This window comes from Heterocephalus glaber, unplaced genomic scaffold (assembly GCF_053883595.1).
Source record: "Heterocephalus glaber isolate CG9 unplaced genomic scaffold, H.glaber_assembly_v1.0 deba00001564, whole genome shotgun sequence".
Taxonomy (NCBI): Eukaryota; Metazoa; Chordata; class Mammalia; order Rodentia; family Bathyergidae; genus Heterocephalus; species Heterocephalus glaber.
In genome coordinates, this window is record NW_028258351.1 from 17776649 (window position 1) to 17896292 (window position 119644).

Consider the following 119644-nt stretch of genomic DNA (forward strand, 5'->3'; position numbering starts at 1 on the left):
CCTTGAACTCCTTATGTAGCTCAGGCTGGCCTTGAACTTTTTTTTTTGGTACTGGGGATCAAACTCAGGACCTTGTGCTTTCGAGACAGGTGCAGTGCGACTGAACTAAATCCCTGGCCCTTGGCCTTGAACTCTCGCCAATCCTCCTGCCTGTGCCTTCCGAGTGCAGGGATAACAGGTGTGTGCCACCATGCCCAATTTATGACCTCCCCCGCCCCACTACTGAGAATCAAACTCAGGACCTTGCCCTTGCTGCTAAGCTACACTCCTGGTGAGCTCATGACTATTTATTTATTTATTCATTTATTCATTTTTGGTACCAGGGATCAAACTTGAGACCTTGCACCTGCAAGGTAGGCGCCCGAACTACTGAGCTAAATCCCCGGCCCATGACTTTTTAAAAATAAACTTTTTTTTTTTCTGAAGGGAGCAGCAGGCTAAAATAAAAGGCTGATCTTTACAAAGATAATTTCTGGGGTCAGGGAGCTTCCATCTGGCCTTCCTGCTGACCTAGGATTCCACTTCTGGTCTTCCAGCAAGGAATAAATTATGTGCATCATACCAACTTTTCTGTGAGTGTCACACATCTCGGTCTGCACTGTCTCCTCTTCATCAGCAGTAACTGCTAAAGCTGCTGAGTTCAGCATGTATTATCTTGTTAGCAAGGTTTTCCCTTCAGTGCTGCCTCTTTGCAACTCAATCTCTCTAATGCCGACTGCTAAAATAGCTTGATGTCCAGATGTGGATTAAACATAAACTTTATTTATTTACAGTACTTATTTTTGCAGTACTGAGAATTGAACCCAGGCCTTTGTGCATCCTAAGCATTCTACTGAGCTACATTCCCAGCCCATTTTGTTTTTTAATTTTGAGCCGGGTGTGGTGGCACCTGCCTGTAATCTCCGCACTGTGGAGGCTGAGGCAGGAGAATAGAAATAAGTGTGAGGCCAGCCTGGGAAACACAGTGTGACCCTGTCTGAAAAAAACAAAAACATGGGCCAGGGATTTAGCTCAGTGGTTCTGCCGCCTGCCTTGCAAGTGCAAGCTCCCAAGTTCAATCCCTGGTACCAAAACAAAAAAAAAACACTTTTTTTTTTGAAACAGGGTTTCAAGTTGCCTGAGGCTAGCCTGGAACTTGTGATCCTCCTGCCATGTCTTCCTGAGTATCTAGGATTATAGGTATGGGACATTGCACCCAACAAGCTTTGGGTGAAAGGTACAGAGATTTCCCATGTGTCCCCGACCCCCACATACACATAGCCTCCTCTACTATCAGTATCTTGCACCAAAGAGGTACTTTTGTTGGAATCAGTGCCCTCCGTGGCATATCCTTCCTCAGCTTTCACTTAGCTACTCATCATTCAGGTCTCAGCTGAGATATCATCTCCTATGAAAGGCCTGTCCTGACCCACTGAAGCTGAAGAAAACCACCCTCCTCATCCCCCTCGCATTACTCTGCATCATTTTGTTCATAGCAGCATTTATCACTATCTGGTATTATGCTTGCCTGTTTACTTGTTTATTGTATATCTCCCCCTACTAGAAAGCTCACAAGAAAAAATTCTTTCTCCTTGGTTCACCGATCTTCAATGCTGGACAGGGAGCAGACACTAGACACTTATTTAGTAGCTATTTTCCCTAAATTCACCTGTTGCCCTCCTCAGCCTTCAGTCTCTCCAACCTTGCCCTCTCCACACTCAGCTCTGAAGCTTAATTTCAGCCAATTTACTTTCTTACAGGCCAGGGATTTAGCTCAGTGGCACCACACCTGCCTTGAAAGCACAAGGTCCTGAGTTTGATCCCTGGTACAAAAAGAAAAAAATTTTCTTGCTAGCCACATCCCTCATCTACTTCACCATTCACCATTTCTGTGTCCCACTGCCATCTGATGCTACACTTGCCACCCCAGCCCGAGTGCTTTGTCCCTGTCTATCCTCCCAACATACTGACTCATACACTGGGCAATTCTGAACAAATTTAATGAGAAAGTCATGACAGGCCTGAGGGAGCTGGACACTTGGGCCACTGAGAAATGGGGGTGAAGGAAGGTTTACGAGTATTCCCAGTTGTTGCCTTCAGACGAAATCGGTTGTGTTCAGGGTGGTATGGCCGTAGACTCAGTTGTCAACCTTCAAATGGTGGAGTCATTGACTGATGCTACATCGTGCAGCTGGTGGCGGAAAGAGAGTCGAGCTTTCCTGCTGAAGTAGGCACCAGCCCCAGAGGAAGGAAGCCCTCTCTCAGCCTCACCAGGGACCATAGCTGGGCTGGGATCTGGAGGGGCAACAGCATTCTGGCCTAAAAGGATTGGAGGAGGAAGAAAGAGATTGCCGGCCAGCGTTCAACTCCCCACTTCCCTCCCAAACTAAAGAAGTCTGCAGCTGGGGCCCTGCCAGGGTGAGGAATCTTGGTGGCAGCAACAGGAACTGTAGAGAGATGAGAGAACAGGCTGGCTTCACAGGCATGTGGCCTGAGCAGTCCAAAACTCCTTGCTCCAAGTCCCTCTCCCACTCAGAACAGCCCCCATGGTGTAGTACTCTGTGGTCACCATCCAGAAATCCTGGCCCTACTTTTCCATTTTGCACTGAGGCCTGCAAAGTCTTTAGCCAGCCCTGTAGGGATGGAGGGATCCACCTCCCACCCAGGAGAGAGGGGATCTTTTCTCCCTATAGAGCCCCCCCTTTCCCCCTTTGACCCCCATACCTGCTCCTCTTTCAGTCCCCCGATATCTTCGGCATCCACACCATGGGAAACACCAGGCCCCCTTCAAACCCATCTCGAGAAAGCTGGAGAAAACTGGAATGCTGGGAGTGGCCAGGAGGGACCCAGGAAGAGTGTGGTTTCTAAGCCCCCTCCCAGTGTGGGCAAAACTACCACTTAGCCTCAGACTGCCTGGTATTTATAGGCGCCAGGGATGAAAGGTGGAGAACAGGGAGGAGCAAAGGGGTGAGGGATAACTCCTTCCTAACACCTACTTTTGTTGGGCATGGTGGCATATGCCTGTAATCCCAGCACTCAAGAGGCTGAGGCAGGAGGATTACTGTGAGTTCAAGGTCAGTTTGGGCAACATAGTGAATTGGAGGCCAGATCCTATCTCAAAAAAAAAAAAAAAACTAATTTGAATTAATAAACCAAACATTTGTGGAAAAGTGAAAAAGAAAAGAAACTAACTTTTTGTGTGGCTCCTAAATTTTGGGTTCTTCTCTGATCCCTGTGTAAAAGCAGGTGGACATTAGGAAGGGTACATGGCAGAGACTGACACAGGGCTGCTATGGCACAATGAAAACTCATAGCAATGTTCAATAGCCTGGTGCCAGGCTAGACACTGCTGGGAACGGGGACCTGTTGCTTTGTTTTGTGTTGTTTGTTTCATTTTCATTTTGCTTTGTTTTGGGTGGTGGGGATTGAACCCAGGGCTTTGCACATACTAAGCATATGCTTCACCACCGAGTTATTTACTTCTCCAGTGTTACGGCTTGTGTCTAGATGTCCCCCCAAAGCCTCATGCAGTCTTTTTCAGAAGTGGCTAAATCTATAGTGTGTGATTGATTCAAAATGCAATGCTGGGATTAAGGGTGTGTGATTACTACATCAGTCCACTGAGTGGGGTGTGGTGGCGCATGCCTATAATCCCAGCATTGGGGAGGCTGAGACAGGAAGATCAGTGGGACTTCAAGGCCAGCCTGGACTACATAGTGAGTTCAAGACCAACCCAAACTACAAAGCAAGACCCTGTCTCAAAAACCAAAAACCAAACAAATAAATCAGTCCACTGATTCGTTTGGCACCGCCCTAATCCCAGTAGCCTAGATAGAGTACAAAGAGGGCAGAAAAAAGCTGCTAAGGCCCCTTGTTGCTTTTGGTATCTTGTGGGTGCCATGAACTGTTTCTCCTCTGTCATGCCCCTCTGCATGTGTCACTCTGCCTTGGAGCTAGCCAGTTATGGACTGAAGCCTCTACAAACTGTGAATTAAATAAGCCTTTTCTCCTTTAACTTTGGGTATTTTGCCTCAGCAATGAGAGAAAAGTAATACACTCAGCCTTCTTCCTTCCTTTTTTCCTTCCTTCCTTTGTGAGTGTGTGTATGTACCTGTGTATTTTATAATGAGAATTTGGAGTGCCCAATGTATCAAATTTGAAGCCAGGTGTGGGGGTGCACACTTGTAATCCAGCACAGGAGGCTGAGGCAGGAGAATCACTGAATGTTTGAGGCTACCCTGGACCACATAGTGAGACCATGTCTATTTTTGTAGGGGTTTTTTTGTTGTTGTTTTATTTTGTTTTGTTTTGAGACAGTCTCACTGTGTAGTTCAGGCTGGCCTTGAGCTCACTATGTAGGCCCAGTCTGGTCTCAATCTCAGAGATCCTCCTGCCTCAGCCTCTCAAATTCTGGGATTATAGGCATGTACTTCCACACCTAGCACAGAATAAGAAAGTTTGTTGTTTTGAGGCAATAAGGATGGAAACCAAGGTCTCTTACGTGCTACATAAGCACTTTACCCCCAGCCCTAGAAAAGAAACATTCAATCATGAGCTACATCCCCAGCCCTAGAATGAGAAACTTTACTAGCCAGGGATTGTTAAGTCCTCAGTAAATGGCCTGGTAGGTTTTGTTCCTTTTTTCATTCATTCTGAGGTGGGTCTTGAACTTGCTGGGACTACAAATTAGTGGCATGGGGCCAGTGCTCTTGTCCTTTTTAATGGGGATAGTTGTTTGTTTGTTTTTGGTACCAGGGATCAAACTCTAGGGTCCTTCAGCTTGCAAAGCAGATGGCAAAACCACTGAGCTAAATCTCCGGCCCTGGGGGGATAGTTGTTATTAATTATGTTGTGCTGGGTAGATGCTAAGGACTTTCATGAATTACCTCTTTTTTCTTAATCATGTCAACTGACAGGTTAATGATTGTGTGTGCGTGTGTGTGTGTGTGTGTGTGTGTGTGTGTGTGTGTGATGAAACTTAGTGTTCTATCTTTACACCCATAGCCCTAAAAGATTTTTTGAAGTGTTACCATTACTATCCTGATTTTACAGATGAAGAGAGGGAGGGACTGAGAGATAACTTGCCCAAGGTCACACAGGCAGTTATGGCAGAACTTGAACCAAGCTTCTCCAAACCCAGTCCAAATCGGTCTGACTCCAGAGAATACTGTGCTAACCACCACACTGAGCTTCCCAAGAATGTACCCAGCCACAGATGTCCTCAATCCGTCTAGGGTGGCCAGAGCTCAGGCAGAGAGCCTCGGTTGGTCCAGAGCATTGTGGCCACTAAGTGCCCTAGAGTAAAGCTGTGTGAATGCTGTATCATCATCTCTTGAAGGTGCCATAGCGTAGGAAAAAGCACTGCTGACTATACCTTACTACTTGACTTAGGAATCTGTATTTTCAAAACAAATTTATTGAAGTAAAAATATACATACAATTCCCTGTCTCAGCCTCCCCAGTAGAGGGAATTGCAGGCTTACACTGCTGTCTCTGCCTTAATATGCATATGTTAACGTATGGTTCCATAACTTTTATTGAGTGTATACATTTACGTAGTCATCACCAAGTGAAGTATGAGACATTTCCATCACCCCAGAAAGTTTTCTTGTAAAATTTCCTGTTAGGGAGCCGGGGATTTAGCTCAGTGACACTGCGCCTGCCTTGCAAGCGAAAGGTCCTGAGTTTGATCCCTGGTACTGAAAAGAAAAAAAATTCCTGTTAGGGTGCATGCCTGTAATACAGCACCTCTCCTGAGGGACCCCACTCTATTTCTATGAGAGTGTACTTTAAAAATTCTGCCGACTACACTCCTTTATGCCTTTTGAGAAATAGCACAAGACTCGAGCAGACAGTTTACAAAAGAAGATACACATCTTTTCTTTGTTTGGTTGGTTTTTTTGGTACTGGGGATTGAACTCGGGACCTTCCACTTACAAGGCAGGCGGCAGAACCACTGAACTAAATCCCCAGCCCAACAAAAGGAGATATACAAATGACCAATAAATACATAAAACATGGTCATTAATATTTAGAGATATGCAAATAAGATTGCAGTGATGCACCTATTACAACTATTAGAATAGCTAACACCGGGCCAGAGATTCAGCTCAGTGGTTTCGACGCCTGCTGCGCAAGCGCAAGGACCCGACTTTGATCTCCAGTACCAAAAAAAAAAAAAAAAGAATAGCTAACACTAAAAATTGATATTATTTTTACAGTACTGGAGATTGAACCCAGGGCCCTGGTCTTTTTTCCTCTCTCTTTTTTTTTTTCTTGTTTTTGAGACAAGGTCTCACTAAATTGCTCAAATTGCCCAGACTGGGCTTGAATTTGTGATCCTCCTGCCTCAGCCTCCCAGAGTACTGGGGTTACAGATGTGCCCAGCTAAAACTGACAGTATTGGAAGACGGTTTAGCAGTTAATAAGTTAAATAGGGCCGGAGGTTTAGCTCAGTAGTTTCGCTGCCTGCTGCGCAAGCGCAAGAACCCAAGTTCGATCTCCGGTACCAAAAATATAAAAATAAAAATAAGTTAAATGAATACTTGTATGACCCAGCAACTCCTATTTACCTAAGAAATGTGATAGCCACTCGATTTATTACAGCAATATTTATGGAACCTTTTTTCAGAATAGACAAAAACTAGGAACGCCCCAAATGTCTATCAAAAGTAGTAAGAAATCTGACGGGGGAGCATCTTGGCTTTCAGGATCTGGAAAAAAGTCCTGTCTTCTGGGCTGTAAGTCCCAGGACAGCAGGCTATGAGACTCTTGTTTTCTGCTCTACCATCCGCGTCTGGCACAGAACAAGCAAGCAATAAATCTTTTGCGAATGAATGAAAGAACGAAAGATTTCATAGTCAATGAATTTGCAACCACCATCCTTCGGGCTTTTTATTCTCTTATTCCCTCTATCTACAAACGGTATCTGGCCCCAGCCGACGTGGGTTGCAGCGGGCCACCCTAGAGGGACCAGGTCCCGGCCGCGGAGACTCATCCCAGCTGGAGAGGGCAGGGCCGGCCAAGTGGAGGAACGCGCCCAGCTTCGAGCGCCGGTCTGGGTGGCTGCCAGGCAGGCTCGGACCGACGCCGCGGGACCGACGGACAGATCAGCGCCGGACGCCAGCCGGACGTGCAGAACGGCCGCTAGACCCCGCAGGCCCCCGGCGTCTTCGGAGAACTGGCGGGCCCCAGCCCGCGGAGACGCGGAGGACCGCGGGGCGGGCCGAGGGCGGTGGGGGCGGGACGGGACAGACGAGAATCCCGTGGAGGTGAGGCCGGGGGGCCGTCCCGCCCCCGAGGCAGGCACTGAGCCCCGGCCCCGCCCTGGCCCGCCGGGTTGTGGGCTCCGGCCCCGCTGTGCTCCGCTTCTGGGCTCGCGGACTCGCGCGGGAGCCCGAGCTGGCTGCCAGGGTGAGGGGTCTTGGGGACGGGCGCCGCGGAGGTCCGAGACCCGGAAATTGGGTGGGGACGGGATCGGGCTGGGGCAGCTGGGCCTTCTGACTCAGCTGCACGCCCAGGTTTCGGGGTTTCTCTCCCGAGCGGGGAGCGCATAACTTCCTCATTCCTGCCTGGACCCCCCCCCCCCCAGCTGGCCTGGATTGCTTTGCGCCCAGGCGCCCCGGGGCTCTCCTGACTGTCCCATTATCCGGAGCCCTTTCCTCCCGGCCTCCCAGCTGCCCCAGTTCGGGGCCATCCCAGGCTGGCTGGGTGTTCCCGGAGGATGAGGGCGGGGCTGAGGAGGTTGAGATGAAGGACTGAAGTAGGGGATGCAGGTTAGAGGGGATCGGCGGGGCCTTGGTCTGCAATCAGAGAGAGGTTGGGACTCAGCGGGAATGAGATGGTGAGGAAGATAAGGATACTGGGGCAGGTTTCTGCAGGGCAGATCACCTCCCTAAGGCCTCCAAATATTCCTAGGATGATTGCTACCCAGGAATGCCCCTTCCCCTATGGGGACTACCTGGACTCCAGCCAGTTACACATGGAGCCGGATGAAGTCAACACCCTGAGGGAGGGAGAGGACCCAGGTATGCGGGGATATGGCTTTTGGGGAGGTGAGAACCAGGGGCCTGGGACTTCCTGGAGGTTTTACATCTATGGGCTTTCTTTCCTCCCAGCTGACCGAATGCATCCCTTTCTGGCCATCTATGACCTTCAGCCTCTGAAAGTGCACCCCTTGGTGTTTGCCCCTGGGGTCTCTGTCATAGCCCAGGTAGTGGGAACTGAAAGATACACCAGTGGATCCAAGGTAGCTGGGCTGGCACCAGGGAGGGGGCTAGAGTGGAGGGTGGGTGCCCCACCAGGGGACATAAATTCAGTTCCTCACACCCCCAGGTGGGAACCTGCACTCTGTATTCTGTCCGCTTGACTCATGGTGACTTTACCTGGACAACCAAGAAGAAGTTCCGTCATTTCCAGGAGCTACATCGGGACCTCCAGAGACACAAAGTCTTGATGAGTTTGCTCCCTCTGGCTCGGTGAGGGGACCTAGACTGCTTCCTGTGAAGGGCAGGTACCCCTTAACCCTGGGGTAGCCATCACTCCCTCTTGCCTGCCTCACACAGGTCCCCTCCACCCCGAGCACTTTCCTCCCCTCAGCTCTGGCTGCTGGGCCTCCTCCCCTGACTCTGGTTACCAGGAAACTTTCCCTGCTCTGCTCTCCCTGTCCATGGTTCTGTGCCAATATGTCAGCCGGGCTGGATGCCCAAAATGCCCTTGGCAGCCTCCCCCTTCTCTTGTCTCCTTTCCCAGGGTGGGGAGCCTTCCTTGTGCAAGTCTCAAGGCCGCCTCCCTTCCTCCACAGACCCCACCTCCAGTGTTTCAGCCTCCTAGCTCTTAGCTGAGCCTCACCCCATCCCTTCCACAGCTTTGCTGTTGCCTATTCTCCAGCCCAAGAGGCAGCCGACAGAGCCAACAGAGAGATGCCCTCTCTACCCCGAGGAGGACCTGAGGGCTCCACCAGACATGCAGCCAGCAAACAGGTGCGACCAGATACCAGGTCTTCTAGGAAGGTGTGCAGGGTGCAAATGGCACTGTTCCCATCTAGCTCTATCTCTTTCATCTCCCTTTCAGAAATATCTGGAAAATTATCTCAACCACCTCCTGACCATGTCTTTCTACCGAAACTACCATGCTATGGTGAGGTCCAGACACTGAACACCTGGCTCTTTTGAAGTGGAGGAAAAGAAAAAAAAAACAAAACCTTTGGGCCGGGGATGTGACTCAGTGGCACTGAGCCTGCCTGGCAAGCACAAGGTCCTGAGTTCAATCCCCGGTACCGGGGGAAAAAAAAAGAAAGTGGAGCAGGATAATCAGACTTCGAGTGGGGGGAAAAGTCAGTAGTCTGAGGGGCTGAGAGCCAGGTCTCCACTCTGAGCTTGTGTTTTCTCCTGCAGACAGAATTCCTGGAAGTCAGTCAGCTCTCCTTTATCCCGGACCTGGGACCCAAAGGACTGTGAGTGTCTGTCACCTAACCTGGCTCACCCAGTCTCCTGCAGACATCATTCATCCTCTTTCTGCTTGGGAATGGGGCAGTGCAGGGTGGGCCTAGGCCTGGAGTCCTCACCTAGTGTCTGTGTCTTCCTGATTTTCCCTGCAGGGAGGGGGTGATCCGGAAGCGCTCAGGTGGCCACCGTCTTCCTGGCCTCACCTGTTGTGGTCGAGACCAAGTCTGTTACCGCTGGTCCAAGAGGTGAGGGCTGGGACTGAGCAGTGGTTGAGGTAAAGAGGGTGTTCTCCGGGCAGGGAGGAACACACAGCACCCTTCTGCTCCAGGTGGCTGGTGGTGAAAGACTCCTTCCTGCTGTACATGTGTCTGGAGACTGGTGTCATCTCTTTTGTTCAGCTCTTTGACTCTGGCTTTGAGGTGCAGGTGGGGAAACGGAGCACAGAGACACGGTATGGGGTGCGGATCGACACCTCCCACAGGTAAGATCCCCCTGATGTGAGAGCCACCTGGTTGGAGAGAAGCCTATGGCCCTGAGGAGAGTTAAATAGGAGAAGAAGGCTTTTCCATTCCCTACACCTCTGGATCTGCCATACTTTTGAACCAGGGAGCTAATCCAGCCAGGTGCTGAGGATACTTTGAGAGTCAGGGTCCCGGGAAAGGGGAGTTAGAATAAGTTTGGGAAAAGGGCTCCCAATGTGAAAGAAAAAGAACTCCATTTATTTATTCATTCAACAAGCCTGAATACCTGGTACAATACTAGTTGCATGGGACCCAATCATGAATAAGGCAGTGTCTATGGAGTCATGATTAGGGACTAAGGGAGAAAACAGGAAAAGGTGATAGTCAAAGGAGAGACGTCTCTGGGCAAGACTGTGGGTACAGAGGATGAGGATTAATGGTTCATCTCATTGTTTTGGTCCAGGTCCCTGATTCTCAAGTGCAGCAGCTACCGGCAGGCACGATGGTGGGGCCAGGAGATCACAGAGCTGGCACAGGGCCCGGGGAAAGACTTCCTACGGCTGCACCAGCATGACAGCTATGCCCCACCCCGGCCTGGGACCTTGGCCCGGTGGTGAGACACTGATGTCCATTCTGAGCTTGGGTGTGGCTTTTTTACCCCCTTGGTATTTTTATCTCTTCTGCCCCTCCTGACCTCTATGACCCTGCTTTGACTTCTCTCATTTTCCCAAATACCTGATGTATGTAACTGTATTGATTTCTCTGAATCCCTTTTGACCTTCCTGACCCCCAAACTTGGTAATCTCTTCTGACCCCTGACCTCTCTGATGTCTTACCTTTTAAATCACAAAGACCTCTGTTTATCATCTCCTCAAACCTCTCTGATAAATTCCTTTACTTGATAAGCATTTTCTGAACACCTACTATGTGCCAGGTTCAGTGCTGGCAATAAGACAGGCTTCTCTGGATTAGGGAAGAAGGTGATGTAATCATGAAACAATGTGAACTTACCTTACTGGTGATGTATACAGAGCATGGAGGAGGAGTGTCAGGTCAGGCTTCCAGAAGGTGTAACCCTGAAGTTTGCTTTAGCCACGTAAAATGGAGAAGGGAAGTACAGGCAGAGGACATAGAAGCAACTTGGTGTGTTTGAGAACTAAGAACTGATTGTTACTGCAGAGTGGGGAGGAGAAGAGAAGAGCCTGGAAGGCCACAGCACCTGATTTTGTAGAATCCACCATGTTAAGCCAAGTAACTTGAACTTTATTATAACCAGAACTTTTTTGGGGAGGTAGTGTTGAGATTTTTTTTAATATAAGAACTAGCAGCATCTCCTACTTATGTAGGATTTACTGTGTGCCACAAACTAAGCGTGTGACATGCATTAACCTATTAGATCCTCACAACTGTATGAGGCAGGCGAAGGTGTGTGTGTGTTGCTGAGGATGGAACCTAGGACCTTGAGCGAGCTAGGCAAGTGCTGTTCCACTGAGCTACATCCCCATCCCTTTTCATCTTGAGACAGGGTCTTGCTAAGTTGCTCAAGCTGGCCTTCAACTTTTGTTACTCCTGCCTCTGCCTTCCAAGTAGCTGGGACAATAGGCGTGTGCTACTGTGTTTGGCACCTCTCAGTAAGAAGTCCAGGACTGGGAATGTAGCTCAGTGGTAGCTCGCCTAATACACGGGAAGCTCTGAGTTTGTCCCCCAGCACCCTTTGGGGAAAAAAAATACAGTAACATTAAGTAAAAAGTTAAAATTCCCACTCGATGCACAACTCTTTACCTGGCTTACACTCCCTCCCAACAATCCAATTTCTCTTCCCAGAGGTAACCTTGGCAACAGTTTGACCTTTTAGGTTTCTTCCTGCATTCATATGCACATGTACATTTTCCTTTTTGTTTTAATGTAAGTTAGATAACACACCTTCTTCTGCAACTTTTTCACTCATTGCAACATGTGAGAGATCAGACATTTAGGTCATTTCCCATTTTTCACTCTTGAAGACAATGCTGCCATAAACTTAGTCTTTCCCTAAGCATTTGTGGAAATGTATTCCTAAAAATAAAATTATTAAATGTATTTCATAGTATTAAAGGGTATGTACATTTGATATTTGATAAATACTGCCAATTTGTCTTCTAAAAAGTCAAAATAACCAATATCTAGTCCCATAGTCTATGAAAATGCCTACTTCCTCCCATGTTAATATTATATGTTACTGATTATTTTAATTTTGGCCAGTCTAGTACTTTTTCTTTTTTTGAGACGGGGTCTCACTGTGTAGCCCCAGCTGGCCTTGAACTTACGGTGATCCTCCTGCCTCAGTCTCCCAAGTCCTGAGATTACAAGGGTGCACCACCATGCCTGGCTTCTAGTAGATTTTTTAAAATGTTATTTCAGGGGCAGGTATAGCTCAGTAGCAGAGCACAAGGCCTTGCATTCAATACGCAGCACCAAAAGAAAAAAAATAGTCCTTTAATTTCAGCTTCTTGTTTGCTAGTGAAACTGAACATCTTTACCTATGATTGACCATATTTTCCTCTGTCAGTTCTCTGTTCATTCTTCATTGACTGCTTTGTCTTGACATTACTGATTTGTTGGAGTTCTTCGGGTGTGATATAGTAATCCTTCCAGTCTTTAGTCAATTTCTTTAGTTTAATGTGTCTTTTGTCACTTTTAATTTTTATTTCTAACTTCTCTTTTTAAATCATCCTGGCTAACCCCATTTTGATGAATCTGATGCCATCTGACTTTTCTGATTATTCCTGATCTTTGACCCTGTAGTCACCTCTGATCCAAGACTGTCCTCTCTTTTTCACCTCCAGAGCTTTCTGGCTTCTGAGTTCCCTGACCTCCTTGGCTTGGCCTCCCCTTAGGTTTGTGAATGGGGCAGGTTACTTTGCTGCTGTGGCAGATGCCATCCTGCGAGCCCGAGAGGAGATTTTTATCACAGACTGGTGGTAAGTGTGGAAAGGACCCCCCAAGAAAGGGCAGGATAGGGCCTGTGGCAGATCAGCATGTGGGCAAAGGGGAGGAGTGACTGGCTCTCTGGAGCTTGGCTTGCTCCGCAACCCCTGCCTTGAATCCTAGGCTGAGTCCTGAGGTTTACCTGAAGCGCCCAGCCCATTCGGACGACTGGAGGCTGGACATTATGCTCAAGAAGGCAGCGGTGAGGAGACTCAGGTGGTCAGGCTGGAGGGGAAGCATGGTGGGGATTGCCTGTGTGTGGAGGTTGATCAGAAGGACTGCAGCATGAGAGAAGGTTGGAATCTGTGGCTTCAGGGGAGGGAAACCTGCCCAGTCTGGCTCTGAGTCTGTTGAGCCCTACTACTTCCAACTCTGTCTTCCCAGTACTGCCATAAACTTCTCCCCCAGGACCCTATAACACTTTACCTGGAGGTATACTTACCTGTCTTACTGGACTGATTAATATCATTACTCTGAGTACAAAGCACAGCACTCATCATGTAGGGGGCATTCGTGGGTGTTGATGGGTTAGAGGAAGATGATGGTAGGTGGGTGGCTAAGTAGAAGGTAGGTGGCTAAGTGGAAAAGGAGATGGATGGAAGGATATGAGTTGGAAAGGTGAAGGTATAGGAGAGTGGGTGGGTAGATGGTTGACAGATGATAGATAAGATGATGAATAAATTGTTGGGAAGATGGGTAGATAGGTAATGCGGGTAGGTGGGTAGATGTGTGGATAGATGAGTGGGTGAGCAGTTGGATGACATGAAGTCTAAGTTTGCTGCAGGCATCCAGGCAGGACAAATATGTGGCAGAGCATCTGGGATCTCCAGGTAGGGCAGAAGGACACAAAGGAATCCTGAGTATGGGGAAGGGTTTGTAAGGATGAAAAGGGGCCTTCTGGGAGAGGCACTAGTTTCTGATTCCCCTGCCACCAGGAGGAGGGTGTTCGTGTGTCTGTTCTGCTGTTTAAGGAAGTGGAATTGGCCTTGGGCATCAACAGTGGCTATAGCAAGAGGACACTGATGCTGCTACACCCCAACATAAAGGTGACTCTCAGCTGGGCACAGTGGCTCATGCCTACCATCCCTGCACTCTGAGGGGCTGAGGCAAGAGGATCACAAGTTTGAGCCCAGGCTGGGCAACTTAGTAACTTAGATCCTGTTCCCAAAAAAAAGTGACTCTCAGGCCTCAAAGAGCCCTCCCATTCTACAGCTCTCTTCACACTTCCCTATTCCTTCACCCCTCCTTCTCCCTAGAGGCTTTATCCTTTCATCTTTCCCCCCATCTTCTCACCTAACCCTACCCTCATGAGCTCCTCCATACCGGCTCCAGGTGATGCGCCATCCAGACCAGATGACACTGTGGGCTCATCATGAGAAGCTCCTAGTGGTTGACCAAGCAGTGGCCTTCCTGGGGGGGCTGGACCTCGCCTATGGCCGCTGGGATGACCTTCACTACCGACTGACCGACCTTGGGGACTCATCTGAATCAGGTGCCTCACAGGTAATTCTCCTGCCACCTTCTTTAACTCCTCTAAATGCAGACAACCTAAATCCTTATACTTTTTTAGTTCTAGTCTCCCCCTCCAGTTATTCCAGGCACTGCTCATCAGTCTTTCTGGGACCCCAAGTACCACTCTGAAAATACTATAATCCAATCCCTTCTCCATTTCCACTAACTCCAGGTACATCTGGAGAGGAGTGGGCAGGGGCTTAGACCCTCTCCATTTCATTCCTGCTCTCTGTATCTCTCTCACACTCTTTCATGCACCAGTCTTCTCTTTGGCCTGGCTCTGTATGGCCCCCTGACCTCGCCTTGCCTGGGGCTTGGGTGTGTTCCCTCTGCAGACTCCCACCCCATGCACAGACTCTGCAGCCACCCCAGACCTCTCTCACAACCAATTCTTCTGGCTGGGCAAGGACTACAGCAATCTCATCACTAAGGACTGGGTGCAATTAGACCGGCCTTTTGAAGGTGAGGCTCCACACCAGGACCCCCATGAGCTGGGAGCAGGGACAGAAGCTGGGGCTGGGACTGAGACTAGGAGGTGATCAAGTCATCCTCCCCTCTGGCAGGTTCTTCCTCCTTCCTGCCCCAAATATCCCCCAGAAACCAGCCTTGACCAATCCCTGACTCTTCTGGGACTCCCAGATTTCATTGACAGGGAGACCACACCCCGGATGCCATGGAGGGATGTTGGGGTGGTTGTCCATGGCTTAGCTGCCCGTGACCTTGCCCGGCACTTCATCCAGCGCTGGAACTTCACCAAGGTGCTCACTGCCTCGAGTGAGGGGTAGTGGTGGGGAGGGAGCCAGGCTCACCTTGTCATGTCCTGCTGACTGAGCCATCCCTCTACCTCAGACCACCAAGGCTAAGTACAAGACACCTATGTACCCCTATCTGCTACCCAAGTCCACCAGCACTGCAAACCAGCTCCCTTTCACAATCCCTGGTGGGCAGTGCACCACTGTGCAGGTGAGCCAGCGTCCTCCTCTCTTCCCTTCAGCCAGATGCCCCACTGACTCTCCCCGTGGGGTGACAGGACCCCAGACCCCTCCTTTCCTGAAGCCAGGAACTACATCATACTTACTGTTCTGATAGGTCTTGCGGTCTGTGGACCGCTGGTCAGCGGGGACGCTGGAGAACTCCATCCTTAATGCCTACCTGCACACCATCAGGGAGAGCAAGCACTTCCTCTACATTGAGGTCCTACTGGGGTGAGGGTAGGGGAGGAGGTGGAAGAGATGTTCCAGGAGAGAGACTGGGAGTGCCAGTGGGATTAGTCATCTGGGCTGGTGGAGCTGGGCCTGGAGCAAATGTAGAAGCCTGGGAGTAGGGACAGGGGCTGGGAGCCAATGGCAAGGGCAGGGGCCAGCCTGCTAATGCCTGTCTTTGGTCCCTACCCTAGAATCAGTTCTTCATTAGCTGCTCAGATGGGCGCACGGTCCTGAACAAGGTGGGCGATGAGATTGTGGACAGAATCCTGAAGGCCCACAAGTAAGGTGGACTGTCAGGAAGTTGGGGACAGCGGGTATGGTGTAAGCCCAGCTGCAGGGGGTGGGGCTTATTTTAGATACCAGCATTTCTCCAACTCTGCCTCTCTGCTCAGGCAGGGGCAGTGTTTCCGAGTCTATGTGCTTCTGCCCTTGCTCCCTGGCTTTGAGGGTGACATCTCCACAGGTGGTGGTAACTCTATCCAGGCCATTCTGCACTTCACATACAGGTGAGCCCCCAGCCACACTCCTCCATCCTTCAGTGGCCCCATCCCACCCATACCCCTCCTAATTCTGTTCTGATGACTTCTTGCTGAACTTTTGAAATCCACCTCTGCTGATACCTTCTCTTCTCCTGCCCCAGCCTTGGTCTCCCTCACACTTTTTTTTTTTTTGGTACCAGGGATCGAACTTGGGACCTTGCGCTTGTGAGGCAGGCGCTGGAACCACTGAGCTAAATCCCCAGTCCTCTTTTTTCTTTTTAATGTCCTTCATGCTTCTTTTCTCTCAGGACCCTGTGTCGAGGCGAGTATTCAATCCTACATCGCCTCAAAGCAGCCAGTGAGTGCTGAGTGCCGGGCTTCCATCCCTATACCCCTGGGGAAATGAGCTTGTGTTGCCGGAGGCCTGGGAGTGAGGGAAGGAGGCTGTTATAGTTGCATGTCTAGAGGCAACTCAGACCACAGGTGGTCTTTCACTGCAGGGAGGGATACGGAATACAGCTGAAGTAAGGAAGGAGATGGGCAGGGCCCCATCTGTACACAGGGGCACCTCTCACCTCACTTCCCATCTCACTCTGTCTCTTGCATATGCAGTGGGGACAGCATGGCGGGACTACATGTCCATCTGTGGGCTTCGCACACACGGAGAGCTGGGCGGGCACCCAGTCTCAGAGCTCATCTATATTCACAGCAAGATGCTTATTGCAGATGACCGGACGGTCATCATTGGTCAGTGCTGGATCTGGGTCTCTGACATTGAGGGGAAGGTGGGAAAGGGGCCAAGTGTGGAATAAAGAGGACAGAGACTACAGCTGAGACTTGCCCGCTGGTTGGCACTCTGGCAAAGGTCCTGAGGTCTTGGAGGGGAAGTTCTCCTGGGCCCAGGTGGACACTTTGTCACATACTCACCCCAGGTTCTGCAAACATCAATGACCGGAGCTTGCTAGGGAAGCGGGACAGTGAGCTGGCTGTGCTGATCGAGGACACAGAGATGGTGCCATCCCTTATGGATGGAATGGAGTATCAGGCAGGCAGGTTTGCCTTGAGTTTGCGGAAGCACTGTTTCAGGTAGAGCTGGGCAGGGTGCTGGAAGGTGGAGGTGGGAGACCGTGGGAGGTCTGCCTTTTTAGCTAGAAAGAGGACTGCTCAGAGATAGCAGACTAATCCAGTTTAGGTATCAGCAAAGTAGGAACATTAAAAAAAAAAAAAAAGAGGTAAGAATATTTTTTAAGACTTTAATTGGGCCCCACTGGGACCCTTTTTTCCATAGTGTGATTCTTGGGGCAAATGCCTGGCCAGACCTGGATCTGCAAGACCCAGTCTGTGATGACTTCTTCCAGTTGTGGCAAGAAACAGCAGAGAACAATGCCAATATCTATGAGCAGGTGGGAGTAGAGGGGGGCTGGTAGGTGGGAAACTGGTGGTTTATCCTGCTCAGGGTGGGATGGAGAGAAGTCCCACCACAGTCATTCTCAGAAGGGGAATGAGGGTTTGGGGAGCAGTTACTATTAGGGGATTCATGGCCTCAGTCATGAGGGGTACTGAGAGGTAGTATAGGGAGTGGGAAGTCTAGCCTAGTTGGTTTGACTCTTGGAAGAATCTCCCCAGGACTAATTAGCTTCTGTGTGCTCCCTCCTACCCTCAGATCTTCCGATGCCTGCCGTCCAATGCCACGCGTTCCCTGCGGACTCTCCGGGAGTACGTGGCTGTGGAGCCCCTGGCTGTGGTCAGTCCTCCCTTGGCCCGATCTGAGCTCACTGAAATCCAGGGCCACCTGGTTCACTTTCCCCTCAAGTTCCTGGAGGATGAATCTTTGCTGCCCTCACTGGGGAGCAAGGAGGGCATGATACCCCTAGAAGTATGGATATAGCCAAGGTTCCAGACAGGGAGATGTCAACAGCTCTGGGTGCCACTGTGTCTGGTTCCGGGCCCTAAACTCTGAGGACGGAAGGCAGCGCCCTTTGAGATCTGGGGAAGCAGTGGCCCTCAAGACTAGAGAAGTCATACTGGACCCTTACTCGATAAGTAGCAAAGAGGACACTCCTGAACCTCCCTGGGAAGACAGGAGAGGGTCACAGTGAGGTCATCCTTCCTGCTGCCTGGCTCAAACCACTGCTTCAGAGAAGCGTAACTCCTGCCGAGACACTTGGGGTCAAGGTTCCAATTCCAGGAGGATGGTGTGCTGCCCTAGGCTTTCCCCATCCTCCTCTTTCCCTTGAGCCCTCTCTGTGCCCCACAGCCTTTCCCAGCCCATTGCTGCCACAATAAAAGGAAGGATAAAGCCACTTTGGCCAGCAGCCCCTGCCAGGGTGAGGAAGAAGACAACTAACTTCCTCCAATAGCCTGTGGACAGACACTAACTTTGTACCAGTTTAATCAGCATTTCATAAATAAAAGTATAGAAAAAGCTCATGCCTGTGCATTAGAGGACCTTTGCCTGTGCAGGGAACCAATCCCCTCACTTCTGTCCACCCTACTCCTCCTTTCTCCTGTTTGCATCTCAGTGCTATTTGTCTGTGGCTTCAGAGTTCAGTCACCTGGCTGCTGAGAGGAAGTGTTCACGTCATGCTGCCTACATGGAAGGAAGGCAGGGACAAAACAGGCACCCAGAGAATTCTGGAGCTGACACTGCAGTTGCCCACAACAGGGCTTGCCCCAAAAAGGCCTGGACAGGCTGCGTCTTGTTCAAGTGGTAGCTCTGGGAGAGGCTTAGTAAAATCCCTTTGGGAGTGGTTAAGGGTGTAGTCTTTTTTTTTTTTTTTTTTAGGGTGTAGTCTTGAGGCTGGGGTGTAGCTCAGAGGTAGAGTTCGTGTTTAGTGTATTTGAGGCCCTGGGTTCAGTACCCAGAACTGAAAAAAAAAGTATAGGCTTAAGATCAGGAGAATTGGGTCCAAATCCTGGACTTGGCACTTAGAAGCTAGGTCACCTTATATAGTCATATCACTTCTCTGGGCCTCAGTGGTCCCAACTTGGAAATGGGAATAATATTTGGGTAATTGGCTTGCTTTAATGACTTAGTCACTGACCTGAACATTTATTGAGTACCTGCTGCTATCTACCAGGGATTGTTCTAGACTCACAGAAGTAAATACAACAGCTGGGTACAGTGGCACATGCTTGTAAGCCTAGTAAAAAGGCTGAGGCTAAAGGATTATCGAGTTCAAACCCAGCCTGGGCAAAAAAAAAGTGAATACAACAAAGTTCCTACCCTTATGGCACTTATATTCTGGAGCATCATTGTCCAACACAGAAGTTGCTAGCCACTCTCTGGAGGCTGAGGCACAAGGATTACTGTGAGTTCAAGGCCACCCTGAACTACGTAGCAAGATCCTGTCTCAAAGAACAACAACAACAAAAAAAAGAACTGAGAAGTTCAGTGGTATGGTGCTTGCTTAGTGTACAAGGCCCTGAGTTAAATCCTCAGCACTAAAGAGAGAGAGAAACTTTGGTGCTTCACACTAGCCACATGTTGCTCATAACTAGCATTGTGGATAGTGCAGGTGTAGACCATTTATATCATCGAACAAGGTTCTATTAGCACTGCTCCAGAGGGAAGAGATAGAATATATGGCACAGTCTGAAAGAGCATCACACATACACCCAATTGAGGCTGGTTATCTCTCAGGAGGGAGAGAGCGTTTCAGCTCACTTGTTAACATTTTTTAAGCTGAGCAGTGGGTGTGTGGATTATTATATATACATATACACACACACACACATACATATATACTCATAACATTGTATGTCTGAAATATTTTGAGCACATTTACTAGCTCATACCCTTCATGCCCCTAGTCTCTCTCACCCAACTCAGAATTGGCCACAGAGGCAAGAAGCCCAGAGTAGAGTGAGGAGCTCAGGAAGGATTCTGGAAAGAGGGATGTGCTGGGTGGGTGATGGGGTGAACAGAGGGGACTAGGTTGCTCTGCCCCACCCATTCCTTTCAGTCCAGCCTTCTTATCTTTTCTGGGAGCCACAAATTCCGCTCCTACACACAGCAGTCTTCAGGAACTAATTGGCATTCTGTTAATTAGCTTCATTGTCACCACTAAGTGCCTCTTTCCCTAAGGGGACCACTACCTCCTAAATTGTGGAGTGGGGTGGAGGCAGCTGCCTCAGGGCTCTCACTATCTTGCTGGGCTGTGTGTGTGTGTGGGGGTGTTGAATTTAGGGCCTTCAAATTTAGCTACATCAGTAGCTCAGTCCTTTTTGGTTTTTGTTTTGTTTTTATGAGACAGGGTTTCGCTATGTAGCCCAGGCTGGACTGGAACATGATCCTCCTGCTTCAGCCTCCTTAGTATTGGGATTACAGGCATGATACCAGACCTGGTCCTTTTTATCTTTTTTTTTTTTTTTTTTTGTACTGGGAAATCGAACTCGGGTCCTTGCGCTTGTGCATCAGGCAGCAAAACCACTGAGCTAAATCCCCGGCCCATTTTTATCTTTTATTTTGAGACAGAGTCTTGCTAAGTTGGTCAGCCTGGGCTCAAAAGTTTGATCCTCCTGCCTCTGTTTCCATGAGTGCTGGGTTATAGGCATGCATACATATGCCTGACTTGGAGTTGCTTGATTGGAGATCAACCACAGTGCAGGGAAGAAAAGTAAAGAGGAGATCAAGATTTAGGATAAAAATTGGCTCCAGAGGGTTAGGGGTGTAACTGTGATAGAGCATTTACTAGAGACCCTGGATTCACACACACACACACACACACACACACACACACACACACACACACAAAGACTCTAGACGCATAACTGATTAAGAGTCCAGCCTTGCAAGGTTGGCAGTATTAGGCCCTGAGGATGACAGATCTGTTCAGAGTTAATTCATTTTCCAGTGGTCCTATAGTCTTATTGTTTTCTGCTGGGAATAAACTTAGGACTTTGTAGCATGCTAAGCACATGTTCTACCACTAAGCTACACCTCCCACCCACCTTGTCTTCTTCTTCTTTTTTTTTTTTTTTGGTACCAGGGATTGAACTCGGGACCTTCCACTTATGAGGCAGGCGGCAGAACCACTGCGCTAAATCCCCGGCCCTTGTCTTTAATAGTCTAACTTTTCTTAATGCCTAGTCTAGGACTCCTTCTGCCTATTATCTCTTTAAGATTTTATCATAGACAACTTCAAAAATATACAAAAAAGTAGAGAATAGGTTAATAAATCTTCGTGTATCTATACTCCAGCTTTAATAATTACAAGCATGAAATCAGTTCTATTCTGTCTCCCACCCCCTTACATTCCCTCTCTTTTATTGTCACTGGGGATTGAATCCAGGCCCTTCACATTGAGCTACATCTCCCTTCCCCTTTTTAGACAGGACCTCACTAAGTTGCCCAAACTGGGCTTGAATTTCCAATGAACATTCTGCCTCAAATTCCCAGAGTTGGGAAGTTGGTGTGCCACCAAGCCTGGCATTACATTGCCTCTTGAGGCATATAGGTGGCCATTTATCTTCGTGATCCTAATTTACTCATTTATTCATTTAGTATTAAACATTCTGTGAGTCAGGCATTAGTAAATTTATTGGGTGCCCGGTACATGCCAAGTGTTTTATGTACATAATTGTATTTTATTCTAACCTATTTTTATCTTTATTTTAAAGATTATTAAAATTGAGCCTGAGAGGTTAGGATTTATATAAAGCATTCACTTTAACACTTATGTTTTTATTACTATCCAATAGTTTTTTGGTAATGAGGATTGGACCCAGGGCCTCGAGAATGCTAGGCAAGTGCTCTGATGAGGTACACCCTCAAGCCTTTATTTAATTTTGAGACAGAGTCTTGCTAAATTGTTCAGCCTGGCAAACTTGCAGTCCTCTTACCTCAGCTTCCTGAGGTAGGACTACAAGTGGTCTTGGCCTTGAACTACTATAGTGCCTACCCAGATAATAGAGGCCTTCATTCAACATAAGCCTTCCTGAACCTCTATGGGGTGCCAGATCACATGCTGTACAAGACTGACATCATTAAATATTGTTTCTGCTTTTTGGTAGATTTAACATATTTCCAGTTACATTTACAATTTAAAGTGTTAAATGTTGTTACCAAGAACTTAAGGCAGACAACTAAAACCGAACTCAGTGGTTCAAGGAAGGCTTCATAGAGGAAGTGATTTAGATATGTGGGAAAAGCAAAGGATAATGAGGGTAGATGTTGTTGGGAGAAGTGGAATATTGAAAAATAAAGTAGAAGAAGCAAGGAGAATCTTGGGAGACTTTTTTTTTTTTTTTTTTGGACAAGGTCTTGCTATGTAGCTCAGGTTGGCCTTGAACTCACTTTGTAGTCCAAGCTGGCCTTGAATTCATGGCAATCATGGCTCAGCCTCCTGAGTGCTGGGATTACAGGCATGTGCCACCACACCAGGCTTGGAGACTTAGATACCACACTTCAGACTATCCAGAGGACAGTGGGAGCCACCAAAAGGTTTTACACATGAGAGTTATGTCAGATTTGAATTTTATAAAAATGACTTTAGGTATGAAGAATTGACTTGATGAGGTCATGGGAAGAGTAATGGAGGTAAATGGGATTGTGGCTTGGAAAAGACAATGACAAGGTAAGTGAGGAGAGGGAAACTGGATGTGCATCCACATGTACTAAGGGTCCAGAAAGAAGGGCATTCAGCTCTTTTCCAAAGACCTTTCATTCAAACTCTCCAAAGTGATGTTTATATGCTGATAATCTTTCACAGACAGTGTTAGTGCTGGAAGAGATCTTGAGCTCACACAGACTTCTAACCTCACAGTGAAAGAAATGCTCAGAGAAGCAAATCCACTTGCTCAAGGTCACACAGCACATCAGGCAGTGGCAGGGGACTCTGGTTTTTGTTTTGTTTTGCTTTTTGAGATAAGGTCTTGCTTGCTGTGTAGTACAAGCTGGTCGTTTTTTTTTTTTTTTTTTTTTTTTTGAGATAGGGTCTCACTGTGTAGTTCAGGCTGGCCTCGAATTCACCACAATCCTTCTGCCTCACAGCCTCCTGAATGTTGGGATTATAGGCATGCACTGCCACACCTGGCCCGAGGATTCAGTTCTTACATAGCATTACCTAGTCTCCAGTGAGCCTAATGGCTGGGGTGCTGTGCCAACATCACTAGATCTAAGGTGACCAGAGCAGGATCTGAAGTGATTGGATAGTTTCCTGTTCCTTTCCGCCTTGCTCCATTCCAATGATCAGCCAGGGAATAACTCCCCAAACAGTTCCTTTGTGCAGAACACCTGTTAAGACATAAAGGTCTGCAGTAGGTTTCCCTACCCTGAGATTTGAGATCCCCTCGACACTCCCTATTCCAGCTAGGGAAAGGAGTAAAGGGCCTCCCTGAGGCAACCAGTCCCTCTTCCCCTACCCAACTCCCACGTGGATTCTCTAGCCAAGTTCTCACAGAAAGGCCCCTCCTTCAACGGCTCCACTGTTGCCATGACAATTGGGTAGGTGGACAGCCCGTCCTATCTAGGGGCCACCCAGTCCTCGCGTGGGGAGTTACCATAACAACCCCCCTAGTAATAGAGGGGGTTGAGTCCCGCCTCCCTTCCCCCGCAAATAGAGAGGTGGGTAGCTTGATTGGCAGCTGGGCACACGAAAAACGATGGGAGAGAGAAGGAAAGGCTCTCAAAGGAGAGCTAAGAGGGTAATAGAGGAGAGAGAGGGCAAAAAATAGGGAAAGTGAAGGAAACGCTTATGCGCACGCGCGCCAGCTGGTGGGCGCGCCGCTTGCCCGCCTCGGCCGGCGCCCACTTCTTTCTAGCCCGGCTCGCGCGGTCTCTCGCTCCAGGAGCGCGCCTTTCGCTGGCTCTCCTGCGCCTGCGCGCAGGTGTCGGCGCCTAGGGGGAGGGGGAACTCGGCGCGCTCGCGTCACGTTCGCTCTTCCATCCTCCTGGGCACCGCCGCTCTGCGCCTGCGCTGGAGAGCCGCGAGGCTTGGGTTGCAGACTCCGGGGCTACAGCTTCTGTCAGTCGTGGGTCGGTCCTCCTGCCGGCCCACCTTCTTCCTCCTTCTCCTGGGGGAGGCGCGGTGGAGTCCACCCTCAGGTTCCCCCGATGGGGGAGAAGCGGCGACAGCAGCAGTGGAATAACCGAGCCGGAGCGTGAGCGGCCCCGTGGCTCGGTTCACCGCGGAGGCCATGGGCGACCCGGCCCCCGCCCGCAGCCTGGACGACATCGACCTGTCCGCCCTGCGGGTGAGCGCGCCTTCCCCCACTGTAGCTCTGGTTCCAGCCCTCGCCGCAGGGGAGGGAGCTTGGGGCTGCACGCTTCACGTGCTTCCGGGGCGCCCCCTTCTACCAGCCCCGCTTCCCTCGGCGATCCCTGCCCCTTCCCCAGGCTCTCGCCGTTGCTGGGTCCCCGCCCTCTGCTCTCCTCGCTCCACTCGCTGCAGATTCTGGGAGCCAATTCAGTCTCCACCCTGTGGTGTACCGCCCCCACATTTCCCTACCACCCCAGCTTTTACTTTGGGGCTCGGTACCCTCTTCCTCCAAGGTATTTGAGGGTCATCTCTGGTTTGCCTAAACCTAGGTTCCCTTATCATCTGCAGAATATTTATTTTTATTGTGGCCCCTCACCCCTTCGTGGCCCTCTTCTCGCCCTTTTCCTTACTTGTATCTCCCCCCACTCTCTCCTGGCTCCCCGAATTTTGACTTTCAACTGCCTTGACAACCTCCTACTCATCCTTTTCTCTTCCTCGCCCACCCCTGAATTGCAACTCTTCCCGGGTCAGCTTTTCAGCCTCCCCATTCCACCCCATACCTCCCACGGTCTCCCTCAATCCCACGTTCAGTTTTCCCTATCCCCTTTCTCCGGTTTCAAGTGCAGCAGTCCAGACTCAGGCATTTCCGGTCTCGGGGTCTCTGAATATTACATTATCAACTCGGTAGCAGTGCAGGGCTGGGAGGACAGACAAGTGCTCTGGGGGAGGAGGGGAAGCATTTATTTCCTTAAGAAACTCTAGCACGGACTGGGAAGAGGATGTTTACATACATGTACACACAAAAAACGCATGCTGCAAGTGGTCAGTCGGATTGGGAGAAGCAGTGGAGGTGGAGGCACTGGAGAGCTCTCAAGGGAGGAGCTAATTAGGAAAGGGGTTAAGAGAAAGCAACTGCAGCACGAATTTCTTTAAAATAGCCATTTATTGTCCCACGTGGGGCACTTACTTTAGGAGCTTCTAGCAGCATTTATGTTTTCTGGAGGAAGCTTTGGCTTAAGGGCAACTTGGTGCTTTCAAGGTGAACCCTCCAGGATGTTGTTACTCAGTGAGTGGGTCCTGTGTCCTTCCAGCTTTCTCAGCAGGCCATGGTGAAGGGAGAGCAGTTGCCCACCTCTAGGTTGGCTTCTCAGGAGGCCCCTATTCACACTGTCTGGCTTTTGAGTTAAGGAACATGGCCAGTTGTGGGAAAAGGCGGTCAGCTACACAGGTGCCCCGGATATGAAGGGAGGGAAGAGAGGAATAGAAGAGAGCAAAGTCATGTTGTTAATTGGGTTTCTCTAGATGACACAGTTTTTTCTTGCCATTCAGGTCATAATTTGTTTGGTGCAGTGTTGGGCTATGAGACCTGACTTGCTGGAGAAGAGGTAATAAGTTACTGATGAGGGAGACAGCATTCAGTTGCTCTGTTGTGTGTCGATGGGAAGAGAGTCTGCAGGCTTTTGGAGGTCAGTTTAGCGTTTAAATTAGGGTGCTCAAGTTAGTTGGGTTATAAGATGGAAATCCAGGCTGTGAGTAAAAGTCCCTTAATATGCTCCACTCTGAGGTGACTCTTCACCTTCTCCTCCTACTTGATTGTTCATTAACTGGCCACAATTGCCCTGGCTGTGAAATACAATTATAAAATGGGTGGGTCCAAACAGTGACCTTTGATTTGAACCTTGTGGGACTCTGCCTGGGTTTGTCTTTTAGCTTCTTGTACCTTGGCTTGGAGCCTCAACCTGGGATTTTCAGTAATTCTGTAAATACCCTTTGACCTTGGATATGGTGTTTCTCTTTTGGACTTCCCTGCTTGAAGCAATTTTAGCCTTCTTCAATTACCTCCTGCCTTTTTCTGTATTCCCTCCCTTCCAGAGGTGGGGGTCGGTTCCCTCTGCTTTTGTCTGTCCTTCCTTATGCTTCTGAAGAAAGGGTTTCATATTCCCATTTACCATCCAGGTACTCTGGGGCTTGAGGGAGAGCTGTACTTTCTCTGAAATGGGACTGGAGAGGGCTTCTTTTCTCCTTGCTACTGATCTTTGTCTGTCCCCTCCTCTTCACCTCAGAGAGCTGGTGTGGCTGTAAAGCTCAGTCTTTCCTTGCATGTGTTCCAGAGAGAAATTTTAACCTGGAGAATTAGCAGCAAAGCATGTCTCTCTTTATTTAATACTGTATCATCTTGTCTTAGTGTTATATCATCTTGGGGTAGGAGATAGGAGGGGAACATATTCAACATTTATTAGCTGGCCTTAAAGAGCCCAAGGTGTCTCTCTTCTTGTTTCAACATATGGTTTGACTTTCAGCTGGTGATGAGAGTAATAGTCTGATATTTGGGAATATTGGATTTCGTTAATCTTTTAGCCATGTATGTGGGGGCTAGATGGACCCGCCACTTTGTGACCATAGTTACATTTGACTTCTTTGAGGCTGTAGGTCTCTATTAACATGGTAGCATGATGTGTTAGGAGAAGCATGGGGTCTGGAGTTGGATCCCTGAGAATTCAAGCCCTGGCCAATATAATCTGGACCTTGGTCCCCTCTGACCTTACTTACCCGAACTACAGACTCCACAAAGATCCTTACCTCTCTAAGTTCCATTGCCTCTTCTTCTTTTTTTTTGTTTGTTTTTTGAGACAGGATCTCGCTGTGTAGTTCAGACTGGCCTCATAGCAGTCCTCCTGAGTGCTGGGATTACAGGTGTGTGACACCACACCAGGCTCCATCTTCTCATCTGCAAAGTGGGGATGGTGAAAGTATTGAAGTTAGAGTTGCCGAGGATTAAATGAAGTACTGCATATATATGTGGTAGCCCTTACTATTGTTATCAGTTATGTCTTCCAAGACAACTGTATCTAAAATAGTACTTCCTCTCTGGCTTTTATTGTTTGTTCATTTTTTTGTATATTGAGACAGTCTCTGTATAATCCAGGCTGGCCTTTGAATTTGTAGCAATCTTCCTACTTCATCCTCCTGGCTGCTAGAATTTTTTTTTTCCTTTTCTTTTTTTTTTTTTTTTTTTGTTGTTGTTTTTTGTTTGTTTGTTTGTTTTTGGTACCAGGGGTCGAACTTAGGTCCTTGCGCTTACAGGGCAGGCTGTGGAACCACTGAGCTAAATCCCTGGCCTTAACTTTTTTTTTTTGGCACCAGGGATGGAACTCAGGTCCTTGCAATTGTGAGGCAGGCAACAGAACCACTAAGCTAAATCCCCGGCCCTTTTTTTTTTTTTTCTTGAGACAGGGTAGGACTATATAGTTCAGGCTGGTCTTGAACTCACTATGTAGCCCAGGCTGGCCCCAATCAAACTCAAATTCATGGTTACAGGTGTGTACCACCATGCCCAGCTTGGGTGCTGGGGTTGCAGGTGCTTCACCACACCTGGCCCTTGCTTTATTTTTATGTAAAAAAAAATTTTTTTTGGTACTGGGGATCAAACTCGAGACCTTGTGCTTGCAAGGCAGGTGGCGGAATTTTATGTAAAATTTTATGTAGTGCTCCCTTAGTCTGCTTTATCTTTCTTCATAGTATTTATTACCATCTGACATAAATTTATTTCTGTCAACCATAACTAAATGTAGACTCCAGCTGGGGGTGTAGCTCATTGGTAGGGTGCCTGCTTAGCATGTGTTCAATCTCCAGCACCACAAAAATAAAATGAAGTATAAATTTAGTGAAAGGTAGGATTTTGAGTATTTGTTCATTTTCATATCCCCAGTTCCTAGATCAGTGTTTTGCACATAGTGGAGTCTCAGATGTGTGTTGAATAAGTGCATGTTATAGTAACAGAGTTCTTAGTACAGTGCTTGCTTAGAGATAATCAGTAAATGTAAAGCTTGTTGGGCTTCTTCCCTTCATACATGATTAAAACTATCTTCTCAGATGCTTTTGGAATCAGATTTTATCTTGTAAAAGGTTCTGGAAGCCTCCATCTGAGTGATGACCCTTGAAATAAAGCTAGGGTATTCAAGAGAAAATTTGGGCCTCTTTTTTTAAAGCTCCTTTCTCTGTGTCCAAGCCTGGTTATATTCCAGAAGCATCTTCTGACTTGGAATGCTTGGCTTCTCACAAAGGATAAGTATGAGTGGAAGTAGATGGGAAAAGGAGGGAAACACCCCAGGCTGACTGCTTTCCTTTTGCATTGCTCCTTTTGGTTGACCCACTCCATAAATCAAACAGGTTCTCTCTATTGTCTAAGTTGCTATAAGTTTTAGGCTTCAGTATCCTTGAAACTGGAGCTGGGCTCATTGTTGGTGAAATAATATTATAGAGCACATTCAAGATGGGCTTGTTGCTAGGTGGTAGTTGTTAATAGAAAAATTTTTTTCAAATGATTTTGTGTTGTGTCTGTTCTTTGGAGAAGTCGCTTCCCCTTCCTTCTCTTTTCATGTGCCTGTGGAGCCAGCACCACTTGGAAAGCTGGCAGCTTTGGGCATATATTTCAGGGCTGCTGAGCAATGTGGGACTGCTGCTGTGTTCTGATGTGCTAGCTGTCCAACTTTTGATGACAGATGCTGAAGGCAGGAGAATGGGAAGACTGACCTCCTGCAGCAGAAGTAAGGGTGTTTAGTGACTTTTTTCCTGGAGAACTGCATGTTGAGGGAGGGGGCATTTGGGAGCTTATGACATTTGGAATAAAGTGAAATGCTGCTTTGCAAAGTGACAGAAGGAAGATTACAGAGAACTTTGCTGAAACTAGGTGTTTAGCCATTCCCCAAATGGAGGGTCACCATCACCGTTTATACTGTGGTTAAGAGGGATTGCCATACCCCTTAACCGTGTATGAAGGGAAAAGGAGTTCTTTAGGAAAGTGAGATTTTTACAGTTAACAGAGAGAGAGTCAGCAAGAAAGCCAGCTTGTCTATTCCCTCACTTTTGCTTCAGGAGCTCAGCTAACACAGTGCAGTATAGGATCCTGACTTCAAATCTCCCCTTCATTCCTTTGAGCTGTGAACTGTGGCCTAAGCTTGGACTGTGTAGAGCATCCTTATTTGTCACTTAGGGGGCAGGATGGCAGAAAGTACTGCAACTGCTCCCAGTAAGATTGCATTCTAGAGTAGGTGTTTAAGGAATGTAGTAACCTCTTAACCCAACAACATACCCAGTACTGGAACTGGAGAGCATCTCCAGAAGCCATCTGAGAGTCTGCTTGCTAGACCTTTCTGTCTTTAGACAAAGTTACATCAGACACAATTATCAGTAGTACTAACCTTTACTGCATCAGTCAAGACACTGAGCATTTGTCAGTCTACTGTTGAGAACTAGATTCTGGATTTTATGGGAAGGATGTAATCTTGTGCCCAGTAGTGTATACTAAACTGTTTAATCATAGCTCTGGGAGTAATCGACCCTAGATACACCTCTGCAGCCAGGCATGATAGTACGTGCCTTTAATCGCAGCACTCTGGGAGGCTGAGGCAGAAGGGTTGAAAATTCAAACCCAGCCTGGGCAGCTTAGTGAGACTGTCTGAAACTTAAAAAATTATAAAATAGGGTCAGGAATATAACTCAGTGCAAAGGGCTTGGCTTCAAAGTCCAGTACTAAAAAGGAAGGGGGGCAGAATCTTTGTGAACTAGGGCCCTCTTCCTTTCCTTCTCCTTCCCCCTCTCCCTTTCCTCCCCCTTTTTCCTTTTTGGAGGTGGGATCTTGCTATGTTGCCCAGGCTGACCTTGAACATCTGAACTTAGGTGATCCTAAGATCTAGGAAGGAAAAACATTTCAAAAGGTAAGGGCAAATACATGGAAAAGGCACATGACTGTAACCCTCTGTGAGTACTGGATCTGTGGACTCACATGTGATTCTGCAGGGGTTGAGTGAGTTACTTGTCCTTTGGAGTTGTTGTATGAGGGAGAAGGATATATCACAACATTACTACCCTGACTAGTGGCAAGGTTTAGAAGATGGTTAAGTTTCGCAGGAAGTCGGCCCAGCTTAGGATTCTGTCTTGTGGTCTGTGGGAAGTGGGATTCTTCCTAACATTAGATAGATACTGGTTATAAATAGATGAGACTCTCAATTTACATTGTGTGCAAGTAAAGGATGAGTAGGGTGTGTAGGGGGAGTGTTACTGATTTTGCATGTTTGAAGTGAAATGGTTGGAGAAGCCACAAGTCTTGGGCTTCTTGGAGGAGTCAGACTCCAGGAGCAGCCTGCTTGTCAAAGTGATGGTGGAGTAGAAAAGGGTGGGATGGGATGTGAGAAACCAGGTTGGTGGCACAGTCTGTGGGAGGAGCCTGAGAGGCTGGAGGGAAATGAATGGAGGAAATGGGGACTATTTGCCTGGAAAACTGGTGATGGTTGTTGGGGGATGAAGCCAGCAACCTTTAACAGAGAAAGTAGCTAAAACCTCAGAAACACCTGAGAAGGTTCAGTCCCACAGCAGGAGATTGTCAGGGTCAGAAGTAACAGGCAAAGTAGGGAGTTTCTGTAGTCACACCTGGAAACTCTGGCACTTAGCATCTATGGCTAAGCTCATGTGGCAGTGAAAGCTTCTGGTTCTGTCTTGGGCACCTTCATCATGCCTTTGGGATGAAAGACTTCCCTAAACCAGGCCTGATATTGGTTGTGCTTCTGAGGGAAAATGGAAAATTTCTCTCATTTTCTTCTACCAAGAACCATTTGAGGATGGGATTTGAAGGGCTTGGGTTGCTGAATCACTCCCGGAACCATGGGTTGAGAGGAGTTTTCCGTGGACTAATGTCCATGGAAACAGCTGGAGGTTCTGCTATAATCCTTAAATTCTGTCTCCTTCAAGAGCCACCTCAACTTCTGGTTTTTTCCACAAAGTGCCCTCTGGCCATCCTAGGCCTTAACTGATTACTTTTCTACTTTCTCGTAGACTATTTGATTTAATTTGATTACATATTGCTTTATATTGAATAATATATTCCTATGGTCCTTATTTTTCCTACCACATCTTTATGTATAAAAACTGATCCAGGGCCGGGGATTTAGCTCAGTGGTTCCGCTGCCTGCCTCGCAAGCACAAGGTCCTGAGTTCGATCCCTGGTACCAAAAAAAGACCCAACGTGATTCATATTTCCTTTTGATCCCTTACTGTGCCTATAAAAATGTTGAATACATGGTAAGGGTTCAGCAATAGGGATCTGAATGTGTGTTCTTGTGACTGGTCCTTTCCGACTAAGTTCAATCCTACTATGTGGTAGGCCCTGTGGGACACAATATAAATATGTACTCAGTGTTTCTCGGCCAGGATGACAGTGCCCTCTGAGGGTGTTTGGAAATGTTGAGGAAGGAGGTTTAGCTATCAACATGCCTTGGGAGCACTAGTGACACTTAGTATGTGGGATGTTAACCATCCAGTAGTCTTGAGGACAATGCATTGAAAAATTGTTTTTCTGCCCAGATTGCCACCATAGCCCTCTTGAACTTGTTATGGATATGGGGAAGTTCAAGGGAAGGACTAGACAGGTTTCTGTGACGTACATCTCCTTGTTTACTTCTTTCTGGGTGGAAAGAGAATATAGACTCTACATTACTTTTGCACATGGCACATATCTCTTAGACTAACAGCTTTTATTTGTCTGCCAGCACACCTCTGAAGGTAAAATGGGTAGGCTCCAAGCCAGACTGTAAGGAAGATTTTCATATTCTCTCTTCACCACCCACCCACTCTTTCTTTCAAGGCACATTTGTAAGAAAGTGGTTGAAGTATGTAGTAAGTACTTGGGCTTTTAATTCTGAGTGGTCCAGGAAAGAGTCTTCAGGAAAACAATTGGACATGGTAGGCCAAAGCCATAAGGCAGAGGTAGGAATGTGGATGCAGTGCTTGAGAGGGGGCCAGCCCATTTGCCTCTTCTCTGGTGCCCTTTCATACTGTGGTTGTCACCTTGAAGACAGGTAAAGAATGAGTGTCATCACTCAGATTGCAGGGGAGCAAGGAGAGGGTAGAATACATGTTGCCCCATGTATTCTTTGGGGTCAGAGGAGTGGCTGGGCTGAGTAAGGAGCTGAAGCTGTGTAGGAGAGCTGCCTTCTGCCTCACTCTCCAGATTTGCGTTATAAAAGTAGAAATGGACAGGCACCAGACCCTGCCTAGCTGAATTTGGAGAAGTCCCGCTACCCTTAACAGAGTCATTCCTCATGGGGGAAACTACCTTAAGTCCACATATCAAAGTAGGCTTGGAAACAGGCAGTGTGTGCACCAGGAGTCTGTGATTCTCTGTCCCTTCAGTCCTTTCTTGTAAGCCCTTTTTCTGCTTCCAGCTTGGAACAAAGATTGCTTTGATATGAGTCATTTATATTTTAATGGGCATTCATTTCAGAAGGGTTTAGGGGCTAGAATAAGAACAACGAGGAACACTTACTGTACAGTAGGTTCCTCCCTTATGTAATCTCATTATTCCTCACAATAACCCTTTGAGGTGGATGATTATCCTCATTTTTAACATGAGAAAAATCAAGAAGTGACTTGGAAATTAGGTAACTTGCTTGAGGTTGGACAGCCTCTAAGTGCCAGGGCTCACATTTGGGCTCAGGTCTGACTCACTCAGAACCTGAGCTTCTGTTCACCTCTATCCTGCTCAAGGCGGGTACTCAGGTGGCCGGGAGTGTGAGCAAGAGGGCAGTTTGTAGCCAGCATGCTAGACTATGTGCAACCAGTACCGTTTTCTGCTTGTTTTAATTATAAATGTGTGATATTTCTGTGACCTATGGTAAAAAGGCTTTGTGGGCTAGAACACTGTGCATAATGTTTCTTTGTAAAGTACTTGGAGACTTGGAATATGGCCCATTTCATGGATTAGAGACAGCCTGTTTGAGAAACGTTTTCTGCCCTCCAGGAGCATGTGGTCTACATCTGTGTCTTAGTAAGGGATAGACCTTAATTGTATAGCTGGGACTTGTTGAGGGTGGGAAGGAATAAGAGATTTTTAACCTGAACCTTTGGAAACTGCCAGTTGGTTGACATTGGTGGGTACATGTTGGGAATACAAAGCTCTGTGGGGTCCATGCCCAGAACTGATGGAAATTTCTGGGTGTTGGGCTGCCAGAGTACTCCAATGACAGGAAGAGAAGGACATGCAAAAGAATTTAGAAGATTTAGTCTGCAGGAATGAGAGTTGAATAATTCAAAAGAAGTCCTCTTCTTCAGAGAGAGGAGAGGAAGCCTGTCTCATTTCCTCCCACTTCTTTTAATAAAAATCTTTTTTATTATGATTAAATATACTTAACATTAGAACTAACCATTTTAAAGTGTACAGTTCTGTAGCATTAAGTATATTCACACTGTTGTGCTATCATCACCATCATTTATCTTTGGAACTTTATCTTTCTCAACTGAATCTCTGTACCCATTAAGCACTAATTCTCTGTTCCCTGCTCCCCGAGCCCCTGGCAACCACCATTGTACATCCTATTCCTTTTTGTGTGTGCTGAGTTGAGGAGAGGGCCAGACATAGCAGGTGCCTAATATTTGTCCCGTTAGGTAAGGTGAACTGTCAAGGAGTCTGTGTGTCACCAGCCAGCTCAGAACACTGCCCTCCCTTCTGGCTCTAATACAAGGTGATAGACCTCTGAAAGGGGTTTTGAAATGGCTACACAGAATTACAAGAGGATTGGGCGGTGAGAAAGTAAGGATTTCTTTTCCATATTCAGCTTCCACCTATATGTTGCTTTCTGGTTTTGTAGTTGTACTTATAGCCATCATCTTGATTGCTCCCAACATCTTACTTCATCTCATCCTGGGCTCTGGGGTCTAGGTGCTAAAGGAAGTTAGAGAGAAGGTCATTTAGGAGATGAAGAATAAAATTTAACAACTTTCTACATTTGTGTGTGAGGGGACACATGTTTAAAGGACATTTTGAAGCCAGGTCAGCTCTATCCCTCCATGGTGTTCACATCCCACAGACCCAGAGTATGACCTAGAAGTGAGTTGAATATCTTAGAGCAGAGGTGATCACTTTAATGGCTTTTCCCAGGCCACATTATTTGTGATTTTTTTCTTTGGATTTCAGAAAGGAAGAGGGGAAAAGGAAGGAGAGATGGGCTTTGTATTTAAGTGAACTAGGAAGATTCGAGAAGAGAGCTCCTTGTCTTGGAGATCAAAGTACAGTTGATAGAGGCTTTTAGGTGGTAGATTTGGTGGTATCTTAGGGTGCACCAGTCAGGGCTGTGTCCCTAAGATGACTAAGCAAAAGCCTGCAGCACCAGAGACCTTTGCATTTCGTTGCTAGTATCACAAACCATGGATTGAGGGAAAGCTAGTGGACTCATAAGGCCTTTTTCTCTGTCTTCTGTGCATGACTTTAGAGGAGGCTACATATATTCATCATCACTTTCCAGGGCTGCCCAATACTGAATGGCCCTTCTCAGCACAGTTCCTCTCTGTAATTTGAAGCCTGTTTTTGTTTTGTTCTTTCCTTAGTTTGATCCGGGTATCAGTTGAGGTTGATTGTTTTCCTTGGACTGAGCCTAATCTATTCAATCCTAATGTTCAAAGTTTGAATACAGGAATGTTCCAGTTGCTGACTCCTAGAAACTATCTTCCTGGGGCGTTATCCTGTAGTCTGGCATTATGCACAGCCTGGATGTTGTTATCATCACTTTCACTAGTACTTAAGTGCTTGTGTTAAAGCAGAGCATCTACAGGCCATCTCACATTTTAGTCTTTTTTTTTTTTGGTATGGGGGATCGAACCCGGGTTCTTGCGCTTGTGCAGCAGGCCATCTCACATTTTAAAAGGTGCTAGCAATAAACCAAGGTCCTGGAGCTAGAGCTAACTCCCAGTACTCAGGTGCCTAGTTACTCTGCTGGATTGTCCTCCCTAGAAACAAAGTGCTTACGTGTAATGGTCATCCTGGGATCCCAGGTGCAGTCTTTGCTGATTAGATATGTTTCACAGTTAACCGTGAATGCCTTGCAATTGCCCAGACCCCTTGCCCTGGCTTCAGGACCTCCTTGGGTAAAATGCTTTAGAGACTCCCAGTTGGAGACTTGCTGACAGAGGCACTGTTCAGCAACATAATCCATGGAGTGAGCTTGGCATTAGGAGCAGGGAGACCTGGTTCTAGTTTCTGTTCCATTTCTAGCTTACATCTCTCTGGGACTTGATTTTCTCTCCTGCAAAACAGGAGAACTCAGTAGCTCTTACTCAGAAGCTCAATCAGGGTCACCCGGCAGCCTTTGAAAGCTCCACATACCCAAGCCTTGCCTCTGGGGTGATTCAGTTGACCCAGGGTGGGTTCCTGGTATGTGGCTTTCCCAGGGAGCTGATCCCAATTTCCTGCTGAGAACTGCAGGAGCAGACAATCCTGAAGATCCTCCAGACCCAGGAATCTTTTTCCTTCCTTCCTTCCTTCCTTCCTTCCTTCCTTCCTTCCTTCAACTCTTTCAGTGCCTACTATGTGGTGTGCTGTTTAGATTAGATGTGGGATATGAAGTAGTCTCTATCCAAGGAAAAGTGCTCATATGAGGTGGTGATTGTGTTAAGCTGGGCAAAGGAGGAGTGGAGAGAATGATATGGGGTGGAGGCGGAGCCTGGGTGGGCCAGAGTCTCAGAGCTGTGCCAGGAGAGTCATCAGCACTCACTGGGTAGAGATCTCAGGGTAGATGTGTTGGAATGTGGCCAAGGGGCTGAACATCTGTTGGAAGGACACAGTAAAGGGAAGATGACCTTCAGAATATGTACACTTCAGACTCTGCTTCCTGAGTCTGTTAGGGCTGAGAATAAGAGTAGTCATGACTAAGGGTTGACTTGGAAAGACAGGGAATTTTACTTGGATTTTGAGGATAGGGAGGGATCTGGAATAGAGGGAACCACTAACAGCATAGGTCTTGGAGAGACTTGGCCATTTCTGCCACTTGCCATCTGATCTTTGGCAAGTAATCAACACACCATACTTCATTTTTTAATCCTTTGTAAAATGAGGATAGCAAGATCCACCCAATAGGGCTGTTGAGAGGATTAAATAAAAGTGATGGGAAGTGCTGAGCCTGGTAAATGCTCATTAGAGAGGTGATAGCTGCCTTCTTGTCTTATAGAAGAAAGTGCCCAGAAAGGGTGTCTCCTGGGGTTCTGTTAGCATTCTTCTCCTCCTGCCTTAGTGTTTTGTTTAAGAAAGAGAAAACTACCCAGTCTGTTGATTTCAATCTTAATGGCTATGGTGAATCACAGCCCCAGGTGTTGGCCTGGAATTCTGTGAGCCTGGCTCCCTTTCCTTATCCTAGATCCTCTGCCATGTCCTAGAAGTTTTCTAGCATCACTAGAAGAGAGTGCCTTGAAAATCTTACATGAGAACAGGGAACTCATGTTTGTTCTGCTCCTGAATCAGGAATTCTGGCAATCACCGGGCAGTTGCTCTGGCCCATGGCATTTTGTGTGAAAGCCCTGGACCCACCCAATGGGAGACTCTGTGCCTCACCATTGGGGATATTCTGATGGGGATATACTTGGGGTGTGAGAGACAAAACATTTGTACAACCATTTGTATATGTGTAATATCAAAGTCACAGATTATGGGCTAGGTAGTTTAGGATGCTTGGCTTCTCCCAGTGCCTGAAGATTTATGCCCCTTTCCTGCTTTAGAGCCCTTGCCCTTCCTACCAGTTGGCCTTTGCTTGGTTAATTCCCACATGTCCTGTGGTCTCAGTTGAAATAGCACTTCCTTAGGTCTTTCCTGCCCTCCCTTCATCATGCCTCCCTTTAATCTTTCTGATAGTATTCAGCACTTTTTCTTCAGATTTTCAGTTGTGTAATTGCATCTTCCTTTAATGTCTGCTTGTTTGACTAGACTATAAGCCCCATGAAGGAAAGAAATAATTTATATTTTTGTTCATTGTCTGCTACATTCTAGTATTTGGCAGTACCTGGCACATAGCAAGCACTCATTATTTATTGGGCGAATGTATGAACTGGTTCACCAGGCCCTTAGAGTTGGTGTAAAAGGAGTCAGAGAAAGTTTCTTAGGAAAAAGAGGAGAGACAGACCTCATGAAAAGTTGAGTGAACATGCTTGCTCCATCCTGCTGGTCTGGAAGTTCCTCCTCCTTTCTCACCTATGTCTCTTCAGCTGTAATTTATTCTGAGTTGGTTCTTGGTGGAGCAAGACAGTATCTGGTCTCCACCCTGTGGAGAGTAACCCTGGCCTTCCTTTAAGTCTGTATGATTCAGATAGTCCTTCCTCCCCTCCCTGTTAGCCCCACCCTCTACCTGCTCTTCCAGCCGACTCAGCTTTGCAGGCCCCTGCGTTCTTCTAGGTTCTCTCTTCATTATCTCCTGGTCTCTCATGGCATCCTATTGGACTTCTGGAAGTAGAAGCAGTATAGGGATGGACAAGGCACAGGTTTTCTTGTTCCTGAAGTTTCCTCAGACTCCTCCCTTGGATTTATGGACATCTGACTCCAACAGTAGGAGGTTGCCAATGAGGTATAATGATTTGTTTGTGCTACAGTTGAAAACCAGCAGGGAGAAGCCTTATTATTATCTAACCTCTGATTTCGAGAGTTGTCCTCCTCCGCTAGCTTGGGATCTGCCAGCCTGAATGGGTCTGGCATCATCCTGTCTGCCTCCTCCTTCTTCCAGACTCTCTGCCCTCTCTTTTTTCCCCCTGGTTTCTGCCTCCCAGGGACTGACCTTCCTCCCTGCCCCTTTTAGCACTGCCTCCAAGGCCACAGATCTTGTTTCTTTTTTCCTCAGCTGCCACTCTTCACCCTAAATCCCCGTGATGCCACAGTCTTAGTAAATTATCTCTTGCCAATGAGAGCTGATCCCCCCCCACACACACACCCTAAGGATTAAACTGAGGGCCTTTGCATTGAGCTACATCCATAGCCCTTTCTTTATTTTTTTTATTTTCGAGACAGGGCCTCACTAAATCTCTAATTTACCCAAACTGAGCTCAAGTTTGCAATCCTCCTGCCTCAGCCTCCCACGGTGTTGGGATTACTGGCATATGCTACCACACCCAGTGAGAGCTGATTTCCTCACAACTATATAAATTTGTAGCACTTTATGAATTTCAGAATGTTTTTACATCCATGAATTCTCGTGAGATAGGATTGAGTAGATAAAAGAGGGCATGAGAGGTTAAATGATTTGCCATTTGCCTGAATTACATGAATTACGTGAATCAGAACCATCCCCCAGGTCTTCTGATTCTTGGTTCACTAAAAATACTAACCATTCCCTATCATTGGATCTCGCTAAACTCCTGGCTTCCTTTCTGCTTCAGCTAAGATCTGCCCAAGTTAGCCTCTTATACTTTTGAGCCTTCTGATCGGCTGTCCTCTGAGATGCATCTTTCTTGTGCCTATCCGACCAATCTCAACCTCTTCCAACTTCTTTAATTCTGTTCTCATCTAGGAAGCCTTCCCTTCATCTCTTCCTGCCCTGTTATCTCTTTTGATTTTTGGGTGCTTATCAGTGTTCATGTTTGGGTTTTGCTGACCATATAGGAGTTCCCTCCTTTAAGAAAAAGGCCACTTTCTGTTAAATACTTATTTACCAAGCATAATTATGGGGTGCCAATTCACATGACAGAAATGGATTTATTTTTAATAATTGTCTTTATGTATTTAAGTGAATATTCAAGGGTCATTTTGAAAGGATGGTGATAACCCCAAACTAGTGTTAGAAATCACTGCCTTAAAAAACAAGGAAGATTAGCTGGGTGTGGTGGTACATGCCTGTAATCCCAGCAGGCTGAGGCAGAATTGCTGTGAGTTTGAGGCCAGCCTGGGCTGCATAGTGAGTTCAAGGCAGCCTGAACTACATAGTAAGACTCTGTCTCAACCAAAAAAAAAAAAAGGAAGATTTTTCTAGATGACACATTCTATTTCTACATTCATTCAACAGACAAGTATTGAGTGTGGCTCTGTGTCCAAAAACTTATTAGTCTAGCAGAGGAGAAAGACAAACAGAATCACAAAAAATATACTTGGTGTCGTGAAAGGGACAGTACAGTGTGCTGTGGGAGCAGAGGATACACCTGGGGAGGTGGCGATGTTTATTGGGTTCCAGGGGGCTGGGTATGAAGCATTTAGGTAAAGAGGAGGTGAGGGACAAACTTGGGAGAGTGAAGAGAGACCGAAGGTGAGAAAAAGGGTATGGCACAGTGGAACAGAAAGAAATGTAGAAGCATGCAGAACCAACCCATGCCCCTTCCCTGTCCCCACCAGGAAGGACAAAAGGACCCAAGAGAGGCATGGGTGAGGCTTCAGGTAAACCGTGTCTGGGACAATCAGTATACAGGCTCAGACAGTCACATCTGAGCCTGGAGAAGAATCTCTTTGGCCCACCGATGGCAAGTAGAATCTAGTGGACAAAGCCAAGGCAGGCAGTGGTGTTGGTACCTCAGAAGACTACACAAGTTTGAGTTCCTACTTCATCTTAGACAAACATTTGTCAGACACTTGGTTTTCTCACCTGTGAAATGGGTTAATAATTCCTGCTCAACTCCTCTGCAGGTTTGAGGTGCAACTAGGTAACAGCTGAAAGACTGTGGGTGGTAAAGTACTGTGCAGTTGGATGGTGGCAGCAGACTTGAGGTGATAAAATCATTCTGCTCACCACTGATGGAAACTGATTCTTGTGGAGGAGACAGATACAGACTGCTCTGACGGTTTATAACATTTTAAAAGCTAAGACCTTACTTACTTCGGGTGGGACTTTGGTGAAGGAGGCTTGGGGGAAAACACCACCTTGGCTGCCTAGAAGACTTTGCAAGGAACAGGGAGACTACTAGAAAGACCTTCAGCGGTCTCCAGACAGGGGGCTAGGGGTTGGCCCCTGAGGCCTGCAGCTCTCTATTTTCCCTTAGAAGGCTCTGGAGGCAGACGGAGCCTCAGAAGCAAGCTGTTTATCTTTTTGGTTTTTCAGTTTATTTTTAAATTCCTGACTGTGATGGTATTTATTTTTTCCTTTTCCCTTTTCCCACTTCCCTGGCTCAGCATCAGAAAGGGACCATCTGTCCTTGCCTTGCCTGTGGCCATTTTAGAACCAGCACCAGGCTGCTTGATTTCTGGTCCCCTCTTTTCCTTCTCCCCCTCCCTCCCCTACTGCCTGACTTTCTACTCTGCACACCCTTTCTACTCTAAAACCCCTCATCTAGTTCCCTCTGTGTGTCTGAGTGTCTGCCACCATCTCCTGTAGGCCTCTCCATCTGTGAAGACCTCTAGACGGGTCAAGCTGTCAGCTGAGGGCCCTGTCTGAGGCTGGCAGGTCTGTGGGGAGCTGAAGCATGGAGACAGCCAGACCAGCTTGTGGAAGAAAGGGGAGATCCCCAGCCTCACACTGCAGGCTGGCAGTGTCCTGTGGTCTGTCCATCTGTGTGTGTGTGTGTGTGTGTGTGTGTGTGTGTGTGTGTGTGTGTGTGTGTGTGTGTGTGTGTGTGTGTGTGTGTGTGTGTGGTGCAGGCCCCCTGCCCCACACAATCCATGTGTACCGTGTTTCTGAAGAGAAAGGTATTTATGTTCATGGATGGGTCACGTCCTAACTTGTTTCTGCCTCTGCATGTATCTGTGAGGGAGGGAAGGAGAGATGGAGGGAGAGGGGAGAGAGAGATTGATTCAGATTCAGACATCCTTCTGGCTTAGAGACCTAGGAAGAGTGAGTTATAACCACCCCTCCTTCCTTACATAAATATCTTTCTTGCTTTCCCTCCCCTCTGCTTCTGGAGCCTACTTGATTTCCTCCCTACTGTGCTTCATTCCCATAAAAAAACTTCAAAATACGGATACTTCACAGAGTGGAATAAGAATAGACGGGTCTGATAGAGTTCCAGAACATAAGAGGGAGGACTCAGAGTGGAGAGTATGCTTTATTTATTAGGGGTTTGTGCGTGCGTGTGTGTGTGTGTATGTGTGTGTGTCTGTGTCTGCCTGTCTGTCTGTTTGTTTGAAACAGGGTCTAGTTGTGTAGTCCAGGCTGGCCTTGAACTCGTGGCATTCTCCTGCCTTAGCCCCCAGAGTACTGGGATTACAGGCGTGTGCCACCATGCCCAGCTTGAGAGTCTATTTTAGACATTAAGGAAAACTGGAAAATGAGTCTTTAGAAGGATTTAAGAGTTCAGTTATTACTGGTTGTGGTGGATAATAGGGAATTGATGAGGGTTTCAACCTCCCTTCTGTATTCTCTTCCTTTTCAGTTATTGGCTCAATGAAGAGGTGCTCAAACAAGTCCCTCTCCTCCGTCTACTTCCTTTCTCCCTCAAGAAATAATTAATCTGGGGCCGGGGATTTTAGTTCAGTGGTTCCACTGCCTGCCTTGCAAGCACACCAGAGTTCAATCCCTGGTACCAAAAATAAAAGAAGTAATCTGCCTCATACTTTGGCTTTGGGCCTGCTTTCCACACTGAGCCCTTTGGGGTGGGAATGGTATACTTTCCGAACTGATTTGGTTTGAGAAAGGCAGGTGTCTGGCTCGCTACTTTCCTTTTGGATCTTTGTGGACTAACTGGTATCTCTTCTTGGTTAGGAAGGAGGCAGTGATCTTATGAGACTTTTCCTGCCTGTCCCCCAGCCCGCATACCCACTCCCATTTTCTCTCTCTTATATACACACTCACACTCCTTTCTCACATTCCCTCCTATATTTTTTTCTCTTGTCCACATCCTTTAGGTACTCATATCTAATTGAAGGGTATCTAAGGCTACCCACCTACCCGCTACTTCCTTCCATATTTCTGCCAGTTCTGGGTAAGGCCTGTGTCCTAGAGGACCTTGAATTATTGGGGAAACTTATCTGTCCCTTCCTTCCCTGGTGGTAGCTTCAGAAAATCTCCTATAGAAGGGGTTCAGGGTTAGTAATCTGGTGGGGACTAAGGGATGGTTTTTAAAGCTGCCTTTGCACAGCATTCACTGTTTCAGTACTTGGTTGGTGTTTCTAGGGTGGCTTTGAGGGAGCTGACAAAATTTATGGGAGGTTGAAGGACCCCTCCCCGAGTTGTCCCCTGGTACCACTGCTGCTTTTGCCCCCCTTTTCCTCTTGGTGTGAGCCTTCTAGGTTACAGGAAGAGCTCGGGAAAACAGACTATTGTTTTCATCTGAGAGGAAGGGAGAGCCAGCCTCTCAGCCCTTCCTAGTCCCAGGCTCCTCTGAAATGGTACCAGGTGCTTAGAGGCTCCACACCTGGTAGCCTTGTCCTCCAGGGTGAATTGCTTGCCTGGAACTCTATTATGCTGCCTCTTGTTGGTTCTGTTTTTGTTGTTGTTGTTTTACTTTTTGTTTTTTGAGACAGGGTCTCAATATGTAGTTCAGGCTGGTCTTGAACTCACTGTGTAGCGCAGGCTGGCCTCAAACTCATGGCGATCCTCCTGCCTCAGCCTCCCAAATAATGGGATCACAGGTGTGCACCATCACACCCAGCTGTTGCTTCCATCTTTAAGCCACAAGTCTCCATTCTTTTTCCCTAGTGGTCTGTAGTTTTTTTCCCTTCCCTCCCCAATTTGTGTCTGTCACAGGTTTTCCTGGATTTCTTCTCCTGCGTTGTCCTGTGTGGTTGGTAACAGGAGGTGGCCTGCCCCTGGAAGTATGAGGAGGTCGGACTTCAGCACAGCCTAGGAGGGCACCCCTTTCCCCAGTCTCACAGCTTAGTCTGCCTTGTCCTCCTGTCCTCCCATACCCTGTGGCAGCCCCACCTCATGGCATTATTCCCCTGTTGAATAGGATGGCACCTTGCCTGGGTTTGGGAACAGCAGTGGCTACAGCAGTAGGATCTGCTGAGGAATATCTGAATGAATAATCACTGCTGGGCTTGAAGCACAGGCAAGACCAGTCTCCACTAGGTTTTGTATGTTTTCTTTCCCAAGTACTTCCATCCTTTTCTCTAGGTTTTATGTTTCTAGTTCTTGCTGTCATACTAGCAGCTTCCAGGAATTTCCTAGAAGTCATAATAGACCCAACCAGGTCTGAATTTCTATAATTATAAGACTCACGGGTCAGCAGAAAATAGGGATCAATTTTCCTGTCCTGATTGCTTCTCTGCAATTGCTACACAAGCAGTCTTAGCTTTACTGTGTATTTTAGCCTTTGTGATACCTTCCCAGGATGTTAATTCTCTTCTCTTTGTGATGGTGTCTGACTTTTTTTGTTATTATCTCGCTTTTTGTTGTTGTTGTTTTGGTTTTTTGAGACAGGGTCTTGTTATATTGTTCACGCTGGCCTTGAACTCACTATGTAGCCCAGGCTGTCCTTGAACTCTCTGTGATCCTTCCCCACATCAGTGTCCCGAGTGCTGGGATTATAGGTGTGGAGTACCATGCTTGGCTAATGTTGATGTCAGATTTTTGGACTAGAGCCAGGGTTTACAAAGGTACATGCTTGTAATCCCAGCACTCCAGGTGGCTGAGGAAGGAGGATCTCTGCAAGTTCAAAGCCAGTCTGAAATACATCATGATCCAAGGCCAGCCTGAACTACATAGCAGGACTCTTGTCTCAGAAAAAAGCCAAAAAATGCCGGGGATTTAGCTCAGTGGTTCCTCTGCTTGCCTTGCAACCAAGAGGACCTGAGTTCGATCCCCGGTACCAAAAAAGAAAAAAGCCAAAAATCAAAGTGAAAAAGGGCTGAGAGTATAGCTTAATGGTAGTGCACTTGCCTTAAATGCACAAGGCCCTGGGTTCCATCCCCGTCACCAAATAAATAAACAAAAAGGAAAGGAAGAGGGAGTGAAGGAAAAAAGGAAGGAAGGAAAAAAGAAAAGAGAAAGAAGCTGGGCATGGGGTATATGTCTGCAGTCCCAGCACTTAAGCTAAGGGATAGGATCACAGGTTTGAGTCCTGCATGGGCAATTTAAGTGAATCCCTATCTCAAATTTAGGAAGGAAAAAAAGGAAGAGAGGGAGGAAAGGAGAGAGGCAGGGGAAGGGAAGGGAAAGGAAGGGAAAGAAACCTCTTTAACAGGCCTTTATAAAAGATGCTGGCTGATATTTATAGTTTGCATTTGTTAAAGTACAGTAAAAACAGACTGTACTCAAGAGATATCATCTAGGGCCAGGGATTTAGCTCAGTGGCTCCGGCGCCTGCCTCACAAAGACGAGGTCCCGAGTTTGATCCTGGTACCAAAAAAACAAAAACAAAAGATATCATCTACAGGCAAAATCAACCCAGCAGGAATTACTTTCCTCATTTAGAGATGAGCTACTGGAGTACAAAGGGAAGAGACATAGTATTAGAGGAAGTATTGTAGTGGAATGAGGAAGGGTGTGGTGCAGAGTTCTAGCACAAATCTAAGCCATTTCCAAGACATTTTACCCCAGACCTCACCTGCTGGCCTCATTTTGCCCATTGTATCACATAGACCTTTCATCCAGGATTCCACTGTAATGCCAGATCTCTCCCCCTGCCACCTATCCCCTCCTCAGAACTAGACTTTGCATTAGTAGTCTTGGTACAATTGATGTGTAAATGCTTTTTGGTTTTTTAGGAGGAAATAGCCAAAGCCTTGTTTCTAACCTAATCTTAATCTACCCTACTGCTGTATTTAAGAAATGACTTATTGTGGTTGAGCATGTAGCTCAGGGGTAGAGTACTTGCCCAGCATGTATAAAACTCTGGGTTTAATCCTCAGCTCTGCAAAAAATATAAAAGTAAAAATAAATAACTTACTAGTTTCGAGGAAAGGAAAAGATTAGCTGATTCTAGGTGCTGGACATCAGAGTCAGAGCTGGGCTTGCCATTTCCTCCTTGTTCTTTCTCCACATGTGAGCCATGGGAGGTGTCCAGGGAACCCCTAGAGGGTCAAAGGAGTAGGAAGTAGGAACGAAAGGCCAGTTTGTGCCTGGCTCTCTCTGAGTCAGCTCTAGGGAGCAGGTGTAAGGTGAAGGTGTAAGTGGGTGTCTTGGGAAAAATTCTAGTGCTATGCTTAGTCATCATTCAGTACTTCTCATGACCCCAGTGCTCCGGAGAGAGTTCCTTCAGGAAATTTTGGGCTATAGCCGGGGAGACCAACACACTTGGCAAGAATTAAAGAAGGAGCAGGGATTTAGCTCAGAGGCACTGTGCCTGCCTTGCAAGTGCAAGATCCTGAGTTCTATCCTCGGTATCCCCCCATCCCCCCCAAAAAAGAATTAAAGGAGGCTTTAAGACAGGAACAGTCTGAGGGACACCCATGTCCTTCTGCCCGCTTGTCCACCTCAGCCTGCCTGTTTCCTCTGTACCCACCCAACTTTGTACCTCTTTCTCCCCTTCATCCCTGTATCCTCAGCTTCTTCCAAAAAATTTTCCTTAACCAAGCCTGTCTCTACTTTGCTGTGCCTGTTATTTAAACATTAAACCAAGTGTTTGAGTCCTTCATGTACTCAGAAACATATCTAATACTGAGAGGAAGACAGAGGCATAGAGAGTGGGCAGTGCCTGAGTCATACAAGGGCAACATCATGAAGGAATTGTTTATCACTGGTTATATGCTAATAGTTGAGGCTGGCCTTGAACTCAGTGTGTAGCCAAGGCCAGCCTCAATTCATGGCAGTCCTTCTGCCTCAGCCTCTCAGAGTGCTGGGATTGCAGGAGTGCGCAACCACACTTGGCAAACTCAGCTCTTTTTATGATACCTTGCACAGTCTCTCCACCAACCAAAATTTTTAATCATGCATGGAAACTTAAGCTCTACTGAGAGGAAGAAAGCAGCACAGATGATTCCATGTGCTCATATGCAACAAGGTAGTTTTGCAGTGTGCCACAGAATTCAGAGCATCACAGAAAAGATAACTACTGTTATTTTTCATTCAGGCACCCATACTAGTACCAGTTTGTATGACTCTCATATACTGCGTATAATACCCAGGTAACACGCATGTGGAGATGAGGCGTAATTATGTAAGAAGTGAAATAGCAGTGTGTGGTATGGCTTGTTTGGTTGCAGGAGCCTGATTTGGTTAGGTCAGATAAAGTGATGGTTATAGCATAGACTCTGGAGCCAACCACATGCATTCAGATCCTGGGTCTGCTGCTTAATTGGTGTTTTTACCTTGGGCAAGTCACTAACCTTCAAAGAGCATCAGTTTTCTTATCTGTAAAATGAGGATAATACTGTCTACCTCAAGGAATTATGTGCAGATTAAATTAGTGAATATGGATAAAACTCTTAGCACTGCATCTAAATTATTTTTATTTAAGTCAAGAATCTCTTTGGAGACAGGCCTTGATGGTGCAGGCTTATAATCCTGGCACTCTAGGAGGCTGATGACAGGGGGACTGTACATTTGAGCCCAGCCTGGGTAGTTTAGTGACTTAGTGAACCCTGTCTCAAAGTCAAAAATGGTCTGGGGATGTCATCAATATGAATGCCCTGGGTTTACCCCTCCCTCCATTTCCTTGGACCCTGAGCATCAGAACTATAGCATAGATGGTTTATTGGAACTGGAAGCACCGAGTGTTCTGGATTGATGGTACCAGTGGGGGGCTGCTAGAATCCCTCACTCTCCCACTTTGGTTGCCCTTTCTGCAGTTCTTGTCCCCTTTCCTTCTATATCTGCTTTGATCTCTCCTTAAGTCTGGGCATCTCTGCTCACTAACAGCTTCTGGTTTCCTTTACCTGAAATAATAATGGCATTTTCCATTTTCTGGTTTTTTGTTTGTTTGTTTTTTGTACGGGGGATCAAACTCAGGACCTTGCGCTTGCCAGACAAGCTTGGTGCCACTGAGCTACATCCCCGGCCCCATTTTCTGTTTTCTATCTGGCATCATCCCTATTAGTTGGAATGGTTGAGGGGAAATTTGCCCTAGGTCATCATTTCCAGTCAGATTTAGACTGACTGCCCTTGTAACCTATCTCTAGGACTCTTGCTATGGCAAGAAAGAGAACTAAATGGTTGAAAACACAGTTGCTTAGACTGCAGGAGCTGAGAGCCAGGCAAAACACATTACAGGCCTTGGAGTCAGATTTTTGAGGTCAGATCTTGGCTTCTCCACTGACTAGTCATATGAAACCCTAGGCCAGTGATGGTGAACCTTTTAGAGCTTTCAAACATCAGCTAAGGCATATAGGTTCACCACCACTGCCCTAGGCAAGTCATATAATTGCTCTAAATTTCCTACACCTGTGAGATGAATGCAGCATGAGTACTCACCTCAAAGTTTGTTAATTAATACTTTTAAAGCACTTAGCGGTACCAGGAATGAAGGAGATGCTTTAAAATTACTAGCTAGTATAATTATTAAGGGGAGATGGGGGGTGGCAATAAATGTAATATCACTAGGGATTTAGCTCAGTGGCACCTCCACCTGCCTCGAAAGCGTAAGGTCCGGAGTTGGATCCCTGGTACTGAAAAAAAATGTACTAATAAATGTAATCTCTGAGTAACCCAAGTGGGGAAGATGTCCTAAGGCAGTAAAGATAAGGCCCAGAGAAGGGAACAGAGAAAGGTGCTGGGAAGACTTTCGGTCTACAGCTCAAATCTGTTTTCACAAGGCTTTCCCAGATTCCTGTATTCTCAACTTGGTCCAAGTTTCTTAGCACCCTATACATCTCCATTGCACAGACTGAGCACTGCCATCATTAAATAATCAACTGTAAAAATCAGTTGTTTCGTGTCCACCTCCCCCATCAGAATATAAGCACCAGTATGGCAGGGACTGCCCCATTTTATGAACTGTTCTATTCTTCAATCCTAGTGCAGTTGTTGGCACATGACTTCATGGAGTGTAGACTTGAGTATTTGGAATCATAGTTAGAACTGGCAAGTTTTCTTAGTTTGTCAAAAATGAACCCAGGGAGATAGATCTTTTGCAAATGGGAAGAGGACTGAGGGATAGAAGGAGGGGGAAGGGAGAGAAGGAGAAGGGAATGAAAAAAGAACTGAGATGTTTTATATACATGTACCAACTCCCCAAAAGTTGGTGATCATTATGTACTAAAATATGTACTAATAAAATTTTTTAAAATAAAAATCGAACAACAGCAACAAAAAAATGAACCCGGAGACTTTAAATAACTTGCCGCCCCCCCCCCAACAACAACCTGTTACGAGCAAAGCAAGAATAGAAACCAAAGGGCTGGGGTGGGGGCATGTAGCTCAGTGGCACTGCACCTGCCTTGAAAGCACAAGGTCCTGAGTTCGATCCCTGGTACCAAAAAAAAAGAATAGAAACCAAATTGCCTAACTCTTCATCATATGAGTTACTGTATTTTATTATCTTTTTTGTTTGGTTCAGGATTTTTTCATATGTGTTTGGGCCAAAAGCATCTTAAGAGGCCCCTTCCAAGTTAGTAGAATAGCTTTCTTGGAATGGAAATGGTCATAGAAATGGCCTGACTCACAAGCACAACGTCCTGAGTTCGATCCCAGGTACAAAAAAAAAAAAATGGAAATAGTCATTTCAGTCATAACTTATTGAGCACTATAGTAGATATTCTTAAGGAGATATATATATATATAGATATAGATATATATGGAGATATCTATATCTATATATATATATAGATATAGATATAGATATATAGATATATATATATTTTTTTTTGGTACCGGGGATCGAACTCAGGTCCTTGTGCTTTTGAGGCAGGTGCCAGAACCACAGAGCTAAATCCCTGGCCCAACTTAAGGATATTTTTTTGGTTTTTGGTTTTTGGTTTTTGGTTTTTGGTTTTTGGTACTGGGGATTGAACTCGGGTCCTTGCGCTTGTGCAGCAGGCAGTGAAACCACTGAGCTAAATTCCCGGCCCCTAAGGATATTTTTAATAACAGCTTTATTGAGATATAATTTACATGCCATAAAATGCAGACTTTTGGCCAGTCATGGTGCCGCATGCCTGTAATCCCAGCACTCAGGAGGCTGAGGCAAACTTAAGGCAAACTCAAAGATCCTCTTGAGTTTGAGGCCAGCCTGGACTACATAGCGAGTTCACGACCTGCCTGAGACCCATAGAGAGACCCTGTCTCAAAAAAAAAAAAAAATCCAACCTTTTAAAGTATTTTAAAGTGGTTTTTAGTATAGTTTACAGATTTATGCAACCATTACCACAACCTTAATTTCAGAACATTTTCCCTGGCCCCGAGTGAAACCCAGCATCCATTAGCAGTCACTGTCCATTCCCCTTCTACCCATCCTCTGACAATCATTAGTGTGCTTTCTGTTTGTATAGTTTGTCTCTTCTGGGCATGTCACATGAACAGTCTTACAATATGTGGCTAGGTGGGCCGGGGATTTAGCTCAGTGGTGCCACTGCCTGCTTTGCAAGCGCAAGGTCCTGAGTTCGATCCCTGGTACCAAAAAAAAAAAATTGAAAAAATATGTGGCTAGCTTCTTTTATTAGCATAATATCTTCGAGGTTCCTTCATATTACAGCATCTAGCAACAGTACTGCATTTCTTTTTATTGCCAGCTATGTTTTGTTGTATACATACCACATTTATCCATTCATCAGTTGACAGACATTTGGGTTCTTTGTACTTTTTGGCTTTATGAATAATGCTGCTGTGAACATTCATGTACAGATTTCAGTGTGGACATGTTTGTTCAGTTGTCTTGTGTTTACCTAGGAAAGGAATTACTGAGTCATATGATATTTTATTTTGCGGTAGGTCTTGCTACACAGTTCAGCCTTGCCTTGAACCAGTATGTAGCCCATGCTGACCTTGAACTCACAATGATCCTCAATCCTCCTTGCTTCAGTCTCCCCAGTGCTGGCATCACAGGCATGTGCCACCACACCCAGCTTGGTGGTGTCTTTTTTTGTTTTATTTTGTTTGTACCAGGGATCAAACTCAGGACGTTATGCTTGCCGGGCAGGCACAGCACTGCTGAGCTACATCCCCAGCTCCTGATATTTTTTGAAACACAAAAGTTACTTGTTTTTCTGGCACTAGAGATTAAACCCAAGACTTACAAGCATGCTAGGTAAGTGCTCTACCACTGAGCTACGTCCCGGCCCTTTTTAAAGTTTTGAGACAGGATCTTACTAAATTTCCCAGGGTTGCCTCAAACTTACAATCCACTTGCCTTAGCTTCCCAGGTAGTTGAGATACAAGGTATGCACCATTACACTCAGCTAAAAAAATATTTTTTGAGGCAGGGTCTTACTACCAGGCCATCCTTGAACTTGATATGTAGCTGAGGCCAGCTCTGAATTCATGATCCTCCTGCCTCAACTTCTGAGTGCTGAAATTACCTGTATGCACCACCACACCCCAGTGCACACCTAGATAAATTTTGATAAAGTCCAATTTATCTTATTTTTTTCTTTTTGCTTGTGCTTTTGGTGTCATAATGCATTTTGTTGTGTTGCTGTTGTGTGTGGGTTTTTTTTTTGAGAAAGGGTTTATTTTGGCTTATTGAGTTTTGTATATGGATGATACAAGGTGGGGATCCAACTTTATTCTTTTGTATGTGGATATCCAGTTGTCCCAGTACCATTGAAAGGACTGTTGAATGCTGTTAGCATGATGATTGAAAATCAACTAACCATTAATGTCAGAATTTGTGTTTGAATTCTCAATTGTATTCAGTTGGTTTATATATATCATATGTTGGTACCACGCTTTTTTTTTTTAAGACAAGAATTCACCATGTAGTTCAGGAAGGTCTTGAACTCACTATGTAGCCCAGGCTGGTCTCAAACTTGAAATCCACCTGCCTCAGCCTCCTGAATGGTGGGATTTACAGGCATGCACCACTACAATCAGCCAACAGTGTCTTGGTTATTGTAGTTTACAAGTTTTGAAATTGAGAAGTGTGAATCCTTCAGCTTTGTTCTTTGCTTTCAGAATTGTTTATTCTGATTCCTTTGTATTTCTCAAAGATTTTTAGGATAAGCTGGTCACTTTCTGGAAAATAAATGCCAGCTACGATTTTGATAGAATTGCACTGAATTTGTAGATCTTAATAACAATATTAATTCTTCTGTTTTATGAACATAGGATATCTTTCACTTAGTTTTTTAATTTCTTTCAACATTATTTTATAGTTTTTAGTGTGTTAAATCTGACATTTCTTTGATTAAACTTATTTTTATGATATTGTGAATGGAATTGTTTTAGTTCACTTTTGGATTATTTATTATAGAAATACAGTTGATTTTTGTATATTGATCTTGTATTCTGCAACCTTGCTGAACTTCCTAGGTCTAATAGGTTTTTAGTGCATTGCTTAGGATTTTCTATATACAATATCCTGTTATCTGTACATAGAGATAGAAAACCTTCTTTTCTAACCCTGATGACTTTTATTTCTTTTTCTTATCTAAGTGCTCTGGCTAGAACCTCTAGTATATGTTCAATAGAAGTACGAAGAGTAGACATCCTTGCCTTATTCTTAGAGTAATATTTTTTTGGCATCAGGGATTCAACTAGGGACCTTGCGCTTGTGAGGCAGGCGGTGGAACCACTGAACTAAATCCGCGCACAGCCCACTTAGAGTAATTTTAAAAATCTGTCTTCTTGGTCTTGTTGAGAAACTTAAACTTCACGAGGGGGATGAGATTAATATGTAAAATTAAGGTTGAAATTCATGGGTGGGATAGCTTGTGGCAAACTAGTGTAGCTAAGAGAGATTTCCTGGAAAAAACTAGAGATTTAAGTAGGCTGACAAGACAGGCAAATCATCTTTAAGCAAGGTCACATAAATGTAGAAAAAATAGGCAGGAGTTGTTTGCCTTGGAAGACAGTGTGGTAGAGGTGCTAGAGAGTGATAGGAGAGAACAGTAGTTGGACACCCAGAGTGAAGCTGGTTACACACCACTCTCTGGCTGCCACTTCACATAGGTCCCTGCTGTTCCTGATTCTTCTACACCTTCCTCTCATTCACTAGTAACTCTAAGGCAGTGTTTCTCTTAGGAATCCTCTACATTAGAACAGACGATATCTTGTACATTCTTCCTCCTCACTCTAGACCTATGGAATCTCTGGAAACAGATCCTAGGAGTCTACTTCCCAGATGATTCTTATGGGTCATGTACTTTGAGAACCACTGCCGCAAAGCACCCTTTGTAACATCTGTTCCAGGCTTTCCACTCTTGATTTTTAGGAGGTGATCTTTCTTCCAGTGTAACTAGCATAGACCCGGGTGTGGTACAAACCTGTAATCCCAGCACTTGGGAGGCTGAGGCAGGAGAATCGTCTTGAGTTCGAGGTCTTGAGTTCGAGTTCGAGGCCATCCTGGGGTACATAGTGAGTTTTCAAGGCCAGCCTGGATTACATAGCAAGATCCTGTCTCAAAAAATACCAAAACAAACAAATAAATTACCGTCAAGGTCACTGGGTATTTATTTAGCTCCCACATCTTCTTTCCCCTTGATCTCAACAGACCACTGTCTCTTCACATCTCATCTCATCCTGTCTTCTCTTGCCTGTCAAGATTTACCCCTGCCCTGGTTTTTATCTCTTCCTAATTTCTGGCAGCTGGCTGGGCAAGAACCAAACTGCTAAGAAGAGAACAGAGCTTGAGTATCATGGGAAATATCTGGAGAATGCCTACAGCTGCACATTACAGAGGTGTGCCAGGGCCAGTTAGGACTGCCCAGGGGCTGCCCAGGAGAACAGCCTCTCCCTTTGGAGGCTTCTCACTTTGGAAGGTGACGAGGAACATAGACAGCCACAGTATTTGAAAGGCTGCATTTGTAGCCTAATCAATGCATAAACCAAATCGGAACTATGTTATATGTCCCTGGACATTCTGAATCCTTGAGTATGTATGAAAGAGAAATAGGCACTATTTTATTTTCCACTGAAAACTGTTGGAAAATATTTATATACTGTGGAATAAAGCATACATACATATACCTGGCCTGGGAGTGCTGCTCAATGGCAAAGTGTTTGCCTAGAGTGCTTGAGGCCATGGGTTGATCTCCAGGACAACTAAATCAAAACAAAACAAAACATGCATATATACACACACACAACATATCTATATTTTTGGTTTTGTTTAATTTTTTGAGAAAAGGTCTTGCTATGTAGTCCAGGCTGGCTTTGAACTCAGCAGTCCTCTTGCATCAGCCTCCCTAGTGCTGGGATTACAGGTGTGTGTGTGCTACCATACCTGGCCACATATATATTATTAAAAAATCAATTCCTAGATGGGCATGGTGATTCACACCTATAATCCCAGCACTTGGGAGGCTGAGGCAGGAAGATCCCTGCAAGTTCGAGGCCAGCCTGGGCTACATAGTGAGACCTTGTCTCAAATAAACCAAAAAGTAAACAAACAAAAAGGAATTCCTCTGTCATCTTCCCTTTTGGCTTCTTCCTTCCTGCACGCATGAGATATCTTCCCAGTTGTTTGTTTTGTTTTGTTTAAGACAAGTTCTCACTATATAGTTCAGGTTGGCATTAATCTCACTATGCCCAGACTGGCCTGGAATTTACTGTGATCCTCCTGCCTCAGCCTCCAGCTGGTATCAGAGGCTGTGTCACCACGCCCAGCTTATCTTCCTAATTTAGAAAACCCTCTCCTCTGCTCCCTGCTGCCACCTCTAAGCATTATTTGATTTCTTCTCAAAGTTAGACTTCTCTAGAGAGGGTGCTGCCCCTGCAATCCTTACTTCCTCATCACTCCCACCTTCTCTAGCCCTGTTTTCTGCCCTCTGTTCTCACAGCTGCAGTTCCCACAAAGGTTCCCAGTGGTTCCCTAGGGCCCCAGCCTGGGATATTTTTTCAGTGCCTTCTGACCACTCTGTAACACTTGAGATCATCAGCACCCTGTCTTCCCCCGGAACACCTCCCCGGCTGTTCCTTAGAGGCCAGCCATAGCTCTTGTATTCTGCCTTCGCCATGCTACCTCCACATCTGTTCTGGGTCTGGCACCCTCACACTCATGAATGCCTTTACAACTCTGTCTCCAGATCCTCTTTCTCAAGGGCCTGATACACATGTTCTCCAGGCCTCCTCTCATCTCAAACTCAGCGTCCAAACCAAAATACTGTCCCTTATCACGGTAGGGCTCTCTCTACTCTTCTTTCCCCCCGCCCTTTCTCTCTTTTTCCCCCTCTGAGGCTCCAGTCTTCTTCATTTCTATCCCTATGGAAATGCACCCAGCCTCAAAGTCCATTTTGAGGCAAGGACTTGTTAGGTGCCCAAGCTGGGCTCTGATTTGTAGCCTTTCTGCCCAAGCTTCCCAGAGTGCTGGAATTACAGAGGTGAGCCACCAAGCCTGGCAAAGTAGATTCTATCTGATCCAACTTCCTCTCAGTTTTCGGGAAAAGAAACAAGGCCCCAAACAAATGCTTGCTCAGGGACACATGGCTGATATCCAAGTTCTCACTAGAAAGCCACACTTCAGTGCTTTTCACTTTCATAGTGTGTCTGTGTGACGCACAGTCATATACTGCTACATGTCCATATGTGATTTTTGGTTTTTGGGTTTTGAGGGGGTTTTTTGTTTGTTTTTTGAGACGGCCTCACTATGCAGTTCAGGTTTCAGGTTGGCCTTGAACTCTTTGGCAGTTCTCTTGCCTCAGCCTCCTGAGTGCTAGGATTACAGGCATGCACCACTAAACCTGACTCATGTCCATATTTGGATACTTGGCCTATCTTCTTTCTCATACATGGTTGAGCTCCCATTGTGCCTAATTCAGTAGTTGCCACCTAGTTAGTACTGAATTAATATTTAATGGTGAATGAAAATAAGGTCACATTACCAATTTTTCCAGATTAGGGCCTAGCCTAGTATAAGCAACTGTATACACTCAAAATATTTCTTAGTTGGTTAATGATGGAACATCCCATAAATATAGGGCTGAGGTGCCCCAACCCTCTCCTAGCAGTGGGGAGCTGTGTGGGTTTTGGAGCAAAAGAGCAAAATTAGGAGAGCATGTGTTCGGAGGGTTAGATCTGTCAGGGGCAGCAGAAGGGAGATGTGGGAAGGCAGGAGCACCAAGAGGGAGGATAGAAGGGATGGGTCTGAGGTGCCAGCTGTAGGAATTGAGACTAAACCAGGAACATTTGAAAAGAAAAAGGACAGGGTGAGTGTGGTGTAGAGGAGAGAGGAAGAGCTACAGGCATGATGCAAAGGCTGGGTTTTGATGGAGAAAATGTGTTGCTGTTGAAAAGCAGCCTCTGAGGAGCATCTGTGGAGGGACTGAGGTGCGGGGACCAGCGCTTATGTGATCTCGGTGGATTCTCTGAATCACTGTCTCGAGTAAGCAAGGTCAGGAAGCAGGCTTGAAATCCATTAAATGTTACTGTATGAACCCTGTCTCTGGCCTCAGAGATTATTTCATGCCTCAGTGCCTCCTAAACATAGAAGGAAACAAATTGGGAGTTTGGATTATAAAATTAAAATCACGACTATTAAGTCTGCCTCCCTGCACTGCAGAAAGAACTAAAGTTAGATTCAAGAAAGGACTTCCCAACAGTGAGTGTTACAAGGTTGAAGAACAGATGAGCTCATCTCTTAGGAGATGCTTTTTTTTTTTTTTTTTTTGTACTGGGGATCGAACTGGGGTCCTTGCGCTTGCGCAGCGGGCGGCGAAACCACTGAGCTAAATCCCCAGCCCTCTTAGGAGACCTTTAGGGAACTGTGTCCTCTTCAAGCCTCTTGAGTCTAGAATTGCAAGTGATAAGACTTCGTCCAGGTTCCTTGCAGCTCTCAGGTTCACACAAACATCTCATTCACCCTACATCATCCTGCAGTGACAGTGCCTTCCTTTCTTGTGAACCCTAATGACTTTTCAGCTCTATTAAAGTTTTTGTTGGGTCCCTGGGATTTAGCTCAGTGGTTCTGCCTCCTGCCTCGCAAGCGCAAGGTCCCGAGTTCGATCCCTGGTACCAAAATAAGTTTTGTTGTTGTTGCAGTACTGAGAATTGAACCCAGGGCTTTTACACTGAGCTACATCCCCAGCCCTTATTTATTTTGAGACAGGATCTCACTAAGTTGTTAAGTTGCCCAGGCTGGGATTGAATTTATGATCCTCCTACCTCAGACTCCTGAAGTGATCACTTGCACCACAGATTTGCACCACCACACCTGGCATCTGTTCAGCCGGGGTGAAATAATTGAATATAGACCATGAAGTTCTGGGTCTGGCCAGCCTAGGCTCCGTGAAAGCATGTAGAAGGAGACCCTCTCTGATTCTCAGGCAGATTGGGTGTGTTCTCTCAGACTGCTGAGTGTCAGGCCTGGGCTAGCTGCTGGCATACAGTCACAGTGCATCGTCATACATTCTACGATAGGGCCAGTCCAGGGAGCCAAGCTTCTTCTCTGAGAAAATGGACAAAGGGCACAAGTAGGACATTCTTTAAAAGCCTCAGCCATGGGCCAGGCATTTAGCTCAGTGGTTTTGCCACCTGCTGCACAAGTGCAAGGACCCGAGTTCAATCCCCAGTCCCCAAAAAAGAAAAAAAGCCTCAGCCAGCTATAGTGATGCATATCTGTTAATCCCAGCTATTCGGAAGGCTGAGGAAGGGCTGGGGATGTGGCTCAGTGGGAGAGTACTTGGTATGTGTGAGGACCTAGGTTCCATCCCCATTACCCAGGGCTGGGGGTCTCTCCTGGTCTTCACCATGCTCAAGTCGTATTGCATGTGCATATTACCTCAATACATGACATGTGTTTGGGGCTTGTTTGTGGATTTTGTGTGTGTACTTTCAGAAATCTCATAATTGGTTTTCAAAAACAGGGAGAAGAGTTCTACATTCGGTACTGTTAGGATGATGAGCACAGAGGCCAAGTGTTGCCTGGGAAGTTTTTCCCCAAATGCCCTCCCTCCCTTCCCCTCCCCTCCCCTCTTCTCTCTCTCTCAAAGACATAGGCCTGCAGGGAGGGTGTAGATGGCCTTGGGACAGGATGGCAGCTGTGCTGCTGTGCCCCTGAGGCCAGGTGCCCTGCATAGGCCAGGCAGGAGAGTGAGCCTCTTGAGAGGTTTTGTTTAGCCCTTGGTCCCTCTCCTCCTAGCACTGCTTAGCTCAGAAAAGGAGACACAGAGAATTCTTCCTGCTCATCTGCCTTGCCCAGAAGCCTTTTCTCACTGTCACCTGCTCTCTCCTAACCTGAAGGTTCCTTCACCTGCCCCTGAATGCCTCAAACTGTGACCCAGAAGCCCTTGTGCCAGGAAAACTAGAGAGGGGAGAAAAAGGACCAAAGGAGAGTGGCTCCCTGCTGGCCCTGCCACCCTGTTAACTTTGCTTCTCCTTGCCTTTAAAATAAAAATGATAATGACGATAATTAACTTTTATTGAGGACACACTGCTAGGCTCCATCTTAGCATTTTATGGGCATTACCTCACTTGAAGTGTATACCAGTTTCAGAGGTGGGTCCTCAGGCATCCTCATTTTCAGATGAGAATTCAGACACAGAACTTTTGTTTTTTGTTTTGTTTCTTTTCTTGGTACTGGGGATCGAACTTGGGTCCTTGCCACTGAGCTAAATCCCCAGCCCTCAGACACAGAGCTTTTGAAGTGGGCAGCACATTTTTTTTGAAAACCATCTGGGCTCTTGACTTCTATGTTGTCCCTCCTTCTGACTTTTCCCATGAAATATTAACTCTGAACCATCCAGAGAAAGGGCAGCTGGCCATCAGGGTTCCCTTGCAAACCTCCTGGTAATGTCCTCCTACACCCTCCTATCCTGACCAAAGACTTCATCTCCCCTCTGGTGTCATCATCTTTTCTTGAAGTGCTGACACCTTGCTCTTTTTGTGTCTTCCATTCCTTTCCCTCAGGACCCTGCTGGGATCTTTGAGCTGGTGGAGGTGGTTGGCAATGGAACCTACGGACAGGTGTACAAGGTGAGACTAATGGTACAGAAGTATGACCTCCATGTCTGTAGTGCTCTCTTGAGAAGAAGGGACAGAAGCAGGTTCCATCCAGGTCTGGAGATTTGAGGGGGCCTACAAGAGATTATAGAGACTGAAATCCCTCTTGGAAAGGGGCTGAGGATATATCTCAGTGGTAGAGCACTTGCTTAGCATGCTTAAGGCCCCAGTTTCATCCTCAGGACCACAAGGGGTGGGGGAGGAAAGGAGAAGGAGAGAAAGGATGAACCTGAGAGAAGAGAGCAAAGGGAGCAACTAGAAGGTGACATTTGGCTGGCTTCTGCCTTTTGAATGTAGACCTAGTCCTGGGTGTGGCAGGAACCAGTCTACACCTGGGTGGCTGTGGGACAGGAAGTAGGCAGAACCACCAGGGCTGTGGGAAGTTTATGGGGATGTGGCTGTCAGATCCCATCTACGAATTCAAGAGCTCTGAGTGTGGGTTTTGCTCCTCTCAGGATTTAGGATTGGTGGCCTTTACAGGTAGCCTCCCACAGAGGGAAGTGGCTTTCTTGACCTCCTGAGCTGCCTGTAACAGAGCTGAAGCCAGAGCTCAGGGCTTCTGCTTTGTTTGTTTGTTTGTTTGTTTTTTGAGACAGGCTCTTGCTATGTAGTTCAGGCTGGCCTGGCCTTGAACTCACTATGAACCCCAGGCTGGCCTCAAACTCACTGCAGTCCTCCTGCCTCAGCCTCCCAAGTGCTGGGATTATTGGTATGTTCCACCACGCTCAGCAGGCCTTCTGCTTTTGAGGCTGCCTGTCTCCCCACAAAAGTGGTGTTCTCTTGGCCACTGATTGTAGCTTTTAACCTGGCCAGCCCAGCTCTCTCACATAGCCTGACCGCTGCTCCTGTGCTGGAGACTCATTAAAACACATAGCCTGCCTCTGTCTCCAGACTCAGCACTTGGTATTTTCATAAGTCCCCTCTGTTTCCTGGATCACTGGGACCACATGCCTTTCTCCTATCCTTTCCTTGTAAGCTTTGGGGAAACAGCCACCCCCTATATTTTGCCTAGTTGTTGCCGTGGAAATAGCAGCACTGTGTGCTTCTGCTTCTGTAGGCTTGGGGTCTTGAATGGCTGCTGAGGACAAAAATAAATGAGAGTCTGCTTCCCCCTACCCTGTGCTTCCTAGGAAGCCTTGGACTGGGCTGTTCAAGCCTCTGATGGTTCCTTCTAGGGATTTCAGAAGGATGGTAGGAGAGGATAGGGAATGACTAGGGCACAGTAAAGTTTTATAAGTGAGTCATGGTGACACACGCCTGTGATCCCAGCACTCGGAAGGCTGAGGCAGGAGGATTGCCACAAGTTCAAGGCCAGCCTGAACTACATAGCAGACCCCGTCTCAAAAATATAAACAAGCAACAACAACAAAAAATTACAACAAAAAAGAAGAGGAAGTTTCCTCCCATAAGTCTGGTGACAAGGCATTGGCATATGTCAGCTAGCCCCTCTGTTCCCCAGGTTCCCTAATACCTCTCCTGTGTCTCTATTCTTTCCCTGTTGACAACAATAAAAAAGCCTTAGGGGGTATGATTGATCCTCGGAGAGGCTTCCTGTGTAGAGTGGGTTGGCCAGGAAAGTGTGCATTTTGTTTTGCATAAGCAAAGTCCCTTTTTCCCTAGGTACCTCCATTAGGATGGAGAAGTATCTTTCACTCCCAACTCTAATTTTCAATCTAGGGAGGCTAAGAAAGAACATAAATATGTGTCAGTTGTGTCCCTTGGTTTCTTTTCCTTTATTTTTTCTATGAGACAAGGTCTTGCTATGTAGTTCAGGCTGGTCTTGAACTCACTATTTAGTCCCAGGTTGACCTCGAACTCGAGGTGATCTTCCTGCCTTAGCCTCCGGAATGCTGGGATCACAGGTGTGCACCACCACGCCTGAAGGTCCCTTGGGTTTTTAATAGGAGACTCTTCATTGTTGTTGAGCTTCATTTTTACAGCTTAGAAGTGCAGTCTAGGTAATTTGTCTTTTAACCACAATGACTTGGGAATTCTTTTCCCTCTATCTATTCCTGTAACCAACATTTGGACTAAGTTGTCTAGCCACAACAAGAGGCACATTCTAAAGTAGAAAATGGCTGAATAAGGGACCGGGGATTTAGCTCAGTGGTTTCGCCGCCTGCTGCGCAAGCCCAAGAACCAGAGTTCAATCCCCGGTACCCCCCCCCCCCAAAAAAAAGGGAAAATGGCTGAATGGCTGGGCATGGTGGTGTATGTGTAATTCCAGCACTCGGGAGGCTGAGTTAGAAGGATCACTGCAAGTTGGAGGCCAGCTTGGACTACATAGCCTTCTCTAGTACTCTGTTCCCTGAGCATAGACCCAGATCCCTTCATACTCCTCTTACTGTCCCACAGGGTCGGCATGTCAAGACTGGGCAGCTGGCTGCCATCAAGGTCATGGATGTCACGGAGGTAAGGAGTGGAGCCCAGCATGGGGAGGGCTGGGTATCAAGAGAGAGTTGTGGGAGTCTCAAGGCTCATCTCCCATTCTGCTAGGACGAGGAGGAAGAGATCAAGCAGGAGATCAACATGTTGAAAAAGTATTCTCACCACCGCAACATTGCCACCTACTATGGGGCCTTCATCAAGAAGAGCCCCCCTGGGAATGATGACCAGCTCTGGGTGAGAAATAACTCCCACCTGCCCCTTCCTTCCACACTTCCTGCCTCCAGGCTGCTGATGTGGAACTCAGAGTCACTGCCGAGTATCTCTTCCTGCCAGCTCGCCCTTCAGTGTACACAGCCTCTCCTGTCTCTGGGTCCAGAGGTATCTCATGACTCACGACTCCAGTCCTGTACACACATTACAGCCTCTAGTCCTCTTGCGTGTTCGGTGACAGGGTTCCTGGTGTTTGCCCCCACCTTTACTCCACCAGTCTGATAGATGCTTCATAAACAGTGGACAAAAGAGTACTGGTTAGGGCTGGAAGGCATCACAGGGAGCTTCACCCATCAGTTCTCCTACTTTTGAGCACAGTTCCTAGAGAGGCACAGAATCAACATCTTTGTGGCAAAGGACAGGACTGTCTGGCAGTGCACAGACCTTCTAAATGATTATTTATTTACTTTTATTTGCATTTATTTTATGCTTAATTTATTCCTGCGCCGTAAGTTTTTATTTCTTCAGTTTCTTCTGGAATATCTTTTTTTCCTGTCCAACTTCCTCCTCTGGTTTAGGAACAGTTTGTTCCTTTTCAGTAAGGGTTATCTCACTGTGGTAGGGGAGCTCTGTAAGTACAGTGGCACATCTTGGGTGCTTTGTTCACCTGGAAATGTTCGATGACCAGGAAATCTACATTTAAACCCTTAAGTTTGGCATCACTTTCTGCATTTTTAAGCATGTGCAGCAAAAATTCAGCACTCTTTTTGGGCCACCGACCCTGTGTCCAGCCCCACTGTTTGGCCTGGGGATACCTATCAGTTCCACATTATAATGCTGGAATGGCACACATTCTTTAATGTGACATCCTTCAGATACTTGGTGGCCTTTCAGATATGCATACCCTTGATGGCCTGGGCAGTTCCACAGGTATTCTTAAAGTGAACACAAAGATGTGGGCCCCTTGATTTGCATGATTTTGTGAGTGTTTCTAGATCATCAAGAGAGTAGGGAGCCCTTTTTTTTTTTTTGGTACTGGGGATCGAACTCAGGATCTTGTGCTTGCAAGGCAGGTGTCAGCACCACTAAGCTAAATCCCCAGCCCCTGGAAATTTGGAACTCATGCCAGGTCTCCCTTCCTTCCTAGCAGTCAGCCAGACAAGTACTTAGTAAGCACCTTCTATATGCCCTGTGCAGATAAGCATGAACCATGGTTTTCTGGGGATGCATGCACACAAAGAAAGGTAACTGGTAGGTTTACCTGCCAGGTGTATGTAGTAGGAGAGCATTGACAACTCGTGGTTAGGTACTAGTGGCCAGCTGCCTTCTTCTGAACCTGTTGAGCAGCATCTCCTACTACTGTGCCTTGCTGGCCCACTGGCAGGCTCAGATTTGGGATACATGCGAATTATTTTTACTTAATATCAAATATATGTGTTCCATCCAGTCCTTTTCTACATTGCATATAGCTTCTAGTAAAAATTCTTGGACAGGAAGTGTCTTCCTAGATTCTCTTTGGCACATCTCTGGGGTAATCCAGTAGATCTGGAGAATCACTGATTCTCAGCCCCATTCTTGCCTCTGAGTCAGGGATGGTAAATGTTTTCTGTGAAAGGCAAGACAGTAAGTAAATATTTTAGGCGTTTAGGTAACTAAAATTTGAATAATTTTCATGTGCCATTAAATACAATTCTTCTTCCTCTTATCCATTAAAAATTGTAAAAACCATTCTTAGTTGAATGCTATACAAAACCAGGTCTTGAACCAGTCATATAGTTTGGAAAGTCCTGCTCCAGAGCAATAATTCTTAACCATTTTGAGGTTGGGGTCCCAGAGCAAATTTGATAAAAGCATTGGACTCTTCCTCAAGGAAAATGCACATATCTACATCATTGTATTGAAGATTTCAAAGATTCCTTTGACTTTTACTCTGAACCCAGCCCCACCTTGTCAGCTCCTTTCCAGCTATGTTCATTTTCCTTTCTGTCCTGATCTCAGGAAGTCCTGAGGCCTTGGTGAGGGGTCATGGGGCTCCTGCTGTCCAGCTCAGGCCAGTTTTGGCCCCAAGGCCTTTGGTCCCCCAGGCATCTGGCAGTGGGTAGAAGACTTACCTGATCAATACTTTCCCTTATATTGCCTTCCTGGGATCATAGCTGGTGATGGAGTTCTGTGGTGCTGGTTCAGTGACCGACCTGGTAAAGAACACAAAAGGGAATGCTCTGAAGGAGGACTGCATTGCCTACATCTGCAGGGAGATTCTCAGGGTGAGCTTGAGCCCCCCACCCTTCATCCCAGAGCTGCTCCATGGACATAGATTCTCAGGCTATTGGAGACAAGTCCCTGTCTCCAAGCTCTATCACTCTTCCACCTATATATATAGTTCAGCTCCTAAGCCTTACTGGGAGCCACTGCTGTAAGGAAGCTCCCCCCAGAACAGCTCAGCCTGTACTTGGGCTCTAGGTGGGGAGGGTCCCCACCTTCAGCCCAGCCCTCAACCCTCCTCCACCTCAGTCCTTCCCATCTAGTCTAACACTATAGCTGATTTTCTCCCTTCTGCTGTCCCAGGGATTGGCTCATCTCCATGCCCATAAAGTGATCCACCGAGACATCAAGGGACAGAATGTGCTACTAACAGAGAATGCTGAGGTCAAGCTAGGTGCGTTGGTTCTGTCTGAGGCCCTTTCACCTCTAGGACAGAGCATGGGGACCCCTTTTCCTTCTGCAACTAAGTCCAATCGCCTGAGTGCTGGGTAGGCCCACTCCCTCCCCTCCCATCTCCTGCCCTGTGATGTCTCCCTCTTGCCTCCTCTGAAAAATCCTGGAGGAGCTCCTTATCTGCCATCTATTGGGCTCCAGGTGCTGTGCATCCCTTGGAGGGAAATGGGACACCAGTGATCCCTGCTGCTTGGGATGCTGACCCTTGATCCCCAGGAGGCAGGAAGACTGGGTCAGGTTCTTCAGAATCCTGATGGGTGGAAGAGTGTACTGAGGTTGTCTAGATAGAGACAGGGCCTCAGCTACCTTAAGTGAGGCACACACGGGCATGTAGGGAAGTGAGACAAGCAGAAGGGGCTCCTGTGGTGACCCCTTTCCCATGTCTCACAGTGGATTTTGGGGTGAGTGCTCAGCTGGACCGCACTGTGGGCAGACGGAACACATTTATTGGGACCCCATACTGGATGGCTCCAGAGGTCATCGCCTGTGACGAGAACCCTGATGCCACCTACGATTACAGAGTATGGAGTGGGAGGGTGGGAGCAGGGGGAGAAAATGAGATGGGGATGATGGGTAGGTTAAAAGTTTGGTCTCATGAGCAGGCTGGGGAACAAAATGAAGATATGGTGACATGTCACCAGTGAGGGGTTGAGAACATTTTTATGGTACGAAAAGTAAGGTTGGGAAGATGACTTGGAAGAGAAAGGGCCTCAGGAAGGTGTGTAGACCCTGAAGTGCTGGGAATGGTGAATGAAGAGAGGTTACTGGGCAGAATTACCAAAAATACTCACCTGTCCCTTTTTCTCTTTCCTCCTTAGAGTGACATTTGGTCTTTAGGAATCACAGCCATTGAGATGGCAGAGGGAGCCCCCCGTAAGTGCTGAGTTTTCCCTGGGTAGGATGGAAGAGAAAGGAGACCCAGAGTGTGGCTGTGGGGAAGGGTGGTTCTGGGGAAGGGTGGTTCTGGGAGGTCACCTTGAGGAGAAATTCTTTGATGAAAGGGACTGTGTGTCTTCTGTGTCCCAGCTCTGTGTGACATGCACCCCATGCGAGCCCTCTTCCTTATCCCTCGGAACCCTCCACCCAGGCTCAAGTCCAAGAAATGGTAGGTCTTTGAGGGTTCGGAGTCTGAGAATGAAGGTCCTTGGCAGGGCCACCCCGCCCCAGCCCTGTTCTGTGTTCTGGCTTGGATCTGCACTATGGAAGAGGAGGGGGGTAGCAGGTGGCAACTGGGGTCAGTACATGGAAAAGCCAGGAGGGAGGTCTAGCTGGCTTTTGGATCCATGGTCTGCCTTCTTCCTCTGGTGACCCCTCTCCTTTCCAAGGGGGGCCCTGCCAGTGTGAGCCTCCACTGTTTCCAGGTCTAAGAAGTTCATCGACTTCATTGACACATGTCTCATCAAGACTTACCTGAGCCGCCCGCCAACCGAGCAGCTACTGAAGTTTCCCTTCATCCGAGACCAGCCCACAGAGCGGCAGGTCCGTATCCAGCTCAAGGACCACATTGACCGGTCCCGGAAGAAGCGGGGTGAGAAAGGTCAGTAGGCATCAGGAGACGGTGGGTCTTAGGAGACCCGTCAGCACCTCAGTCCTTTGTTCCATTTCAGCCCTGTCTCCTCTGGTCTCCCCTTCATGTTCTCCTCCCAGGACCCAGCTCTCCCTATCAAAGGAGATCTCTTTTCCCAGACTTTCAGCCCTGGAGTTTTGTTTTGTTTTGGTTTTGGTACTGGGGATCGAACTTGGGACCTTGCGCTTTCGAGGCGGGGGGTGGGTGGGGGGGTGGCGGAACCAGTGAGCTAAATCCCCGGCCCTTCCCTGGAGTTTTTATCACCAAATCTGAGTCAGCTTCCCAAATGAGGGTCACCCTTCCCCGTCCCTTGAAAGCCTCATATTGAGTGTGTGCGCCTGTGAGTGCATGTGCACATCTGCCTATCCTGCCTCCTATGGGATCTCGGCCCCACCTCTTCTAGGCCAAACCTGAGATCCACTGTCTTCCCATCAATCTAGGGAGACAGGTGGATCCTCGTGCTCAGTCATCCAGACAGACCTTATTGATTGTCCTCATCCAAGGTTTCCCTAGCCCAGGGTGGGGTCTGGGGCACTGGGTGAAGAAACAGCAGTGATCTCCCCTCTGCAGAGGAGACAGAATATGAGTATAGCGGCAGTGAAGAAGAAGACGACAGCCATGGAGAAGAAGGAGAGCCAAGGTGAGTTTGGCAGGTGGAGGCGGGAGATTGGGGCCATTGTGCACATCTTGTAGTGGTCCTTGGGTTTGGGGACATTCAGTCTAGCGATGGTGGTACAGAGAGGTAGAGGCCTTTATAAACATAGTCCCTGAGTGTCCAAAGAAGTGGACAGGATAAATAAGATGTGAGGGGAAACCAGCAGGCTCTGACCCCAGTGCTCTTTTGTGCCACCCTGGCCCAGCTCCATCATGAATGTGCCTGGGGAGTCCACACTACGCCGGGAATTCCTCCGGCTCCAGCAGGAGAATAAGAGCAACTCCGAGGCTTTAAAGCAGCAGCAGCAGCTACAGCAGCAGCAACAGCGAGACCCTGAGGCGCACATCAAACACTTGCTGCACCAGCGGCAGCGTCGAATAGAGGAGCAAAAGGAGGAGCGGCGGCGAGTTGAGGAGGTGGGGTGTCACACCCTTTTTACCTACCCTAGTCCCATCTCTGGTTCCATGAGGGCAGCAGGGAGAACAAGGAGTAACATGGGCCTTCCCAACCCTCTTCTTCAGACTTTGGAATGGAGGTGCCACCTGTTACTGTTAGAGCCCTGGTGTTCCCCAACAGCTTGGGGTAGATAGTGTCAGCAGCATCCCTTCAGAGCAGAGCTGTTTCTGAAAAGCTGCAGCCATTCCCCAAAGCAAGACTGCCCCTTCTTTAGTTTCTGCTATAAACCTCTACTCCAGGTTTATGTAGCTCCATGTTCCTTCAGTCTCAGCCAGGGATCAGTGTACAGACACTTAGGTACAACTGCACGTTTGCCTTTCAGATGTGCAGTGATCTGAACATCTGAACATAAAAAATATCCTTTACAGTCTCCTTTTACTTTTGGATGTTTTGTTTTGTTTTTATGATTCTGGGGACTGAGCCCAAGGAATGCTTAGCTACATGTCCAACTCTTATTTTTTTTTAACCACACACACACACACACACACACAGGGAATCAAACTCAGGACCTTGCACTTGCCAGGCAGGCATGGCGCCACTGAGCTACATCCCTGGCTACTTTTTTTTTTTTTGAGACAGTCTTGTGAAGTTGCCCAGGCTGGCCTTTAACTTGCAGTCCTCCTGCCACAGCCTCCCGAGTAGCTGGAATTATAGGCATGTGCCACCACATCAGGCTACTTTTGGTTATTTTGGCATAGATTTTTTTTTTATAAGGTGCAATCTTGTTTGTTTGGACTAATTAGAGGTGTGAGGGAAATTCATTTTAATTAATGGAGAATCTTATTTTAGTTTAAGTGCAGTTTTTAATGTCATCAATTAAAATACATGTGTGTATGTAAGCATACCTGTAAACTTTTTTTTAAATGTACTTATTTTACAGAGGTACTTGGTGGGGAAGGAGGGGTATAGATCATATATATATCAGTATTTTTTGTGTTTTTTGTTTTTTAAACAGGTTTATACTTTGTAGGCCAGGCTGGCCCGAAATTTGAGATCCTTCCCCGCCCTCAACCTCCTTAGTGCTGGGATTATAGGTGTGCACCACCATGCCTGGCTTAGATTGGTGTTTTTGTTTTGAGATGGGGCATTGCTTTGTTGCCTAGGCTGGAGTCAAACTTGTGGGCTCAACTGATCTTCAGTTTCACCGTCCCAAGTAACTGAAAGCACAGGCAAGCACCACCATGCCTGCCTTTAGCTTGGGTTGTTTTTTTTAATTAATTTTATTCGTACATTTTAGGTATACAGTATAATGACATTCATCATTGGAAATTTGCACCTTTACATAATCTCTCTTAGTTCTTATTTTTTCCCCATTCCCCAGCCCTCCCTTAGCTAAATGCCTTAAATGAATGTGTTTTTGTTGAAACAATTACTTGATTGCAGAGTTCATGGCTGTATATAACACAGATTTGTCTAAATAGGCACTAGGTAGTAACTTTTTTTTTCTTTTCTTTTCTTTTCTTTTCTTTTCTTTTCTTTTCTTGGTATTGGAATCAAACTCTGGTCCTTGAGCTTGAGTTCCCCACCCTTTGGTAACATTCTTAACCATCTACTCCTTCAAGCAGGCCCCTTTGTTGAACAAAAGCTAATTTGCAAGAAAGCCTGCTACAAAAGGGTTTTCTGGAGGTTTTTTTTGGTAAATACTGTATGGTGTTAGGTGAGGAGGAACAAAATCTGGTCTAACAAGGTGTCATTGGGAAAGGCCTGCTGCAACTTTACCAGTTAAGCACAAGTTTCCTTCAAGTGTAAACACCACTGAGGCTGGCTGAACTTGGCTTTTTTTTTATTGTTGTTGTTTGCGGGGAGCAGACTCTGGTTAAGAAGATTATGAAAATCAAATGCAACCTGAGCTCAATGATTTGTCAAGGCCAGTTCTTTAAATCCAAAATTTGCTTTTCTGTGCACAGCCACCTGATGCCCTCTGGTGGCCAAAGACTATCACTAGTGCCTACTCTATTTGGATTTAGCAGAAAGGTAGATAAGAGGCCAGGCATGAAAGGGGGGTTTTCCTGTTGACTTTTGTTTCTGTTCGTTGTTTGGTGGGGCAGTGAGGCAGTGGGCAGAGGAAGGTGTCGTCCCACTCCAAGGGCAGCACTCAGCTCTCGTCCTCTTTAGTCCCACACCCATGGCTACCTTAAGCCACCTTCCCCAAGCCAAGCCCCTGCAGGTTCTGGTTCAAGGTGAGGTATATTGATAGAAACACATTGAAGACATTCTCATGCTATCGTCTCTATTGAACAAGGAGACCTGTCCCCCACTGTCCATGGAGGGGTCCTCCGTCAGGACTATGCTATCATAGCATCTGACACATTCCTTAAGATCACCTCCCCCTTCGCCCATAGCAACAGCGTCGAGAGCGTGAACAGCGGAAGCTGCAGGAAAAGGAGCAGCAGCGGCGGCTGGAGGACATTCAGGCTCTGCGGCGGGAGGAGGAGCGGCGGCAGGCTGAGCGAGAGCAGGTACTGGCCACCAGCACACACCCACCTCCCCATCTGCCCTCTGTCCTCCCTGTCTACCCTTCCCCTGCACCTGCTGCCTGCCTCCCTTGCTCCCCAGTGCCCTTTACCCTTTGCTCCCCTACCCTTAGATTCCTCCTATCTTTTCTAGCTTCACTCTTTCTCTCTGTTTTCTCCCACCCTTCAACCCCCAACCCTGGCTCCCTGCCCTCCTGTCTCTGTGCCTTCATTCCCCATCTCTATCCATTTCTGATTCCTCTCCGCTGCACCTTCCCTCATGGTACCCACCTGCTTCCTCCTCATTCCCTGTGCCCTATTCTTCCCATCTGTGCTGTATTACCCCCTGGCACTCATCTTCTCCTGCACCCCCCTCATCCTCACTTTGCTGATCCCTTGTGGCTGCTGCTGCCCCTCCTCTGCCACCTCTCCCTCTCTCCCTGCCCTGTGCCCCCACCCCACCCTACCCCCCAGGAATATATTCGTCACAGGCTAGAGGAGGAGCAGCGACAGCTCGAGATCCTTCAGCAACAGCTGCTCCAGGAACAGGCCCTACTGCTGGTAACGGGGTCCCTCAGCATCCTTGGGAAGATGCTGTCCAGAGTTGTTTTGCTGGACTGGGATGGGGATACTTCAGGGGAAGGGTCTTACCCAAGATGTCACGGGAAAGCAGCTCCTCTCTAGGCAGTTGGAGGAAAGAAAGGGTCAGCCTGCTCTAACTTCCATGGCCACACCCTGCTAAGCCCTCTCTCCCTACCCTTGGGCCCAGGAATACAAGCGGAAGCAGCTAGAGGAGCAGCGGCAATCCGAACGTCTCCAAAGGCAGCTGCAGCAGGAGCATGCCTACCTCAAGTCCCTGCAGCAGCAGCAGCAGCAGCAGCAGCAACTTCAGAAGCAGCAGCAGCAACAGCAGCAGCAGCAGCAGCAGCAGCAGCAGCAGCAGATCCTGCCTGGGGACAGAAAGCCTCTGTATCATTATGGTCGGGGCATCAATCCTGCTGACAAACCAGCCTGGGCTCGAGAGGTACTCACTGCCTCCTTTGCCCCCTAAGAGTCCATTGTACCAGTCCACTGCCTGAGGCCTGGAGAGTGTGAGAAGCACTTGTCCCACAGTAATGGGCACTGAGAAGGGGAAGGAGCATCTGGAGAAAGTGAGGACCTAAGTTTTGAGACCGAGGAGGTAAGAGCTGATCTGCTTGACACCTTTTTGCATCACAGGTAGAAGAGAGAACAAGGATGAACAAGCAGCAGAACTCTCCCTTGGCCAAGACCAAGACAAGCAGCACAGGCCCAGAGCCTCCCATCCCCCAAGCCTCCCCCGGCCCCCAAGGGCCTCTTTCCCAAACTCCTCCTATGCAGAGGCCAGTGGAGCCTCAGGAGGGACCACACAAGGTGAGTCTCTCCCTGATCCTGTCTTTAACTCACAGACACTGGGAAACACGCTCAGAGCAGAGCTACACACACCTGTCTGTATACACAGGCATACATATCCACATCCATACACACATTCACTCACAGGATCATGAAACACAGGCTACATGAACAGATACAGTTACCTGCTTGCTGCTGCTGCATGTGTTATTCCTACTTCTTATTCTTGGGCTCCAGGAACCTCTGGGGTTTTTTGTTTTTTTGTCTTTTTGTTTTTTGTTTTTTGGTACCTGGGATCAAACTCTGGTCCTTGCGCTTGTGCAGCAGTCAGTGAAACCACTGAGCTAAACCCTGGCCCAACCTCTGGTCTTTGATGGAGGAAGGGGGGAGTAGTGCCTCTTCTCAGCCCAGACCCCAGCTTGCAGTTGGGGATATGTCACAGAGCAGGCAGCCCACTTCCCTGGTCTCTCCCTGCAGAGCCTGGTGGCACACCGGGTCCCACTGAAGCCATATGCAGCACCTGTACCCCGATCCCAGTCCCTGCAGGACCAGCCCACCAGAAACCTGGCTGCCTTCCCAGCCTCCCACGACCCTGACCCTGCCATCCCCACACCCACTGCCACGCCCAGTGCCCGAGGAGCTGTCATCCGCCAGAATTCAGATCCCACGTCTGAAGGGCCTGGTCCCTCCCCGAACCCCCCAGCCTGGGTCCGGCCAGATAATGAGGCCCCACCCAAGGTAAGGACAGCTGTAAGACCAGCAAAAAGCAGAGGATGGGGGGGAAGGAAAGAGGGAGAATGGAGGGGCAGGCAAGATAGAGTGTTCAGAGTGGGAAGGGAAGAAAAAGAGAAGATAGCTATTCTGGCCCCTGCCTTGCAGAGGTTAACTGTCCAGAGGGTGGGAAGACACATAGCTGTGTCCCATTGATCCCAGTGGTAAGTGAGGGTATGGAAAATTGCCCAGGGTGTTTTGGAGCATTATGAGGCAGCCTTCCTAGATAGAATCTCAGCACTGTCATTTCCCAGCTTCATAACCTGAACATGTTCACTAACTTCCCTGAATCTCAGTTTGCTTATCATGGAAGTGGGGTGTCCACCTCTCTGGAAGTAGAGAGGGCGCAGTGTACACTGACCACTTTTTCACCTCTTCCCAGGTACCTCAGAGGACCTCATCTATTGCCACTGCCCTTAACACCAGTGGGGCCGGAGCGTCCCGGCCAGCTCAGGCTGTCCGTGCCAGGTAATACTGGGTTGGGGTTGGGTAGCAGCCTAGAGAGTAAGGGGCATAGGGGACTTTACCCAGTTACCTGCTTAGGGGTGAGCCAGCCCCAACCCCATCACCACAGCCCCTCCTGGCCCCCCCCCCCCCGGCACCCTGTGCTCCCTCCACAGACCTCGCAGCAACTCCGCCTGGCAAATCTATCTGCAAAGGCGGGCAGAGCGGGGCACCCCCAAGTCTCCAGGGCCCCTTGCTCAGCCCCCTGGCCCGCCCAACGCCTCTAGGTAATGGAGTTGTCCCCCCACTCACTCTCACTTCTCACTTTTGCAACCTGCTTCCCCTGGTGATGGCTCCCTCTGCAGTGAATCTCAAAGCCCCAGGGAAGACACCACCTGCCTCCCTGACCCTGACTTTGCCCCTTCACAGTAACCCGGACCTCAGGAGGAGTGACCCCGGCTGGGAGCGCTCCGACAGTGTCCTCCCAGCCTCTCATGGGCACCTCCCCCAGGCTGGCTCGCTGGAACGAAATCGAAATCGTGTGGGAGGTATGTGAGCCTGCACCCTGCAGCCTGCTCTGGGCCTGGTTGCAGTCTTTTTTTTTTTTTTGGTACCAGGGATCAAACTCCGGACCTTGCGCTTGTAAGACAGGGGCAGTGCCACTGAGCTAAATTCCTGGCCCTGCCTGGCATCAGCTTGTCTCCGCCTTTGGTGGCTTTGGTCTGGAATACCTATCAGGGGCACAGAGGACCTGGGTGGGCATGGAACATAGTGTTGAACTCGGCTCAGGGTCATGGGGTCAGCTTAGGGTATAGGCTTGGGGCTATCACCTGCCAAGGTGTCAGTAACCTCCCTTCTCAAACCCTGCTCGGTCCAGCCTCCACCAAACTGGACAGCTCCCCAGTGCTCTCCCCTGGGAACAAAGCCAAGCCTGATGACCATCGTTCACGGCCAGGCCGGCCCGCAGTGAGTCATCTGGTGGCGGGTGTGGCCCTGCCCTGCCTTATCCTGGTGTGGCATTCAGACAGGATGTGGAACCTTCAGAACTTGGGTGGGTGGGCACAGGGTGGAGTGTCAAGGGTGGGGTCTTTACTAATCCTGGGGATTACGGGGACTAGGGACAGGCACATCTCAAGTTACTAACCTTTCTTACCATCTCTCCTACCTCTTCCTGGCTGCCTTTCTTGCCCTGCGGCCCTTCCCAGAGCTATAAGCGAGCGATTGGTGAGGTTAGTGAGACAGCCACTGTGGGAGCCCTCTCCTGTTCCCTGCCCAGGTCTCTTCTGGCACCTGCTGTACTGCCTCTGTCCAGTGCCCTGTGCCCGCCACTCATGCCTGTCCTTCCCTGCAGGATTTTGTGTTGCTGAAAGAGCGAACCTTGGATGAAGCCTCCCGGCCACCCAAGAAAGCCATGGACTATTCATCATCCAGTGAGGAGGTGGAGAGCAGTGAAGATGATGAGGAAGAAGGCGATGGTGAACCATCAGAGGGGAGCAGAGACACCCCTGGGGGGCGGTAAGGAGCCTCCTGGGGCAGGGCCTCCCCTGTCAGAGGATAGGGGGTGAGGGGTCAGAATGTGGTTGTGTCTGAGGGACTGTGATCCCCATTCTCTAGAGAACGGAGTGTGGGCACTGGGTTCCTGACTTTCCTGCTATTCTGTCAGTTATGGGTTACTTCTAGGACGGCTCAGGTGCCAGCCTGCCCTGAACGTGTTGCAGGGAACAAACACCTGACTGCTCAGTGGGGGCTGAGCAGATGTGTTTTGAAGAGACTGAAAGCCCGAGTCCATGGCTGTCACCTGCACCTGTGCCACTCGGGTGGCAAGACCTAGAAGGCCCCACCTTCCTTTCTCCCACAGCAGCGATGGAGACACAGACAGTATCAGCACCATGGTGGTTCACGATGTTGAGGAGATAGCTGGGAGCCAGCCGCCATACGGGGGTGGCACCATGGTGGTCCAGCGTGTAAGTGAGCCTTCCACCTTTCCCATGCCTGCCGCAAGCCCCCCTTACCCCCAGAGCTGACCTTGCCTCTGTTCTCTAGACTCCTGAGGAGGAACGAAGCCTGTTGCATGCTGACAGCAATGGCTACACGAACCTTCCAGACGTGGTCCAGCCTAGCCACTCACCTACCGAGAACAGCAAAGGTCAAAGTCCCCCCTCAAAGGATGGAAGCAGTGATGTAAGTAGGCCGGAGCAGGTGCATGGGGTGGAAGAAGTATCTTGGAAATGCACAGGAGAGCCAGGGGTTCTAGGGGCACTGAAATAGGTGGGCCAGAACCCCATGAACTTCTCCGGGGACCTGGGAGGGCTGGGCCATAGTCTGGAGTCACCCTTGTTTGCCTGATTGCTGCCCTTACCCTACAGTACCAGTCTTGTGGCCTGGTAAAGGCCCCTGGCAAGAGCTCGTTCACCATGTTTGTGGATCTAGGAATCTACCAGCCTGGAGGCAGTGGGGATACCATCCCCATCACAGGTGAGATCTGCCATGAGGCCAAGGTCCAGAGAAGGCCTGGAGGGGGGCACAGGTGACTCTGAGGACACAGTTTTATAAAGCATAGATAATGGACCTTCTCCTTTGGGCCTTGGCTCCCTGCCCTGGCACAGAGGCGAGGGAGGGTTTCTGAACCCCTTTGACAGAGGAGGCAGAAGTTTAGAGTGGCCAAGGAGCCTGGGCAAAAGTTTGAAATTGATGAGTAGTGCAGTTAGGACTTGAGCCAGGCCTTTTGACTTCAAGCAGGGCCCTTTCCTCTTCCATGCACCTCCTCTGTTCTACAGTCTTTCTGTTCCCGCCTGAATATTCTGGGGTGCCAAAACCAGATATAGGGGCATCGAGGTAAAGAGAAACTTGGGAGAATGCAGCCCAACCTCCCTTCTCTTCCTCCTGGCAGCCCTCGTGGGTGGAGAGGGAGCTCGGCTAGATCAGCTGCAGTATGATGTGAGAAAAGGCTCTGTGGTCAATGTGAATCCTACCAACACCCGGGCTCACAGTGAAACTCCTGAGATTCGGAAGTACAAGAAGCGATTCAACTCTGAGATCCTCTGTGCGGCCCTTTGGGGTAAGCTGGGCTGGAGGGCAGAGAGGGGTCTGGTGTTTCTCCCGTGCTCCTGTTCAGGTGAGGGCCTGGCTCTGTGCCTGACCTGCGCAAGGGCTGCTGTTGCAGGCGTCAACCTGCTGGTGGGTACAGAGAACGGGCTAATGTTGCTGGACCGAAGCGGGCAGGGCAAGGTGTATGGACTCATTGGGCGGCGACGCTTCCAGCAAATGGATGTACTGGAAGGGCTCAACTTGCTCATCACCATCTCAGGTATGTGTGTGCCAGCTCCTCAGCTCTGTCACCATCTTCAGCCTGGGAGGAGGGCAGCCTTGCCTAGGACCTGCAAGGTGGGGCCACATTTTCTCACCCCTTGTGATATGCAGACAGGATGGTAAGAGGCAGCACTGGGCCTCCAAGGAGGATGGGAGAGTGTGTGTGTGTGTGTGTGGATGTGTGTCCATCCCTCAGGGAAAAGGAACAAACTACGGGTGTATTACCTGTCCTGGCTCCGGAACAAGATCCTGCACAATGACCCAGAGGTGGAGAAGAAGCAGGGCTGGACCACTGTGGGGGACATGGAGGGCTGCGGACACTACCGTGTCGGTGAGGATGTCACATGGGGCGGTCTGTGAGAAATGGGGCTTGGGTTAAATGCTGTGGAAGCTTCAAAGCCAGAGATGGGGCTAGGCTTGGGGAGCAGCAAGGTGAGAGACTTGGGGAAGGGATCTACAGCCTCAAAAGGAGAGTCCCCACATCCTCCTCCTTTCTTGCCCCCAGTGAAATATGAGCGCATTAAGTTCCTCGTTATTGCCCTGAAGAACTCTGTGGAGGTGTATGCCTGGGCCCCCAAACCCTACCACAAATTCATGGCCTTCAAGGTAATCCCAGCCTCAGCCTCCCAGTACTGTTCCGAGGTCTGACTCCACCTGTCCCTCTGAGCGCTTCTCTCCTCCACAGTCTTTTGCTGACCTCCCTCACCGCCCTCTGCTGGTCGACCTGACGGTAGAGGAGGGACAGCGGCTTAAGGTCATCTATGGCTCCAGTGCTGGCTTCCATGCTGTGGATGTTGACTCGGGGAACAGCTATGACATCTACATCCCTGTGCATGTGAGCTTGGTGGAGCTGAGGGGAGAGCGGGACCTCACAGTCTGGCACCAGATATGGAGAGACCAGTGCACCTTCTCCTCCCCAGATCCAGAGCCAAATCACACCCCATGCCATCATCTTCCTCCCCAACACCGATGGCATGGAGATGCTGCTGTGCTATGAAGATGAGGGTGTCTATGTCAACACGTACGGGCGGATCATTAAAGATGTGGTGCTGCAGTGGGGAGAGATGCCCACCTCTGTGGGTGCGTGAAGGGCTGCCCTCCAAGCTGCTTGCCCCTGAGGTGGCCCACAAATGTAGCCATTCACTGCCTTTCTCCTACCTCCCTGCAGCCTACATCTGCTCCAACCAGATAATGGGCTGGGGTGAGAAAGCCATTGAGATCCGTTCTGTGGAGACAGGACACCTGGATGGGGTCTTCATGCACAAACGGGCCCAGAGGCTGAAGTTCCTGTGTGAGCGGAATGACAAGGTGGGAGGCTCTTTCCCAAGCGCCTGTGCAGGGCTGGTTCCTAGGCCCTGGGCCAGGGATCTGGGGAGAGGATGGTTGTGGTGAATTCCTAAAATCCAGCCCCTTGGAGGCAGAATGTATAGTCACAGCCTCTGCCTCCCCCTCTGTTGGCTCTGAGCTGCCCCCACCCCAGAGATCTGGTGGCATAGCTTTTGTCTTTCCCTGGGGTAGGAGAGGCACCCTGAGCCCATTCTGCAGTCAGTCTCCCCCTACCCCTCTTTTGATGGTGATCACCCAGGTCTCCCACATTGTAGGCAAGTGCTGTGCCAGTGAGCCACATCCCCAGCCCTTCTTTCTTTCCCTTTCTCACTCTCTGATTGAGCCCTCAGCCCACATCCCAGCCCTTGGTGACTTTCTCTCCTCCTCATCCAGGTATTTTTTGCCTCCGTCCGCTCTGGGGGCAGCAGCCAAGTTTACTTCATGACCCTGAACCGGAACTGCATTATGAACTGGTGATGGCCGGGCTGGGGCCACCCACACTGGACCAGCTCCTCCAGCCACATTTCCCCAGCCGCCCCCATTCTCTTCCCTGGGCTTTTGCTTTTACTGGTTTAATTCACTGGAGCCTGCTGGGAACGTGACCTCCAACCACCCGTCATGCTTTTGTGATCATGTGACTGTCCCTTTCCCCAACATGTTCTCTCTCTGAAACTGTGCCTGTCCCCAACTTTTGGGGAGGGACACAGCTTCTTACCAGGAGTAGACTGGGCCTCCCCCACCCCCTTTCTCCACTTAGGAGAGTGCTTGGGGCTCAGACCCCTTACCCCACTGCTGTTGACTGGGCAGGGCCCTGGACCCCTTTACTTGCACGTCAGGGGAGCCGGCTCCCCCCTTGAATGTACCAGACTCTGGGGGGGGGTCACTGGGCCCTAAGTTCGGGGGGGGGGGCGGTCACCGGCCACTCCAGGGTTAGGGACCATTTCCTCATTTTCTGAAAGCACTTTAACGATTCCTTTCCCGCTCAAACCCCAGGGAATGGAGGGGGGACCCCGCCAACCAAAATATTCCCCCTTTCCAGCTCCCATCTCTTCTAGCCTCTCCCTTTTCCTGGTGGAGGGAGAGAGCAGGGAGCTCTCACCCTCCACACCCCTTTGCTTGCATCTGTATATAGTGTGAGCAGCAAGTAGCCCTTCTCTTCCCTGCCCTGCCCCTCCTCAATGTAGTGGCCTTGGATATCCCGTTTGTTAATAAAGACGATTCAACCAGCACCCACCATATTGGGCCCTATGTTACTGTTTTCTCTCACTACCCTGGCTACTAGCAGAGTTAGAATAGAGGAGTAGGGGGTATGGAATCTGATAAGTGAGTCTTGTCGGGGTACTCTGTGCTGGGCCAAGAAAACCAGACATGCCTGAGGGAGGCCAGGGCATCCTCAGGCCTAAACCTGTGGATGACCTTCAGTGAGGGTGTATGATCCCAGCCCACACCAGCGGAGCCAGCTGGAGAAGCAAAGGGCTTGTCATGTGCAGATCCTGCAAAAGGGTTTGCTAATTGCTATCAACTGAATAAAATTGTCTAGAAGATCATAGGCCTAGTGAGGTATGGTGGTGCACACCCATAATCCCAGCACTCTGGAGGCTGAGGCAGGAGGATCTCAGAGTTCAAAGCAAGCCTGAGCTACATACTTTTTTTTTTTTTTTTTTTTTTTTTGGTGCTGGGGATTGAACTCAGGATCTTGCACTTTCGAGGTAGGCGCGGTGCTGGGGATTTAGCTCAGTGGTTCCACTGCCTGTCTTGAAAGCACAAGGTCCCGAGTTCCATCCCAGATAACGAAACAAAACAAAACACCTTGAGGCTGAAAGAAGCACTGAAGTGAGGTCATCATTGAAGCCTTGATCTCTGAGGATTGGTACCAAGAGTCAGCCTATCGCCCTCCAGTACAGGGGCCAGGCCTACCCACATGGGCACATTCAGTTTCTACTGGGAAGCTCATAAGACAGCAGCTTGTTTTTCAGAATCTATTTCTTGCTAAAGTAGGTGGGACAGTCGAAGTCTGTGCAGGCACAGGTTCAAGGTTGGATACATGGCGGGTAGGGGAGATCCGGCACTTGGTTGAAGTAGGCCCCCAGGAAGATGAGGCTGGAACCTACACTGAAGAGCACCAGAGCAGCCCAGAAGCAGACGTTGTCAAGGGCCTTCCCCATGCGCACCCAGTCCGACGCCTCCTGGAGAAAGGACAGCGCGAGCCGAGTCTGAAGGGAGGTGTTTGGGGTGGCGGGGTGCTCTGCAGAGCCTTCTCTGGCTCCTAACCCACCTCGCCGATTGTCTCCTGCTCTCGCGTGCTGTCAGCCACAAAGTTCATAGCATCCACACAGTAGCGGATCTCGGGGGCTGCGGCGCTTAGGCTCTGGCAGAGGGCAGCTGGTGGGGCAACGCTGGGCTGGGTCATTAAGAGGGGCTCCCCCGGCAGGGGCCCTCGTTGGGCTACAAAGGTCACAGTGCTCACCTGTCCAGGTCCCGTGCCGGTGCCTCTGCCCTTCAAACACGAGCTCGCTCCGTGGCTTTTTCATAATCAGCTCTTCTGCACGGAGCAGGATGCCCACGGAGGACGCCCGCCTAGGGGACGCGGCGGTTTGGGAAGCCTCAGAGGGCGGTCCCAACCCCAGGAGGCGGGGCAGCAGCTCCAATAAAACCTGGGTCGGAGGACGAGGATCAGCTAAGCCACGCCCCTCCGAGGGTTCACTTTGGCGCACCCCTGGGCTCCCCAACCCTGGCCTTACGTGGCGCAGCCTCGGGGATGTAGCATGAGTGGTGGGCGTCCGCAGAGACACATTGAGCACAATGACGCAATTCATGACTATGAGTGTGGCGACCACCATGACGAAAAGGAGATACCTGAGGAGCCCGGGGTGCGTGACTTCACAGCATCCCAGCTTCTCTGTCATCACCACCTCCCCACTCCCTCAAGCTGGTCCTCTGACCTCACAAACGCCTCTCTGCCAGGGGCTGCTAGGCCAGCCGCTTCCCTGACCCTTCTACCCCTCCTACCACCTGCGGCGGCCATGAATGGGACCCCCAGCTCCCTGGACACTCTGCTGTGGGTCTACCACTATCACAGCTCCACCGAGGTGAGGCTACGAGAAGGGCCCACGCAAGGGCAGCATCTGGAGAACCTCTGGGGAGGTCCCCGCAACAGGACCCCTGCCCTGTGACCCCACGACTCCACTGGCCCTGCTCCTTTTCCAGGTGGCTCTCCAGCCCCCGATTCTATCTTCCCTGGAACTCGCGATGGCTGCAGCCCATGAATATCTGGAGCAGAGGTTCGCTGAAGTCCCCGGAGCTGCAGGAGCCTGAGGAGCCCACCCTAGGGCTGGTGCTAAGAGAAGTGTCGGCCAACGTCATGAGCTGCAGCACCACCTTGTTAGAGGTGTGGGGCTGTGGTGGGGGTGGGAAGTGAGAAAATGTGGGGAGAAGAGGGGCCAGGGGAGATGGGTATAGGGCACTGGGAACAGGCAGCTCACACCCTCACTAGCCCCTGTACCCCCAACGCAGATATCAGCCTTTTGGCTGCAGCAGGAAGCGCGAGGACTGGACAGCAGCGACAGCAGCCCAGGCCCAGCTGCAGACGCCAGAGATCCGGGTGGAGTACTGGCCCGGGTAGCTCAGGCTGCCCGGCATGGGGCTCTGCAAGCCAGGGCTGTGGCGGGCTGGAGTGCCCGGCTCCTGGTCCAGGGGATGTGGCTGTGTCTGTGTGGACAGGGTCTGCAGGGGTCCGCTTCATTCCTGCAACAGTGGCCACGCCAGCTGGGCCTCGGAATCCCCGGGGAGCCAGTGAGTTCAGGGTGGGGGGCGTGTCCTCTGGGGGCCAGAGATGGGGCTAAGGAGACACTGAGCCGGACTGTCCCCCAACAGAGACACTCAGGAGACCTCAAGGTGGCTTCCAGCAGCAGTGAGGAGGACAAGGGACCAGAGCATCCATCACCACCCTAGCACCACCCTGTGTCCAAATAAAGTCCACGAGGGGTCCAAACAGCCAGTTTCTCCTAGAGTCACTCGGTGTTGGCTCCCGCCTCACGCTCACCTGGCCCCGCCCCTGCGCGGGTGACCTCAAGACCCACTCTGTCCTTACTTGCCCAGCAGCGGCATGCTCAGAGATGTCTCTGGGATTTTCTGAGCAATTAGGAACAGGAAGACAGTCTGGGCCAGCAGGACGTTGATGGAGACAGTGCATTTCTGGCCACCAGCTAGAGAGAGAACCCGGTGAGAGTGGCCCCCGACCCGGGGAGCAAGCCCTGGTGTAGCTTTGGGGTTACCCCTTACCCTGTGCGGGCAGGAAGTAGGCCAGCACCACCAGGCCTGAAATGAGCACGCAAGGTACGATGATGTTAATGACGTAGAACAGCGGTTTCCGGCGGATGATGAGCGTGTAGACGACATCAGTTTCTCCGGGGTGGTCTGCGGAGCCACGGTCTTGGTGGCGGATCACCCCCGGGCAGAAGTCGATGGCCCACTCGCCGTTCTCTGCAGGGTGAGAGGTGCAGTCAGCTGCTCTCAGAGGTGGGATGCCCTGTGCTGCTTTCTGGCCACCACTGAAACCTGCAACTCCAGGCCGAGGAGGAGGATGCAGCTGTCTGGGTTAGGGTGGACAGCTTGGGCCAGGGGCTGGCAGGATGGGGGAAATTCGGGTACAAAAAGCCATTCTCAGGGTAATAGAAAGACCTCAAGTGAGAGACAGGACTAGTGGGACAATCAAGAATGATTCCGGGGCCGGGGATTTAGCTCAGTGGTTCCACTGCCTGCCTCGCAAGCCCAAGGGCCCGAGTTAGATCGCCGGCACCAAAACAAAAACAAAAGCAAAAAAAAGGTTCTGGCAAGTTAAAACAGGTTACTGACAATCCCTGTGAGTGTGTGTGTGTGTGTAGGGTCTGGGGCAACCTCACTCTGAAAGTCCCTTTTTTGGAACCCTTCTGGAAGCTGGCTTTTGGAGCAAGAGAGACATTTCACCAGTAAAGGCTTCGGTGTCGATTTCGATCTTGTTGATGGTTTCGCCATCGTCGCCCACGTCAAAGATGAACTCCACTTCTTTGGCACTGTAAGTCTGAGAGCTGCGAAACCAGGACCAGGGCCCTCACCCCAGAAGTTCGAACCTGGTAATAAGGCACCTCCCCTTTACCCTGGCCTGTCTACACACCCTAATTTCCACCCGTACTTCGTGTTTTGTTTTTTGCAATACTGGAGATTTAACTGGGCTTTGCGCATGCTAAGCAAGCGCTCTACCACTGAGTTACATCCCCAGCCCTTCGTGTCTGTTTTTTGAGTCAGGGTCTATGTATGTTGCCCAGGCTGGTCTCTTAACTCCTGGGCCCAAGCGATCATTCTGACTCAACCTCCGGAGTAGCTGGGACGCCATTCTTTAAATCCAGCTGCAGTGATTGACCCCACTCCAAAGCTTGGCTCCGCCTCCAGGCAAAGCCCCACCCCAGAGATCCCACTTCCCTATCGGGCTCCGCCCACAATCGTGGGGAGGTTGTGTTAAATGACTCCTCCCACCGGAAAATGAGCGAGCAGTTCTGCCAGTCGAAGGGGAAGTAGGTTACTTCCACGGCGCAGGTGCTCCGGTAGATCGCTGGAGGCAACCAGGACACGTGGCCTCCCTCGCAGATCAGCACGTTGGCATCGTAGGCCACGCCGAACTGGCCATCAATACTGTGGGCCCGAGAAAACCAAGCTAGTTCACGGTCTGAACCCGCATCCAAGCACCTCTTGCCCCAAGCAAATCTACCCCCACCCCCGCCCCATCCCCGGGCCGGCTGCTCAGCGGCCTGGCATCCTGAATGACGGTCCTCACTTGTTTTCCAGCACAATGTCTGGTAGCCATACGCGGTCGGAAGGGACCCGGAGGGTTCCTAGGCCCCCAAAGTCGTCCTTGCTGTAGTTAAGTCGGTAATCATACCAGTCCTAAGAAGGGTGACAGAAGGACGTTTGCTGTGCATTTCCCCGCTGGTGCTGCCCAGGAGGCGTTTGGAAGAAAGGAGTGCCCTGGGCAAACCTCACACTGCTCCCCAGATTTGACTCACGATTCCAATCCATACATTGGTAGTGAGAGTCTCCTTCTTCTCATTCTGTAGCAGGGAGATTGAGGTGAGTAAAGCCCGATTTCAGGGCCAAGAAGTGAGCTTTAGAGCAGAGCTCAGCAGCTGGGGGCCAGAGGTGGGCTTTGAGGCTCCGGATGGATGGGAGTGGGGCGTCTTACCAGTGAGATGAGGTTGGTCAGGGTGACCTTGAGGCTGACGGTGACAGTGTCCTCAGGCCCCCTCACAGGCCGGCACTCTGGGTCATAGTTGTTGAAAAGATGGTGATAAAGACTCAGCTCCTCATTCTTCCCCTCACCTCTGCCTGGGAGGGGATTAGGAAAGAAGAGTCACTGGACAGGAAGAGCCAGAAGGGCCTCTCTGCCCCTCTGGGTCTCCGTAGGTTCCTGAGGCTGTGGTCTGTCTCCTAAGCCTCAGGACCACATATATAATGTCTTAGCCTATGTCTTGGGTCTCTATCTTTATCCTTGTCCCTTCATGTTGGTGTCTGTCCACTTGCCTCCCCTGACCCTGTCCCTACCAAGGAGCCCCAGGAGGAGCAGGGCACCGAGCAAAGCCCCTGTCATCCTGCTGTCTGCTTCTCTGGGTTATTCTGAGCTTTGGCAAGCTTGGGTGCATATGTGAGGGAGAGGAGGGTGTTAGTTCCGGGCTGGGTTAGGGGACTGTCACCTAATCCTTCTACCCGCCCCTGCTATAGCTGAGGACATTTTGGCTGCTTCCAGAGGCAGCTGCCCCATCCTGGCTGGGCTCCCTGCCCACGCTCCATCCCAGCATCCTTTGCCCAGTCTTCAGCCAGCTCTCCAGCTGCAGATCTGATCTCTCCTAAGAAGAGCAGGCCTCTAACAGCACCCAGAAACACTCACCTGCAACAGGGGACGGGGACATGCTTTCAACACACGCTGGTGGTGCCCTTTGACTGAGCTGACCTGCTTAGGTGACTCTGCTTGATGAACATTTCTGGGGATGTAAACAGCCTTTGCCTCCCATGCTCACCCATGTGGAACATACACTGTCACTATCACCACCCACAGCCTCCCACGGTCACACTAACACAGTTCCTATCAGCAGACTTTGGTAAAAAGGAAACTCCATAAACACCTGGTTATGAAAGCAGCACTCACAGAGGATTAGTCTGCAGTAGCATACTCCAACTGGAAAATGAGACCATGCTGCACAATGCAGGGCCCCCACTTCCTTCCATAACCTAATCCCCAGGTCAGCCCGCCCCTACCAGTCTGAATCTGACACCTGCCAGACTTGTTCCTCCTTGCCATTCCCTGCTGCCACCTTGTGGTCATTGATGGTAGTACTATCTACCCCAACCCGCGGCCCAAAGCACACAGACCTTAATTGATCCTTTTATTGTTACTTAAAGTCTTGACCCACTCTCATTGGTCACCTGACAAAGAAACCTGATTTGTAAAGTTGGGAGAGATGGGGTGCTAGGAATCCATATTTTCAAGAAGCTGTCCAGGTGTTCCTCAGGAAGTGCTGGAATAAACACCAACACATACACACACACACACACACACACACACACACACACACACACTCACCCCGCACCCCATATTGAGAATCAAACCCAGAGCCTTCACACTGAGCCACATCCCCACACCTGTTTCTTATTTTATTTTTTATTTTTATTTTTTGGTACCAGGGATTGAACTCAGGACCTTGCACTTTCGAGGCAGGCACTGGAACCACCAAGTTAAATCCCAGGGCCCCCTGTTTCTTATTTTAAAACAGGGTCTTGTTAAATTGCCCAGGCTGGGCTTCAACTTTCAATCCTCTCGGCTCAGCTTCTCAAAGCACTGGGATTACAGTTGCGTGCCACCATGCCCAGCTGGAATAAGCACTTTTTATGCCTTACACCTCATTTCCTCACACCAATCCATCAATTACCACTGTCCTTTGCTCCCATCACCATAGAGATTGGGGATGTAGACACTGAAGGGTCGTGGAATTGGCTTAATATTGTCCTATTCACAAAAGGAGTGGGTGTGTCAGGCCCATGACTGGCCAGTAGTCAGGTGCCTTCCATCCCTTACCAACCCATCCTGATTCTCTCATATTTTAGTTCCCCAAACACCCTCTCATGACCCCATTTTCACTGCTACAACTGAAAAATCACAGTCTACACCAGCAGGATTGGAACTTGAAGTCTTATTTCCAGAATTGATTATGGTAGTGGCCCTTCAAAAAAAAATTTTTTTAAACTCAGCTGGACCTCTAATCCCAGCACTCAAGAGGCTGAGACAGGAGGATCACTGAGTTTGAGGCCACCCTGGGGTACATAGTGAGTTCAAGGCCAGCCTGAATTACATAGCAAGATGTCTCAAAAAACTCAAATAAATAAATTAAACAAACAAAAACCTCAACTCTGCTTGGTGTAGTCACAGCACTTAGGAGGCTGAGGCTGGGGGAATCACCGAGTTTCGAGGCCAGTCTGAACTACATAGCAAGACTTTTTCTTATGAAAACAAAAAACATACACCCAAAAAAACTGAACTGAGGAGTCTAGTGTTCTTTAGTTGAAGTAACCTTGCCCAGGTGTGACTTCCATCCACTCTCCAAGCCATGGACATTACTATATTCTATATAAACAACACATCACACCCACACACACAAACCATGTCTTATAAAATAGAAGAGCGGGCGAAAGTACACTTGGACCACCAACCTGCATGTGGGAGAGTTGTTAAGAATAAGGGAAATGGAAATCCTCTTTCCTTGATCCCCAGCACATATATTGCAGCCTCGGACATTGGGACAAAACAACACCTTGTTGGGGAATCTCTAGCTGAGGCTGTAACTTGTGGCTGAAAACCAGTGAATTCCATAGGCCTCGGCTTGCTGCCTTGCTTTTCCTACAGAGTCAGCATATCAGAAATTCTTCTCGGGGGTCTCCAGGCAGAGTTCTTCCCTTCCTGACCCCTGCATCCAGCTATTCCTACTAGTGCTGGGTGCAGGACAGGAATTCCAACGTTTGCTCATGGTAAGCATCGCTCAGGGTAAGTTTTTCTTGTGGGGGGGGGCCTCTCTTTTCTATTTGTATAATGAAAATTATTTCACAGAGCCATTGTAGACTGCCTAATCATTTTGCTTCTGAGGAGGCCTTGACTTCAAAGCTAGACCCAGAGATCTCAGCTCAACAGGAAACCACTCCCTTCACCAATGACTCTTGGTGAGCAGCTCAGAACAGCTGCAGCTGCCCCCAGTGGCACAGATGCCAGGCTGCTGTTTCTTAGTCATGAGGGACTTCATGGTGATGACATCCCAAGCTGGTCCGATAGGGGTCCCCTCTGCAATCAACACAAACAGCTGCCCTTTCTTTTGTGACCAGAGAAAGGTTTAGCTGAGCCAGGGCAGAGAGTATCCAGTAGACACTAACTGCCAGGCCGCCTCCCGCAGTGGAGCCCAGGCTGAGGGCTGAGACCTTTCTGGTTGACTGTGTTCAAGGGACTATTGCTACTTGGAAATCCTCTGCTGAAAACATGACTGTGAGAATAAATGCAGGATGAGTGACTCTACAGAGGGTCCTTCTTCAACCATGTGCCCCTACAGGATCTACCAGCCACTTAGAGACCTCACTCACTGGCCAGAGTCAATCAGCCCTGGGGCGGATACCTGACCCCAGCCAGGCTGAGGCAAGTCCTTCCCTGGGAATTTTGCCAAACAGGAACTCAGGAAGGCTCTCTCTCTCCCCTGCCACAAGATAGGAACTTTAGATGCTTTGGGCAGCTCTATGTGTTCCTCATCTTTTATGTGAGAGAGAATGCAGCTGTGACATAAAGACAAGTAGAGACAAGAAAGGGCCTTCAGGGCTGGGGATTTAGCTTAGAGGTTTCGCCACCTGATGCACAAGCGCAAGGACCCAAGTTTGATCGAGGAAAAAAAAAAAAAGAAAGAAAGAAAGGGCCTTCAGCCTTCCAGCCTCTCGTCCTGGAAATTCCTAAGGCCCAGCCACACTGGTCTCCTCCTAAGGGCTGGTTGCTCAACACTTCCTTTGGTTGATTGAGGTACCTCAGCATCTTTACAATAGGTCTCCCTTTTCTTAGTTTAAAAACATCAGGATTTTAGTTGGGCATGGTGGCACACACCTGTAATCTCAGCACTTGGGAGGCTGAGGCAGGAGGACCACTGTGAGTTCAAGGGCAACCTGAATTACATAGTGAGATCCTGTCTCAAAAAGCAAAATAGGGCTGGGGATTTAGCTCAGTGGTTCTGCCACCTGCCTCGAAAGCTCAAGGTCCCGAGTTTGATCCCTGATACCAAAAAAAAAAAAATAAAATAAATAAAAATATTTTTTAAAAAAACTTTCTGGAGCAAAGAGTCTCCCCCCTTTTTGATACTGATGTTATGGTTTATATCTAGATGTCCCCCCAAAGCTTCATGCACTCATGGGTGGGGTCTGGGGAGGTGTTTAGATGTGGGTGTGTGATATTCATCAGGGGGTTAGTTCCCTGATAGGTTTATGGTGAAATGTGATGTTGGGAGGTGAAGCCTGTTCAAGAGAGGTGGGTTACTGGGGGTGTAGCCCCCTCTCTCCTCCCTCCATCTCTCTCTGCTTCCTGCCACCATGCCATGGACTATTTCTCCTCCACCACACCCCTCTGCCATGCTGCCCTGCCTTGGAGACAGCAGACCATAGAGACTGAAACCTCCACAAACTGTGAGCTAATATAAACCTTTCCTCCTTTAACTTGTCTGTGTCAGTTATTTTTTTTCCCAGCAACAAGAAGTAATTAAGACAACTGGGGTTGAACCCAGGGCCTTCCCATGGAGCTACATACACAACGTTTTTTTATTTTTTAATTTTGAGACAGGGTCTCACTAAGTGGCTAAATTTCCCAGGCTGGGCTTGGACTTTGATCCTCCTGCCTGAGCCTCCCAGAGTGCTGGGATTATAGTCCTCCGCCACCATACTCACCTAGTTCACATGTATTTTTTTTTTTTTGGTACTGGGGATCGAACTCAGGTCTTTGAGCTTGCGCAGCAGGCGGCAAAACCACTGAGCGAAATCCCTGGCCCATTCACATGTATTTTAAACCAGCTGATGACTTTGTCAAAGGATCCACCCACCCATACAGAAGCAAATAAAGCATGAGACAACCTGTTTCCTCACACCCTCTCCAGGACAGAGTATTATCAAAAGGTATAAGTTTTCCCAAATGATAGTTAAAAACTGCTAACTCATTATTTTGATTTACATTCTTGAGAGAAGTTGAGCTTTTTTTTCAACAGATGTACTAGCCATACTATTTCTTTTTTTATTAATAAATTTTATTTTACCCCATTCCCCGCTCAAGCCCCCTCTCCTCCCTATGTACAAAAGCTTTGTTTCCATTTTTTGCTATTTTCACTTTTTTTTCTTGTCCTTTCCTTCCATTCCCCCTCCCTTCTCCCTTGTTCCCCTTCCCATTTGAACATTTTCTTCCCATTTCCCAACATCCATTATACATTTCAGTCTTTATTTCCACATTCATTTCCTCACACCAGAGAAACAATGCAGTATTTAAACATGTGTGTCCAATTTATTTCACCTAAGAGTATGGTCTCAAGGTCCATCAATTTAGCTATGAATGTCTGAAGCTCATCCTTCTCTGTACTAGCCATACTATTTCTTATTCCTAAAAACTACCTATTAATATCCATGGAACAAAATAATATTTTTCCATCGAGTGTGGTGGCAGATACCTGTAATTCCAGTACTTGTGGGGCTGAGGCAGGAGGATCCAAGAGTTTGAGGCCAGTTTGGGCTACATAGTGAGTTAAAGGCCAGCCTGAACTACATAGCGAGACCCTGCCTCAAACAAACAAACAAACAACAACAACAACAAAACAAATAATATTTTTCCTAACATATGAGAACCTGCTATACAATGAAGATAAAATATTACATTAATGTAGAAAATAAGTAAATGCTGTCAGGACAAATCATTTCTAATTATCAAACACTTGATGAAGCAGGGTGTGGTGGCACATACTTGTAATCTCAGCTCAGGAGGCTGAGACAGGGATTATGAGTTCAAGTCCAGCCTAGGCTACATAGTGAGACCTTGTCTCAAGAAAACAAAAACAAAAACCCAAAATATCATTTTATGATTGAAAAACCTATCATCAAAATAATAACCATTTTGTATTTAAAATGAAGCCGAAAAAGTCCTAGACTAAAACAGATCGATGTGTTCATTATCTCAGAAGGAAGACAGCCTTTCTTGCCCTACCTATAGCCCCAAATCAGAGACCATAAGAAAAAGAAAAAAATATACATAAAACTTGCCTAGAGCCAAAAATATAAAGCAAAGGCCAAACAAACAACAAACTGGGAGAAAAGCTCCTCACTGATGCTTTATCTCCTTTATTCATAAAATCTCATATGCACAGTGCTTGCCTAGCATGAGCAAGGCCCTGGGTACAATCCCTAGCACCACAAAAACAAAAAAACAAAAACTAAAAAACCTCATAGCTCTAAAACCATAAAAAGCTGAGATGATGGCAAAATAACTTGGGCTCCTCAAAACTAAAATGTGAGTCAAGCACAGTGGCACATGCCTGAAGTCCCAGCACTCAGGAGCCTGAGACAGGAGAATCACTGTAAATTCGAGACCAGCCTGGGCTACATGGTGAGTTCAAGGCCAGCCTGAACTACATAGTGAGACCTTGTCTTAAAAAAACAAAACAAAACAAAACAAAAAACAAAAAAGAAAAAACAAACAAACAAATGGAAAGAAAAAAGAAAAGGGAGGGAAGGAGAGAAAGAAAGCAAGAAAGGAAATTGCTGGAGAGGCTGTGTGGTGGCTGGACCCCTACGATGCTGGTGGGAATGTAAATTAGTAGTCACTATGAAAATCAGTATGGAGGTTCCTCAAAAAGCTAAAGCTGGACATGGTGCTCTACACCTGTAATCTCAGCACTCAGGAGGCTGAGTCAGGAAGATCGTTGTGGCCAGCCTGACCTACGAAGCAAGACTCTGTCTCAAAAAACAAAAAACCCCTAAAAATAGAGTTATCCCACTCTGTAGTATGTACCCAAAGAAATTAAAGTCAGCATACTATAGAAATAACCTGCTTAGCCATGTTTATTGTAGCACAATTCACAATAGCCAAGATATGGGCCAGATTAGATGCCCTCAACAGACGAATGGATAAAGAAAATATAGTACAGGGCCAGGGATTTAGCTCAGTGGTTTTGCCACCTGCTATGCAGGCGCACGACCCGAGTTCGATCCCCGGTACCAAAAAAAAAAAAGAAAATATAGTATATACACAGTGGCATATTATTTAACCATTAAAAAGAACAAAATTTTGCCCAGTAAGGTGGTGCATGCCTGCAACCCCAACAGTTGGAAAGCTGAAGCAGGATCACCACGAGTTTGAGGCCATCTGGAGATACATAGTGAGTTCAAGACTAGTTTCAAAAAAAACCCCAAAGGCAAAAACAACAACAAAAAAGAGGAAAATCGATGGATCTGAAAATTATCATGTTGTGTAAAATATGCCAGACTCAGAAAAAAAAAATAATGTAACCAACTTTTTTTTTGGTACCAGGGACCGAACTCGGGACCTTGCGCTTGTGAGGCAGGCAGCAGCACCACTGAGCTAAATCCCCAGCCCTAAAAAAAAATAATGTATGTTCTTCCTAATATGTGGAATCTAAATTAGATGATAAGAAAGGGCAGGTAATACACAGGATGGATATGATCAAATACAATATACACATCGAACCTACCCAAGTGTGACAGCAGAGGAGGGTGGGGCAGGGGGTTGGAGGTGAAGTGATTGAAGTACGTTAGATACATGTATGAATCTGCCCATATGGAACCCATTCATCTGTATAACCAACATGCAGTAATTTAAGAAAACATAGGAAGCTGGACACGGTGGCACATTGTCTGAAATCCCAGCACTCTGGGGAGTGCCTGGGCAACTTACAGCTTTTGCTCTGTGTTTTTGAGACAGGATCTCACTGTGTAGTCTAGACTCACTATGTATCCCAGGCTGGCCTCCACGGTCACCACACCTGACTGGGCGATTTATTTATTTTTTTTGGTACTGGGGATCGAACTCAGGACTTTGCACTTTTGAGGCAGGCGGCCCTACTTTTTTTTTTTTTTTCACTGCTGGGGAATTAAACCCAGGACCTCACATGTGCTAGGCAAACGCTCTGCCCCAGAGCTACAGCCCCAGCTGGCAATTTACAATTTAGTAAGACCCTATCTCAAAATAAAAAATAAATGGCTGGATGTGGTGACACATACCTGTAATCTCAGCACTTGGGAGGCTGAGGCAGGATGATAGTCACAAGTTTGAGGCCAGCTTGAACTCCACAGAGAGTTCAAGACCAGCCTGGACTACACAGCAAGACCCTGTCTCAAAAAAACTAATAAAATAAAACAGAAAAGGGCTAGTGATGTAGCTAGCTGGGTTCGATCCCAGTACTGAGTAGGGGAAGGAAAGAAAGGAGAAAAAAGAAAAGAAATCTTTAAGGGGCTATGGATATACCTCAGTGATAGAGTATTCGCCCAGCGGTGGTGGCCCTGGTTCAATTCCCAGTACAGCAACAAAACACAGTGAGAAGACAGCTGTGGACAAAGGTGTTGCAGCTACAGATCCAGCTTTTAGGATCCCTCTGCTCCTGAAAGTCTGGAGGATAAGGGTTCAGGGTCAGAGAAAACCCTGTAAGAATTCCCAGTTCCCTAATGGAGATGGAAATCCCTTAACAAAAGGGATGCAGGGTGGGGACTTCGCTCAGTGGTTCTGCTGCCTGACTCCCAAGAGCAAGGATCTGAGTTTGATCCCCGGTACCAACAAAAAACAAAAAACAAAAGGGAGGAAAGAACCAATTTTATCATGATGTGTGTTACAAGTGAGCTCATACTCCTCTTACCTATGCTCTTACTACCAATATTTAATATTTATACTATTAATATTAAAAATAGGTGGAAAGGACTGGATTTAGCTCAGTGGTTCTGGCACCTGCCTTGCAAGTGCAAGGTCCTGAGTTTGATCCCTGGTACCAAAAAAAAAAAAAAAAAAAGTACAGTAAGTGGAAATGTAAAATGAACAACCATTTTGGAGAACTGGCAGCTGCTTATAATGTTAAACATCCATTTCCCCCATGACCTAGGAATTCCATTCTTGGGTATTTATCCAAGAGAAAGGAAAACACATGTCTGCAGAAGATTTGCCCACAATATTCACACCAGCTTTATTGATAATAGCCAAAAACTAGAAATACCCACCCACAGGATAACAGATAAGTTGTGGTAGACCCATAAAATCGAATACTGCTCAACAGCTGAATTGTATACAATTGCATATAATTGAATTAAAAGAACACCGAGGGACTGGGGGTGTGGCTCAGTGGAAGAGCACTTGCCTAGTATGCAGAAGACCCTAGATTCAATTCCCAAGTGCCACCCCAGTAAAAAGGAGCACTGCCTGTTACATAAACTACACAGCATGAACCTTCAAAGCATGCCAGGGAAAGAAGCTGGACCTGAAAGAGCACACACTGTGTGACTCCATTTCTGGGAAATTCTAGACCATGCAAAGTGATCTCGGATGGCGGAATTCAGATCAATGGTGGCTTGGCTTGGAGGACTAGCTAGGAAGGGACACAACAGAGTGGTAGCTACATGGGTGGATACATTTGTCAGATGGAACTAAGAACTTCTTTCTATATAGAAATTATTATTTAATTTACAAAATTTTAGTTTAAAAAGGAAGTCATATTGTTTAAATGCACAGGGCAGAGACCTTTGTATTATTTTTATTTTGTTTTGTTTATATTTTGGTGTGGGAGATCACACCTGGAGCCCTGGGCATACTACACACATACTCTACCACTGAGCAATACTCCCAGCCCCTAATTGCTATGGGTTATACTGAAATGGTTAAATTATATCCATTTTATAACTGTCGTATAAAATACAAAATAAATACAAGTCCTACATTCCTTTCATATTAGCACCTCACCTTTTTATTCCCTATAATACAATTAGGAGGGACCAACTATGTATGTATGTGTGATGTATTATGTATGTGTGTGTGTTTTCATTTATTGGTAGTGGGTTTTAAGCCCAGGAAGCACTGAGCTACATCCCTAGCCTGCCTGTCTGCCTGCCTGCCTGCCTGCCTGTCTGTCTGTCTGTCTATCTATCTATCTGTTTATTTATGTTGAGACAGGGTCTCACTATGTTGCCAAAGCTGGCCTCAAAATTTCAACCTTTTTGCCTCAGCTTCAGGAGTAGCTGGGGTTATAAACAAGCAGCTTGCAAAATGTTTTGTGAAGATTTTGTTAGTGATAGGTAATTTCATCTTTTTCTTCCCCTCCTATATTTTCTTTATAAAAATTCACTTGATGCTATAATAAGTTCACAAAATAATTCTTCCTTTAAATATTCTTTTTTTTATGGTACCAGGGATTGAACTCAGGACCTTGTGCTTGCAAGGCAGGCGCAGTGCCACTGAGCTACATCCCCGGCCTCCTTTAAATATTCTTTGTTAGAGTAGAGCTAATATTTCTCCTACAGAAATATATTCTAAATTGACAATGAAAAAATATCAGGTACCTAGTTAACTGTTAATGATTTTGTTCTATTCTTTTGAACAAAAGCAGCATAAAGGGCAGATAGATACATACCTATTATAGCTAATAACATTCTCATACCTTTGAAAAGCAATCTTTTTATTTGTTTTTGTTTTGTTTTGTTTTTTTGGATACCAGGGATGGAACTCAGGACACCTTGTGCTTGCGAGGCAGGCGGGGCACCACTGAGCTAAGTCCCTGGCTGAAAAACAATCTTTATATTGTGTTATATACCATGTTATATTTTGTAACTTTTAAAACTTTTCATAGAGAAATTTAACTACTTTTTCTGATTATGTGATCCTTTCTATTTAAGGATATATAAAACAAATTTAAAAATTCCTTTTTGGGCTGGGGATTTAGCTCAGTGGTGCCCCGCCTGCCTGGCAAGCACAAGGTCCCAAGTATGGTCCCTGTTACCAAAAAATTTTTAAAAATTTCTTTTTGAGACAAGTTCTTGCTCTGTAGCCTAGGCTGGCCTCAAACTCTCAATCCTCCTGCCTCAATCTCCCAAGTGCTGGGATTACAGGTATATGTTGCAGTGCCCAGCCATAAAAAATTTTTAAGAAGAAATATGCAACCTGGGTGTGGTGGCTTCCACCTGTACTCCTAGCACTTGGGAGGCTGAGGCAGGAGGATTGCTATGAGTTCGAGGCCAGCCTGGGCTACATAGTGAGTTTAAGGCCAGCTTGAACTATATAGTGAGACCCTGTGTCAAAAAGTAGAAAGAGGGCTGGGTATTTAGCTCAGTGGTTCAGCCCTCTGCCTCACAAGTGCAAGGTCCCGAGTTCGATCCCCAGTAAGAAAGAAAGAAAGAAAGAAAGAAAACGCTTTAAAAGTTAAATTAACTTCCCTCATATGATCTAAATATAGAGAAAGCTGATTCCTATATTTGATTATGATTTCCTTATTCCTATCATCTAAAGATGACAAAAGGCTTTATTGAGCAAGTTCTCTTTGCTTTATACCAAGGCTGTTTGTTTTGTTTTTGGTACCGGGGATTGAACTCGGGTCCCTGAGCCTGCACAGCAGACGACGAAACCACTGAGCTAAATCCCCAGCCCTGTTGTGTTTTTTTTTTTTAATGTTTACTAAAAAGAAGTGCTACTTTACATACACAGAAAGTGGGGAAGTATCTATAAACTGAAGCAGAAAGAAACAGTTACAAAGAATATCTGGTAGTGAGATGGCAACCAAAGATCTCTCCTTGAGCCGGGGATTTAGCTCAGTGGTTTTGCCATCTGCTGGGCAAGCGCAAGGACCTGAGTTCGATCTCCAGTACCAAAAAAAAAAAAGATCCCTCCTTGCAGCAAGCCATGCCCAAGTACTTATACAGTTGAGTTCTACCAAACTTTCAAAGAACAGATCATGGAAACTTTATACAAATTGTTCCAAAAATTAAAAAAGAAGGCAAAGGGGCCAGGGATTTAGCTCAGTGGTTCCACCGCCTGCCTCGCAAGCGCAAGGACCCGAGTTCTATCCCAGGTACCAAAAAAAAAAAAAGGAAAAAAGAAGGCAAGCCAACTAATTTCATAAAGGCTTTATTTCAGCTGACAGTACAAAAAATAAAAATATAGAGCCTGGTCACTTACGAAAATAAATGTGGGGTCCTGGGATGTAGCTCAACAGTGCTGTGCCGCCTGCCTGGCAAGCTCAAGGTCCTGAGTTTGATACCTGACACCAAAAAAAAAAAAAAAGAAATGTGAAAACCCCAAACGAAATACTGTATAGGCCAACCAACTGTGAAAGTTTATTGAAAAGAAAATTATTTAATCTGGTAGTTGAGTTTGTATAAATGGAGAGATCTAATGGGCCAGGGATGTAGCTCAGCAGCACCACACCTGCCTGGCAAGCTCAAGGTCTGGAGTTCAATTTCCAGTACACACAAAAAAAGAAAAAAAAATATATAAAATGTGTTAGTTACTTTTCTCTCATTGCTGAGACACAATACCAGACACCCAAAGTTAAAGGGGAAGGGGTTTATTTGGCTCACAGTTTGTAGAGGTTTCAGTTCATATCGGCCAATTCCAAGGCAGGGATGGCAAGCAGGCATGGCAGAGCAGGAACAGCATGGTGCCACAAGGCAGCAAAGGTAACAAAGGGGAGGTTAACAGTGTTTCTCTGCCCGCCCCCCTTTTTTTGGTACCGGGGATCGAACTTGGGTCCTTGTGCTTGTGCAGCAGGAGGCGAAACCACTGAGCTAAATCCCAGGCCCGTCTCTGCCCCTTTTATCTTATTCAGACTACTTAGGGCGGTTAGCACTCACACCCTTAATCCTAGTGCCCTTGACCCTAAAATTGCACCATGAATCAATCCCAGCTTCACACGCCTATGACCACGCCTCGCCTCGACCAAGCCTGTGATCAAGCCTATGACCACGTGAGGCTTTGGGGGACATCTAGACCCAAACCCTAACACATAATAAATGGAGAGATCTGTATTTGGAAGGAGAGATTCATATTATAAAGATGTCTATTCTCCCCAAAATAATATTTACAAATGTTTAGAGATTTAATAAACCTATTTTTAATATGATAATATAAGGCTCCACGAATATCTGTCAGTTTTTTAAAAAATGAAAGAGGAAGGAATTACCAGCTATTAAAATATACCACAAAAGGGCCAAGGATTTAGCTCAGTGGTGCCGCCGCCTGCCTTGAAAGCACAAGGGCCAGAGTTGGATCCCCAGTACAAAAAAAAAAAAATTGTGTATATATACATACATACCACAAAAGCCATAGCAAACAAACAACAATTTAAAAAACCAACAAATAGTACAATGTAAGCCTGTCATGGGGGCATGTGCCTATAATCCCAGCTACCCCTGAGGCTGAGGCAGGAGGATCAACTTTGTAAGACCTTACTACAAAATAAAATTTTTAAAAAGATCTGGGGTCCAGTGTGATGGCACACACTTGTAATCCCAGCACTCCAGAGGGAGAGGCAGGAGGATCCCCTTGAGCTCAAGGCCAGCCTGGGCTACTTAGTGAGACCCTGTTTTGAAAAAAAAAAGGCGGAGGGGATGTAGCTTAGTAATAGAGTACTGCCTTGCATGTGCAAGGCCTTGGGTTCAATCCCCACAACAATGATAGAACACTTTTGGGTTCAACCCTCATATTGAAGGAAATAAAAGTTTAACGTGATAATAGTAACTGACCAAACAAGAAAGCTGGATAGAGAGCTCATTCCACACAAGTATGGAAGCTCAATAGAGGACAAAGGTAACACAACATCAGTAAGGAAAGTTCGGATCAGCAGACAGAGTGAACAACTGCCTCATACTGTGGAGAAAAGGAAAATAAAGGTGTACCCTTCTCTCAAACCATACACAAAAGTAAACTTCAGATGAATTAAAGACTTTAGCATGAAAGGTATCCATCTAACAGAAGAGAATGTAGGAGAGTTTTCTTTGTGAGTTTGGGGTGGGATTTTCTTAAACGAGTTGTCAAAACTACAAGCCATTGGGCCGGGGATTTAGCTCGGTGGTTTCGCCGCCTGCTGCACAAGCGCAAGGACCCGAGTTCAATCCCCAGTACCAAAAAAAAAACACCCTACAAGCCATAAGAGGAAATGTGGATGGATTTAGATACATCACAATTATTAAGAATTTCTAGGGGGCTGGGGATGTAGCTCAATGGTACCATGCCTGCCTGGCAACCACAAGGTCCTAAGTTCATCCCTGGTACCGCAAAAAGGAAAAAAAAAAAGAATTTCTACTCAAGCAAGAACATCACAGAACACTTCTCACTGTTGTCTGCCTAGTATATTTTCATTCACTCATTCATTCATTCAAGAAATTTTTTTTTTATTTTTTATTTTTTTGGTATCAGGGATCGAACTCGGGTCCTTTTGCACTTGTGCAGCAGGCGGCAAAACCACTGAGCTAAATACCTGGCCCAAGAAATATTTATTAAGTACTACACTAGGCACTGGAGCTATAACACTGCACAAGGCACACAACAGTGAGTGCAGTCCTTGCAGAAACATGATGGCATTGTTGGGTAAGACCACAGGGGTGGTTTATTCTCCAAAAGAGACATCATTTCAGACTCAAGGATGTTGCTCAGTGGTAGAATGCTTGCTTAGTATGGGTGAGGCCCAGGGTTTTATTCCTAGCTCCACAAAAAAGAAAAAAACAAAAAAAGGAATGCCCTATTTTCTTTCTTTCTTTACTTCTTGTTTGGTTTTTTTGAGATAGGGTCTCACTATGTAGTTCAGGCCGGCCTTGAACTCAAAGTGATTCTCCTGCCTCAGCCTCCTGAGTGCCTGCACCACCATGACCAGTGAGTGTCATATTTTCTTTCTTTTTTGGGGGGGTGGGGGTAGCAGGGATCTAACTCAGGACCTTGCACTTACCAGGCAGGCTCTGTACCACTGAGCTCATTGTATTTTCATATTTTCAACAAATGAGAAAATGGTATTTTGGCAGAATCACTGTTAAACTATAATAAAAAGATATTAGAGAAAGTACATAAAAATAAGACCTGAGACACACAGTAGCTGAAGGAGGTACTTACTGTTTTCAATCTTCCCTCAATTCATGGAACACACACACACACACACACACACACACACACACACACCCATAGCATGGGCTGGCTTTCTGAGTGCCGACTGCCCCAAAGTTTGCTATTAAAGGGACAGTCAGAGATTAAAATAAAGTTTCATAACAGCTTTGGCAGGGAATTTATAATACAGTAATTAATCCAGTCTAGAGAGATCAAAGCACAACTTCCTTCCTGGAACTGGTTCAGAGCTAAAGCCACCAATGTTCAGACAGCCCTGCTGAGAGAACACCCATGTTTAGAATCCAAGAGACCCCAGGTAGATCCCAGTGATGGCTTAGTGTTTTGCCATACAAATATGGGATAGAAACATTTCACCCACAGACTCCTTAATTCTTTTTTTTTTTTTGGTACCAGGGATTGAACTCAGGTCCTTGTGCTTGCATAGCAGGCGGCAAAACCACTGAGCTAAATTCCTGGCCCCAGACTCCTTAATTCTAACGTGGGATCTGTTCCATGAAGCCCTTCCCCTCCTCCTCCTTCTCTTCCTCTTCCTCGTCCTTCTTAAGTGACTGGGGTTTGCTGTGTTGCCTGGGCTGGAGTCTTGAGCTCAAGCAGTCCTCCTACCTCAACTTCCCCAGTGCTAGGACTTCAGGTATGCACTACTATGCCCAGTAGAACCTGGACTTCTATCTCCACCTGGCAATAAAAGGCAGAGCCTCACCTTTCCCTACTAGAGTAGTGACAGAGAAACCAAGGCTTAAATAAAGTCAAAATCTCATAAGATAATATAAAAACATCCATGTTTCCACTGAAAATCATTCACTTTTTTTTGTTTGTTTGTTTCGTTTTTTTTTGAGACAGGGTCTCACTATGTAGTTCAGGCTTGTCTTGAACTCACTGTGTATCCCAGGCTGGCCTTGAACTCACAGTGATCTTCCTGGCTCAGCTTCCTTTTACCAGGAAGATCTTAAACTGAATTTTAAAATGATCAATATATATCCACACCCAGAGAACAGAGATGTTGGGGTTATTTTAAAAATATTTTAAATCAGCATGATAAAAATGTGGGTTTTTTTGGTACCAGGATCAAACTCGGGACCTTGTGCTTACAGGGCAAGCGCCAGAACCACTGAGCTAAATCCCAGCTCCTAATAAAAATGTTTTAACAAGGCACTAGATTCAATCCCTAGGGCCAAAAAACCAAACCAAACCAAAACAAAACAAAAACAGAATAAACAAACAAAAACAGAAAAGGAAAAGGATTAGGAACATAAAGCCATACGTTGGGCATGGTGGCACACATCTGTGATCCCAGCACTCTACGAGCTGAGGCAGGAGGATCACTATAAATTCAAGGCCAGCCTGGGCTACTTAGTGAGTAAGACCAGGCTGAACTACATAGCAAGACCTTGTCTCAAACACATACACACACACACAAACACACACACACACACACACACACACACACACACACACATGCCACAGCAAAGAAGCAGAAGAACAAAATGGAAATTTAAAGTAGCTAAGCCTGATGGTGCAAGCCTATAAACTCAGTACTCTCAGAGACTGACAGAAGGATGGCAAGTTTGAGCCCAGCCTAGGCAACTTAGCAGACCTTTAAAACAAAAAAAGAAAAAAAGCCTGGGGTTGTAGCTCAGTGTGAAGGCTGGTTTCAATCCCCAGTACTGCAACAATAAAAGATAAATAAAGATAAAGAAAGGGAAAAAAGAAGAGTAAGATGGGAAGAATCAGTTTACTGAATTGCAAAACTGTACAGCTAGAGTAATCAAGATAGACTGGTACTGGTGGAAGGATAGACACACAGATCAATGGAGCATAATGGAAAATCCAGAAATAGTTGTACTCAATTATAGCCAAGTGATTTATGACAAAGATACAGAGGCAGTTCAGTGTGGGAGAAGATAGTCTTTACAAGTGTACAGCAAACAGCAGCAGCAACAGAAACTTTTGATTTTAAAAGCAAAATATAGAATGATAAAGTTTTATAGAAAAGCATTGGAAAAAATCTAGGCAGAGTTAGAGTTGACACCAAAAAATAATCCATAGAAGGAAAAATTGATAGATTGAACTTAATTAAAATTTAAAACTTTTGTTCTATAAAATAAAGCCCTTAAAAGGATAAAAAGGTAAATCATTTGACTGGGAGAAAATATATGCAAACCACATATTCAGTAAAGATATAGTATCTAAAAAAAGATATAGTACCTCAAATATATAAAGAATGCTCCAAAATCAACAGTAAAAATAAAAAATCCAACTAGAACATGGGCAAAAGACAGGAAGAGAAACTTTACCAAAGCAGATATACAGAAAACAAATAAACACTTGAAAAAATACCTAGCATCATTATTTACTAGGGAACTGAAAATTAAAACCATAATGATGTATCACTAGAAGTTTACTGGAGTGTCTACAATATTGACAAACCTGCAAGGATTCAGAGAAACTGTGTCGCTCATACATTGCTGCTGGCTGGACTGCAGAGTGTTACATCCACTCCGGAGACTAGTTTACCAGGCTTTTTTTCCCTTCCTTTCCAACTTCCTTCCTTCCTTCCCAAGTTCCATCCTTCCTTCCCAACTTCCTTCCTTCCTTTTCTTCTTTCCTTCCTTCTCTCTTCCCTTCCCTTCCTTTTCTTTCCCTTCTTGCCTCCTCCTCCTCTCTCTTTCTCTCTTCCCCACCCCCACCCTCATACTGGGGATCAAGCCCAAGGGTGCTTACCACTGAAATACATCTCCAGTCCTTTTTTATTTTGAAACAGAGTCTCACAAAGTTGCCCAGATTGGCTTCAAATTGTGACTCTCCTGAGCAGTTGGCATTACAGGTGTGCGTCACCACACCTGGCTGTGTCTCTTCCATGTTTGGAGAAATTTTCCATTTCAGAATCTTTGGAGAAGCAAAACGTGTTTCAGAAATGCCAGGTATTTGCCTTCCTAGACTTCTTGCAGCTGGGTCACAGGTACACGATCAATCAGACTGTCATTCAGACTTGAGTTAGAAGTCGGATCACAGTTGGGTATGGTGCTGTACCCCTGTAATCCCAGTCTCAGGAGGCTGAGGCAGCAGAAGGATCCTTTTGAGTTCAGGGCCAGCCTGAACTACATAGTGAGACCCAGTCTCAAAAAAAAGAAAAGAAAAAAGTGGTATCACAGAGGAATAGAGACACAGTGGGATTTCTCTCTGCAGTGGGGAAGGCTGTGTTAGCAATGAGTTCCGGGCTCAGCGGCAGTGAAAACTTCAGGGACCTCATCTTGCAGCACCAGCAGCTTTGCTCACCTGACTGGTTCTACAGCCTGGTTGTGGCTACTGTTTCTGGCTGTGTAGCTCCATGCCGGGTTCTCCAGCCTGGAAAAGTCTGCAGAGTAGTCAATAGTTTGTTTTATTTGCTTGTTTGTTTATTTGAGACAGGGTCTCATTATGTGGCCCAGACTGGTCTTGATATTCTAGGTTCAAGTGATCTTCCTGACTCAGCATCCCAGGTAGCTGAGATTATAGACACGTGCTTCTGCACCTGGCTCCAGCAAATGTATTTTTTTTTCCAGTATTGGGGATCGAACTCAGGACGTTGTGCTTGCCAGGCAGGCACTGGCACCACTGAGCTAAATCCCTGGCCCTCCAGAAAATGTATTTTTTAAAAATTTTTTCAGCCCAAATTATCCAGAATTATCTTTTGAAACAGGGTCCCACTATATAGCCGAGGCTGGCCTTGAACTCACAGCGATCTTCTTGCCTCAGCCTCCCAAGCACTGGGATTATAGCTGTGAGCCACCACATCCAGCCAGAATATTTTCTGATTTATCACTGAAAATTCTACCTTATACCAATGCAGTAAAAATCAACAGCCTCACCAGGCAAGGTGGCACACACCTATAATACCAACATTCTGGAAGGATTGCAAATTCAAGCCCTGCCTGGGCAACTTCTTGAAAGCTTGTCTCAAAATAAAAAGCATAAAAAATGGGCTGGGGATGTAGCTCAGTGCAAAGGTCTTGGGTTCAGTTCCCCAATACCAAAAACAAAAATAAAACCCAACAGCCTCAGGATCCTTAGTCAACATCATATCTCCTCTATGCAACCTTGTTCCTAACTTCCTGTTGGTTAACTGCCTCATTTTCTTCACATTTCCCAATAGGTTTTTTTTCCCACCTGACAAATTAAATGGCCATGAATTAACTTATCAGACTCAAGTGTCTACCCTTTGCCCAGTCAGCAGCCACTCTGGATGCAGATAGGGGCAGGCTCCTGTGGCTCCATCGTACCCCTTCTGGGGGCAGTAACAGGGTGTATTCATCATGAGAAGGCGCAGTGGCCCATGTGATGCAGTGGCTGGATTTCTGAAGTGGACACCAAAGGTGGTTTTAGAAGTCAGACTTTCTAGAGGAAGAAAGTCTGAGCTGGAACTTGCCAGATAAGTAAGAGTTGGTTAGAAGGCACTGAGGACTGAGGAGAAACTCGGGCACAGGGAAGAGATCAGAGAGGGTACAGTAGTAAAAGGTGGGGCCAGACAGGTAGGCAGATCACACAGGGTAGTGAAGACCATGTTACGGACTTTAGATTTCCTTCTGAGAGCTATGTGCCATTGGTGAATTCAGTGGAAGGTGAGCAAATTTTCAGTTCATAAAAGCCACTAAAGTGGAATGTGGAGAGGAGGGAAATCAGAAAATTGAGCGACCAACAAGGCAACTACTGCAGTGAGGCAGTGGAGAGGAGATGGTGTCTTGACCGGGGGGGGATGGAGAGTAGATTTAGGAGAGACCGGGGATAAAATCAGACTGGGTGATACACTGGGTGTGGGGATGAAGGAGGGTTAAGGAGTAGGGATGGTTATCAAGGAGCTTGTTTGCCCTAAAGGACTGGTTAGGTAAATGAGTGGATGGTGGTACCATTCACCAGGCTGAACAATTAAAAGAGGAGAAGTTATTTGGATGATGAGCTCGATTCTGAAGATGCTTTTGTATTTGTGAGACATCCAGGGAGAGGAGTCCAACAGCCAGTCGGACATGACATATGTGTCTGAGTCTCAGGAGAGGGGTCTGGATAGAGACATAGATCTACACTGGGGTAGAGGTGGTGGGTAAAGGAAAGAGAATGGATGAAGAAGATTTCAGGTAGTTATGGGGCATAAGAAATGAAAAATGTGGGCATGGTGGCACATTCCTGTCATCTGAGCAGCTTGGGGGGCTGAGGCAGGAGGACTGCAAGTTTAGGCCTTGGCAATTTAGGAACATAAAAAGTAAAAAAGTGCAAGGAATGTAACTCAGTGTGAAGGCCCTGGGTTCAATTCCTAGTACCTTAAAAGAATAAAGGGGGGCTAAGAAAGAAAAGGATCTGGGGCAGGTTAACTGCTCAGGAAAGGAGGAGGAAGAGAAATTTATTAAGGAGATGAAGAAGGACCAATCAGACGAGTAAGAAGAAAATCAGTGTCACTAGTCACGGAGGCCAAAAAAAGTCCCAAGGAGAAAGTGCCTCAAAAGAGGGAGTCCCAGGCTGCAAAACCCAAGTAATATTATATTGCAGAAGTGTCCAGTGGATATAAAGGAATGGAGGGCACTAGTTACCTTTGCAAAAATCAAGACAATAAAGTAGTGGGTGTGGGAATCAGCCTATGGTGGGGAGAGAAGGCAGAAGGAAGTGAGAAAGGAGAGAATTAAAATTAGGCAACTCAAGGCCAGGGATTTAGCTCAGTGGTTCTGGCGCCTGCCTTGTAAGTGCAAGGTCCCAAGTTTGATCCCTGGTACCAAAAAAAACAAAACAAAAAAATAAAATCAGGCAACTCAGAGAATACAGCTGGGAAGAGAGCAGAGGTGACATCTGCATAGGTTTTTAAAAGCTGGACAAGAGTGGTGGTTGGAGTCCACCCAAGATCTCCCCAGTGTGGAAGGAAAGGGAGAGAAAATAGAGTCAAAAAGGGGGGTTCAGGACAGCTGTGGAGAGAGATGATAAGGGTTGGAGGGAGCCAATTCCCTGGGTCACAGGCATCCCTATCAGGTTGGCATTTCCTCCCCATTCCCATCCCCTTCTTGTCACTGGCCTAGCCTTCTCTGGAGCTAGAAAAGGGAAGGACTAAGTCACAGCCTGGAAGAAACTCTGTGCCCTCGGAGGTCTTTCTCCCTGCCTGTAAGTGGGGCTGGGGCTGGGGCTGGCGAGGTGGAAGGTCTGATGGAGGGATAAGAGCCAAAAGTCTGGAGCTAGTAGTTTAGGCTTTGGGGGCAAGGGTGGGAAAGGAGAGCAGGGAGATTGTGGAATCTGGGAACTACTGGGGTGAGGGAATAGGGGCTGGGGGAATCATGGCAGGAGCTGGTGGGGTGTCCACTCAAGATCCCCTTATCCACAGGTCCCCATGCCTCTCCTCCTCTTGCTGCTTATGCTGCCAAGCCCCTTATACACCTCTCTCATCTGTGAGACTGAGATTGAGGTTGTGGGCAACCTGGTGAGTGTGAACTGTGAAAGCATGAACCTGAAAGGACTGCCTACAGACTTGCGAGCAGACACAGCCATCCTCCACCTGGGTAAGAACGTCCTAGTCACCTTCTTCATGAAACCCCTGGTGCCTTTCACTCATCTTACTCAGCTGTACTTGGATCATACTGAGCTGACCAGTCTGCAGACTGATGCAATTTTGCCATCTTTGAAGACCCTGGATATATCCCACAATAAGCTGAAAACACTGCCCTCTCTAGGGCTGGCAGTGCCTGCGCTCAATACTCTGGATGTTTCGTTTAACCAGTTGACCTTATTGTCTCCTGATGCCCTGGCTGGCCTGAGCCAACTCCATGAGCTCTCCCTGCAAGGTAACAAGCTGAAGACTTTGCCCCCTGGACTCCTGGCATCCACATCTCAGCTGAAGAAGCTCAATCTAGCTAATAACCAGCTGAATGAACTGCCCCCTGGGCTCCTGAATGGGTTGGAGGAGCTTGACACCCTCTTCCTCCAAAGTAACTGGTTATGTACAATACCGAAGGGTTTCTTTGGCAACCTCCTCCTGCCTTTTGTTTTTCTTCACAGCAACCTCTGGCATTGTGATTGTGAGATCCTCTATTTCCGCCGCTGGCTTCAGGACAATAAAAATAATGTCTACTTATGGAAGGAGGGTGAGGATGTCAAGGCTATGACCCCCAATGTAGACAGTGTACTGTGTGTCAATTTGGGCAACATCCCTATCTACACATATCCAGGCAAGGACTGCCCCACCATTGGTGACAGCGATGACACAGGCTACGATGACTATGACATGACCCCTGAAGATGGTATGGTGCCTGCCACAAGGGTTGTGGTCAAATTCTCTACCAACACCAAAGCCCATACAACCCACTGGGGCCTGCTCCACTCAGAAGCTACCTCTCCTCTCGACAAACAAATGCCACATGAATCCACTGAAAAACAGACCACATTCCCACCTACATGGATCCAAGGTTCCTCCACATTCCTGATGACCATGGAATCCACCACATTCTCCAAAACCCCCAAACCCACTACTAAACCAACCACAACCCTGACTATTCCAGAACCTACCACAACCTTGACAACTGCAGAGCCAACCACAGCTCCAACCATCCCTGAAGCTACCACAACCCAGACCACTCCAGAACCCACCACCACAATACTGAAGACCTCAGAACCCACAGCCCCAGCTGCTCTAGAACTTACAGCCTTAACTACCCTACAGACCACCTCGACCTCAGCTACCCAAGAATCTACCACTCCAGAACTTAAAACTGTAAATTTCTCAAAGCTCACCACAATTTGGACCACTCTAGAACCCACCACAACTTGGACAAGCTCTGAGTCTACCACAACTTGGATCACCTCAGAATCCACAATTTGGACCAACCCAGAGCCCATTACAGAACTGCCTTTTAACACAGAAACTACCTTACTCTCTAGTTTCTTAGAATCAATCACGACAGTCACTCCAGAATTTCTCAACTCCATAAAGGTGCTAGGAGTAGCTCAAGGGAATTTTGATAGCTCCAGAAATGACCCTTTTCTCAAGCCTGACTTTTGCTGTCTCCTCCCTCTTGGCTTCTATGTCCTGGGTCTCCTCTGGCTCCTGTTTGCCTCTGTGGTCCTCATCCTGCTGCTAACTTGGGTTTGGCATGTGAAACCACATGCCCTGGTCTCTGGTCAGTCTGTGACCCTGACCACAGCCATGCACACCACACGTGTGGAGGTACAGAGAGGAAGGCAGATAACCATGCCTCGGGCCTGGCTGCTCTTCCTTCAAGGATCGCTCCCCACTTTCCGTTCTAGCCTCTTCCTGTGGGTAAGGCGTAATGGCCGTGTGGGGCCTCTGGTAGCAGGACGGCGGCCTTCAGCCCTGAGTCAAGGTCGTGGGCAGGATCTGCTGGGCACAGTGGGCATTAGGTACTCTGGCCACAGCCTCTGAAGGTGAGAGGTTTGGTGGACCCTTGAGAGAGGCTTGTATGGGTTGTCCTACTGGGATCTACCTGGGGTGACAGTGTAAAACACACAGGATCACAAGGTCTTAATTTACTTTTCCTTTCCTGAAGGCTTCTTTTCACGTTCAGGAACACAGTCCCAGCCCCACAAATCAGGAGGGGTAGTGAGATGATGGAGCTGGGTCATCAAGCCAAGCTCCCTACGTGCTTAGGGGTTGCCAGGCCACACAGTTAACTGCCATCACATTTGGGAAGTTTTTTTTTTTCAGGTCATTTCATTTTGGGGGCGGTGGTTGGTAGTTAAAGCACATAGGCTAGTACATGGCCCCCATATGCATCTGTACAAATAAGAAAATTTGGAAATTTTTCAGAATGTATTTTGAGTGTCATAAATATGAATAAACTTCCTCTCTCTGCTTAGCATTTCCTAGCTTTCCATCATAACTGTATATTATTTGTACAGTTTTAAAAAAACTTTAAAAAGAAAATATAGTTTCCTTTGGAGAAGAGTGACTGCAGCACCTGTCACAAAAATTCCCAAGGTCCCACCTGCACTCACTCTGGTTCCAACAAACCTCCAGTCATAGCCTATACTTCCCCTGCCTGGGTCCCTGCCCCCTGATGGCAACCCACCAGGCCACCTTAAGCAGCAGCTCCAGAACAGAACAGTAAGTCCCCTGGAGCTGAGTGACACTGCAGAAGCCTCTGCCTGCAGCCTGCAGCCCTGGGATGAAAGTGGATACCTGTTTGGACCTCCAGTCTCAGAAATGCACTCTCCTCACTGTCCAGGTCAGTGGTACAGGGAGACTGTGGGCGGTCTGGCAATGTGTCATTGTGTGGTGGGTTTGACTGAAATCTTGGTTTTTCAGCACTTGAGCCAGGATGTAAGGATATGAGACCCTTCTCCCCTCTCATTCCGTTTTTTTTTTTTTGGTACCAGGGATCAAACTTGGGTCCTTGCACTTGCAGGGCAGGCAGTGGAACCACTGAGCTAAATCCCCAGCCCACATTCTGTTGATTCTGCCATTTTCTAACCACACTGGTGAAACTTCCTCTTCTGCCCAATCCTCAGTCGAATCTTGGGCTTAAGGGTAACTCAGAGAACGGGGGTGAAAGCTGGGTCTTTTTGGCTTGAGATCCCCTTGCAGATGGATATGTAAGGGGTCTTAGTAACCTGAGAATCTGGTCTTATCTTTCTCTGGCTTTAAACTTTTCTTTGGGTAGAGAAACTTCTTTTGTGGTACTGGGGATCAATCCAGAGCCTCATACATGAGGTACACCCCCGGCACCAGGACAAACTCTTTTGAATTTAGCAATTGAGGATTTCCATGCACTGAATCTAACAGTCTTCAGTGCTTAAGCCACTGCAAATGCCTAACAGATCATCTGCTCCCAGCCATATTTCTCCTCTGAGTTACCATCCTCACTCTAGCCAGTTCTGACCCTGGTCCTCTTCCCAATCTGTCTGACTGCTACATGAGAGTCCCTCCTCCTAGGTAGACCAAGTATTCCAAGTTACCTTGTAATAGTCTACTGTTACACTTCATCTCCCAATCTTCCTGCTAGATTTGAAATTCCTTCAGGCCAAGGTGCAGGTTTCAAGTGTCTCAGAGCAGCCACCGTGCCCCAGGACAGTGGGCATGGAGGGGTAAGAAGGGAAGCTGCAGTAGGGGCACCAGGATGCTGAGCTCCTCCACTTCTGTTCCAAAGGCTCGGCCAAGGGGATAGCTCTCACCTGCTGCCAGCCCATTCCCTGGCCTGGCACACAGCCCTCAAACTGCCCAGCACTTCCCCTGGTTTGACCTTTCCATGCCCCTTTATGCTCCAAGAGATTTGTAAGCTCCTTGAAGCAGGGCCTGGGAGTCATACTTTGCAAAAAATAGATGAGGCAGACATGTTCTCCAGCCAGCCCAGGGTTCTGGCCAATACCCTCCCTTTCCTCAAACTTTGGGTCTGGTTCCCATGTCCACCCCATACATGCTGCCTCTCTACCCCTCACCCCTGGGTCTGCAGCCCTCAAATCATCCTCCTACACTCCCACTGGCTTTAGCTGCAAAAGTAATCACTAGATCCGAGGCCTTTCCAGAGGATTATGTGACATGATTTGTATGTCTGCTGTATTCTTGGGCAAATGGCTTAGAAGCAACACACAAGGTCAGAGTTTTGATTTTTTTTGCCCTGTCACCTGCTGTGGCATGACTGATTTACATATAATTTCCATAAAACCAGCTAGTGCTTTATTTTTTTGCGGAACCAGGAATTGAACTCAGGACCTTGCACTTGCTAGGCAGGGGCGGTACCACTGAGCTGCATCTCTGGCCTTTTAACATTTTTCTTAAAAACTCTAGGGCCGGGGATTTAGCTCAGTGGTTTCACTGCCTGCTGCGCAAGCGCAAGGACCTGAGTTCAATCCCTGGTACCAAAAAAACAAAAACAAAAAACAAACAAAAACTCCAGTTTCTCTTCTCCAGAGACATCCGCTTCTTTGTCCAGTCTCCTCCCCTTTCTGAGCCCCACAACTGTCCAGATCTGGGGGTTTTGTCATCAATCCAATTTATTAAGTCCTCAGTGAGGGGGAGGAAGGATCACATCCTCCCACTGCAGACCCTTTGATCATCTTGATAGCTTTTGCTTTCTCCTGTCCCCTCAGCTCTGCCTTGGTTTCCCCAGTGATAAGGGGAATCTTCTGCTGTCCCGTGTGTCCTGAAACTAATACCCAAGAGGAGACAGAGAGTTTCACAGCTCCCCAGGGAACAATGAGGGACAGAGTTGTCATAAGAATCAGGCATCAGAAGCAGGGCAAGCTGGACCAGGGGGTAGAACAAAGTCCTTTACCACAAAGGAAAAAACCACACTGTGGCAGGGAAATAAATAGAGGGGCCTGGGGCAGCAGAGTCCAGGCCCCTGGGTGAGGGGTGCAGTGACTGTAGGAGCAGCGGGTGACTGGGAGCCCTAGCACACTGGCTCCAGGCATCCTGCCACCTCAGCTACTGAGGAAGAGACGCTTGTAGGCCTTGTTCATCTGCTCCAAGAAGATGAAGGTGAGGACAGTGTGAGGGCCCAGGCGGGCATAATATGGTGTGAAGCCCTTCCATAGGCTGAAGAACCCCTCATAGCGGACGACCTTCACCAGCACATCCTAGACAGACAGCAAGTAGGGTACTGGGGCTAGGATCTGTCCTCCACAGCCTTGTCCCCTTTACCCAGTTGCCCTCACACCCCTCCCAAGCCATCCAACACTTCAGCCCAAGCCCCCAGACCAGCTTCCTCACCAGCCCATTCTTGTATTCTGGCTTCCCGTCAATCATTCGCATGTTCTGAATCCTGAAAGAGAGGATAGAGGGATGTGACAGACAGAAGGATACCCTCCCACAGCTCTCCAGACCCAGGCCTGCACTCACCGGGTCTTGACAATGTCCACAGGCATGGAGGCAGCAGTAGTGACGAGGCCACTGATCATGCTGGCACAGAAGTGGCACAGGATATTATCAGAGAAGTAGCCTGGGGTGGGGGGGCATAAGGCAGAGGGTGATGCTCAGCTCAGATGTGCCCTGGGCCAAACTGGGAGCTGAGAACCTAGCTCTGAGCCTCACCTGAATCCAGCAAGAACTGCTTGGATTGAGAATATGAGGCGAGCTGGGCAGCATTGACAACAACAGCCCGAGCCATGGTAGGGATGCAGCCCTAGAGGTGGAGGGGTGGAGGAAGAGTCAGAAATACCAGAGATCAGACTCCACATCCCTCAAATCTCCAGCCCCTTTTCTTACTCGCCACAGTGTGGGAATACCCTCTTCCCGGGCAATTCGAATCAGGGCATTAAACACATTTTTGTAGCCTCGGCGCTGGTCAGCTGGAAGCCTAGTGGGAGGGTAAAGATAAGCCAAGATCAGGATAACTCACACTGCCCACAGAAGCAAAGAAAGGCATGAACAGGTAAATGCCCTGCTCTAAACTGGGGGTGGGGGAAGACGATGACAAACAGACAAAAAACCTGGTCTTTCATTCTAGATTCCAGGAATGGGAGTGGGGTTAGGGTTTGACCTGGAACTCACCGGCCATCAGCAGTCATGCGGATAAGAGCCACCTCAGCTGGTGTTCCCACAAATGCACCAGTTGCACCTGCAGTCATGCCAATCAAGGCCTTCAGCAGAAAGCCAGGGGGTGTACCATCAGCCCCAGTCAAGCGCTCAAACAGCACAGTATAGATGCCAAGGCGAGTAGTAGTGTAGGTTGCTTGGCGCAACAGGCCAGCAGACAGCCTGGGGAGCAAAGGGGTCGGTATGTCAGGCCAAGGTCTGGACCTGCCAACCCCCACCCTCCCCCAACCTGAGGCCCCAATACCCGGTATAAATGCCCCTTAGCCCTTCTGCCTTCAGGATGCTGGTGAGGGCATGGAAGCTGGTTTTGTACTCTCTTGTCTTGGCCCCTTCTCCGCTCAGCTGCATCCGGTTCTTCACCAGATCCAAGGGCTGCACAAACACTGTAGCTCCCATCCTGGAGGAAGGCAAAAGTTGAGTCAAAAGGTCGTGTTCTAGATCAAATAATGGCTACTGGTGCTTGGGAGCAGTTACAAAGGTCAGGGCCTGCCATGCGATTAAGGATGCAGGAGGTTGATGGTGTGTATAAGACTTTAGGTGCACCAAGAATAACATGTCTGAAAAGTACACTTGTCCAGTAGGAGGCATGCAAAGAAAGTGCTTCTAAGTAGCTCCATGGGAGTCAAGCAGTGAGCAGGAACAGCATGCAGTCCGACTCAGTGTGGGCAGGAAGGGAACATCCAGGACCTGGGACTCCAAGTAGTCCTGTAGGGAACCATTTGATAACCTGGAACCGCATACAGTCAGGCAGAGGGTCAAGCAGCGGGCTGGGAAACTCAGGTGGCCCACTGAGGGTCATGCAATGACCCTGCATGCAGCCCAGTAAGGGCTCTGTAATGGATAAAAACATCCTGGAAGCCCATCAAGAACCTCGCAATACGCTGGGGATCACGCTGACCTCGTGCCGGCTCAGTTCACTACAAAAGACCCAGAGAAGAGCAGGGCCCAATTCCTTGCGCCAGTCCCTTCCACCTTTCCCATCCCTGGGGCCTGAGCTTACCCGGCCAGGCCCCCAAACAGGAACTTGACGGACTTAGGGGAGGTACGGGGCTTCCCGTCCATCCCGCCGGCCCCTGGACTCGCCGTCGCCGCCATCGCTACTCAATGGCTTTAGGCTCCGAGTCCCGTGCACGCGCGGCCCGCTTGCACCCAAGGTGACACCGAGCACGCAACAGGATAGGGCGCGCGCACCCCTCTAGCTCTTAGGTCCAGCACCAGCTGGAAGCTGGCGCTGGCGCAGGCGCGCAGCGCAAAGGCGGTCGGGAGTAAGGCGGAGCTGAAGGAGGAGCTTGAGAGGCGCAGGAGAAGGGGTGTGGTTGGTTTAAGAACCCAGATTACAGGCGCAGTTATTACCGAATTGAAATAGCGGGAAAATAATTTTTTGAAGGTCTCGCGAGAGCAAGCGTGTCGGACTAGCCAGGTTTGGGAAGTCTCTCGCGATAGACAAAGCAAGAGTTCAGCAGCGGCCGGTCGGAGGCAGGGAGTTGGAGAAATGTGAATGCTCTCGCGAGACTTGGTGCGACGGAGACGGCCTAGAGAGAAGAGGTTTGTAAACAAGGTAACTTGGAGGAATCCCGGGTACTAAAGGGAAGTGATTAGCTCGTCTTCTGGGCATTCCTCCACCTGTAACACTTCTTTTAACCGGCCTTTTAGAATCGGAAGTCCTTCATACGATCGTCCAATGCTGGAAGCGGCCTGACTTTCTTTACCGGAAACCCTTTTCCAGGGTATAGGAAGACGGCCCATCTGGCCGGAAGTTCCACCTCCTTGCGCACCCCTACCCTTTCAGAAGTTTTTCTGTCACCCGTGTTTGCCTCTGTTCCCTTTCTCCGTTTTCTGTCTACACCAGAAAAGGATACATTTAGTGTCTCCCTCTTAGCTCCATCAAACGGGTTGTGTATTTCCCCGAGTCGGGGTTCCTTCCCCGGAGCCCCCATGTAGCTGAGAGGTGGGACCTGGGGGTGGCTGGACCCCTGGGATCCTGAAGAAGGGCACAGAACCCCGCTTCTGCTCCTGCTACCAGGGCGCAACCTCCTTAGCGTTTGTCCTCCCGCTGCCATGCACTCTGCGGCCTTCCCACTTCCTGTGGTTGTGGCCACTGTGCTATGGGGAGCGACCCCCATCCAGGGGCTCATTCGAGCGGTGAGTCTAATGGGCGGGTGGGGGAAGGGCGCTGAGGGGAGGGAGTTGCAGGCTCAGGGGAAACAAGGCCATTTTTTGTCTGCAGACCTCGGAGCACAATGCCAGTATGGACTTTGCAGACCTCCCAGCTCTGTTTGGGGCTACCTTGAGCCAGGAGGGACTCCAGGTGATCTTCCCAGTTTTCTACTTCCCCATATCCTCTGTCCTGGGCGGGAGTTGAGGAGCCTTGCCCTGAGTGAAGCTAGAGGTAGAAAAAACTCAAGTTAGAAACTAAGTGCTTGTCCGTGTCTACTGTGGAATCCAGAATCTAGAGGTAGAAGACTTCACCCTGAAACTCCAAACTTATGAGGGACACTGAAAATGTACTAAGATAAAAATACTGGACGAAGTGGTGCACATCAATAGGGTCTCAAGCCTATTATTGATTGTATGGCCTAGGATTTGTTTTAGTGTAATATAAGATAGCAACAAATTATATTAGGGTTATTGTGTGAGTAGTGAATCAGGTAAGCAATTCTATAGTATTTCATTACAGAGGCTGCTATACAAGAACCTAGTTGGGCCATAGATGTCAGCAGAGTTGTTTATGAGATGGGTAGTTGTAAAATTGAAGGAAAGCAGGTATATTCTGTGTACTGAAGAGGGAAATGTGAAACAATTTGAGAGTGTGACATGGATGGAGAATTGAATTAAGACCAGGATACTGGAAGATGGAATTGAATTATCTGAAGTATGGAGTATAGGTTAGCCCATTTGGAACAGGGAGAGAGATGGGTAGAGGATCTGATGATGGAATGTTGTTTGCTGTAATTGCATCTTCAAAAAGCTAAGAGATGTAGACTTCAGACTTGGGTGGGATATTCAGATCCCATGAATAAGAAGGGAAAACAGAAGATGTATAGCTGGCAGAGGGGGAAGTGTTCTTGGTGGGCCCTGTGGGAAACAGAACCTAGAGTGGACAAATCCAACTGTTGTTTTGCTTCTGTCCTTCAGGGGTTCCTTGTGGAGGCTCACCCAGAAAATGCCTGCACTCCTATTGCCCCACCACCCCCAGTCAATGGGTCAGTCTTTATTGCACTGCTTCGAAGATTCGACTGCAACTTTGACCTCAAGGTTGCTGAATGTGGGATGGGAGCTGGGAAGCTGAGGGTGAACAAAAACACCTGGAATAAAGAAAGCAAGGCCCGGGATGGTTCCTTATCTCCTGCCTTGTCTCTCAAGGTCCTAAATGCTCAGAAGGCTGGGTATGGTGCAGCTGTGGTACACAACGTGAATTCCAATGAACTGCTGAACATGGTGTGGAATAGTGGTAAGATGGGGGATCTGGATAGCTGGGTATTCAGGAGAGTTCAGATTGAGAGACAGTGAGAGGGCTGAAGGCTCAGGGAAAACCACAGGTCGGGGGTGGGTGCCAAATGCCAGGGTTCCTGAAGGATTTTAGGAGAGAAGGTTGAGTTCATAGTGTAATCCCCTGATCCTTGCAGAGGAAATCCAGCAGCAGATCTGGATCCCGTCTGTGTTTATTGGAGAGAGGAGTGCTGAGTACCTGCGTGCCCTCTTTGTCTACGAGAAGGGGTAGGACATGCGACCCCTTCCAACTTTTCCTTCAGCAGCTCCATGCTAACATGGAGCCCAGGCCCCATTGCCCCACTCAGTCTCAGATCCTTCCTCCCTTATGTGTTGACTTTTTTTTCCTTTCTTTCTTCTGGTACCAGGGATTGAACTCAAGACCTTGCACTTGCCAGGCAGGTGCGGTACCACTGAGCTACATCCCTGGCCCAACCTGTTGACTTTCTTCCCACTCTCTTCCCTACCCATGGGTCCTATTCAGACCCAGTTACCTTGTCCCTCTTCCTTGAAAGTTTTTTTTTTTTTGGTACTGGGGATCGAATTCAGGTCCTTGCACTTTCGGGGGCAAGGGGACAGAACCACTGAACTAAATCCCCGGCCAAATTTTTGTTTTCTTGACTCTTAAGATTGATCTTCTTTCCTCAGGGCTCGGGTGCTTCTGGTTCCAGACAACAGCTTCCCCCTGGGCTATTACCTCATTCCTTTCTCTGGGATTGTAGGACTACTGGTTTTGGCCATGGGAGCAGTAATGGTGGGTAACTCAGGGAAGCTTGGGGGAAGAACCAGTGCTTATAAGGCCATACTGAATCTGGAGATGGGAGGGGGGATGGTATGTGCCAGATCAGTGGTGGTCAACCTCTGGCATGTGTATTGTTTTGCTTTTAATTTTAAGACAGATGTTAATTTTTGAGTTGTTTTTTTTCAAAACTAATTCAATATTTGGGTTTAATTGCATTGTTGGCACTTTGGGATAAGTGGGTTCTGGCTTGCAGTTTGGGCACTTGTTTCTAATCACTGTGCCAGATTGCCCAGTTTTCTTCCCTAAGCCTGATCTATCCACTCGCCCCTCCTCCTAGGTAGTTCGTTGTATCCAGCACAGGAAACGGCTCCAGCGGAATCGACTTACCAAAGAGCAACTGAAACAGATTCCTACTCATGACTATCAGAAGGGTGAGAACATAAGAGGGGAAGAGTCTTTCCCACAGCTTACCTGGCTCTGAAGGAGTCTGAGCCCAGGACATAGTAGTACAGACAGGGACTGAGAGGGTTTCAGCCTGAGAAGCCACCTTTTCTTCTTTTTACCCACATGTCCAATGAGGACAGGAGAGGAGATTGAGCAGGATATGGGAAGCAAAGATGACTAAGTCAAGTAGGTGGGAGAAATGGTACACCTTTAGTATAAGGGAGGAAATGAAGAGAGCAGAAAAATGGAAAGAATGAGGAGGATTGAGAAGGAAGAAACAGGTAAGAGGGAGCTGAGTTTTCAGACCTTGGAGCCTCCAGTGCCCATATAAGGCTATACCAGAAGCCTTGCCTCCCCATTTCCGCTCCTCCCATTGTCTCTCACCCTCAAACCTCCTCCCCCAAAACCCACTTCCCTTGTTACCTCTGCTCTGTAGTTGTCCCTTCCAGCCCCAGGTTTCCCCTCCATCCCCAAGTTCTTGCATGTTCTGCCTGGTCTTACCTCCCCCAGTCTTAGCTTCTCTATGGCTCTGTAGAACCAGGGAAAATAATTTTTGTAGGACTTAGTTTTATCACAGCCTTCCAGGGTGAGTTCTTGGGGGCCCTGGTTCAGAATAGCTCAGCAAAGTACTACTTTCTTCCCTAGGAGACCAATATGATGTCTGTGCCATCTGCCTAGACGAGTATGAGGATGGGGACAAGCTTCGAGTCCTCCCCTGTGCTCATGGTGAGGCCTTCACTGCCTGTGCCCATGCCCTAACCCCACCAACAGGCACCAGGTACTTCACCTCATTCTTCTTTGCAGCCTATCACAGCCGTTGTGTGGACCCCTGGCTTACTCAGACCCGGAAGACTTGCCCCATCTGCAAGCAGCCTGTCCACCAGGGTCCTGAGGACGAGGAGGAGGAAGAAACTCAGGGGCAAGAGGGTGATGAGGAAGGGGAGCCAAGGGACCATCTGGCCTCAGAACGGATGCCACTCCTGGGCTCCAGCCCTACTCTTCCTACTTCCTTTGGCTCCTTAGCCCCAGCCCCCCTTATTTTTCCTGGGCCCTCAGCAGATCCCCCACCCTCTCCTTCCTCCTCTTCCTCTTTACCTGCCATCCTAGTTTAAGGCTCCCACACCCAGAACCTCTGTTAATTTGCACAGGCCTTCCTCCCTCAAGTCTTCTGATCTGAGAGGAAGGGAATATTTCCATCCCAGGTTTCTCCCTTACCCAGCCCCATCCTTTTGAAGGAGTTGGGGGAATAGGCAAAGGGACTGATGGTTATTTCTTGGGTTAATAAACTTGTTTTTGTGGACTGAGAAAGGGTAAGGTCATTTTCAAACAGGTGAACATATCCTTTGGGAACATGACCCTTTTTTTCTGCCACAAACGGGAGCACTGGGAGACTAACCTGTAGTCTTGGGGACAGCCCCAAGAGACATTTGCTGTGACTCAGGGAGAGCCCCACCTCCGCATGAGGATGACTCAACTGGTCCTGCCTTACCCACAGGCTTGGACCCATTCTCTGGTCTGAATGGCTCTATTCCATTACCTACCAATTTGACTAGCACACTTGAGGAGGACCTAGGCTGGGAAGTACCACCATGAAGGAGCCAGGCCACCTGAGCTTAGTCCTGGACATAGGAATGGAGAGAGCAGGAAAATGGGAGTTCAGGAGGGTTCATCCCGGGACATGGAGGTAAGACGCTCAAACATCTGGACTTGGTGCCTAAACATTCCTGCTCCCAACTCAAGGCCAGAATTAAAGGCAGGTCAAAGTGCCTGTCCCCCGTTCTGACACCCAAGCTCAAACAACACAGCACCTTGTTAGAATCTGTTTTTATTCAGAAAAAAAACAAAAAAAAACACCAAAAAAACCCCCAAAGTTTTCCAACCACACACAGGAGGGGGATGGGTAGGGGGAGGTATCTGTCCATCCAGCCCCAGCCCCCAGCCCATGTGGTTTTGGCAGCAATAAAGGATATGGGGTAATGGCCCCCAAAATAAAAATGGTGTACGCGAAAGGGGGCGGGTGCAAAAGCGGTCAGGGAATGGTGGGAAGGGACAGATGAGGTCAGTACTGGGCACGCCGCAGGTGGGTAGCCATTTCATAACATTTCTTGTTGACTGTACCACCATGGACACCTTCTTTGCCCATCAGCAGGACTAGCGCTGGAGGAAAGAGAAAGAAGGCTAGGACCCAGGTGTCACAAATCCACCCCCTGCCAGCTGTTGGACAGCTGTCCAGCCCTGGGGGCTGTAACCCAACCTCATCCTTCCCAACCCCCCACACACAGGCAGGCTGTCAGTCACCCTGAAACAATAGAGCTTTTCAAAAGGGGAAACTCAGGCTTAAAAGCTAGAGGGGAACAAGCTAAAATTCAGGAGTCAAAGGCTCATATACTAGATTCACATGCTCAGGCTAGAAATAGCTATGAATGAGCTTGCCACCTCACCTCAAGTTTTAACAAAAAACCCTCAAAAGATCAGAGCCAAACACTGATTTAGGATCCCAACAATCTCTAAGAAAACAGGATTTCTAATCTGAAAAATATCAAGGCAGGAGTAATTTAAGAAGTATTGCAGTTCAACTTCTTTATATTACAAGATGGGGAACTAAGAACTACAGGTTTCAGCACCCAGCAGAATGCTGGTCTGATCCCTTTCATACTGAAGAAATACGTACACACACAAACCCCAGAAGATTGAAAATGTAAGTACATAGGGGAACTCAAGAGCTAGAAGAGGGGTAAAACTCAGAAACTCACTCTTGGCAGTCATGGTAACAGAGATGTTGAACGTAGGGGCTCCACCAGTGCTCTTGGTACGAAGATCCATGGTAAATTCCCCATCCAGTAGCAGTGAGTCCCGGATCACAGAACATTTCTGGCCCCCAAGTGTCAGCCCATTTACAAAAAAACTTGACCGGTCTTTTCCAACCAGGACACCGACTTCAGCTGGCTGGAAGATGAATCAAGCACCCAAGTCAGTGCACCAAACAAAGTTCCCACCTTGTTCTCCAAGAACACACCTGTTTTCCACTTATCTAGAGCTAAAACTTTAGAGGTGAGGGTTTTGTATACATCGGTGAAATTTAATAAAGTACTGTGGGAAGTTAGTGCAGAAGATAATCATGATCTTCAAGTCTTGTAAATGGGACCAGGGAGGAAATGATAATATTCTTCCAGGCACTCAGATCTCAATAGGGAAAGCAAACCCAGGAAAACGGGACCAAAAGCCAGTGAGGACAGTGGGGAGCCTCTGGATGCTCAGAAGTCTCCTTCAGGAAAAGCAGAAGCAGAGAGAGAAAGGGAGGGGGCGGGCAAGGGAGGAGAAGCAACTTTGCCCTTATTTGGTCAAAGGTTCTGCAGGAGTTGTTACGGGCCCGGACGCCTGGGTCTCCATGTAACCTAGAGTGTAAGTCCAAGTGTGTATTATCTCAAGATGAGGAAGCAGACCCCTGGACGCTTTCCGGGAAAGTTGGAAAACTTGTAGGAGGTGGGAGCTAAACCGGGTAAACCAGCTCTGGGGTCTAGCTGCCCCAGGGAAACTTTCTCCCCCTCCCCCTTACACCCCAAATCTCCATATCCGGTCCCCTCCCGCCCGGAAATCCCCTTCCCCCCTTTCGAACTTCCGCTACCCCTCCCCACTTCCGGGCAGTGTGGCCAGGGGAGGTGATTGTAGGGACAGCAGCAGTCTTCCCTCATTCCGTCACTTACACTAACTCAGAAGTTCTCACAAAGTTCCCCTGCTCCAGGCCCCGCCATAAGGGAGGGCGAGGGTACGGGTACTTCCGGGATTGGCTTCACAGGAATGTTGAAGCCGACGTGCCGAGTTGGGGGTGTGTGTGGTGGCCTCGCCCTCTCTAACGGAGTTGGGAGGAGCAGGCAGTCCACGGCGGACAGGCACAGCGATCAACCCCAAGCGCCTAGGACTCCCACCCGCATTTGGGAGAACAATGGTGGAAAAGGGCGCAAGACGGCTGACTTGAGGGGGGCCAGGTGTTCCCAAGTCCCTTCTCAATCACAATTCCTAGTTAAAAATTGCAGCGGGTGTCCGCCCCGCCCTGAGGGAGGCGGAAGTGGGCCACCGCACCGGGCGGCGCGCCCCTCCCCGCCCTATGCCCCGGATGTAACGCCCCGTCGCAGAAAGCGGGGCGACTGGCTGGATGGGCGCCGCCGCCAGGGTCGTTAAGACTTGGAGGCAGCAGAGCGACCCGCTCACGTGCAAGCGCCATTCGCGCCGCTTCCAGGGCAGGAACCCAGAAGTCTTGGCCTCTCCCTGGCCTCCGTAGACCGCGCCTGCCCCCACCCTCAGAGTCCAAGGCCGGCCAGTGCCTGGGACCGCGCAAGCCTTTCAGTACCGTGACGTTGGCGAAGGTTTTCCCGGGGACGGCGGCCCACACGGAAGGCGAGTCCTTGTAGCCCACGATGGCCGCGTCCTGACAGGTCCCGTCCGCCATGAGGTTGTCGATGTAGGCGTTCCACCCGGCCATGGCGTTGCTGCTGGGGCTGCTGTCGGCACTGCTGCTTGGGGCCGCGGGCTGGGCTCGGGCAGGCGGGCGGGGATAGGCGGAGAGCTCGGGGCACGCGCTGCCGTCCGGACCTCGGGTGTGCTAGCTGTGCAGCAGCCCTCGCACCGCCACTTCCTGCTCCCCCCCCCCGATTTTTATTTGCAAAAGGAGGTAGGGGCGGGGCCTTCTCATTCCCTCCCTCCCTCTCCCCCTCTCTGCCCAGACACCGAACTTTGCAAATAAAATTTTAAAAATCCCTCCCCCTATTGCAAAATTTGCAGCGTTCGATGGAAAGCAAAGTAAAAGCCTCGGGGGCTGGAGGAGGAGAGGCTATGGTTAGGGTTCGCCCACTTCCTCACACTTTACAAACCAGACTTGGTACAGGGAAAGGGAGTGAGCGGGAGGAAGGAAAAAGAACGAATTAACGAGATGCAAATTAACCAAATTAAAAAGAGTTCGGGGAACCCAGGGTTAAACGGAATGACTTCTTCCCCCACCTCCGCCGGAGGGAAGGAACGGCAGTCGGCTGCGGCGCTTGCGCGTGCGCGTGCGCCGGGAGGGCCAGCGCGCGGGGCGGCTGGGGTGGCCTCGGGCTTTGGGCGCTCGGGCGCGCGCCTGGCCGGACTGATTTGGGCTCTCCTGGAAAGGCGGGCGCATCAAGAGCTTGTCTCCCGCCAAAGCGGAAGGAGCGGGGTCGCTGGCGTGCGCGCTGCCGCCTCAACACTATTAATTTTACTTATTTAAGCAATAAGAGTAAAGGGGGATTTGACAAAGTATCTTGCCTGTTTTCAGGCCTAAAGCACCGACCCGGGGCACCTGTCCCCCGCGTCTGCCTGGGGCGCACAGGTCGGCCTCTTTCGAGCACATCTCCACTTAAGGGCATTAGCCTTTCCCTGGACTGGCTGTAGCCGAAGGCCTCGCCCCGAGCCCCAGCCCTGCCCGTCCTCGAGCCAGCAGCTTGGGTCACCGGTAGCGCCCCTTGGCCCATCTCGACAAAGGTCAAGCCCCGGCGCCCGAGGCGGGCGGGACTAATTTTTCAAAGCGGAAGAATACTAAACTTTCAAGGTTGGCAACTTTTGAAGAAGGGGAAAGTCCCTCTTTGTGCCATTGGGTTTTTCTCTTTCCCAGTAAAACATGGTAAAGCCTTATATACTATCAGTTCACTCGCCGCCCCACGGCAAGAGGATCAGCAGCTACGGCCGGCGGGCTTCTGTGAACCATCCCCCAAGACCCTCGCCGCCGAGAGGCTGGGCCGC

General features: G+C 48.1%; 8 protein-coding genes and 1 long non-coding RNA gene across 38 annotated transcripts; 4 read left to right on the forward strand and 5 right to left on the reverse strand.

The window, feature by feature from the left end:
- Nucleotides 1–2131: 2131 nt before the first annotated feature.
- CUNH17orf114 (chromosome unknown C17orf114 homolog) lies at nt 2132–2776 on the reverse strand. The gene is made up of 2 exons (XM_087192034.1): nt 2704–2776; nt 2132–2298 (listed from the first exon to the last, which is right to left on the reverse strand). The coding sequence occupies exons 1-2, from the start codon at nt 2774–2776 to the stop codon at nt 2132–2134; spliced, it is 240 nt and encodes a 79-aa protein (XP_087048160.1).
- Nucleotides 2777–7256: 4480 nt separating this feature from the next.
- Pld2 (phospholipase D2) lies at nt 7257–18479 on the forward strand. Of its 10 annotated transcripts, none has more exons than XR_015443207.1 (25): nt 7257–7392; nt 7897–8006; nt 8097–8227; nt 8314–8456; nt 8846–8960; nt 9052–9117; nt 9375–9433; nt 9578–9670; nt 9754–9906; nt 10350–10499; nt 12763–12846; nt 12977–13055; nt 13789–13899; nt 14186–14356; nt 14701–14827; nt 15005–15123; nt 15215–15328; nt 15455–15570; nt 15762–15850; nt 15963–16076; nt 16358–16407; nt 16662–16796; nt 16982–17135; nt 17338–17452; nt 17713–18479. XR_015443207.1 is itself a non-coding variant. In XM_004857283.3 (25 exons), the coding sequence occupies exons 2-25, from the start codon at nt 7898–7900 to the stop codon at nt 17935–17937; spliced, it is 2811 nt and encodes a 936-aa protein (XP_004857340.1). In that variant the 5' UTR covers nt 7257–7392; nt 7897; the 3' UTR covers nt 17938–18479. The 10 variants fall into 10 exon arrangements, 7 of the variants coding, with proteins under 7 accessions (XP_004857340.1, XP_087047818.1, XP_087047819.1 ...); XM_004857283.3 differs by having other exon boundaries at nt 15455–15559; XM_021238259.2 differs by lacking the exon at nt 7257–7392 and adding an exon at nt 7630–7754 and having other exon boundaries at nt 15455–15559.
- A 5335-nt stretch (nt 18480–23814) lies between these two features.
- On the forward strand, nt 23815–76780 carry Mink1 (misshapen like kinase 1). Of its 14 annotated transcripts, none has more exons than XM_004857289.4 (34): nt 23960–24245; nt 57787–57852; nt 60235–60291; nt 60376–60501; nt 62631–62741; nt 63043–63133; nt 63583–63713; nt 64011–64065; nt 64219–64297; nt 64554–64729; nt 65330–65399; nt 65620–65830; nt 68213–68329; nt 68798–68884; nt 69093–69347; nt 69542–69715; nt 70172–70432; nt 70848–70933; nt 71086–71196; nt 71339–71457; nt 71787–71875; nt 72115–72138; nt 72261–72424; nt 72768–72873; nt 72953–73090; nt 73276–73384; nt 73800–73967; nt 74073–74216; nt 74415–74549; nt 74724–74824; nt 74904–75053; nt 75139–75298; nt 75387–75526; nt 75938–76780. In XM_004857289.4, exons 1-34 carry the CDS (start codon nt 24189–24191, stop codon nt 76019–76021), a joined length of 4152 nt encoding a protein of 1383 aa, XP_004857346.1. In that variant the 5' UTR covers nt 23960–24188; the 3' UTR covers nt 76022–76780. The 14 variants fall into 14 exon arrangements, with proteins under 14 accessions (XP_004857347.1, XP_087047814.1, XP_004857346.1 ...); XM_087191685.1 differs by having other exon boundaries at nt 72771–72873; XM_004857290.4 differs by lacking the exon at nt 68798–68884 and having other exon boundaries at nt 23815–24245.
- Nucleotides 25299–37537, reverse strand: LOC147823887 (uncharacterized). The gene is made up of 3 exons (XR_015443211.1): nt 37411–37537; nt 26831–26978; nt 25299–25470 (listed from the first exon to the last, which is right to left on the reverse strand). It is a non-coding gene; the product is annotated as an uncharacterized LOC147823887 (long non-coding RNA).
- A 729-nt stretch (nt 76781–77509) lies between the features above and the next one.
- Nucleotides 77510–99649, reverse strand: Chrne (cholinergic receptor nicotinic epsilon subunit). 5 transcript variants are annotated; one of them, XM_087191697.1, is made up of 12 exons: nt 82118–82302; nt 81759–81901; nt 81583–81627; nt 81354–81463; nt 81056–81211; nt 80510–80610; nt 79826–80026; nt 79635–79749; nt 78286–78400; nt 78012–78198; nt 77820–77926; nt 77510–77730 (listed from the first exon to the last, which is right to left on the reverse strand). In XM_087191697.1, exons 1-12 carry the CDS (start codon nt 82161–82163, stop codon nt 77575–77577), a joined length of 1482 nt encoding a protein of 493 aa, XP_087047823.1. In that variant the 5' UTR covers nt 82164–82302; the 3' UTR covers nt 77510–77574. The 5 variants fall into 5 exon arrangements, with proteins under 5 accessions (XP_087047823.1, XP_087047822.1, XP_087047826.1 ...); XM_087191696.1 differs by lacking the exon at nt 82118–82302 and adding an exon at nt 99441–99649 and having other exon boundaries at nt 78012–78400; XM_087191700.1 differs by lacking the exons at nt 77820–77926; nt 82118–82302 and adding an exon at nt 99441–99649 and having other exon boundaries at nt 78012–78400.
- Nucleotides 99650–102758: 3109 nt separating this feature from the next.
- Nucleotides 102759–105223, forward strand: Gp1ba (glycoprotein Ib platelet subunit alpha). The gene is made up of 2 exons (XM_004857297.4): nt 102759–102836; nt 103054–105223. The coding sequence occupies exon 2, from the start codon at nt 103060–103062 to the stop codon at nt 105103–105105; it is 2046 nt and encodes a 681-aa protein (XP_004857354.1). The 5' UTR covers nt 102759–102836; nt 103054–103059; the 3' UTR covers nt 105106–105223.
- A 2431-nt stretch (nt 105224–107654) lies between these two features.
- On the reverse strand, nt 107655–110472 carry Slc25a11 (solute carrier family 25 member 11). Its single transcript, XM_004857299.4, has 8 exons — nt 110216–110472; nt 109460–109612; nt 109171–109377; nt 108886–108976; nt 108712–108802; nt 108520–108619; nt 108391–108442; nt 107655–108257 (listed from the first exon to the last, which is right to left on the reverse strand). Exons 1-8 carry the CDS (start codon nt 110308–110310, stop codon nt 108102–108104), a joined length of 945 nt encoding a protein of 314 aa, XP_004857356.1. The 5' UTR covers nt 110311–110472; the 3' UTR covers nt 107655–108101.
- A 15-nt stretch (nt 110473–110487) lies between these two features.
- Nucleotides 110488–115198, forward strand: Rnf167 (ring finger protein 167). 4 transcript variants are annotated; one of them, XM_004857304.3, is made up of 10 exons: nt 110488–110773; nt 110869–111357; nt 111443–111523; nt 112351–112470; nt 112579–112666; nt 112842–112932; nt 113353–113458; nt 113784–113877; nt 114536–114616; nt 114695–115198. In XM_004857304.3, the coding sequence occupies exons 2-10, from the start codon at nt 111274–111276 to the stop codon at nt 115000–115002; spliced, it is 1053 nt and encodes a 350-aa protein (XP_004857361.1). In that variant the 5' UTR covers nt 110488–110773; nt 110869–111273; the 3' UTR covers nt 115003–115198. The 4 variants fall into 4 exon arrangements, with proteins under 4 accessions (XP_004857361.1, XP_004857362.1, XP_012932341.1 ...); XM_004857305.3 differs by having other exon boundaries at nt 112351–112418; XM_013076887.3 differs by having other exon boundaries at nt 110496–110760.
- Nucleotides 115199–115699: 501 nt separating this feature from the next.
- On the reverse strand, nt 115700–118902 carry Pfn1 (profilin 1). The gene is made up of 3 exons (XM_004857307.4): nt 118239–118902; nt 116644–116836; nt 115700–116047 (listed from the first exon to the last, which is right to left on the reverse strand). Exons 1-3 carry the CDS (start codon nt 118368–118370, stop codon nt 115950–115952), a joined length of 423 nt encoding a protein of 140 aa, XP_004857364.1. The 5' UTR covers nt 118371–118902; the 3' UTR covers nt 115700–115949.
- Between the last annotated feature and the right edge of the window lie 742 nt (nt 118903–119644).

Coding starts and splice junctions, on each gene's coding strand:
- CUNH17orf114 (XM_087192034.1), bottom strand. CDS start 2,776: ATGGGTTTGAAGGGGGCCTGGTGTTTCCCATGGTGTGGATGCCGAAGA. Junction 2,299..2,703: donor GGGGACTGAAAGAGGAGCAG/GTATGGGGGTCA, acceptor CAATCCTTTTAG/GCCAGAATGCTGTTGCCCCT.
- Pld2 (XM_004857283.3), top strand. CDS start 7,898: ATGATTGCTACCCAGGAATGCCCCTTCCCCTATGGGGACTACCTGGAC. Junction 9,118..9,374: donor ACCGAAACTACCATGCTATG/GTGAGGTCCAGA, acceptor TTTCTCCTGCAG/ACAGAATTCCTGGAAGTCAG. Junction 17,453..17,712: donor ATGCCAATATCTATGAGCAG/GTGGGAGTAGAG, acceptor TCCTACCCTCAG/ATCTTCCGATGCCTGCCGTC.
- Mink1 (XM_004857289.4), top strand. CDS start 24,189: ATGGGCGACCCGGCCCCCGCCCGCAGCCTGGACGACATCGACCTGTCC. Junction 68,885..69,092: donor AGGAACAGGCCCTACTGCTG/GTAACGGGGTCC, acceptor CCTTGGGCCCAG/GAATACAAGCGGAAGCAGCT. Junction 71,458..71,786: donor AAATCGAAATCGTGTGGGAG/GTATGTGAGCCT, acceptor TGCTCGGTCCAG/CCTCCACCAAACTGGACAGC.
- Chrne (XM_087191696.1), bottom strand. Junction 81,464..81,582: donor CCAATGTATGGATTGGAATC/GTGAGTCAAATC, acceptor CACCCTTCTTAG/GACTGGTATGATTACCGACT. Junction 77,731..77,819: donor AGCAGGAGACAATCGGCGAG/GTGGGTTAGGAG, acceptor TCCTTTCTCCAG/GAGGCGTCGGACTGGGTGCG.
- Gp1ba (XM_004857297.4), top strand. CDS start 103,060: ATGCCTCTCCTCCTCTTGCTGCTTATGCTGCCAAGCCCCTTATACACC.
- Slc25a11 (XM_004857299.4), bottom strand. CDS start 110,310: ATGGCGGCGACGGCGAGTCCAGGGGCCGGCGGGATGGACGGGAAGCCC. Junction 109,613..110,215: donor CTGTTTGGGGGCCTGGCCGG/GTAAGCTCAGGC, acceptor GCCTTCCTCCAG/GATGGGAGCTACAGTGTTTG. Junction 109,378..109,459: donor CTAAGGGGCATTTATACCGG/GTATTGGGGCCT, acceptor TTTGCTCCCCAG/GCTGTCTGCTGGCCTGTTGC.
- Rnf167 (XM_004857304.3), top strand. CDS start 111,274: ATGCACTCTGCGGCCTTCCCACTTCCTGTGGTTGTGGCCACTGTGCTA. Junction 113,878..114,535: donor TACTCATGACTATCAGAAGG/GTGAGAACATAA, acceptor TTTCTTCCCTAG/GAGACCAATATGATGTCTGT. Junction 114,617..114,694: donor AGTCCTCCCCTGTGCTCATG/GTGAGGCCTTCA, acceptor TCTTCTTTGCAG/CCTATCACAGCCGTTGTGTG.
- Pfn1 (XM_004857307.4), bottom strand. CDS start 118,370: ATGGCCGGGTGGAACGCCTACATCGACAACCTCATGGCGGACGGGACC. Junction 116,837..118,238: donor AAACCTTCGCCAACGTCACG/GTACTGAAAGGC, acceptor TTCATCTTCCAG/CCAGCTGAAGTCGGTGTCCT. Junction 116,048..116,643: donor TGTTACCATGACTGCCAAGA/GTGAGTTTCTGA, acceptor TCTTTCCTCCAG/CGCTAGTCCTGCTGATGGGC.